Source organism: Lethenteron reissneri, chromosome 69, assembly GCF_015708825.2.
Source record: "Lethenteron reissneri isolate LAM-NWPU_2019-01 chromosome 69, ASM1570882v1, whole genome shotgun sequence".
Classification (NCBI taxonomy): domain Eukaryota; kingdom Metazoa; phylum Chordata; class Hyperoartia; order Petromyzontiformes; family Petromyzontidae; genus Lethenteron; species Lethenteron reissneri.
Window position 1 is genome coordinate 3,140,669 of NC_083847.1, and position 144,179 is coordinate 3,284,847.

General features: G+C 46.2%; 2 protein-coding genes across 2 annotated transcripts; one reads left to right on the forward strand and one right to left on the reverse strand.

The window, feature by feature from the left end:
• Nucleotides 1-2,380: 2,380 nt before the first annotated feature.
• Nucleotides 2,381-6,484, forward strand: LOC133360795 (serum amyloid A protein-like). The gene is made up of 4 exons (XM_061579672.1): nt 2,381-2,486; nt 2,602-2,714; nt 3,789-3,927; nt 4,515-6,484. The coding sequence occupies exons 2-4, from the start codon at nt 2,621-2,623 to the stop codon at nt 4,636-4,638; spliced, it is 357 nt and encodes a 118-aa protein (XP_061435656.1). The 5' UTR covers nt 2,381-2,486; nt 2,602-2,620; the 3' UTR covers nt 4,639-6,484.
• A 2,458-nt stretch (nt 6,485-8,942) lies between these two features.
• LOC133360731 (deleted in malignant brain tumors 1 protein-like) lies at nt 8,943-101,816 on the reverse strand. The gene is made up of 28 exons (XM_061579531.1): nt 101,655-101,816; nt 101,460-101,492; nt 77,620-77,658; nt 77,326-77,370; nt 71,955-71,999; nt 70,207-70,245; nt 69,838-69,882; nt 66,612-66,914; nt 65,560-65,862; nt 62,299-62,343; nt 61,613-61,906; nt 60,201-60,506; nt 58,365-58,409; nt 57,870-58,169; nt 55,306-55,611; nt 54,248-54,292; nt 41,990-42,307; nt 38,473-38,775; nt 36,345-36,389; nt 35,471-35,752; nt 30,102-30,407; nt 29,197-29,344; nt 28,187-28,356; nt 26,596-26,646; nt 25,212-25,353; nt 17,262-17,524; nt 12,754-12,872; nt 8,943-9,398 (listed from the first exon to the last, which is right to left on the reverse strand). The coding sequence occupies exons 1-28, from the start codon at nt 101,713-101,715 to the stop codon at nt 9,216-9,218; spliced, it is 4,584 nt and encodes a 1,527-aa protein (XP_061435515.1). The 5' UTR covers nt 101,716-101,816; the 3' UTR covers nt 8,943-9,215.
• Nucleotides 101,817-144,179: the final 42,363 nt, after the last annotated feature.

Here is a 144,179-nt window from a genome sequence, read left to right on the forward strand (position 1 = left end):
TGGGGGTGGAGTACCTCTCTCGCTGGCCGATGGCCTGGCCTTTGCCTGACCAGTCAGCGGCGTCTATCACTGACGCCTTTCTATTTGGGTATGTAATGGACAAGGGGGCGCCGGAGAGGCTCCTTACAGATCAGGGCCGTAACTTTTCGTCCAAATTGTTGGGGGAGGTGTGTGCGGCTCTGGGAACTAAAAAGATACGGACGTCCCCCTACCACCCACAAACGGATGGGATGGTGGAACGGTTGAATCGGACTCTGTCCGCCATGCTGTGCCATACAGTCGGGGAAAATCAATCTAATTGGGATTTGCATATCCCTGGGGTGCTTTCGGCGTATCGCATGACGCCGCACGCGGCTACTGGATACTCGCCGTTCTTCCTTATGTACGGCCGTGAGAATGTGCCGCCGATTAATGAGCAGTTGGGAACCGGTGCGAGGGGACCTGTTAAGCCTCTTCCTGAGAATATTCAGGACAACGTTCGCCGTGTCACTGAGGCGAGGGAAAGAGCCCGCATGGCTACAGCCAAAGCTCAGGCCAGGAATGAGCGGTGTGCCCGACGTTCGAAGGGGGAGTGCCCCTGGAAGAAGGGGGACCTGGCCTGGCTTCATTGCCCACAGGTGCGGCCAGGTACCTCTCCTAAATTACACAAACCGTGGCAAGGTCCGGTCCGCCTCATTGAGGTTCCCAACCCACAGTCGGCGCGTGTTCAGGTTGGTTCGCGGCGCTGGTTCGTGCATACATCCCGGTTGAAGCCATACATTGCCCTGCGGCCGGATGCGTCATCTCCCGAAGTTGCCTTGCCGGGGTCTGTTGCTGCCGACTCGCCCTTGCCTGTGTCTGCTGACCTTGCGAGAGCGCCTGTCGTACCCTTCACAGACAAGCCGGCCGTGACAGCGCAGGGAGGAGGACGTTCCGCTCGTGGGATGCCGACCGGTGCCGCAGAACCCACGGGACCTGCAGCTCTTCCTATCCCTCCGCGGACGCGAGTACGGGATGTCTCTGGACGCGACCGGGACAGTGGCGGGCCTCCAATGGCGACGGACGAACTCGCTCCCGTCGCCCCTAAAACCCTTCCACGTTCCCGCTCGGCGGGTGGGCTGCCGACCGTTCGGGACGGCCCGGCTACCCGTACTCGCTCGAAATCCCTCACGTTTCGTTGAAATTGTATTGTGTTGTGTTCTGGTTATATTGTTGTTGCAGGCTTCGTGTCTTTTTACGTGTTGGCCCTTTACACCCGCATTTCTTGTCAGGTTGCAATTCAGCCGAGGTCGGCTGGATTTTCTTTATGGGGGAGGGTGATGTAATGCGGGCGTAAACGGCCCTCCGGAGGTGACGTCAGGAGGGGAGGAGTTAGGTCACGTGGGGGGGTGAGGGGTTAGGCTATAGAAGGAGGGGAACCGGAAGAGGATAGGGAGTGACGGGGAACCAGGAACAGAGAGAGGCCACGAAGGGCGAAGCGGAGGGTGGCGAGATCGCCACGAACACGGGGGAACGAGGATCGGCACCGTTGGCCAGCGGTGACCGACCCGAAGCAGCGAGGAGGCTGCAGTCAGCAGCGGGGCTGCACAGAGAGTCAGCAGCGGGGCTGCATACAGAGTCGGCAGCGGGTCTGCATACGGTAGCAGCCAGAGGGTCTGCACATAGGGGTAGCAGCGGGAGTCTGCATAGGGGTAGCAGCGAGTCTGCAGGGAGAGAACGGTGGTTACGGTAGACGAAGCAGAGAGTCTGCGGGAAGGGAAAGGAAGCTATAATAGCAGTGAACAGCCGGGGGCTACAAATACAGAGTTATAACAGAGTGCCGTGTGGGAGAAGACAAGAACCCAATAAAAGACACGAAGACAGAAAGAAGTGTCTGAGTCCTTTTATTACACTTGGATTGCTTTTGTACTATTCGACTTTTGACGTTCTCTGTCTGACACTGGTAAGACAAGGCCATAAAGAAGGCTGTCTCTGGTGTAAGCCAATCAGTTTCAAAGACAATGTCTTCTATTATCAGAGCGTGTTTGTTTGCATGTTTTGCGACATGCACGTTTGGTTAATGCAGATTTCATGCCTTGCAAAAGTTATCTCTTTGCTGTATCGACATCTTAGCACCTGTTCTGTTGCCATAATAACTATTCTTATGGAAGCATTCTGTGACAATTCTATTGTCAATCTGCACTGAGTGATTGTTTTTGACTGCCAGCAGAAGCATCACCCGTGTCTGCAGAGTAGACCCATAGACTCACACAAAAACCCACAGACTCACCACACAGTCCCAGAGTTAATATTGAACTCGGTAAATAAAGAGCACTGCTGGGAACTACGAACAATCAATATGTTTGCTGATCGACATTACGGAAAGGTGCAGGGTCAACGCGGGATCATTGCCAAAGTCCAACACCACTGGGTGAGGGCAAAGCTATAAAGCTCACTGTGACCATCGTTTGGCCATCAGGGCTGGTTCTGCTCCTGCGATTCACTTTCTGCTTTCATCATCGTGCAAGGTGAGCATGAAACCGACGATGTCGGCCTTTACTCCACCGTTGCAGTTGTCAGCGGGGCGTCAATGCGACGCGCAATGTTTTGCTCCTCGTGTGTCTCCACCCTCCCTGCCCGCAGATCGTGTATCGCACCAACCATGCTGAAGGTCTCCATCCTCTCCGTGCTGCTCCTCCTCCTCACTCTGACCATCGTCACTGCCAATGGGAACTTTTTCTCACAGGCTGCGGGAGGTAGGAGGCGCATGCCTGGGCACAGAAAGACCCATAGACTCACTACATAGAGACCCATAGAGTCACCACACACCGAAGCAAAGACTCGCCACACGTAGACTCATAGACTGACCATATATAGACCCATAGACTAACATTGAACTACAGATCCAAAGGGAGACCGATAGAATCACTACACAGATACCTGGGGCGTACAGATCGGTACATGCACACAGACCAATTGTTAATCACGGCTGGGCGCTAATGTAACCCATTATCTTAAGTCTACTCGTGCTGCAGTTGCTGTCGCTCGGTCCAGAGCTGTTCATCAACGATCATCACCACCGCCAGCCCACTGCTAAGCGATGAGAAATTAGCCACATTCACCCACCGGCTTTAACCCTCAGACGGGTGGGTAGGCACAGTTCCACGACTGGAGGGGAAAGTGCACATAAGCACGGTACACGATTGTGTGGGTGGCCAGCACTACGCCCGACGGTCTTTGTCTCCCTAGTGGCGATGTTTACGCATCGCACCAGGTTTTCATTCGCAGCTGAGTCGACCTTAGGGAGGCCCAACGCCGGATCAAATAATCGTCACTGGTGTTGGCCGTGAGCAGAAATTTATTTCGGGTCGCCGAGTTCTTAGAGCAGCTCGCTACCATCTACACTACCGCTCCCAACATACACACACACACATATACACACACACATACACACACACATATATACACACACACATATACACACACACATATACACACACACATATACACACACATATATACACACACACATACACACACATATACACACACACATACACACACATACACACACACACACACGTACACACACATACACACACACACATACACACACACATAACTTTGCTGAATCAATACAGAGCCAGTACTACATGGAGATTGTTTCCCACGGTCACCAATGTGCATTATTCTATATATCCAAGTGTCGTCGTGTGAGTTACGATCTGATTGTTGCATTTGCATCAATGATGTAGCGAAGCCCATAGTCCCCATCGGCCATTCTCCAGCAACTGGCTTTGTTTTTTCCTCTGTGCTTTTACCTCCTACAGGTACCAGAGATATGGTGAGAGCCTACCAGGACATGAAGAAGGCCAACCACAAAGGAGCGGACAAATACTTCCATGCACGTGGGAACTACGAAGCGGCCCAAAGAGGGCCGGGTGGGCGTTTTGCTGCGGCCGTGATTAGGTGAGTAATGCGACCAAGATGGAGCCTCACGGCATCCCGAGTGAGAGTCTTCATTACGAGGAGGGTCCTGCGATAGGATTAGTCTAACTATCTGTATATATGTATGTTGAATTTTTTCATCCGTACTTAGCCAACCTTGCTAATCGGAGGTGCGGGGGAAGGACAATAAACTTAACACAAAAAGCAGTTCTATAGAAATTAGTTTTCTTTATAACTCAAAAATTAGCTGTCTAGTGGGGTGGGAGAAACCAGGAGAGTAATTTCTCGTTTTATGCTTTCCTGAAAAGTGTTCACGGACAATACCAGTGACGATTATCTGAACCGGCCCTGGGCCTCCCCTGGGTGAACTCGGCTTCAAAAGAGTACCTGGTGCGATTTGTAAACGTCGCCACTGGGGACACAAAGGCGGCCGGGCTTGCGTGGTGCTGGCCAGCCCACCCCCTCGTGTATCATCCCGCCCTTAATAGGTGCTCGCTAACAACCTCTCACAGCCTGTTACGAGGCTATACGGTGGATCTTTGTATTTGTCTGTTCCCTGTTCGATCTGAGTCACTGCATCACCACCACTGCTGCACCTCTGTGTCCAGTGACGCCCGGGAGGCTCTGCGACCCGGGAAGGATTCGGCTGCCGACCAGGAAGCCAACCGGCATGGACGCAACGGGGGTGACCCCAACGTGTACCGGCCTCAGGGGCTCTCCACGAATTACTGAGCCCTGGCGAGCCTCGGAGCCGTGACCACTGTGACGACTCAACACACGTGGGTGTGACCTCCAGACCTCATGGTGAAGGAGGCTGCGCTCACGTTTAGCTCGAATTTTAAAACCAATGATTCAACTCGCACTGGGAGTTACTTAAAGCCTGTGTGTGGTTTTCTCTCCATAACATGTATCTTTAGCTAATTTTATTAATTATTGATAATTAACATTCACAATCCTTTGACAATTTACGGATTAATGACTTCCTACACAGCGTCAATCACGGAGGTTGTCTGACCGTACTTCACCATGCCGGTTAGCACGGATTGGTAAAGGGGTGACTAGGATGAAGTCTCCACGGTGGAGGGATGTTAACATCACCTGGTATACAAGATGTCCTGGTTTCGATCCCGACCCTGATGCCTGTATATTTGGAGTTGGTATGTCTCTGTCCCCGTGGTCACGTGGATTTTTCTCTGGGTTTTCTGGTTTTTCCCTCCACATTTAGAAACATGTGTTAGTAGTATTTGCCTGCTATACATTTCCACATGATAAGCCACTTGGTTGAACTCTCATCTGTAACCAGGTCGCTTCTGATAAAGAGCTTAATAGCTCAGTGGGCCTTACCTGGTAAAATAACAATTAAGTTTATATAAGATGCCACTTACTGCTGGCACTTTCATGATACGACTGTACCACGATGCCTGCTTACTTTTTCTGAAACATTTCATTTCCTGCCAAACTATTTCTAAAGTAAGGGTGATTGGACATCGAAATAATGATAATAATTACACTGCGTTATCAGAATCATAGATACGCATTTATAATAGTTAATTAAGATTTGCATATAGTGAACTGCTATTGAAGAACTTTAAAGAGCTTGTAGTCTCAATGCAAGTAGAGTAATGCAGAAGATAATACAATATTAGATGTCCAGGCAGACCTCACCCAACATTTGTGAAAAATGCCGCGTTGGGCAAAACAGCATTCAAACCTCATGGGTAAAATTGGGTTGCGTTCCTAGGTACGAAATGATCACCCCCTCCCTATTTGTTTAACTAATTCTGCCAGATATCTTCCTTGTTATTGTATTAAAGGATGCCGCGTCACTCTCAATACAATGTGTGTGTGTACACTCTTAATTTTTTTTATTTCACCTCAATACAAACCTCCATCTCCATTACTCTTCCCACACCACGGCTCTCGCTCATCGCTCGCCCCTGACACTGTGACTTGAACGTTCATGATCAGCCATCCAAGTGTATGTCTGACTGACATTAAAGGGGCTGCTTGCTGAAACGTTTTGAACATCCTTTATTCCCAATATAATCATACAAGAATAGCATTTGCATTTAGCAATTAACACCATCATACCCACATATTATAATCAAATATCAGAATCACAGTGTAAATTAATATTTTAAAGATTAAATGTTACAAGGTTCAGAAATCATGCGTTTGTATGATGCATTCGTACAATGTTTCATTTTGAGTTAGACCACATTGCAGTTTTTTTGGTCAAAATTATTGTCAATAACCCTCCACCACCCTGCGAGATGATCACGTTGATGAAGATATAACGTACGCGTGCCAATGTAGTGTTCAAGTTCTGGCCGATCTAAAGCTCCACGCTGGAGCCTTTTCTTTTTCTCACTCAGACTGCGTTGGACTTCATCAGGCAGCGATTTCACCACAAACCTGGTGCGCTGCTCATCTCCCCCTCCGCTTCCGTATCTGCCGTGACACAACCTACTGCCAAAGCGTGGAGCATTTCCATTGCCTTTGTCGTTTGCCTCTCTACTGCTTTTTAATATGTTAATTGTTGTTTCAAACAACTTGAAATAAATCCATTTCAAATGCATTCAATGGCCCTACGTTGCAATTAAGCATGTTTTTGTTACATTTTCATCCAATATGAGGGGCTCCTTATTTAGCGAATGATGTAAACTATGGATCTACGTGTAACAAAACAATACGTGGGACTTACACATTATACCAAAAAAATCATTTTTAACTTTCATGTTGAGAAATAGACCTACAACCCTTTAGTGCTATATCTCCAAGCAAAACAATGGGAATGTGTTATAGCAACAAATTGGTAATTTACAGTACTCGAGACTCGCAATGTACTGCTGTTTATAGCTGCATTGAACACGTGGGCACACGCACGGATGCACGTGTACGTAACAGCACACTGAGATCTCAATATTTATGTGAATCATCTATATTAACACAGACAGCCTTAATTGCTTAGCGCATCACGTGGGACGTGTAATGTGAATGCTTACAGTCATTCATCGCTTTTATGAACGCATCTGTAACGTGAGGCGATGAATTACCGTAGTTGGTGAATGTGATCACGTAGTATTACGGCTCTATCAGACTGCGTCTGTTCACTCTGTCGGATGTCTTGAACTACTGCTCATTGACAATGTAACAATGATATCTTATAACATCTCAAATAAACGTATATTCATAACCCCTTAACGGTATCCTGCATATTATGTAAATCCCACCCGATCTAATGCACTTCATGTAGTTGATCACTGCTGCGTGGTGAGGTAACTGCTCAGAGTGGGGGCGGAATATCGACCACGATGACACTGAGATGTGAGATGGCTGCGATACACGAACAGTGATTGTCTCGTGGTAAAGTAAAACAAAACCCCCTTAATTAGAGATGCGTGCGTAGTATGAGGTGTGGGTGAGCGGTGATCGGCGAAACTCGCACGAGTACAGCAGGTGACAATGACTCATGGAGCAGCAGTCTGAGCACCTTGCTCGCGATTGGTGGACCTTGCACGCGTGGGGAGAGTCGTCTCACAAGCAGGCGGTTAATTGCACGTTCACCATTGGTCGATTATTTTTGCATGCTTTTCAAATAAAGCAGCCGATTGTCTGGAACCGTGTGCCCATGACGAATCTAAAGCAAGTCGGTAGGCAGCCAGGCGTGATGGCTTACACTGGAACTGCGCTCCCATTGGCTAGGGATGGAGAGGAGAGCTCAGAGCCCAGAGAAGGAATGGCACCCGGTGACAACCGGCCACTACCAGGCAGTGCAGGCGAGCTCCATCAGCAGCATCAGTCGTTACAGCAGAAGTGGAGACTGAAGGCGAGCAGAGACTACTCAACAGCCCACTGAGGACTGCCAAGATTTACGCCGAGTAAAATCCTACACTGCACGATGTAGTGTGGTAGTGCAGGTGAATATGCTGTCCACCTGTAGAGAGCTGTAGTGTAGCGATTTAGCGCACTGCACTACGAACCCGATGCCCCGAGTTCTATTCCTGCTCATAGCCAACTCCAATGATAAATATCTGAACCGATCCTGGGCCTCCCCTAGGTCGACTCAGCCTCAAGTGACTACCTGGTGCGATGTGTAAACGTCACCACTGGGGAGACAAAGGCGGTGTTGGCCACACACCCCTTCGTGTGCAGTGTCGGCCTTCATAAGTGCTCGTTAACAGCACTTGCCCCAAGAGTCTGTTTCGGCTAACTGGCAGGGGGTCATTTTCAGTGGTAGGGACTTCCTGTGTGGGTTAGAGTGGACGTCAGGAGCAGAGTCAAGGCGGGAGTATGGGCAAGGTCAGGTCAAGGGCAGAAGAGGAGTGGGTTGGGACCAAGTGCATGGAGCAGAGGGACGCCCTCGGCGCTACCCTGCGGCAAGGAGAAGGTGCCACCAAGCAACACCTAAATTGTGGAAGAGAACCTTTTCGCTGTGGGTGGAAGCATCAGTGGACTGCAATGGTGGATGTTGTGCACTGTGGGTGTTGTTGAGTTGTCGCGGTGTCCGGCATGGAGTGGGGTGTGGTGAGATGGTGGTGTGGGGCGCCACCTGGTGGACTGTGGAGGTAGCAGGTGATGCCCACCTGGTGAGTTCACAAGCGATGGGTCTGGTTTGAGGGCAGCAGTGGGACTTGGGGCTCCACATTGAACTCCAGCAGCCAAAAGTATAACCAAGGGTGGGAATTAAAATAGCGAGTGTGCGAAACGTGAATTGTTTTATCAGATGGTAGGAGTTGTCCCCGTATCTTGAAGGTAATCACAAACAACACCGCTTCGTGACTGATGTGACGCTGATTCAAGATGTGTGTGAGATCGGGAATGCGCTACCTTACCCCCGTGGCAAGCGCTGCATGTGGCCCGTCTACAGAACAAAGACGAACCACCCGAACCGAGGGCTATCGCTGTGTCCCTGCACCTCCACTTATCGGACACGTGACACACGGCTCGCCAAATGACGCCACATTGACGCGAGCAATAGATTATTACCTCAGTTACTTTTTTAACTGTTACCGATTTAAAATAAAATTATCTGAATTAATGGTTTGTACTTTTTAGTTTTATGGCCACTGGAAAAAATTGGTCCACACCACATGTAACCGAGCAGTATGCAATATACATTTCTTTTTAAAGATTGTAAAATATTGAATTTAGATTTTGATCAATATACCATTCATTTTAAGTGTTATGTTCAATCGGCAATTACTGACTTGATTAACTTCAAATTTAGGTGACCAATTTAAGGTAAATTCGTTGATGAATTGCCCCACATTCTCTTCCGTACCCCATGATGTGGTTGCTCTGTGTAGTTATACTTGATGATAGGCTTCTAGGCCAGAGGTTTCTTTAATGAAGGCTACGAATTTCCGAACCCTTGCGAAGGCGCGTAGATCTATTCCGTTGGGCTCACACCGCGCCAGACGATTGCCAATTCCAGCCACGTACCACAGGCCATCCACACCTTGACACATCAGGTATTGGGGTGACATATCCTAAAACACAGAAGCAGGGGTTAACATTAACATATATACGCAGAGTCGTCCCTCGTCCTATATGTGCAATTTCGCGATCACTTAACATATGTCAGAGAATACATTCCATATACGTTCTGTTAAATTCGCATTTACGGAATTTTGAAAAGTTAAATTCTACATTGTGGGGGTTTGGGGGGGGGGAGTGAGCAAGGCACGTAAGGAGTATGTCTAAGCATGCATTTCGTTCTGTACTGATTTTCCACGACTTGTTGAGTATTATGAATATTTTGTCCTAAAATTCTCGATGTGCCATTAAATATATGCTTTAACAATGTTTTTTGCATTTTGAAGTGTGTTTTTATTAAATTATTTGGGCCTAGGGCCAATTTTTTTTCCGCAGATAAGCATCTCCAATTACATAATGGAAGTCTATGGGAATATAGCGCTTGATATCTGGAATTCCGACGAACGGACTTGTCAGGAACACATATGTTCCTTGTATCGTTAGATGCCTGGAGTTAAACGTTGTAGCTGGATGTTCAGATGAAATATGTAAAAAAACATAAATTACTGAACATTTAGACCAATGAGAGTGGGAAGACATATCAGTATGCATTCATCAGTCAATGCGAACAACAATTGACACAAATATTATACTGTGCAGGAATATAAGCATGTCATGAAATTATAAGTAGAGTATACTATTTGATCAATATAAAATACAATTCAGAATAGAATGACGAAGATACGAAGTACAACAGGCTGCAGACATAGAAAACCTCGGTTTATATGTTTTGTTTAATAATATATTACCAACAACGGAGATGCAGTGAGATGAAAGAAAGACCGAGACAACAGAGATGAGATGTATATAGAGATGTGTGATTAGAGACAAGGTTCAAGGTTGGATATTATAGTGAAATGATCAATATTGTCGAGACTGAGATGTACTGAGATATGAGGGATATTTCGTTTTAGAAGACTGATGATGGATACTCAGTTTAACACGTAGTCTTTCGCGACCAATATGCATAATAAAGGTTTTGGGGTTAGATCACGTAAGTATAAATGTGTTGGAACTCTCCACCACCCGACAAAGCCAGTAAGGTTTGTCACTAAAACAAAACGTGCCAATTAGTTACTGCTTCAGCCCAACCGGTGTGTTGGAGAGTAAATCCACAACATTTACAATTTGAATACGACGTTTCGCTGGTAATTGCATTCATCATTATCGGGAGATTTGCCATGATAGTGAAGCAATCCACCTGCTTCCGGTCTTGAATAGAGTAAGATGACGTCATCACTGTGACCCCATCAGGTGCAGATATCAAAGGCGGAGGGGGTGTTATTGTAATTATATAATAGATTAGTAATCAGTTAATTAGCATGTCTTTCCTCTATAAGGAATGTAGTTGTAAGATGCATTACTTAATAATACGCTCCCAGGCCGCACTAAGCCTGTAGCTATGAGAGAGGTTACAAATATTTGTATTCCTTCATTTTCAATGGATTCTCGAATTCGTCTCGGGTGGTAATAATTAGTTTTATACAATACTTCAACGTTATCAAAATCAATTGCGAGTCCTTGTTGGCAAGCATGTTCTGCAACTGTCAATAGTTGTGTTTGAGAGTACTGTATTTAATATTTTTTTGGTGTTCTTTTAGTCTTACGCTAATGCTATGTCCCTTCTGTCCAATATAGCATCTGCCACATAAACAATTAATCCGATACACACCTTCCGTTGATAACCTAGGAAATTCATCTTTAGCACAAGATACTAGTTTTTTTTATTTTGTGTACTGTGCCAAATCTTACTCTGATTTTTAGTTTTTTCAAAACTCTAGATAATTTGTCAGTTACTCTCGCAATATATTGTATTTTAATTGTTGTAATAACCTGATCGCTTTCAGCAGTATTGCTATTCGATCTTGATTTGGCATTCAATGCTTGATTGTAGCCATTTAATCGTAGTGCTTCTTTAACATGTTTGATTTCTCTCCTCAGACTTTCACCATCTGACACTGTTTTAGCCCGATGTATGAGCGCCTTAATGAGAGAGGATTTCTGTGCGGGGTGATGATGCGAATCTGCATTCAGATAGGCATCAGTGTGCATTTCCTTTTGGTAAAAGCTGTGAGGTTTTTTTACCATTTAGGTCGCATCCAAGCAAAATATCCAGGAATAGAAGTGTTTTATTCACCTCCATTTCCATGGTGAGCTGGATGGCTGGGTTTGCGAATTTAGATGATTTAGAATTTAATTAAGTGTATCTTTACTATGTGGCCAGACAACCAAAATATCATCCGCATATCTCAACCAAAAACATGGTTTTAGTGTACTTGAAGCAAGTGAATAAGTATAAATTGCACGCAAGTAAGTGTTGTTGTGTTTAATTTAGAATAAATCAGTAAATACAAGCATTTTGAAGCACTACGTTTGCTCAAAGATGTTTTTTTCTGATATCCATAACAGGTGAAGGGAAGGAAAGCAAATTATTTGAAGAAAAGATCATGATCTTCGGGTTTTTGGAGATTTAGGAGCAATTTTGATATTGAATGAAGTCGAAATGATGTTAGAAATTGTCTCACTTCGTTTGGAGAATTGTCCCAGACCAGCATGCGAGTGTCATCAGCAAAGATATTTAAGTCTGAGTGATTTACGTTTAATCCAATATTGTTTTAAGTATAAGGAACAGAATTGAACCTAGCTGAAAACTTGCAGAACACCCTTTGCTATTTTAATAATTGTGGACGAGATGTCATCACTATGGACCTTTTTGAGAACGGTCTGATAGGTAACTGTATAACCAGTTTATTGTACTGTCTTAGAAACTTAGTTGATCTATTGTATAAAAATAGGGTTTATCCTTTCTGGCAATAAAACAAGAGGTGTTAAGATGTTCAAACACCAAACAGAAACCTTTTGCAAGGGATCATGTCTGCATTAACCACACATACTTGTGGTGAACATGTTCGCCTTTTGGCATTCTCTGGTCTAACACTGGTTGAAACTAGACCCTAAAGACTTATGATGAACATCCCGCACTTATGAAAGAATCGCCAAAAAAGTGATTAATTTTAGCCACCCGACTTGCGAACATTCGGTCTTACTTATGAAAAAATCTCGGAACTGTTTTATTCAGCGGAGCGATCCTGCACAAGCTGTAATGAATCCCAGCATCCGTCGTGATGCACAACAACAGTGTACCGTTCGACTCAAGGTAAGTGAAAATAAAAACGTTATTTCCATGTAAAATGTTTCTTCTTATTTATGAGTTTAACAATGCTTCCACTTTTTTTATTGAACCATAACATGTTTTATAACAATTGACCGTTCGCAAGTCGAGGACTGCCCATGCATCGCAACGCTTACCCCGCAATGTTCGGACTGGGTGCAGATCATCCGACTGGTGATGCCGCTGTTGTTGAACTGGAAAGACTTGCACTCGTTCGTGTCGATGATGCTGTAGGGTGAACTTTGTCTACCTGAAGCTAAACAATGGAACCAGCACATTACATAGACACGTGGTTAATATAGTAAATACATATTTATATACTGTACAACGTCATTAAAGCAAACTACAGCTCACAATGCTGTAGAATGTGTAATGCTCCATTGGTCACTAATCTTAATATGTTATCTTTATATAGCAGCACCTGCACACAAGGTGCTTTACGACAATCATAATAATGTACGTAAGATGATACTGGTTTAAATAAAGAGTGGGGTTGTTATTAGTGGTGGTGTAGTTATGATGACAGGAGGGAGTGGTTAAGGAGGGGTAGTTTTAAGGGTTGGGTAGTGATAGGGGTAGGTGACGGGTTAGTGATAGGGATAGTGAAAGAGTTTGGAGTAGTGACAGGGGTAGTAATAGCGGTTGGTTTAGTGATAGGGGTTAATATAGGGGTTGGAGTAGTGATAGGGGTTGGGGTAGTGATAGGGGTTGGGTTAGTGATAGGGGTTGGTGATGGGTTAGTGATAGGGATAGCGAAAGGGTTTGGAGTAGTGACAGGGGTAGTAATAGCGGTTGGTTTAGTGATTGGGGTTGAGATAGGGGTTGGAGTAGTGATAGGGGTTGGGGTAGTGATAGGGGTTGGGTTAGTGATAGGGGTTGGAGTAGTCATCGGGGTTGTTGATAGGGATTGGGTTAGTGATAGGGGTAGTGATAGGGGTTGTGATGGCGGTTGGAGTAGTGATAGGGGTTGTGACAGGGGTTGGGGTAGTGACAGGGTTTGGGTTAGTAATAGGGGTAGTGAATTGGATTGGGTTAGGGATAGAGGGTAGTGATAGTGGTTGGGTTAGTGATAGGGGTTGTGATAGGGGTTGGAGTAGTGATAGGAGTTGGGTCAGTGATAGGGGTAGGGATAGGGGTTGGGTTAGTTATAGGGGTAGTGATAAGGGTTGTGATAGGGGTTGGAGTAGTGTTAGGGGTTGGGTTAGTGATAGGGGTAGTGATTGTGATACGGGTTGGAGTAGTGATAGGGGTAGTGATAGGGGTTGTGAGAGGGGTTGGAGTAGTGATAGAGGTTGTTGATAGGGGTTGGGTTCGTGATAGGGGTAGTGATCGGGGTTGGAGTAGTGATAGGGGTTGGGGTAGTGACAGGGGTTTAGGTAGTGATAGGGGTTGTGATAGGGGTTGGAGTATTCATAGGGGTTGTTGATAGGGGTTGGGTTAGTGATAGGGGTAATGATAGGGGTTGTGAGAGGGGTTGTAGTAGTGATAGAGGTTGTTGATAGGGGTTGGGTTAGTGATAGCAGTAGTGATAAGGGTTGTGATAGGGGTTGGAGTAGTGATAGGGTTTGGTTAAGTGATAGGGGTAGTTATAGGGGTTGGAGTAGTGATAGGGGTAGTGATAGGGGTTGGGTTAGTGATAGGAGTAGTGGAATGGGTTGGGTTAGGGATAGCAGTAGTGATACGTGTTGTGATAGGGGTTGGCGTAGTGATAGGGTTTGGTTTAATGATAGGGGTTGTGATAGGGGTTGGAGTAGTTATAGGGGTAGTGATAGGGGTTGGGTTAGTGATAGGAGTAGTGGAATGGGTTGGGTTAGGGATAGCAGTAAGGGTTGGGTTACTGACAGGTGTTGAGTTAGTGATAGGGGTTGTTGATAGGGGTTGGGGTAGTGACAGGGGTTGGGGGAGTGATAGGGGTAGTGATAGGGGTTGTGATCGGGGTTGGAGTATTGATAGGGGTAATAATAGGGGTTAGGGTAGTGACATGGGTTGGGATAGTGATAGGGGTTGTGATAGGGTTGGGGTAGAGGTAGGGGTTGGGTTTGTGATAGGGGTAGTGGAAGAGGTTGGGTTAGTGATAGCGGTAGTGATAGGGGTTGTGATACGGGTTGGAGTAGGGATAGGGGTTGTGATACGGGTTGGGTTAGTGATAGGGGTAGTGATTGGGGTTGGAGTAGTGATGGTGGTTGTGACATGGGTTGGGTTATTGATAGGGTTAGCGAAATGGGTTGGAGTAGTAATAGGGGTAATAACAACGGTTGAGTTAGTGATAGTGGTTGTGATAGGGGTTACAGTAGTGATAGGGGTAGTGATAGTAGTTGGGTTAGTGATAGCTGTAGTGATAGGGGTTGTGATAGGGGTTGGAGTAGTGATAGGGTTTGGGTTAGTGATAAGGGTTGTGATAGGGGTTGGGTAGTGACAGGGGTTGGGGTAGTGATAGGGGTTGTTGATAGGGGTTGGATTAGTGATAGAGGTAGTGATCGGGGTTGGAGTAGTGATAGGAGTAGTGATAGGGGTTGTGGTAGTGACAGGGGTTGGGATAGGAGTTGGTGTAGTGATAGAGGTTGAGGTAGTGATAAAGGTTGGTGTAGTGACAGGGGTTGGGATAGGGGTTGGAGTAGTGAGAGGGGTTGGGTTGGCGTAGTGATAGGGGTTGGAGTAGTGACAGGGTTGTTGAAAGGGTTTGGATTAGTGATAGGGGTAGTGATAGCGGTTGGGTTAGTGATAGGGGTAGTGACAGGAGTGCAAAATAGAGAAAAGGTAAGCAAGTCACTAAAAATAATGAAGTATATAAGATAAAATTGTATAAGTACATGGACCTTCCAAATAAACTGCTTAGTTCTATTTCATGGGCATCCTGTGACAGTACAGATGCTATTATTCAGTATAGATCTTAGTTACATCAACTCATGCCGTTCTCACAGGTCGTGTCCGTGCAAGTTGTTCTGCAACACAGTAATACCCCGGTTTACATCGAATTTTCGTTGCTGAAAGGTGCCGCGACGAATATCGAAACGTCAATCACAGCAATGTTTCTACGAGAGCTAAACAAAGACAACGGAGAGTACGGTGATGCTGCGTGCTACATTAAATAACTAACGTTACATTAAATAATTAAAAAGCACTGTGCAGTCTTCTATAGCGCTGCGTGCTTTCATAATGCAAATTGTATATAACGCGATGAATGTATTGGGGGATACATCTTTTATAACGCGGATGTGAATTGGACATAACGTGATTGAGTGAACATAACTACGTTGCGCGGGTAGGAATAAGTGGTCGTATGGCTGCCTCGGCGTAGCATAGTCACACAAGGCATTGGGATGCTGCTGGATGCTTCTAGATGTTACCCACACGCCCCAGTCTTTGTTCAGCCTGCATACGCATCTCACGTGTTATCGTGGACTGTGCTTAACCCCCTATACAATATTTTATTTATTAGTACACGGTTTTTCCATAACGCAGTGTTCTTAAGGAACGCAACTACTGCGTTATACAGACTGTACTCGATACGAATGTAGAGCAGTAAACATTAACACAAATTATACAGGGCACAATAAGATTCGGTGCACTAAACAAAACAATCACCGACATTTTGTTTATAAATAATATATTGTACTCTATAGTATGGCACATTTCTTTATGCGCGACGCAAAGTAGTTTGTGTGCAGGTAGGTGGAGGCGAAGGCTGAGAGGTGATAGATACGAGAAAGGACAGATGATGCTGTCAGGGGATTGAGGCGACGCTGATCAGGTAACAGTGTTCATAACGTGACGACGTATTTGCGAAACGAGGAAAAAGGAGGAGGCGTATATCGGGGTTGAGGTATCCCTCGATTTATAAAAGGGATTCGTTCTTCAAGAAACATGCATAAAACGAAATGTCGTAAATAGGAACGGCTTTTTCCATTGAATTAATACTAAAAATGAGGGATGTGTTTTGGAAAGTTATCCAAATTCTACTCGTCACCTAAACATTAACACCTTTATCACTTCTCACAGTGCAATAATAATACATAACTTAAGTATTGCAACGAATGAATACTATAATTGGTTCTTTACCCTTCTATCTGGCAACACACAGCTGTCTCGGGTGTGGACCAATCAACTTCAAGGACAGTGCACATTATCAGAGTTATGTCTTTTGTTTGTATTTATGACTGCAGGTATTGCGGTCTATGCAAACAGACTCCTTGTAAAAAGGTGTCAGTTTTGTTGCCAGATAGAAGGGTAAAGAACCAATTATCATATTTTTCTTGGCAAATGATGTCCCCATAGTGTGAATGAATACTAGTTAATACAAAAAAATTCAGGGAACTCACCAAAAGATCTGCTGCATGTTGGAATGACGCTGATCTCAAGGAGTGTGCCGGAGTGAAATTTCGTTTACGGAGACGTTCGATTTCATTAATTAAAAAGTGACCATAATTTGTCAATTACGTTACAATTACGTTATATCAAGGAATCCCTGTATGACTGTTTTGCGAGAGGACAGAGCTAGCTAGAGTGCTAAACAAGACGGCTCACAGCAACATCTATTCCAGAAACCTAGCAACGTTCATGCACAATAAGCAAAGTGATTCATCGACTGTCCACGTGTTTAACGAAATTAATACTCTGCGTGTATATGCACGTGGGCAATACTTACTCGAATGAAGGAAGCAGTATTTTCCGGGAAAAGGCACGGCTTCAGAAAAGTATGGCAAACACGCCGGTTTTATGTACTCCGTCGGTTGTATGCTTTGACTTAATTCCACCACAGCGATGTCGTAGTCAGGGCGGGAGGCATTGTACTTCGGGTGCACAAATATATTCGCCACAGCGATATTCCCAAACCAGCCCCAATTCCACCACCCCCACCACCCGCTAAGGTATCCCAACCAATTCACTTGCCACTCATAAACTGGTCGGCTGCAAATCGTAACATTTTAAAATAAATTAGATACATTTTACATTTAATCAACCACTGTCTTTACTCATCTCGCAGTGTCAAGGATACTCTGTAAGTCGTGATGTTTCATCTAAATTATGTACATTGGCTCAACTTGAACTGGGCTCAAGCTGAACTGTAAGCTGTGAATATATATCAACCTCGGAACAATCTAATCACTGCATCATTATTCAACATCGTGCATCATTGGCACTCATGCACCTTTATACTACACTAGCGGGAAGTACCCGACATTGCCTGGACGAAAAAGACAGACATACACTTCGCCTTACATACACTTAGACATTGACCCACAAAGACATCGACTTACACACACATGAACTTATACACACACACACATCGACGCACATACACAGATATACTCACACACATATTGACCTACACACGAACATATGGATTTGCACACACACACGGACCCACGCACACACATCGACTAACACACACACATCGACTGACACACACATATCGACTAACACACACAAACACATCGACTCTTACACACAGACACATCGACCTTCTTACACACATTGATGCAGACACGCACATCGACTCACACGCACACATGGACTTAGACACACACATTATTATTGTAAAATTAAGTAGCTTAATTTTTAATTATTAGTTGTCTACACACACACACACCACGCACACACATTGACTAAAACACACACACATCGACTGTGGTGGTACCTGCCTTCACTACAGCAGTGCACACTGACTGTGGTGGCACCTACTTTAACTACAGCAGTGCATACTGACTGTGGTGGTTGCTGATATCACTACAGCAGTGCATACCAACTGTGGTGGTTGCTGATATCACTACAGCAGTGCCTACTGACTGTGGTGGCACCTGCTATCACTTCAGCAATGCATACCGACCGTAGTGGTACCTACTTTTACTACAGCACTGCATACTCACTGAGGTGGTACCTGCTATGATTACAGAAGTGCATACTGTGGTGGTACTTGCTATGATTACAGCAGTGCATACTGACCGTGGTGATTCCTGGTATCAGTGCAGCAGTGTCTACTGACTGTGATGGTAGCTGCTATCACTACAGCAGTGCATGCCGACTGTGGTGTTACGTGCTTTCACTACAGCAATGCATAGTGAATGTGGTGGTATCTGCTATGATTCCAGCAGTGCATACCGTGGTGGTACCTGCTTTCACTACAGCAGTGCATACTGACTGTGGTGCTATCCTGCTATGACTACAGCAGTGCATATCGACTTTGGTGGTTCCTGCTTTCACTACAGCAGTGCCTACTGACTGTGGTGGTAGCTGCTTTCACTACAGCAGTGCATACCGACTGTGGTGGTACCTGCTTTCACAGTCGCTGTGCATACCGACTGTGGTGGATTGTGGCATCACTGCAGCAGTGCATACTGACTGTGGTGGAACCTGATATTACTGCAGCAGTGCATACTGACTGTGGTGGAACCTGATATTACTGCAGCAGTGCATACTGACTGTGGTGGTACCTGCTATCAGTAGACCAGTGCATACTGTGGTGGTACCTGCTTTCACTACAGCAATGCAAACTGACCGTGGTGGTACCTGCAATTATTACAGCAGTGTATACTCACTGTGGCGGTACCTGCTATCACGACAGTAGTACATGCTGACTCTATAGCAGTGAGGCCTAGTCCTGTGCAGAGTCCCCGGCTTCGCCTAGATTGCCCAGCCGGCCGAGGTGGCACCTTGACAGGCTGGGAGCTGGGCCGCTATCCCCCCCCCCCCACAATCACCCCGGCCACGCTACAATAATATGTATTAGTATCTACCAACCCTATAGTATGAAGTGCACACATTGGGGTGGGGGGCGAGAAGAGGACATGCCACTTTGAAAAATTTACCTCAGTGTTGTGCGTATTTTTGTAGCATTTTGTACGCGATTCAGAAATCCCCCCCCCCCTCTCCACGGATGACGCGTGTGCATTGCTAAAAGCATAAAATCTATATGTGCTGTTAAATCTAAGGGCAGTATTAGTCTATCGGCATTGTTGAATATATGGGCAGTGTTGATTTCATGGACAGTGTTGAGTCTACCTGTACTGGTAGTCTATGGGCAGTGTTAGTCTGTGGGCAGTATTCGTCTATGGGTAGTATTCATTCTATGGGCATCGTTGAGTCAATGGGCAGCATTGAGTGTTGAGTCTATCTGCAGAGCGAGTCTATGGGCAGTGTTAGTCTGTGAGCAGTGTTCGCCTATGGGAGGTGTTCAGTCTTTGGATAGTGTGAGTCTATGTACAGTGTTGAGTCTATGGACAGTGTTAGTGTATGGGCAGTGTTGAGACTATGGACAGTGTCAGTCTATAGGCAGTTTTGAGTCTGTAGGTGGTGTTAGTCCTTGTGTATAACATCTGAACCATGGTAGGACGCCGATGAAATCAGAGCAGTAGTTCACTGGTCCCTTCCGGCTGAAATAAATAATAAGTATCTATTTAGAGAAACCTGGCCGGGTCACATTGTTAATGTCACTATTACATTAAGACGTTGTTTGGACTATGTTTAAAGAAGATATTTCCATTAAAATGCACACACATTTATACTTCACAAATGTAATGACCAAAAAAATGTCCCCAAGCCAATGTGCAGCCTAATGGCTAGTTCGAAAATTAACCACGGTCTCCGATTGACAAAAAGAGGCCTCCACAGGGATTGGTTGGGAGGCAGGCTTTTAAACTGATTGGAGAAAAAGGGTTTGAACGTAAATAGGGGATACATTAGAGAAGAAGGACAGGGATTGGTTAAAGGAAGAACAGGGTCAGGAAATTTCGAGAAAGTGGGCTCGAGGAGCATGAAAGTAGAGAAGCACGAGGGGTGGGGACTTACGAGGGAAGGGACGAACCACGAAATGAAGAACCAAGTCAGGGCCTAGTATAGTCACTGTGTTTTCAATAAAGAGGCTCCAAGTTTTCAGTCGTCTCAGTTGTTACACAAAGATAACGATCTCCCGTTTAGCCTGCACAGACTACAGGAGCAAGTGTTGTTTGTGTAGCTAGTGTGAGCTAACCTGTGATGATCAGACATATAACTGTGCACTCTGCGACGTATTGCTGTAATTGCTGCGGTTTTTTCGTTGTAAGTGAAGGCAATTACGATTAGAGAAAATAGGACCACGAGCCCCCAGTGAACAGCAGGCCATAACCCTACAGTGTGTAGACTATTCAGAGTAAAAGGCACGCCCTCAATTTATAATTGTGGTTGACTCCATGCTGGTGAGATGCATATTACATTGGCTCCATTAAAATATGAAGTATAACTTAAATTAATATTACTTGAATGTTAATTGACTGACAGCCTACCTGTCAACGCATATCGTTTTCCCGTGTCCTTGTGCAGGGAAATTGAGTTTTCAGGTCCATACGGTGTACAGCCGTTTCAATACGGCAAACTTTTTTTATTTGTTTGTATTTGAACCTTCTGGCGGGACCCCGGGGTCCCGAATAAACGGAAATCAAAATCGTAATTAATTTATTTTTGGCGACTCTGTCCCACCGCACACATAAACGCCACGACCCACCTGGCGCAGATCATTCTGTTGTCATGTCGTCCAAGCACAGCGAGGACGAATGCGCAGAAGAAACACAACTTTGAAACTTTGATTAGCGTATCGTATAGAGCTCGTCGAGAGGAATAGATTGCGGTATCGTTCTCCTTCAACAGACATAAAATGACGTCACAGCGCAGTTTATGAGAGAGCCGGGGGCTTATGGCACCCCGGGGTCCCGCCATCAGGTTCATTTCTCCATTTTGATGGGACTTTGTAGGATGAACGTTGAGATTTATAAGGGCACGGGGTGATCAATAAACTCTTAATTGGTCTTTTATTAGAATTGTATTACGTTTAATTTGTATTATTTTATTATTTCCCTTCTATGTGACTTTACCGAAAGAATAGGTGACATAAACTCGGTAATTTTAATTGACAGTTGATTGAGTTATTGGTAGTGATGAATATATGCACAAATAAGACTTTGATATGAATGTTGATTGAAATAGGGTGATGGGGATGTGTCTGGTGATTATTGCAGACATGAGATGTCCACTTATTTTTAGTGTTGTGCTAGTTTGCCGGTTTTTGCGCGGGAAATTTTTATAAGATGGTGTTAGCCTCGTGCATGGGTGTTAATAATTAGCTTATTTTTTTTATCAACCCAACTAAAATCAACAGATTTAACGGAGTTGGAAAATGATTAGAATGTTTTAGTGATCAAAATAGAAGTTCTGTTTGTAATAGTTGATTACATTTAGTGCTGTTGTGTTACGTTGTGCTTTTCATTGAAAGACTTATGGCCTTAACATTGAGGTAAGGTAATTCATATTCTTTGGGTCTTTCGGTAAAGTCACATAGATAGGTTCAAAGAAAATAACAAAAACTACGACGATTCGATCGCAACACAAGCAGTCGGCATCAGGAAAAGGAGGTTAGCTTCTAAAGTCAAACTGTTTATAAAGGTTTGAAATAGGCATAGCCCAAATGTCAGCAGTATGGGCGGGGAAGCTAATGTTAATGTAAGTGGTGGACAGCGACCGCGATGGTGGTGGGGTTTCCACCAATTAAAGGGCTGCCAGGTAAAAATGTGTATGTTAATGTAAGATCGGTGAGTGGCCTCCATGGCGAGCGCGCTGAGGTGACTATGTTAATATGAGAGATTAGCATGTTAATGTAAGATCACAGAGCCGCCGTCACCTTGAGGTCGGCGCGCGAAGGTGGCTGTGTTAACGTGAGAAATTTAATATGTTAATGTAAAATCGGAAAGCCGAAAATAACAACTAACATCAGAAGGTGGTAAGATGGGAACATCACAGCCAGTTATGATTTAAACTGGTTGATAACGTCCTTCCAATGATTGCTAAGTTTGTACCCGTCTTCTCAGTTGAAATTGTGTCTGTATATATGGATGGCTTCATGAACGAATCTTTGTTGATAGCCAGTGGGTTTCCAAAGTGCCTTCGTCTTAGAGAAATACATTTCGTGTGAGCCCACCGCATTAAAACAAAACTCAGCCATAGCCGAGGTATTGGTCCTACCGTGTTTCAGATCTGCCTTATGTTCACGAACATGGTCTGAGACATGTCTATTAGTTTCCCCAATGTAACTACCGCTGCAGACACAGCTTAGTTTGTAGACGCCGGGGTATTGCATGTCAGGGATCACATCCTTCCCAGATGGGATCAGATCACGATTTTTACGTACTGTGTTAAATCTAAATTGGATCATGTGTTTGCTCATGATTTTGGAAATATTTTTGGTGACCCCTGCTATGTATGGCAAGGTGATGATTTTGATTGGGTCCTCAGATTGTTCTTTCCCAATGGTTGGGGGTGAAAGCGTTATGGATTATGTAGTCTGAATATCCATTCATCTTGAGAGCTTGGTGTACGTGTTCCAGTTGACTGGCTAGGTGATGATGGTCGGGAATACATCAAGCTCTATGGTGTAGAGTTTTGATGAGGGAATTCTTCTGGGATGGATGGTGGTGGGAGTTAGGCTTTATTTAGGCATCCGTATGGGTTTGGGACACATATTCTTAGGTTTTTTCGGTACACATTACTGCAGACGTGTCGAGTCGGCATGCTGCGTGCGCAGCGTGCCGACTCGACAACCACTCCGCTGTGGACAATGCCTGACAACGCCGTGTGTTCGACAACACCCACCCGCCGACCCATCGCCCCCTGCTGGGGACCTGAGGTATTTTCGGTATAAGGAAAAACGCTGGACCCCAGAACCACAGTTAGCAGACACAATACGTGCAAACCATACTGCCTGCTATAATTATTCGACCTAGTGGTGACTGCCCTCCAACACACACACAAAGCGCATATCGGTACGATGAAGATTGTTCCACGGGGTTTTTGTTTCGAAAAGGGTGGCCATTCCAAGGTGTTGTGTTAATTATTAGTTTGTCGTGGAGAAGCATTGTTCTGTCCCTCACGTTGCATGAATACGGTATTTTAGAAGTATTTTAGTAATTGGTTTTCGTTTAATCACATAATCTAACCAATACATTAATTTATGTAACGCTAAACATTTATAAGCATCTATGTTACATCTATACACACTCGCATGAATACGATTGTTTCGGGATATTTCTTTAATTGCATAATCTTACCAATAAATTCATTGATGTCACACTAAATATGTATAAGCATTTATTTCGATTTGAAGCTTTCGTGACTGCAGGGATTCATCTTCTTGGTTCTTTCGGTAAAGTCACGTAGAAGGAAAATAATAAAATAGTAAAAATAAAACATAATAAAATAATTTTCACGAAGTTTCGGCCACAACGCAAGACGGCTGCTTGCGTTGTGGCCGAAACGTCGCGAGAATAATTTTATTATGTTTTATTTTTATTATTTTATTATTTTCCTTCTACGTGACTTTACCGAAAGAATCAAGAAGATAAGCATTTATGTCACGAATCTACACACTCACACGAATAATATTGTTTTGAGAAATTTCTTGAAATTGCCTAATCTTACCAATGAATTCTATAATGCCCCCTTTTGCCATAGGGCACATGTTTCTTTAGCACGGTTCCGTATGAATATTGTTATTTTAAGGACTTTCCTATCGTCGTATATTGTCGCGCTGCTATGAGGAGTTAGCCTATTGTTTTAGTGCCCAATTTAACAACCAAACCATTGAGGTTTAATTTGACGGATCGATGAGTATGATATCTGCAGGAGTACTGTTGTGGCAATTCCGATCATAAGCGTGTTCGCACATTAGAGTGGTTTTAGCTATTAAAGTTGCTTAACACAGAATAGTCTGAGTGGTTCCTTCCTAAGTTTTTGCATAATTATCAAACTAGAAAAACTGTATCCTGTGGCGAGATCTGAATCCTGCGACTGGACATAATTACACTAAAATCATAACCAGTAAATGTTTAAGCGAGAATCATTGTATTATCACGATTGGTAATACACCCCTAGACAATGAAGCTAAGCAACACACACACCGTCACACACATAAGATACGCCCCTAGACAACGAAGCCGAGCCAATAATAATACACGTAACTACACGCACACCGATTGATCATAATACAAACTAACACACAAACATTAATAACACTCCTATACACACATAGATCATATACATGCATTTTTATGTAAACTTTTACACATTTAATCACACATAGATTGATCACATTACACTTACCCTCAATTGACATCAATGAACATGAAATACACGCAAGTTTAATTATTTTATTAAATTTGCAGAATTTCATTCATTGGCATAATTTCACAAATCAGCATATTTTCTTTCTTTTTTAAACACAATATATACAACAACCAGAACACAATACAGAGTGGTTACTCATCATTTCCGAAATTTGTTATTTTTATTGTCTATTTACGATTCATGGAAGGAGAGGGACAGGGTGGGCCGGCGAGCACCCATGAAGGCTGGCATGGCACACGAGGGGGTGGGTGGCCAGCACCATGCTCGGCCACCTTTGTTTCACTAGTCACGATGTTTACACACTGTACCAGGTAGCCGTGAGCAGAAATCGAACCCGGCTCGCTGGGTTTGTAGTGCAGTGGTTAGCGCACATCACACACACACACACACATTTTAAATATGTATGGGGAATGTATTACATTAAAATGCACACAGCATGCATGGAACTCACTTGTTAACACAGTTTGCAGGAGTTAGTATCCATCGAATTCCAATGAGCACACCATTGCAAGAGGAATAGCCGTACACGTTCTGCATTTGAACCACCCAGGGACTCTGTGTGTTTACTGATGTCGTCCCACAAGTTACAGGTACTGAAATTGAAATACAAAAACAATATCAACAATGTCATAGACCATTGTATTCACTCGAACTAAACGAACAGTAGAAGTCCTCTTATTCTTGGTAATGTAATCCCCTTCTTCTGGGTCTCCCTGCCGAGGCTGTCACTCCCCTCCAAAAATGTTACAATTATTCGGCAGGGATTGCTTTAAAACTCCCCACTCTAATTCTCTCACCCTTCATCTCTCCTTCTGCAACAGACTCCACCGGCTTCCCGTTTACCACCCCGCTGTCTTATAAAAATCCTAACTCGAGTCTATAAATCTCTCCGTGACATTGGCCCACTTCATATCGCCACTCTCATTTCCTTCCACACCCACTCCTCTCGTCCTTTTCATTCCCAGTCTTCTCTCTCTCTGTCCCTCCTTCTCCCTATGCCCAATCTCAACTCCGAACTATCTCCCTCGCCATCCTCCACTGGAATAAACTTAAACTGTACATTGAGCAGCACAGCCCATAGACTCAACAGTGCCCATGGACTCAACACTGCCCATTCACTCAACGCTGTCAACAGACTCAACACTGTCAACAGACTCAACACTGTCAATAGAATCGACACTGCCCATAGACTCAACACTGCTCATAGACTGAACACTGCACAATAGACTCAACACTGCCCCATCGACTCAACACTGCCTATGGGCTCAACACAGCCTATGGGCTCAACACTTCCGATAGACTCAACACTGCGCATAAACTCAAAACTTATCGTGTACTTTAAGCAGTTTTAAAGCCTCAACCTCTTCTCTGTTTCCCATTATTTTTCCCTTTCCTCCCCTCATCCCTCCACTCCTTCCTGTCCCTCCCCTACATTTTTCGAACCCATGGGTATCCCTCTATCTCGGTCACTCATTCTTCAATCCTTGCACGCTCATGCGAGGTAAACCATTCTATTATGTTACCGTATTACAACTATGCTTAGCACTTTGACCAAAGGTTCTCTATATAATTAAAATACAATAGTATGACAGATTATATTTGTCAGGGGTATGCGTGCATCTACTCCATATATCTTTAATATAATCTTGCGGAATTTGTACAATAGGATGAATTTGGATGATGATGAACTCCACTTATCTGGAGTCATCCCAAAGTGAATGGTCAGAAGGCAAGCTGTGCCTCAATACTGTTAAATCGACACTTTGTAAATTGTCCACTGAATGTAATGTTTAACATTTGCACGGGTTGACAGGGTGCGCTGGGCATGTCCTCACCTGAAGGCCTTGTGACTTTAATGGAGCTGTAGCTAATGTTGAATCCTCGACCTGCGGTGAAATTGAATGTTTTCCAGTGGATTGAATTCATCTCGGCATTACACTCATTACAGTCAAACAGATCCATATACTGGGGGTCTCCACTTTTATGGCATCACGATGTGTTCCTGGATGCCCCGTCATCATAAATCGGATTATCGTAAATTCGACAGTTTTCCCATAGACAGTAGAAACATTACTTACCGACGTCTTTTTCCCTTTTATTAGCCACATTTAACAATATTTAATCGGCAAATATCCACAAAAATACTCCAGAAAAAGAAAAACTCCATGCCAAGTCACATCGGACGCCAGAGACACTGTTCAAATGTGTGGAGTCATGTCGCAAAATGCGTCCTAAATTGATCCATGGTGGGATTATATCAACGTCGTAAATGTTGATCGTTGTAAACTGGAGGCTGTCTGCACTTTATATTTATCCTATTTTACATGGCTTTCAATATTGGCAAAGCTCATTTGGTGAAAGGTATTCACACTTCATATAACAGAAGGGTGACTATAGAAGGAGTTGGACGGGGAGGAGGGAGGCATCACGAACGGGGAGTGTGGATGAGGAAGGGAAGTGATAAAAGAAGAGAGTGAGACTGGGTATGTTTCGAATCGTGGGCAGTGGTTGGGGGCTGGTTGGCCAAGCGAATAATGTGGGCTGGTAGGTTTCCTCAGCCATCGCTGCTGCTGTGTGTTCTCACTCGTGATAAATTTGTAGGCGTTTTGATTTTTAAAAAAAATTATATTTTTTCCACGACTAAGAGTGCTCAAACGAATCAGCGTTCTGCGGAGTCGTGCTAAGCGAGTTCCGCCTCTACTTCTAATTGAACACAATCACAAAAAATAAGTGCTCCTCTTACCCACATCATTCTTTTGCAACCCAAGTTATAATCTCTATTACAAATTGAAAGCTTCTCCTTCTATATCCCAGTTGTTCTCCATTGATACAATGATGTGTGTCGAACTTCTTTCGCACCGTACGTAGCCAACTGTTCTAATCTGAGGTGCGGTAAAAGAGTATGTAGATTATAGGCACCACGGTGGCAAGATGTTGACTACCTCGTGCGCTCTGCAGAAGGGTCTGGGTTCGTCAAAGATTCTTGTTAAATCCAATCTGTTCTTGCTCAAACCCACTTTGTGTTAATTTGAAATATTCTTCTATTGTGTATGCCAATAGCATTCAGCATATCTCTGTAAAAAAAAACACCTTCTGTGGGGATACTGAACCGCTTGTGAAAAAACCTCTGTGGCATTACCGCACAATTCAACGTCCCTTATTATTCATGCTGTGTCTTACAGCCGTATCGGAGTAATTTGGCAAACGTTCCCTGTTCTATACAGTTTTAACCTCGTGAAGTTCCTCCATCTCTCAACCCCCGTCGACACATTTGCAATATCCCCACATGCAGTTGATGACAAGTACAGGAGCAATTGTAACATATTTGAATGAAATCCGATAGCTTTTAGAACAACAAAAATTGTCAATGAGAATTCGAATCAACCTCGTGCGTACACACTACGTGACATTTCTGTTTGAACTTACCATCTAACGGTCCTCTTGTCTTTAACACCAAGGAGATGACCTGTTTCGTGGACTTGATGTGTTGGCCAACAGCGGCTCCCCCACAGAGCACAGCCAGGGAGTTGCCTTCGCTCACCTGTCCATCCCAAACCTCGAGCCGTTGCAGTACGCACGAGTTGCTCTCTTGCAAGCTGCCATGAAACGGAAAGGCTTAGGGCGCAGTCCGAAAATAGCTTGCTCATCTAATTGCAGGCCAATACAATAACATTTGTTAAGCACATATCTCGCGTTACCACCTCTCTCACGGACCAAACTGTAAATGTGTTTCAGTCAATCCACGTCCATTAAAACTGTGCAGTCAACTTATTTGAATCAAAGAGTGTCCTGTTTTTAAACAAAAGCGGTTCCAAAACAGAACCGCTTCTGTTTCACCACTAATTGCACAGAGTACTGCGGTTAACGCACTATTGGTATAAGGATTAATTTAGTACATAAATACGGCGAGTCCTCGCTTAACGCGGCTGTTGCATTAAAGCGAAATCGCGGTAAGTGGGAATACTTTTCCCATGAGGAATAACAGTAACAGTGGGTGTGCCGTTCCAACCCGTAACAACACCCACGCCGCTCAGGAAAGTAGTCCGTCACGTGATAGACTCGTGTTGTAGCGAGTACTCCATCACGTTCTAGACTCGGGTTATAGTGAGTAGTCCGTCATGTGCTAGGCTTGTGTTGTAGCGGGTGTGGCCTGCGTTAAGCGAAAAACGTTTTACGAAAGAAACACCATGTTAAAAAGAAAACGCATAGTGTGGACGCCAAGCGTTAAACGGAAATTTACTGTAAAGTGAAACTCCTCAAATCCGCGAATCCTTAAATTCGCGATGCCCCATGGGTTGCACAAACTCCTAAATTATCCTTGGGCAAAGCTCCTGAAATTCTTATTTCGCCTGTGAACGAGATTAATCCTACTGTGTATAGCGCATTGTAGTGTGGAGGTGGATTTGTTATGTTTTGACAACGCAATATTTTCTTACCTTATGTTCTCAATTTTAATTTTTATTACATTTGGAGATCTGGATTGTATTAGAAATGTATAGGTCAGGGACTTGTCATCCATGGTAAAATTGTTAGACAATATGACTCCATCATATCCTGAAAAGACTATTGTTTTCTCCACAGGAACTTGAAAGAGAAAAATACACAGCATAGTTTTTAAAAGAATAATGTATAAATACATCCGATAAATAATCTCAAATGTGTGCAGAATCAAATAGGAACTTATTTAAATTGTGCTTTAATTACATCGAAACATTGCTCGTCTGTATGTATATATGCACGTATGTTGAACACCGTGCGTAGCCAACTGTGCTAATCTGAGGTGCGGGTACTGACCGGAGGTGTTCATCGGATGTCTGCATAAACCCTCAGTTCGTGAGTCACACCTGTTTTATTTTATGAGTTTTTAAAATCACTATAGTATCCACTGTCACATCGTTTCATACGATTTAGATACTATTAACGCGATTATACTATTTGTTATTTTAGCAGGCAAAGCCAACTGTGCTATATAGCATTTTTTTTAGATGCGACCAGGCCACAAATGATAGTTTAACGAAGTAGCTCATCACGTGGAAATTTATAGCAGCCAAATATTCTAAACGCATCTTGATTTTAAATGCGGAGGGAAAAACCGGAGGACCAGGAGAAAAATCCACGTGACCACGGGGACAGAGAGAGAACGCACAACTTCTAAATATACAGGCTCGCCAGGTTCGGGATCGAAACGACAACCTCCTCCATACCAGAAGAAGGATATAACATCTCGCCACCGCGGAGCCCCAATAATATTATTTAATATTACATAATCAGTAGCAAGTTGCCCTCTGAGTCCCGTGTGTGTGTGTATGTAATCAGTGGTGTACATTCTCACGTTGCTAACCTGCACAAATCACAGAGGCCGCTTGTGTATAATGACACGGTACGGAGTCAAGCCAACTGCAATCTCCAATGGAAGTTGCAGTTTTAACGCAAGCAACGCTTTGTGAAAGAACAGAAGTGGATCCGAGGCCAAACTCGGTTGTGTTTCCAACGAACGATGCTTTTCCGCAGTGGAGAGACTTGCAGATCACATCGGCGTCTTGGTAATCCAGCACTGAGCTACAAAGCCCGACCCAGGCTCCGTTCCTGTAGACCTCCAACAAACCCTCACATCTGCTGTTGCCTCCCAGAAGTCGAACGCGAGCGGCTGTAAGAAACACAACGGTTGCTACAACATCTGCAATGGAGAGAGAGAGCTGTTTTGTTTAACTCTACTCTCAGCACGGCCTGGCTGATGATTCCGACGCCTGCATGTGTGTGAGAGAGGGAAGAAAAATCTAGCTTTGAGTGTCGAGTTTATTTTATTTGTTACACGTGTAGTGAGTTATTTTATGGAGATGGAGACGTTGTTGTAGAGGCAACACGGTATGTTTATTTTTAACTAACAGCAACTCCATTAACACCCCCTATCTAGGGAGGTATGGCCTCTGGGCTATCGTGACCTAAACACTGCCCCCTGCTGGCTCCCAGCCCTCCGGCTATCCGTGTCCTAGGGGAGGCTACCTGACCCGACCCAGCCAAGGTACGGGTCCGACCACTGGTCCAAGCTCGACCCGGCCCTTACAAGGGCAGCGGGCTCGAGGTCAGTGTCCTAGTCTAGCTGGTCTTCGGTCTTCAGTCGTCGTTACTCTGCCCTCAACCTGTGGAGAGGTCCTGCTTTTATACACCTCCCCGGCGTGTCAGCTCTGGCCACGCCCCCCCAGGAGTCCCCGGAGGGTGGGGGGGGGGGTCCAGGGGGATCCCAGGACACCCCGCAGCCCCCTCCCTCCTGGGCTGTGGATTCTAGCGACCTCCCTGCCGGTACGAGGTACCGCCCATGATGGGCACCGTCCGCCATTGCAGGTAAGTGCAGCCCATCTACAGCGCTACACATGTGCGTACGCGATCTGACGCTACACACGGATGATGGTGTCATGTCACCAGTTGCTTGGCTACTTTGCACGGCAGATCCATGATGCACGAACACAGCTTTCAGAGGTAGGTGGGAGTGGTTAAGGAGGGGTTGGTGTAGGGGTTGGGGTTTGGGTAGTGATAGGGGTAGTGACAGGGGTTGGGGAAGTGATAGGGCTTGTGATCGGGGTTGGGGTAGTGACAGGGGTAGTGAGAGGGGTAGTGACAGGGGTTGGGGAAGTGATAGGGCTTGTGATCGGGGTTGGGGTAGTGACAGGGGTAGTGAGAGGGGTAGTGCCAGGCATAGTGAGAGGGGTAGTGTTAAGGGTTGGGGTAGTAATAGGGGTTGGGTAGGTATTGGGTAGGGATAGGGGTAGGATTAGAGGTAGTGATAGGAGTCGGGGTAGTAATAGAGGTTGGGGTAGGCCTGGTCGTATCTGGGGTTGGGGGCAGGGGAGAAGAGGTGTTTTAAAGGGGAAACGGAAGCTGCAGGTTGATGTATGGCTGAAATAGGAGCTGGTTCCAGTAAAGGAGAGCAAGAAGGGGACAGTAGCGAGAGAGCGATACTGGGTGCAGAGCGAGAGAAGAACAGACAGGGACGGTAAAGACTTGGAGCGTGGAATCTCAAGTGCAGTAAAAGTTGTTCTTCTCAGCCCACTCATTAATGACTGCCCACAACAACATAAAAGCACATTGCGTTCAAATTTGATTTTGAAACTTAATTTGCCTAAATTCCAGCCCCGATCAAAAAAATTGTTGCACTGTAATAAACATACTGGATCACGCTGTGATGACAATACTTTCATCAGGCCATAGAAACCCGCAGAGGAAACGTTTGGATGAATGAAAATAAGAAGCAACAGGGGTGTGTGTGTGTGTGTGCCATTACTGTGCTTAGCGCACTGCACTCCGAACCTGGCGACCCAAGTTCAATTCCCGCTCACGGCCACCTACAGCAGCGACGGTTCTCTGAACTGGTCACGAGCCTCCCCTACGTCGACTCAACCTTAAATGAGTACCTGGTGCTGTGCATAAACATCGTCACTGGGGAGACGAAGGCTGCCGGGCATGGTTCTGGCCACCCACCCCCTCGTATGCCGTGGGTCTTCAAGGGTTGTATTGATAGTTCAATTGTTATGTACAATTTAATTGAGGGGACGATGTGTTGTCTTGGTGTGGTCTGGGACTGTTGTTGTTTTACTGCCTTGCTCACGCTTGCATTTATTGTTGACAAATTGTCAAGAATATATGTACTTCTTACTCTATTTTTATTTATTAATTGTTCATGACTCGCTTGACTTTTCTCTGGTGCTGTGCGTAAACATCGCCACTGGGGAGACAAAGGCGGTCGGGCGTCGTGCTGGCCACCCACCCCCTCGTGTGCCATGCCGGCGTTTATAGGTGCTGCTCGCGAACAGCACTTGCCCCGACAGTCTGTTAAGGCTATACGTGGGGTCGTTGTCTATTACTGTGCTGCCAAGATGTTGAATCGTGGTGAAAGTGGTAAAAAAACGGTCTGCCTCAGCAGCTTTACTCTTTTTTCCTCCTGATGACGATCGCTTGTGTTGTGATCGAAACGTCGTTTTTTTGTTATTTTCTTTCAACCTATCTCCGTGACTTTACCGAAAGACCCAAAGAATATGGTAAATAATGTTTCACAGCAGCAGCGTGCTGAGTGGCGCTGTAGAGTAAAATAAATAACTAAATAAGCGAGGCCCTGTTTAACCGCCATAAATGGAAATGAAATCAAGTTTACAAATGGGTCCCCGGAGTTAATATGATCATGCAATCATAATACAAGCGGTCTCCTGTTTACGATGGCCCGATTTACTACGTTCAGAAAACAGCACCGTGAATCGATTTAAGACGCAGAAATTTGATTTACGACGCATCTTCTCACGTGACATTTAACAGACTGTGTGGATCTTGACCTATTAACCCTGTTAAATATGGCCGATAAAGTGACGTTTCTGCTGTGTCCACCGTCTAAGGGAAAATAGGGGTTGGATTTATTAAGATCCAATTTAGGACGACCATTGGTTTCCAGGAACGCATTGTAACGTCGTAGAAGTGGGGAGCGCTTGTATTGCATTGTACATCATTACGCATTAGCTATATAAAGTGATCTGTTTCAGATAAATACAAACAACGATCCACAGTCCTGAAAAGGTGGATTGAATCTGAGCGGTTGAGAACGCTCTTGTCAATATGATCTAAACCCTTGTGGCTCAATGTTTACCTAAACCGTTCACCCCTGGTATCTATCACTTTACAGGATCCTCGTTTCTAAATCTAGAGTTACTCTTTGTTGACGTTGGTCGTGACACGAGTACTGTATTGCATTAACGTTTTGTGCAAACATTACATCCGAATTATGAAGTTAACCTCCATGTGGTGATTGAGTCTGATGGCTGTGCACGTGACCTGTAATTCATCCCCTATTTCGTAGTTGGTGGATCACACCACGTGACGGTGGCGAGATGTTAACAATCTTGTCTGGTATACAGGGAGTCGTGGGATCCATTCAGACCCTGACATCTGCTATGTATTTGGAGTTTGCATGTCTCTCTCCCTGTGGTCGCGTGGATTTTTCGCTGGGTCATCCGATGTTTCCCTCCACATTATAAACATCTGTTTAGAGTATTTGCTGCTATAAATGTTCACATGATAAGCCACTTTGTTGGGCCTTCATTTGTTGCCAGGTCGTTTCTAAAAAAGAGATATATAGCCGAGTGGTCCTTACTTGGTAAAATAAAAAATCTATTTTATTGAACTGCCATACCTTTGTTCATGAGAACAAGGCGACAGAGCACTTGTGGACTAATCTCAATCTTTTTCATCTGGGTGGGATATCGGATTTCATAAAAAAATCCAATTGCTCCTGTATTTTATCAACTGCATGTGAGATTATTGCTACTCTATGTATCTCTATGGGTCTCTATGTGTCTCTCTGTATCTATATGAGCCTGTGTAAAATAGCCAGGTAACTGGCTAAACGAGACCCTAATTTGTGTAGGAAATCAAATACAGTTTAACATGTGCTGGATTTCGGTGTAGACTGGTGTGATGTAAGAGAATAAAGTGTAGCTGGAAGCATATAATATTTTTTGCGACATAGAATTGTAATGTATTACTTATTGTTAGTAGCTCGGCTTATTGGAGAGTATATTTAGTATACTGATGATACTATGTAGTTTATACTTTAGTTGTTTACGTGGTGGTTTAGTTACTGCAGCTACATACTATTAACATTCCTTCCCCTCCCTTTGATGCTGCTAATCCTGCATAATGCACGGGCATAATGACTTTAAACCCATCGCAAAACCTCCTACGCATTTCACAAGTAGTACTAATCGCATATCTGCATTTCCCATAAATATGCTAAATTCATCTTGATATGCAAATTATTTTGTCAAGGCGCTCTTCCCCCCTCCATCCCAGCTTAAATAGACACTCCAAGCCTGGGGTGTGTCATTCAGACTCTGTCTTCTCGACAGACCTGTTCTCCACCTGAGGACGGCTGCTTGCGTTGTGGCCGAAACGTCGTGAGAATTATTTTATTATGTTTTATTTTTATTATTTTATTATTTCCATTCTACGTGACTTCACCGAAAGATCCAAGAAGTGGTGCTGGATTGCATGGAGTAGGCCAACATAAATTCGAGAAATGCAACTGGCTGCACGGGATCATCATTCATATCGTAAATGGGAGAGATGGAGGAACTGCACAAGGTCAAAGCCGCTTGTAACAGGGGACGTTTTTACCAAATTACTGCACAACCGCTATTGACAGAGCTTACATTAAAACTGACATTGAGTCGTATGGAAATGCCATAGGCAGAGCCGTCCCTAGTTTACAGCGAATCACCGGGGCGACCACATCTGGCCCCGAGCTTCGGGATGCTCTACACGCTTCGACATTACGGTGTTAGATGTAATTGTTCCAGTTTAGTCTGAAGGCGTTGGGAGGGCCACAGCGGAGCTTACCCCGGGCCCTGCACACCCCATGGACAGCCCTGGAAAGAGGGATTATTGTCATAAGAAGTTCAGCATTCCACGAATGGGCTTCATCCTGATGATGTGGTTTATTTTAATATAGGAACCCTCATCAGTTGACTCAAAATTCCGTAGCAAAGGTATTGAGAGGGGGCATGGATAGAGGATGGATGGACGGAGATTGAATCAAGATGTCTACCGGACATATGTGAAAAAATACCTTCATAGCTCATTGGATTCTTCCTCCAATCTGAATAAGATTCTGAAAAGACCTGCCCCTGAGCAGAGAACTCGAGATCAATTAAACATGTAATACCTGTTTACCTGAACAAACGACGCCAGCATATCCACTAAGTGCACAATCATGCTTGTTTCCTGGCGTCAGGGCGCAGTCGGCAAGACTCTGCTCCACGCCACTGCAATGGGCGTTCCATGTTGGACGCTGCAATAAGCCATGGTGCGTGATGGCATTCACGAGACTTCCACATTGCAACTCGCCACACACATCCCAGCTGGACCCACACAACGTGCCCCAGGAGCCGTTGTGAAACACTTCCACGCGGCCCTGGCATTCCAACTCACGGTCCACCAGACGCACTCTTCCATCTGAAATATAAAACACGAGTCCATGTAAAAACTGAAAATCATTAAGGAGTCGACACAATTCTTTCCTCAAATGGGCACTCTATTATATCCATATTGGAGAAATGATTGGCTGAATCAATCCCCAACCAAGGTTTGAATTCGCAGACCTTAGATTGTGAGCCACGTTCCCTCTCAGGATTCGGCTTATATCTCCTGAGGCATGACCGGGCTCCACCCCTGGTCACTCTCCGCCTTCTCGATCCTTCGCGGAGGCTCTGGGTCCACATCACGTGCCCCGATCACACTCTTCTGGGGGTCCCCGTGCCCCCTTTTCCGGTCACGTGATCTCGCGGGTTCGTCCAGACTGTCATGTCCGGATCCGATCCTCGTGACATCCGGAATCTACCCTCTAGTGAGCCCTTATGTAATAGTCCACCCAGTATCGCCATAGAATGACTCATTTATGTCGTTACACATGTATTAACTGCGTTAAACGAGGAGGCAACAGAAGTGTGTACAAGCCCTGCAGTATTAATGCAATATAACATGGCTCTAAGTACAGTTTTCAGAAACTTTTCATGGAACAAGGACATTTCTTTTTCAGGTGACTTACTTGTTGATCCAGTTACAAACAAAGAATGGTTTGCAGTCCCAGCAGCTGATGAAGAGAATATATTTTAGAAAACGATATTAGAATGCAGCACACAAATGAAATGTGTTTAAATAGTCACTATCACATATGACTGGATATTAATTCATCATGATACAATAATCAATCGTAAACTATCCACTGCATGATGAAGGGCTCCACAAGCCATCACCATCTTCTTGGTTGTTGATTAAACTCCACAGTTACATAACCACAAATCCAACATCCTGCACGTCCCTTGACTAGGTTTTTTTATTCCTGGAACTGCACTTTCACCTGTGATCCCCGATAAGGATACCTCAATGTGCAGTGCCAGGGCTGACCCTAGGTACCCCCTCGATTTACAAAAGGAATTCTTTCTTAAAGAAACGCACGTAAAACTTAATTCTGTAAATCAGAACGGCTTTTCTCATAACTTTAATAGTAAAAATGAGGGATGCGTTTCGGACAACTCTACTTCTGACCTAGAAAGATACACCTATATCACTTTTCACAATACAAAAATAAAGAACATAAATATTTAAATGATTAAAGCAAACATAATTAACCTTGTCAGGGAACTCACCAATATCTGCTGCATGTTGGAATGGCTGGAAAAGTGATGGAGGCGTTAATGATACACTATTGATCCGTGATAGTACCATGATACTATCACGGTTCAAAATTCGAATATGTATTTAGACTGAAGGAATCTGATGAGCTATGAAGCTCTTTTCACAGATGTCCAGTAGCGGATGGATGAGGCAGCCTCTCGAGTGGTGCTTCTTGTTTGATGATCTCATTGCGCTTGCCAAAGTGAAATTTTGGTCACGCGGAAATTCGATTTCGTTCATCGAAAAGTGTTAATAATTTGTCAATTGCGTGAATGCGATATTTGTAAAGAAAACTATCGTAAATCGAGGGATACACTTCAACTTGGAATCGGAGACTGCTTGGCAATGGCTGGAACTGGAGAATTTAGGGCTGGCTGAGAGCTGGCCAAGAGATGGAAGCACAGCAATGGATGCTTGAATCTCTCTGTCTGGACCTTTGAGTGTCATCCCCTCGTATTACACGGTGGAGTTCCTCTGTGTCCTGGATTCCTCCCAAAAGCCACCCACTCATTAAATACATGCATCCCCTGTGTTTTATGGAATGGTCCACGGAAGCAGATGTCACAAAGCTACTTGTGAGATGTGTCACGCGAACGCTCATTTGTTAGTTATGCAATATTCCTCAGGCCCCGGTTGTACTGGTTCTCTTAAATATTTGGTTTGTTTATCTTTGATGCAGTGTTCACCGGACCACGGATCTCCCGTGTAAAATAGCTGGGTAACTGCCTGCACGAGATCATCATCCGTGTAATAAGCTCAACATTCACACTATTTGTATCTTGACGGGTCTCTATGTGTCTCTATATAACAATTATTAAATTGTACAAAAGATAAGTTAAAAGAAAGTTTGGGGTTAGTCAAAGTGGTGGTGTAGTTATGATGACCGTTAGGAGGACAGGTGGGAGTGGATAAGGAGGGTTTGGGGGAGAGCTAGGGGGGTTGGAATAATGACAGAGGTAGTGGTAGTGAAAAGGTAGTGATAGGGGTTTGGGTAGTGATACGGGTAGTGATAGGGGTTGGGGTACTGATAGGGGTAGTGCGTAGTAATAGGGGTAGGGGTAGCGGTGGTAGCTGGGGATAGGGTCAGGGAGTATTAGTAGCAGGATGATGCTGGGCTATGGGAGAAGAGATGGGAGTTGTTCTAAGGGAGGAATGGAACATGCAGTTTGTTGTTGTGGTGAAGAAGATTGATTTATGGTTGCAGTGGGAGTCGGTTCCAGTGAAGGGGAGCGATAAAGGAGCAGAAACAAACGAGTGAGACTGAGCGCAGGGTTACGATGGAGGCGCAGAGAGGGACGGTAGAGACTGGGAGCATAGAGGACGGGATAGGATAGAGTAATAAGAGACGAGAGAAGCAAGATAGGGGGGTTGGAGCGGGGCCATGAAGGGGTTTATAGAATTAGAGTGAGAAATATAAACAGAAAGCGATAGTAGACAGAGGAAAGTAGAGCCGAAGTGTGGGAATTGTGGGGGAGGTTAAATTAATAATGTTTACTTACCTTCACAAATGATGGCAGCTGTCTGGTCATAGCTACAATTGTTTGTTCCATCCCGGAGACTTGAAAATATGCTGACAGTAATGGAGGATAGGTTATCTGGGAAGATGGTTCCCTGTCCGAGTCCAAATGCCGACACGTTACTACCATAAGCAAGGCTCCAGCCACAGCCCAGGAGATGGCAAATGCCGTCTGCGATGTCTCTGTTCAGAGTGGAGCTGCAGAGCTCTCCCCACACGCCATTCTTGTAGACTTCCATGCGGCCCTCACAGCGGTTGGCACCTCCAACCAGACGGAGCCCTGCAGCTGCAAATCAAAATATAAGCTACCGTGAAACTTGAGCAATACACATCCCACGCCACTAAGTGGCAGTGATGTCAGCACAGGGCTTGTGCCAGGCTACGTGCACTTTGAGCCCACGTGAAGTGCCGAAGGCTCGCTGGCAGGAGTGTACGGGATAGAAACCGGGTGTCACTGGTTGACTGCTGTGCCATGCAAGGCGCAGAACGAGATTACGGGACACAACCCAGGTGTCATGGGTTGAGTGATTGAGATGACTGGCTGATGCACCACCTGTTCCCCCTACTATGTCAATTTGCTGTGTTTTAGCCACCCGGCCCAAGGACACACGCACACACACAGTACAAGTACAGTCGACCCTTCCACATCACGGGGGTTAGGGGCACAGGCCCTCCGTGATCTGGAAAAAACGCGTAAAATGTTTTGGTCCCCTTGGCGAGCAAAGCGAGCACCTCCAGCCGGGAGGTTCGGGGGGGCGCTGTGAAATAAAAGACATTAATATTATACAGTACTGTACATATATTTTATGCATTTATGAGTTACTAAACTTTTTGTGTGTCGACTGCTGGCCTTCGCGTGTCGTCTGCGGCTTTCACAAAACTCCCAAAACAAAAACAATTCCCATTAAATTTCTTATGCCGACCCCACGATCTATGGAAACCGCGATGGGAAAGTCGCGATGCAGAAGGGTCGACTGTATCTCTCCTTCTCTTTAAAGCCTCTTAGAACTGTCGGAAACCTGCAATTGTTGAGCGTTGATATTCCTGAATTGATTACATTCCTCCTTTGCCTGGTGAACAGATTGAATAGTTACAGGCAGGGATGGATTTAGGCCTAAGCTAAGTAAGCTATAGCTTAGGGCCTCAAATTATGAGGGAGGCCTCTAAATACCAAAGAAATACGAAGGTTCAAGTGTGGAGAAGTTTCCAAACCTGGACAGTATGTTTATAACTAGCTCCGGGTTGACAGCAGAGGTCTCACACCGCATCAGTTGAGCGGCATTAAATTTTCATTCGCTGCATATTGCTATGTGGAAGCTAGCTGGTCTGTCACTCCACTCAAAGCTTTGGTTCTTCTCGGCTGCAGTCATGCCCTTCCCTTCTCTATGCTTGCAAAACGTGGACCCCCATAATGGGACATTTGCGCTGGTTATAAACATTTAGGCTGGCCTGCCTACGATCCATCCTGGGTTTAACCAGGCTGGATTGTGTGAGAAACTCACAAATGATTGAACTATCTGGACAATGTACCATCGGTGAGTTCTGGCAGGCAAGGCTTCGTTGGGTAGATCTAGCCCGCATGCCCAACCACCGCATGCCCGAACTGCTTTTGTTTGGCCATATAGAGGGAGCTAAATGGGCACGGCACCGGCTTCATAAGAGATGGACTGATGCCGTACATGAGGATATTGAGCTGAGTGGACTGGTTCCAGCGGTGTCAAGATAGGCATATGTGGAGGAGGCTGGGGAAAGCAGCTACTCGGCAGTTGGAGGCAGCTGCCCTCCAAGAACAGCAGAGGGCAGAGGAGCGACGCTCACAACAATGAGCGGAGCGCTAGGCAGCTAAAACACAGCAAATTTGCACAGTAGGGCGCACATGTAGTGCATCTGCCAGTCATGCAAGTCAGTTAACCCATGGCACCTCGGTCTTTCTCGTTATCTTCTGCCAGCGAGCCTTCGACACTTCAAGTGGCCTCAAAGACCACTTGGGTTTACATAAGCCCTATTGTGACGTCACTGTCACTTCGTGGCGAACGTTGTCGTTGCATGAGGAATTGAGAGAGTGGTGAACCAGGTTCTATTAAACAGCAGTGACGATTGTCTGAACCGGTCCTGGGGCTCCTCTATATCGACTTAGTCTCAAATTAGTACCTGGTGCTGTATGAAAACATCGCCACTGGGGAGACAAAGGCTCCCGGGCGTGGTGCTGGCCACCCACCCCCTCGTATGCCGTAGGCCTTCATAAGTTGTATCGATAGTTCAATTGCAATGTACAATGTAATTGAGCGACGATGTGTTGTCTTGGTGTGGTCTTGGACTGTTGTTGTTTTGCTGCCTTGCCCACGTTTGCATTTGTAATGAGTGGCTCCGATACGATAAAAAGCTGAAACGTTTCTTTAATAAATCTTTGGTACAGTTGGTTGTCTCCTGTCTCTTCACACTCGCACTATGGATACATGCCGCCCAAGTGGCTTTGCTGCCCCACGCTACGTGGTGCTCACCCACTCTCTAGCACGCCGCTGGCTGATGGCGCGCTAGGGAGCGGTTGAGTGGCTGAAGGTCGAGCCACCACGTGGCCGATGGAGATAGCGGGCCAGCAGCAACGGGGAGCTCTTCTTGATTCTTCACACACCGACCTCGCACTTTGCTCTGGCCCCTGCTTATATACGCTCCCCGGCGACTAAACCCCACCTCTGGCCACGCCCCTCATAGAACCTTCGAGAGCATTCTAGGGCTTCCCGGGTTGCTCCGCCCTTTTACCTTTGGCCTAGATGTACTCCTTCCACTAGACAATCCATAACTGCATATCACACCACACCCCACATAATACAGGAGATAGCGCTCTCATTGCACATTTAATGTTGACATTATCAAGAATTTATGTACTTCTGTACTCTATTTTTATTTATTCATTTTTTTTGACTCGCTTGACTTTTCTCTAATTTGCACTTCTATCGGTTTATTTTGTATTGTTATTGATGTAACTTGCTCACCCGCCCGTACAGGATATCTGTGACAAAGAGCTGTGTAGCTCATCGGATTTCTCCTCCTCCAGTCTAAATTAAGATTCAAATTTTGATAGGTGCTTGCTAACAGTATAGCCTTAACATTATGTTAAGGCTATATGGGGGGGTCTTTGTCTTTGTTGAATGAAACTTAAACACTAAATCAAATTTTTTTATTACCAGGTAAACCCCACTGAGCTATTAGCTCTGTTTCATAATCGACGTGGCCACAAATTATAGCTCAACGAAGTGGCTTATCGTGTGAAAATGTATAAAAGCAACCAAGTAATCTAAATGTGGAGGGAAAAACTGCAGGACCTGAGAATAATCCACGTGACCCCCACGGGTTTAGAGAGAGGGAGAGAACATGCGGGCTCCAAATATATAACAGGCATCGTCAGGGTCTGGATCGAACCCACGACCTCCTGCATACCAGGCAAGCGAGATAACAGCTCGTCACTGCGGCGCCCCTATATGAGGAATGAGTGCTCGTACCGGTACACACAACGCCGGCCGTCCCCTTGTTGGTACACGTGAAGGAGTTTTCCGGAGACAGCGTGCAATCGGTGAGCGCTTGCTCTGTGCCTCCACACTGAACATGCTGTGAAGTCCCCCGGCCAATGCCAAAGTAATATTGCTCGTTCCAGTAGTCGTAACGCTGTGCACTGCTGCCACAATTCAACTGCTGGCACACAATCTCACGTTGGTACTCATTCCAATTGTCTCTGCAGAGAGTGCTCACAGAACCGTTGTTGTAGATTTCCACCTTTCCCTGGCACATCACGTCTCTATCCACCAGCTGAATTGTTCCATCTGGAAAACAACGAGAGGATTTGAGAGCATAGTGATCCATATTAAGTTTTCCTAACATAATATAATACTAGATTTTACGTGTACTCTAAAGGTGTTGTATGGATATGCCCATATATTCCTTATCTTATATGGATTAATATATATCGCCTTAGTCCCTGGTGCTTTACAGAATTTTAAATTGTACATAAGATGATAGTGGTTAAAATAAAGAGTGGGGTTATTAAAAGTGGTGGTGGGAGTCATTAAGGAGGGGTTGAGATAAACGTAGTGAGGTAGTGATAGGGTTTGGGGTAATGTTAGGGGTTGGGGTAGTGATAGGGCTTGTGGTAATGATAGGGGTTGGGACAGTGATAAGGGTAGTGATAGGGGTTGGGATAGTACTAGGTGTAGTGATATGGGTAGTGATAGGGGTTAGAGATGTGATACGGGCAGTGATAGGGTTGGAGTTATGATAGGGGTTGGGGTCGTAGCTGGGTGGAGGGAGTGGCAGTAGCAGGATGGGCTCGGGAGAAGATATTGGTTGACAGGGAGGAACGGAAGCAGGTTAGTTGTACAATGTTCATAATTACCAGAAGCCATTAAATTACAAACGTATTAGATGCCAGCAAATGTGCATAAGCCAGGCTCGATAGTGGAACATTTGAGACCATAAACGAGACAAAGACAGAGTTCGCCCATAGAGACTGCAGAGAATAATTATTGTAACACGTTGCATTATCACAATTGTAGTGACTGTGATTGTCACTATGTGGTGCCGGGCTTACAAAACCACGGCGGATAATGTGTTGGCATTATGTGTAACCCGCTCACTGGGCGTAGTACCAGCCCTAGCGGTGCTTGGGTGAGCGCTGGTGAGCGCGGAGGCACCACGTACAGTGTGCGGTGCGGGCTACCGGTGAGGGAGCGAGGGAGCGTCAGCCAGCCAGGGTTACGTTGGAGCATGATGCGCTGGTTGACCTGCCGACACGTGACCGGATAATATTGGAGGGGGGGCACCGGTGGACGGTGGCCGTTGGGCAGTCACGTGGAATAAAGGAGCTCTTGGGAGCCTTAGGGGAAGAGCTCGAGAGATCTAGATGTTGGGCGGGGTGAGGGGTGGAGCCAGCCCCAGCCCAGGCTGATATAATGGGGGCCCCGTGAGGGGCTCGGGGTTCTTCGTGGTGCTGGTGATGAAGATCCATGTCGGGTAAAAGAAACCTCTAGCCACGTGGTCCGGGACCCAGCTTGTGGTCCGGGCCGGGATAGCGAACCGTGTCTAGTTCTGATGGAGCGTGGCTAGATGAGCATTCAACACCCAAGTGTAGGTTGGGTTATGTTATGTCGAGTTATTGAATAAATAGTATTGCTCCCAAGACAACGTCTGCGACTCAGTTGGACTCACTATACAATTATAAACGATAGACCACCTCCAGTATCGTCTATTCAAACGTTAGAACAGCCTAATTTAGAATCGTTATCGTGCTTTTTTGTCATAGCTTTATTTAACCAATGAATAATGAACAAAATTGTAAAGTTTCATCTAACAAATACGTATTAAAAATTAACACTACACAGGCCCTCGTGAAGATTTAACTGCTGAAGAGGATGCATGCATTGGCAAATACAACTAGAGGTAATAATGGGCATTAGGTGAGTTTCATCAACCTGCACTGACCAACATGGGGAAGGGTGGTTGCATATGTTGAATTATTTAAGTAGTTGGATGCAACTGGCCAGAGGTATTTAAGTCTGTGAGCTCCATGGGCATTGCACTTGGACAAGTAGTACGTAGAGCATGAACAAACCTAGATAACTCAAATGGGTTGTTAGTAAAGGGGGCCCACGTTATACAGGGGTAGAGTTTGTGCAGGGGGCACGCGGTTGAGATTTAGCGTGGCAGCAGTGGCGCAGCTCTTAGCGGACTGTGTTACGAACCCGACGACCCGAATTTGATTCCCACTCACGGCCATCACCACCAGCACCACAATTACTACCACCATCACCACCTCCACTATCACTACCATCGTTACCAACACCATCATCACCACTGCCACCATCACTGCTTTCAACTCCTCTGAGTGAGTAGCAATCACAAGATCAATAAAGAGCCATCCATCGACCGCACCTGAGCATCGATCAACCTTCCATTGTATCTGTACCAGATGAAGGCTTCTCGAACTACGTGGAGCCAGAGGACATCCCTGTCGCACCACAAGATGAACAGGGAATGGCCTTGACTCCCGGCCACTTAGCTTTACCCGGGCCTGCCCACTATCATGAATGTCCTTAATATTTGTGAGCATACAGTCAGGGACGCTAAAAGCACGAAGAACAAACCAGAGCCCATGCCTATTGATGGTATTATAGGCCTTGTCCAGGTCAATAAAGCAGAGATGTAGGTCCTGTTGTAATTCCCTACACCGCTGCTGTAGCAGACGGACAGAAAATATGGAGCAGAACCGCCCTGGTCTGAAACCACATTGGGGCTTTGCAAGTCCCTCCTCAGCGTGCCTAGCAAGGCGATGTTGAATAATCATTGCCAGGACCTTTTCCGGCACACTGAGGAGGAATATGCTCCTGTGGTTGTTACAGTCTGTATGGCCCCCCTTCTTAATTAGGGAGGACCACCAGGGTAACCTTGCAATCCTGCAGAACCCGCCCAGTGGTTCAGACAGATATAATGTCACTAGCGGTGAGTACCCGGCGTTGCCCGGGCGAAAAAGGCAGACATGTAGTTACACACGCAAATCCATTGATACACACACATATAGTTACACGCACAAATGGACTCGCACATTCATACATAGACTGAACAACAACCGCCATTCGCCAGTAAGTGGCGGTGACGTCACCACAACGCTTGTGCCAGGCTATGTGCACCTTGAGGCCACGTAAAGTGTCGAACGCCCGCTGGGAGGAGGTCACGGGGCAGACCCAGATGGCACAGGTCAACTGACTGAGACGACTGGCTGATGCACCACCTGTGCCCCTACTGCAGCAACTTGCTGTGCTTTAGCCACTCGGCACTCCGCTCATTGTTGTGAGCGTCGCTCCTCCGCCCTCTGTTGTTGTTGGAGGGCGACTGCCTCCAACTGCCCAGTAGCGTCCTTCAGGAGGCTCCTCCACAGAGGCCAATCTTGACACGGCTGGTACCAGTCATCGGCAAGTTGACTCAGCTCCACGTCCTCCTGTACCACATCACTCCATGTCTTCTCTAGCCCGTGCCGGGAAGTTTAGCCCCCTCGGTCTGGCCGAACAAAAGATGTTTAGGCATGCGGTGTCTGGCCATGTGGGCTACATGACTCAGGCAACGCAGCCTTACCTGGCGGAGGAGGTCACCGATGGGACTTTGTCCACATCTTTCAAGGATTTGTGAGCTCCTCACACAATGCAGCCTGGTTAAACCCAGGATGGATCGTAGGCAGGCCATCCTAAATGTTTCTAACCGGCGAAGATGTTCCATTAGGGGGGTGCACGTTTCGCAAGCGTAGAGAAGGGAGGGAATTACCGTGGCCGAGAAGACCTGGTGCTTCATGCGGAGCGAGAGACCAGGTAGCTTCCACACAGCGTAACGCAGCCGATGAAAAGATAATGGCGCTCAACTGATTTGGAGTGAGACCTCTGCTGTTAACCCGGAGCCGGTCATGATCACACTGGCCTGGTATGGGAATCTTGGCAATCTGTCCACAACTGCCGCATCACCAATTGTGAGTTGTGGGGGTGGATTGTTCGATGGTACAAAATACCCAGGCAGGTGTTTAGTTTTGGTGGTGCTGATGGTAAGGCCTCATCTCTTAGTGGCAAGCTCCAAGTTCAGCAGCAGTGAGCAGCAATCACCAAAGCATCAGCATACATAACATGGTTGAGCAATAGAGAGCCATCCCTTGACCGCACCCGGGCATCGATCAGCCTCCCATTGTATCTGTACCATATGGTAATTCCTCTGGTACAGCCATCGAAGGCTTCACTAACTACGTGGTCAAAAGATATGTTAAATAATGTGGGAGCCAGAGGACATCCCTGTCACACCCCAAGGTGTAGAGGGGATGGCTCTGACTGACGGTCACATAGTTTGACGTGGGGCCGCTCACCAGCAGGAAGGTCCTTAAGGATCGTGAGCAAAGGGGGAGGGATCTCCGAAAGCACGAAGAACAACCCAGAGCCCAGGCCTACTGATGGTGTTGTAGGCCTTGAGCAGGTCTATAAAGCACACAGATGGACTAAGACGCACACATGGACCTACAGACACGCGAAAAAATGGACTTACACTGACTAACATGGAGGCATGTACACACAGCGACTAACACATATGCACATGGACTGAGACACACACACACATATCGACTCGCACACAAACACATCGACTCACACACACATATGGACTCACACACACATAGACATCCACTTGAGATACACACACATGGAGTTACACACACATATCGACGTACACACATACAGCGACTCACACATACATCGACTCACACACAGACATACGTGGATTCACACACATTGACGTAAACACACATGTACTTACACACACACATCAACTAAGACACACACACATGGACTTACACACACACATACATAGACTGACCCACACATTGCCCTACACACACATACACATATGGACTGTGACACACAGACATGTACTTTAGATACATATGGATTAACAGGCACATAAACTCACACACACGCATTGACTTACACACACACACATCGAGTGACACACACACATGTATGGACTGACACACACATGTGGACTAACACACACACAGCGACTGATACGCACACAAATGGACTGATACACACACACTTGTACGTACACACACACATGGGGCGTTGTCTGTTTGAAAAAGACAGACACACACATGGACTTACACACAGACATGGACCCACACACGTAGAAACCCATCGACTTACACGCACACAAACACATATGGACTCACACACACAGACATCGACTTTAGGGACACACATGTAGTTTCTGCACACGAACATTAGAATTGTAATATTAGGCAACTTATTAGTTTCATAATAGTAAACGAAGCAGAGTTGTTACGTGCACACAGACATTATCATTGTAATATTTGTAAACGTATTTGTTTAATAATAGTAAACAATAAACCTGAGTTCTTAGCGAAAGATTGAATAAAATTGTACTTTACATTGGCGTGGTGACGCCTCGTCCCGTGCGGAGCCCGCGGCCTCGCCTAGATTGGCAAGCCGGAGGAGGTGAGACATTGCCAGGCTGCGAGCTGGGCCGCTACCCCCGCCCCCCCCACCATCCCACCGCCCTCGCCAGAATAATACTATGTAACCGCTTTAATAATAATAAATTAATATCTAAGGACTTTATATCTTTAACTGCACGCATTGGGGTGGGGGGGGGGAGAAGAGGACAACACACTGTGAAGAGAAATCGACAGCGTGATGTGTATATCTATTCCATGTTAAACGCGTAAAATAAAATGTCCCCGTGAGCTGAAGCAAACGCACATGACTTGGCAGGGTCCCCCCCCCCCCCCCACACAATTGGCGTCAGTTGGTACGGTCGATGTCGAGCAATAAGTAAATAATTAATAATAGAAAAGGCACAAATGTGTTAATTAAACTACTTTAAAGTTTAGGGATGGGAAAACGAAATAGCCTATTCCCACCGCGGGGCTTAGGGCGTGCCGCCTGGAAATTTTTTTTCTATATATAGGCCACCGTCCGAGAGCCAAATCCCCCGCAAGCGTGAGTGCGCGGAGACTTTTATATATAAGAAGAAGAAAGAAAAGATAATCAACGTTTTTGGGTTTAGATCGCGTTTTATTATAAATGTGGCGTAACCCTCCACCACCCGACATGGCCAATCAGTAAAAAAGTGTCACGTTGACAAAAGGCAAATAGTTCATTGCTTTAGCCCACCGGTGTGTTGAAGCCACAACACTTACAACACACCGGTGGGCTAAAGCAGTGAACTATTTGTCTTTTGTCAACGTGACACTTTTTTACTGATTGGCCGTGTCGGGTGGTGGAGGGTTACGACACATTTATAAATAACGCAATCTAAACCCAAAAACGTTGATTATGAATAACATTGGTCACGAAAGCCTACGTGTTAAACAGATATCTTATATATAAAAGTCTCCATGCGCTCGCGCTTGCGGGGGATTTGGCTCTCGGATGGTGGGGTTTAAGACCGAAATAATTTGCCAGGCGGCACGCCCTAAGCCCCGTGGTGGGAATAGTCCATTCCGTTTTCCCGTCCGTAAACTTTAAAGTAGTTTAATTAACACATTTGTGCCGTTTCTATTATTCATTATTTACTTATTGCACGACATCGACCGTACCAAGTGACGCCAATTGCGTGGGGGCGGGGGGCGGACCCTGCCAAGTCATGCGCGTTCGCTCGACCTCACGGGAGACATTTTCTTTTTACAGTCAACACATACACACATCACGCTGCGGATATTTATTCACAGTGTCATGTCCTCTTCGCCCCCCCCCCCAACCCGATGCGTTCAGTTTATACTAGAGACTCCGTAGATAATAATATTTTACTGCTTACATACCATTATTCTTGCACGGACGGCGGATGTTGGGGGGGGGGCGGGTAGCGGCCCAGCCCCTAGCCTGGCAACGTGCCAACTCCGTGGCTCGCCAATTTAGGCCAGGACAGGGGCTACGCATCGCACAAGGCCTCAACACGCCTATGCCAAGTACAAATTTCCTTGCTTCTTACGCTAACAACTCAAGTCCATTGTTTATTATTGTTAAACACATTAGTTGACAAACATTACAATAATAATGTTTGTGTGCAGATAAAAACTCAGCTTCATTGTTTACCAATATGAAACAAGTTCACAGATGTTACAATAATTATGTTTGCGTGAAGATAACATCTCAGGTTCATTGTTTACCATTAGGAAACGAGTTGACATGTTACAATAATTATGTTTGTGTACACAAAACTCTTTTTGGATTTTTGGGTTGCTCAATTTCCCCTTCTTTTGCTGCGCTTTTATAACGCTGCCACGGTCTACTGCCAGTCTGTGATTTATGCTTATTTCTTGAATGCATTTCTATTGTTTCCATCGCTCACGTCACGCTATTTACTCATACGTAGTACTGCGATACTGATAGCTGTGCCATCATCGGGGATTGCTGTGCCCGTCGATGTGTGTGTGTGAGTCTATGTGTGTGTCTTTGAGTCCATATGTGTGTGCGTGTAGAGCCATGTGTGTCTTTAAGTCCATGTGGGTGTCTTTTTCGAACGGACAACGTCAAAGTGTTTTTGTGTGTGTGTTAGTCCATGTGTGTGTCAGTCGATCTGTGTGTGTGTACGTCCATGTGTATGTCAGTCCATATGTGTGTGTATTAGTCCACATGTGTGTACATGTGTGTGTCACTCGATGTGTGTGTGTAAGTCAATGCGTCTGTGTGTGAGTCCATATGTGTGTTAATCCATGTCTGTGTATCTAAAGTAGATATCTGTGTGTCACAGTCCATATGTGTATGTGTGTGTAGGGCTATGTGTGTGTCAGTCTATGTATGTGTAAGTTCATGTGTGTGTGTCTTAGTCCATATGTGTGTGTGTAAGTACATATGTGTTTACATCAATGTGTGTTTTAGTCCACGTATCGCTGTGTGCGAGTCGGTGTGTGTGTGTGTGAGTCGCTGTATGTGTGTACGCCCATATATGTGTGTGCAACTCCATGTGTGTATATCTCAAGTGGATATCTGTGTGACAGTCCACATGTGTATGTGTGTGTACGGCAATGTGTGTGTCACTCTATGTGTGTGTGTGTGTCGCTGTATGTGTGTACGTCGATATGTGTGTGTAACTCCATGTGTGCGTTTCTCAAGTGCATGTCTATGTGTGATTGAGTCCATAAGTGTGTGTGTCTGTAAGTCGATGTGTTTGTGTGTGTCAGTCCATATGTGCGTGTGTGTTAGTCGCTGTGTTTGCATGCCTCTATGTTAGTCAGTGTAACTCCATTTATTTGCGTGTCTGTAGGTCCATGTGTGCATCTTAGTCCATGCGTGTGCTTTATTGACCTTCTCAAGGCCTATGATACCATCAGTAGGCCTGGCCTCTGGGTTGCTCTTCGTGCTTTCCGAGTCCCGAACCCACTCATCACCATCCTTAAGGACCTTCATGATGGTGAGCAGCCCTGCGTCTTAACTACGTGGCCGTGAGTCAGAGCCATTCCCTGTACACCTTGGGGTGCAACAGGGATGTCCTCTGGCTCCCACATTGGACCACGTAGTTCGTCGAGCCTTCAATACCTGTACCGGAAGAATTCCCATCTGCTACAGATACAATGGGAGGCTGATCGATGCCCGGGTGCGGTCAAGGGATGGCTCCCTGTTGCTCAACCACGTTATGTATGCCGATGATCTGCTAATGGCTGCTCACTCGGAGGAGGAGTTCGAGGTGCTGCTGCTGAACCTGGAGCTTGCCACCAACAGGTGGGGCCTTACCATCAGCCCAACCAAAGCTAAGCACCTGCCTGGCTATTTTGTACCATTGGACACAGACACTCCACCCCCACAACTCCCAAATGGTGATGGGGCAGTTGTGGAGACAGTGGAGAGTTTCCCTGGGCAGTGTGCTAATGACCGGCTCCGGTTTAACAGCAGAGGTCTTACTCCGAATCAGTCGAGCTGCAGTATCTTTTCATTGGCTGTGCAACGCTGTGTGGAAGCTACCTGCTCTATCACTCCGTACGAAGCTTCAGGTCTTCTCGGCCACGGTCATTCCCTCCCTTCTCTACGCTTGCGAAACTTGGACCCCCCATAATGGAACATCTTTGCCGGTTACAAACATTTAGGCTGGCCTGCCTACGATCCATCCTGGGTTTAACCAGGCTGCATTGTGTGAGGAGCTCACAAATCCTTGAAAGATGTGGACAAAGTCCCATCGGTGACCTTCGACAGGCAAAGCTGCGTTGCCTGAGTCATGTAGCCCGCATGGCCAGCCACCGCATGCCTAAACAGCTTTTGTTCTGCCGGATCGAGGGGGCTAAACGGGGGTGGCACGGGCTGGAGAAGACATGGAGTGATGTGCTACAGGAGGACTTGGAGCTGAGTCCACTTGTGGATGACTGGTACCAGCCGTGTCAAGATCGGCCACTGTGGAGGAGGCTCCTGAAGGACGCTACTGGGCAGTTGGAGGCAGTCACCCTCCAACAACAACGGAGGGCGGAGGAGTGACGCTCACAACAACGAGCGGAGCGCCGGGTGGCTAAAGCACAGAAAGTTGCCACAGTAGATGCCACAGGTGGCGCATCAGCCAGTTGTCTCAGTCAGTCGACCTGTGCCATCTGGGTTTGCCCCCTGACCTCTTTCCAGCGGGCGTTCGACACTTCACATGGCCTCAATGTGCACATAGCCTGGCACAAGCGTTGTTGTGACATCACCGCCACTTAGTGGCGAATGGCGGTTGTTGTTGTTCAGTCTATGTATGTATGTGTGAGTCCATTTGTGCGTGTAACTCTATGTGTGTGTATCAATGGATTTGCGTGTGTAACTACATGTGTATCTGCCTTTTTCGTCCGGGCAACGCCGGGTACTAACCGCTAGTAATGTCATATAGGGTAGTCTGCACACAAACACCACCCTCCCTCAGCAGTCTGCTTGGAAGATTATCTCTGCCCAGCACTTTTCCTGGTCTGGGATGCTTGATCACCTTCCGTAATTCCTCAACAGATAGCACTTCAGCCAGCCACGCACAGGGGTGACTACTTATTCCAATATTTAAGGCAACGCAGCCTCAGCAGGATCATTCTCCCTTTGCCCCATGATGTGTTTTGGGCTGAGGGATTTCCATCATCACCACCAACACCACCATCATCACCTTCACCACAAATTACCACAACTACTATCATCACCACCACCACCACCAACACTAGTGGCGATTATCTAAGCAAGTCGTGGGCCTCCCATAGGTCGACTCAGACTCAAATGAGTACCTGGTGCAGTGTGTAGTAAACATCCCCACTAGGAAGACAAAGGCGGCCGGACGTAGTGATGGCCACTGACCCCTTGTTGTGCCGTCCCAGCCCTAATCGGTGCTGCTCGCTAACAGCACTTGCCCCAACAGTCTGTTAAGGCTACATGGGAATCGTGTTCATGTTGAGTTTCCTACCAGGACGACTCATGTGGATTCCCTTTTACAAGTGTAGTGAGTCCACCTGAGTCGCAGACGTTGTTTTTTAGAGGCAACACTTTTATTGTAACATCAACCCATTAACACAAAGGGGTAACTGCCCCTTCACCAGATACAGCCTCGGGTGGTGACCACCCAGCTAACTACTCTATTCGTAGCAGTTACAGCTACGAAGGGTCAGACCCTCACTCGGGTCCCCGACCACATGTTGATGCCTCGTAGGACGTAAAGCTTCCAGCTTGTAGACGTAGAGCTTCCAGCTTGTAGACTGCAGCGACCCTGGTCCCTCTCCGGGACCCACCTTATATCCTCCCTCTCGAGAGCTCTCCCTGGACACGTGATCGCCCCCTAGCCCCCCCCCTCACCTGGGGCCCTCTCTGTGGACACTCCGGATCACGTGTCTACGGGGTCAACCAGAGTGCCATTGCCCGGGGAAACCCTGCCCCTGGGCTGATACTCTCCCGCTTCACCTTGTGGGAACCCGCACTGTACATGATGTGTGGTGCCCGCGCTATCCCAGCGCTCACCAAGCCCCACTAGGGCTGGTACTACACCCGCCTACGGGGTGTACGCGATGACGATGCATCGCACGCTAGAGCCGGCCTCACACAGTAACACACCCGGTGCTGTCCACGATGTAGGGACATCGCATGCTGTTCTAAAACCGGCCTCGCACAGCAACACTCACAGTGCTGTCCGCGATGTAAGGACATCGCACGCCAAAGCCCTCTCGGGCCGGCACCATACACTGACATCCCCGATGCCAGTACACAGGCATAAAAAATGGTGGTATATGTTTGTTGTGAAGAACACCGGTAATGATTGGCATTACTCAATTTAGTAAGTACATTTATAAACGTGCAACTCGTATAGCCTAGGTATTCACGAGTGCGCAATACACATACATTTTAAGCCCTACTCAACAATTATGTCTTGCATTTTCTACTTAACTGGTTAAATGTCTGTAAAAAGTCTCGAACATCGCATAGTTCCAGGCCGACAGACCACTGAGTAGGTGAGTGGGTGTGTGAGTATGTGAGTGGGTGGGTAGTTATGTTCCAGGCCAATGGACTGCTGAGTAGGTGAGTGGGTGTGTGAGTAGGTGAGTGTATGGGTGAGTAGATGAGCGAGTGGGTAGGTGAGTTCTAGACCAATGGCCCGTGAATAGGTGAGTGGGTGGATGAGTAGGTGAGTGAGTGGTTGGGTGATTAGGTGAGTGATTAGGTGAGTAGGTGAGAGGGTGGGTAGTTGTGTTCCAAGCTGATGGACCGCTCAGCAATTGAGTGAGTGGGTGAGTGGATGGGTGAGTAGATGAGTGGGTAGGTAGTTGTGTTCCAGGCCAATGGACTGCTGAGTAGGTGAGTGGGTGTGTGAGCAAGTGAGTGAGTGGGTGAGTAGATGAGCGAGTGGGTTTGTTTGAGTTCCAGACCGATGTCCTTTGAGTAGGTGAGTGGATGTGTAGGTGAGTGGTTGGTTGAGTAGGTGAATGATTGGGTGAGTAGGTGAGAGGGTGGGTAGTTGTTTTCCAGGCTGATGGACCGCTGAGCAAGTAAGTGAGTGGGTGAGTGGATGGGTGAGTAGGTGAGTGGGTGGGTGAGTAGGTGAAGGGGTGGGTAGTTGTGTTCCAGGCCGATAGATCGCTGACCACAAAGCACACACATATATATAATAATCTGGTGATTAACTGCATTATCAATTTGTAAACTTTTTGGGAATGTACGGATTTGTTAATTGAATAATAATGTACGTGGCATGGTGAAAAAAAATGCGCAAAATTGGCAATTTTTTGAGATTCAAATACTTACCTACACTTGCAGTTATGATCAATTGTGGGCTTGTAGGTTCAGCAGCTGCCGAAGAAGCATAACACGTGTGTGAGAATTAATATATACGTGTAGACACCACCATGTAATATCGTAATTATGTTGAGTTCTAAAAGGGTTATTCCAAAACACCTATTTATATTAACATGTTCACCCAATATCAGTGACAATGTGCTTTGTTAGCTATGGGAGAAAACCAGATAAGCCCATGCAGAACAGAGGGAGAACATGCAATCTCCACATAGGAAGGCACCCAAGTTGAGATTTTTGGTGTTAGGCAAGAAGAGCATTAATTAATGCATCGATAACTCAAAGGAGCTTACATCACCACATCTCATCTTAAACATTTGAAGGGGAGCCTCCAGGGCCAGTGGTCACTATAGAACACAAGGCAACCATGGACCAGCCTGCTGTGTAATCTATAGCAAGGAGTTAGCAGCATCATTCTCACATATGACAGATTTGGACCGACTATCTTGTGACTATCTGTTTTTGTCAATGAGTAAATACGATAATCTTTTTAAAGAGTTACATAACAAATGTTTATTTCAGAATCGTTATGTACACTGGAGGAATCTGATGAGCTATGAAGCTCTTTCTCACAGAGGTCCATTAGGGGCGGGTCAGCAAGTTACATCAATAACAATACAAAAGAAACTGATATGAGTGCAAAGAATAGGAAAGCCAAACAAGTCGCTAAAATAAAGAATAAAGTACAAATTAAATAAGTGCATCTATTCCTGCCGATTTTGAAACACCAAATGCAAGCTTGGGGCAAGCAGCAAAAGAACAACAGCAGTCCCAGGCGACACCAAGACAGCACACAGTAGTCCATCAATTATATTGCACATTTACATTGAACTATCGATGGACGGGTAAGGATCAAAGTTACAAATCTCATTTACAAATGTGGTTGTGTCCAGCACCAATTTTCTGCTTCAGGATATTTTTGAAGGAAGATGTAAGATGTTAAGGGAGGAAACAAATGAATGTCCATTGCTATTTTTTTTTATTTTCAGTTGAGTGCATTTGGTTCTCACCTTCACAAATTACGGCGGCAGTTTCCATATTGCTGCAATTTTGTGTCCCTGTTTGAAGGCAGTCAAATATAGTATTTGGGAACGCTGCGCACGCGACGTTGTCCGAGAGGATTGTCGCGGACGTATTCACAAACTGGGTCAAGCTTCCGTGAGACAAACTCCACCCACAGCCCAGAAGACGGCAGATCGTATCTGCGCCGTGAGTGTCCAACGCGGAGCTGCACACTCTGCTCCACACAGAGCTCTTGATGACTTCTACCTGTCCCTCGCAGCGGTTCCTTCCATTTATGAGACGCAGTCCTGCACCTGTTGGATATGAAAGAGATTGTCATTTAAATTACAATAAAGTTTGGGTTTATACAACTTCTGAATGTACCAGTCAGTATCATTCAGTCAGTGAAAAGAATGAGTATCCTTAATTAAATTCTGTTTCGTTTATTTAACTAGGAGATGCAATTGAGACACATGCAATATAATTGCCTATTTTACCAGGGTCACCCTAGAGGCAGTTTAGTTACACAATATTTTACTTCCACCTGTACCGAACTCTCCCTGGTTCTTCTTGATCTCGTATTACATTTGCACAGTTTGATTTTCATTCGCGTGTTTTGTTTACGACCGTTAAACACCTCGTTTGTTAGTTGTGCAATATTCCTCAAGGGCACTGCTGCTGGTCTCGTTCTCTGCAATGTTGAATTGTCTTGTTTGTCTTAAAACTTTCATGACTGCAGGAATTCATATTCTTCGGTTCTTTCGTTAAAGTCACGTGACTTTACCGAAATAACCAAAGAATATGTCTTGTTTGTGTTGTTGCTGACCCACACGCCACCACGGACCCTCCGTATAAAATAGCCAGGCAACTAGCTACACGGGAATATCATCCGTGTAACAAATCAGAATAAACCGGTAAACGTTTAATTTTCGCATATCTAACTTTAGCAATTTAGTAAAAATGTGAATAAGGCAAAGTCAAAAGGTGAATGTCGCTTAATAATAATTGTTTAATGTACACGATTTATAATCCAAGTTTTGGTAAGGACAGGGACGAGATTAGGAAAAACATTTACATTAAATACATGACTTTACCGAAATAACCAAAGAGTAATTCCTGCAGTCACGACAGCTTCAAATCAAGTTTAATTAAATATGAATTTTAACAAATTGGATTAAGACAGCCACTAAAAAGGAAAATTAAGTTAAACATAGCCAAATAAAAAACATTTAAATCGTGACTGCATGCCAATATGCTGTACACAAGGGGAGGATATGTGGTGCAGAATGTTTTAAAGAGATTATTGGATTTCTCAAATCAGTTTATAGGGAAAATAATGAGGAGTGAAAGGCTTCAGCCCACGAGTGAGTTGAGACGACGGGATGAAAGAAATTGGGGGGAGATGAGGTAAGTCCCTGGAGTCGAGGTGCATCCCTTGACTCACCTTCTGTTTTACAAAATGTCGCGTTAATGTAATTGACAAACTATGGACACTTTTGGATTAACGAAAATAAATTTCACTTTGGCACGCGCCATAAGATCATCAAACAAGAAGCAGACATGATTCCTTGTAAAAGGTTTCAGATTGGTGTTTTAACATCTTAACACCTGTTTTGTTGCCAGAAAAAAGGGGAAAACCTATTCTCAAGATGTCTATTGTAATTTATATGAATACATTAGCCCCGTGGCCCTCGCACCTGAATGGCTCGCAAGTGACGACATCAAACTTATCCCTCTATTTAAGACCGACATAGGAGGAGGATATATCCACAACTGTGGCTGTCGCCTGATGATGCTAGTTGTAATTACCGGCGGAACGTCACGGTACTCGAGTTGTAAATGTTTTGGGTTTACTCTCCAACATACCGGTGTGTTTAATTAGTAACTAATTAGCATGTTTTCTTTACGAGACAAATCTTACTTATTGGCTGTGTCGGGTGGTGGCAGGTATAACAACACATTTATATTTACGCGATCTAACCCAAACACCCTCTATTATGGACTTCCACTTTAGTTTGAAGGCGTCAGAGAGCCCACATGGTGGGATTTGCTCCCAGCCCCGCACAATCCAATGGACGGCCCTGCCCATAGCGTTCAATGTTAAAGGCTCCCGTGGCGTTCAATGTTAAAGGCTCCCATGGCGTGTAATGTTAAAGGCTCCCATGGTGTTCAATGTTAAAGGTCCTCACTGTTTTCAATGTTAAAGGCTCCCAAGGCGTTCAATATTAGAGGATCCCATAGCTAGAGCCGTCTCTAGGGTATGGGAAATCTGGGAGACTGCGCCGGGCCCCACGCTTTGGGGAGCCCCGTGCATCGACGTCACGATGTCAGATGTAATACTTCCCATTTAGTCGTTTAGTTTCAATACCTCAGGGGGGCCCACATAGTGGATTTTCCCTGGGCCCCGCACTCCCCTAAAGACGGTCCTGCTCACAACTTTATGTCATCATAAATAAAAAAAGCCCTATTTAAGAGGTTTTGTGAACTGTTCAAAGTGTAAACAAATATGTAACACTGACATTTTTTTAAAAATATGTTACTGGGGGAAAAAGTAATGTACAAAATAGCAAACCTGTACATTGAACACCGGCATCTGATATCCGAGTGCAAGAGTTTGGATTTCCTTCGGTCAGTGTGCACTTGAAGAGAGAATCTTCCAATGACCCACACGTGGCTGTCCACTTGGGGCTGGGGCCCTTGCCATAGTAGGCCTGGTTATCGACAGCATTCCCACATTGCATTTGTCGGCACACAACATCAGCAGCACCTAAAGTCCAGCCAGCGTCACAAACTGAGCCCCAGGTGCCGTTGTTCATTATTTCTACTCGGCCTCTGCAATTCATTTCACGATCCACAAGCCGAATTGTTCCATCTGGAGAGTACAATATCACACGTCGCAATAGTGAGGCTATAATATAATCAGTATCACAGGGATTGGCATGTATACACATAGTTTTATTCATTTTATTCATAGACATAAATTACGTTTGTCTGGTGTGTTTCAAATAAGTTATATATCTCAAGGTGTAGCTTTACATTTCAATATAAAAATTATGATTTGACTTACTTTCCGTTCCGGTGACAATCACTTGAGGGTTTGCAGTCCCTGAAGCTGAAAAGTCATAACATGTGTGAATGAACCACATTTATCACAATAAATCATTCTCAGACCAGATTAGATACACTTTAACCTAACCCTAGAATCGGCCAAATATAGATAAATGATGGGCTGCAAAGGCATTGCAGGGACAAGAAGGTGTTTTAATAATAATATTTACATTTTGTTCCAATTACGTCTCCACGTCAATAGGGTTGTATTCAGCAGAGTCTATGGGTCTCATCAATGTAGTTTGTGTTCACGCTTTTACAACAAATGCATGGTCGCGGTTTTTCTGGTCCACTTCTCTCGGTCTAAAAGCTAAAAGCCACATTCTGCACAAAACCCGCACTGCTAATCAATAGCTGAGGCGGGAATGCCTTCCGGGTTAGCGTACGGGCCCGAGAGCTGGACCGTGACTAAGCAGCTCGAAAATAAGTTGTTAGCAATTGAGCACCAGTGTCTGAGAAGGCTGCTAGGGAAATTCGTGACAAGACAAAGATAAGCAATTCAGAAGCGATGCAGACGTCCATGAAGAGGGAATGGCAGGCGAGTGTTGTGGGTATGATTTGGGCTGCAACGACTGCGAACGATGGGGCACGTGTGCAGGATGAGAGGTGTCAGCTTCCCGAGACAGGCGTTGGGAGCGGTCTCCATGGGTCCGCCGACCAGGGGGAACAGAAGACCCAAGAGCGGATGGTGGGACAGTGTCAGCGCAGATCTTAGAGGCCGCGTGTCTACTATTGTACAGCAGGTGTGGAATTTAGCAGAGGATAGAAAGGGCTAGTGAGGTGTGGTGGCATCATTGACTTTGGGCATGATGATATATTGATCCTAAATATCTTAACATACAATGCAGACCTTTCATATATTGACTTTGTTTGAATGCCGTTATCTGGGTTCAGTGATCCCACTCCTAACCAGGTCATCATTTTGATTTTTGGAAATCCTCAGTACTTTTTGTCCGCCTGTGGACGACCGCTTGTGTTGCGATTGAAACGTCGTGATTTATTTTATTTTATATCTACGTAACTTTACCGAAAGAACCAAAGAGTATGATGGTTATGATTCGGAATTGGAAAAAAAGAATATCGATTTAGACACCATACGGTTTCAATAATTTCGAATCTTATCTTATAATTATGAAGCTCCTTAGGTCAATGTGCTCTACATTGTTTGAAAGCGGTAACAACAACAAAGTGATTTAGATGGCTAAGGCAGTGCAAGGGCGGAGGAATGAGTGGCCGTAACAGAGGGCACGTGAGGGTCACATAAGTGCAGGGGAGGGACGGGACAGAGTGGAAGGGAAAAGGGATGTAATAGCAAGGGATTGGGTGATAGGGAATAGTTGAGCTATACGAGAAGAATAAAAGGAGGTTAAGGCTGTGGTATTGCTTCATGTATAGGGGCGGTTTGTTTCAGTGGTAGGGCGCATGGTAATTGGTGCATACATAGTTGCAGTGTAATGCGTCATTCATTTACAATTACGGAGGTTATCATGTATTTTAAATGCTGTAGAGTTAGTGTTATATTAGGTAAATGTAGCTGTACTAACACGAGAGAAAACAACAAACAGCGCAAAAGTGACTGTAAACATGAGACCAAACAATGCATTATTGAGTTGACTCGAAAACCGTGAATTGTGACAATTCGGTGGACCACGTCATGGGGATGTGTGAATCACTACACTCGCTGTTTGTGGCGAACATGACGATCTTGTTGCAGCAGAAACCAAACTGAAAAACTAAAGTGTTTACCAGTTATTTACGATAAAATAAAAGTCACGTAAGATCAAGGACAACATACCCTCGCAGATTATTGCTGCTGTTTGAAGTTGGCTGCAATTATTTGTCCCAAACTGCAAACAGTCAAATATTTGATTCGGATAAGGTGAGCAAACTAAATTATCAGGCAATATTGTTCCAGCTCCAACACCAAACTGCGACATCATTCCATGGGCTACACTCCAACCGCAGCCGAGCAGACGGCAAATCATGTCTGCATCTTGAGTGTCGACAGTTGAATCACAGATTTCATTCCAAACACCATTTCTAGAAATCGCCACCCGGCCCTCACAGCGATTTGTTCCACCCACAAGACGGAGTCCTTTCGCTGAAATAGACAAGCCATGATGATGTTAAGTAATTTCATAGCATTTTTGCAATAACAGTGCAGTCGTAATTCCCCTCCCAGCCGCTCTGCGTGTACCACCAAGCCGACGTGTAATCACCCCCCCCCCCAATTGTCCCTTTAATGAGGCCAGATGGTACACAGTCTCTAAGGGTTCACAATGGAACAAGACTGATCCTTGCACCGTGAGTAGATCCACGACCCCAGCTATCGCTCTTAGTCAGCGAACTCAACTCCCAGTGACCCAAACCATCTTTCTACCCGTTGTTTAATGTTTCCTTAACCCCGCCTTGATTCCAGAACCTTCCCTGCTCACCCCCCACTCTCATACCCGGTCCCCACCACAACTCCCGCCACTCTGCAAGCTCTGCCCTCCTTCTCGAACCTTCCACAACCTTTCAACCTCTTCCCTTCTGCACACTCGGTTCAGATAAATCAAGAACCACTACACAGTCATAGAATCATGTTTTGCAATTTTCAGCTTCATATTTATATATAGGGTAAGTGTTCGCTTAACACGTGTTCAGATAATGTGTTGTCACTATAACATGGTTCTTCCATTAGGAAAACTTTTGCACAACGTGGAACGCACCCGTTAAAATGCGGAATGCATACCGTTATAGCATGGAACGCGCCCGTTATAACGCGGTTTCTAAGCGATAGATGATGAAGTACTTTCTTGACCTGCGTGGCTGCCCATCTCACTGTGCGTGCGTTCATCGTATCTCACCACACTTTATCGTTACATTTTTAATGGGCAGATTGTTTTTGCTCAAAGCAATTTTTGCGAACTGTGGTACTTTTGAAGAACGCATCTACTCCGTTTAACAATTACTGTTTATATACAAAGACAGTTCTGTTTGTATATTTTAGTGATAGCTGATATTGTTTGATCGTTTTTAATGCATCTACTCTAAATTACATGATGAATTGAATCATTTTTACATTTTGGTTCACAAAGTAATACAATGTTTTTATTTATTTATAGTATTGAATTAGCTTTGTAGTAGCAGCCCAAAGTATGATTTTTTTTATTACCGTGCAATATGATACTTCATGTGTTATTTTATGGTCTGGACGATACATACCTGAGCAAAGAGTGTAGTAATATCCGTCCTGTAAACAGTCATACTTATTTCTTGGTGTCACATTGCATTCCGATATATTATTTGCAGCAATGTCGCACTGAACACTCAACGTGGGCACTGGTAGTGGAGTGTTGTAACGTGTGGACGATATTTCATATCCACATTCCAATTCACGGCAGGCAACGTAGCCCATGTAGGAAGTGCTTCCGCATACTGCTCCCCATTCTCCATTGTTAAATATCTCCACGCGACCTTGACATTCCATTTCACGGTCAACCAGATGAATCATATCATCTAAATAAACACACACATATTTATTTGTCATCTCATTATAATCAATTGCATATAAAACAAATAGGAGTAGACAAGGATCTCATTGTATCTATCCATAAAATGTGTTTGCTATAACGAAGATTACTCCATTAGCCCACAACACAAGGCAAATTATATTTACGTTCATCATTACTTGACCGACTTCGTCCCCCAACAAGACTTCACTCTCTATGTAGCACACCTCATGTAGCACATCGGAATTGTGAAATCTAAGATAACGTAAACATGCGTTACCTTAAAGGTGAAGTGGTTTTCATAATTAGAGGGTACAACACAACGAGAGGTGAGACAAGATGTGTTCCCTTCACCTACCCACACGAACCCACTGCTTGCCCCCTGCCAGTTGAACTTACTCGTTGATCCAGTTATGATCAGCGATTGGTTTCCGTTCCCGGATGCTGTTGGAAACAACAAGTTGAAGGATTACATTTTACACCATGCAATCCCAACGTAACTAAACAGAAAAGGTTTCACAGCCAAGATTCATAATTCATAATTTTATTTTGGGTTAGGCCACGCAATTATCTGACCAAATCTATGTGGTTAAGCCCCTCCACTACCCGACAAAGTCAAACACATCAATTGCCACATGGTGTACACGCGTCTAACACACCAACTACAATTTGTTCAGCTCAACAGTAAATAGAAGAACAACTCTACCTACTAGAGGAGTCTATTAGGAAAGTCCTCACTTAACCCATGGTGTTCATTTTTGCTATAACGTGGTTCTTACATTCAGGAACACTTTTCGCACAACGCCGAACGTGCCCCGTTATAATGTAGAATGTGTACCGTTATAATAGGGAACGTGCCTGTTATAACGTGAAATGTGCACCGCTATAATGTGGAACACGCCCGTCATGACGTAGAATGTGTACCGTGATAATTCGGAACGTTCCCATTATAACGTGGAATGTGCACCGTTATTACGCAGTTTCTGAGTGGTTGATAACGAACTACTTTCTTGAGCTGCACGGCTGAGCGTTGAAGTCAAATAGCACGCGGAATGATACAGTAACGCAGTGACAGCATACCCTCAGTTAACTGTATCGCCATCTCAGTGTGTGCGAAGTACGTCGTATCTCGCCAAACGTCATTGTCATTGATTTATTAATGGGAGGAAATTGTTTTCGCTGAACACGGCACTTTTCTGGAACGCGTCTACCGCGTTGAACGAGGAATACAGGACACGGGAATATTTTTTTAAAACTACACCCCTAAACTTTAAAGTGGTATGACCTGCATTGATATATTCCGCAACCCTCCCCCCGCCGTGAAAAGCATAACAATGGGGGGGGGGGGGGATTGAGCCTGAAACCAGATGAGACTGATTTGAGTTGCAACAACCTCGTGGAGAGAAGCGTGGCCACCTCTCAAGAAAACGTTGATATTTGGGCCAAAGACAGGCATAGGTAGTTATATTTCGTGCAGGGTATGATTGCAAAATATTTTACCGTTCACGGGGGAATTGTTTTGAGTGATCATCGTGAAGTCAATGATAATGCAAGCCGTTCTCGCTTCAAGAGCATTCTTTTACGAGAATTCGCCAGAACGAGCAATTCCAATTAATGTAACAAGCGGAAACCGATCTATCAAATGCCTCCTTTGGCGGCAGGGGGCGCACCACGGCCCTCAACCACAGCCCGCAGGTGTTGTATTTGCTTCGCAGTTGTGCTGGGCTGCGTGAAATGCGTGTTTGGGGTGGGTCCGGTGAGGGGTGGGTGGCAGGTGGGGGCCTTGTGGTCGAACCGTAATGGGTGGGTGGCCCAACGGTTAGCGCGTGACACTCCAAGCCCAGTCCAACCGAATTCGATTCCCGCTCACGGTCAACACCAATGACGATTATCTGAACCTGTCCTAGAGCTCTCCCAGGGCCCACGTAAATGAGTACTTGCAAAGGTGTGTAAACATCGCCACTCGTGAGACAAAGGCGTCCAGGCGTGGTGCTGGCTCGTGTGCCGTGCCGGCTTTCATCGGTGCTCGCGAACAGCGCTTGACCCAACAGTCTATTAAGGCTACGCAGGGGATCTTTGTCTCAGGGGGTTAAGAGAGAGCGCGAAAGGTCTGTGTGAGTGGAGAGACAGGAGGTGATGTCATAGGCTATATACGGGATCTTGCACTGTGGTTCTTCATGTGCCGTGTGACATTTGATGTGTTATGACATTATTTTAAAACTATACAGTAATTTGTATTTCTCTTGTTGAAAACGTTGTTCAATGGTGGACAATGTTAGAATTGAAAGGTAACTCTGCTTTTAACGTGGGAGTGAGTCAATGGGAAAACGATAATTTAACGAGTTTTTGCTTACTGAGCAAATTTCGCTTAACATATCTCGCTCGTTTAGCGAGACACGCTTGTGCATTTGGCAGTGTTGTTTATGGCAGCGCAGTACGATCCAGTAAATTACTTTGGTGTTGTGTAGCGAAAGTATTATAGTCCTGATGCAGATTCAAGATAAGTATTGTTATCACTATGCAGATATGCGGATTCTGTGAAAATATATCAAATGCATTACTATAGGATATTATGTTGGTGTGATTTAAGGAAGTGGTCGTGATGCTAAATATCGTGGAAGGAAGAGGACGATGTCACTATATGGATATCTTGATTGTTTTGTAGGAATAGAGGGATATTGGAGTTGATGAAAAATAAAATAATCGGCTTTGCCCGTTCCGTTGAGAATAAAGGTGTCAAGCCCGAGCTCTGAAACTTTTGCTGAAAGTGTGGCTTACAGAGGAGAACGGTATGTGAGGAACTCACACTCCTGGAATAATGATAAAGCTGCAGTTTATCGGTCAAATATTGAGGCACCCTGGATAATAGTGGGTATATTAACCAACTTATATACACCATCTGCTTTACAGTGAAGCTTGCAGAACCTGTGACATTCGAAAAAAAGTAGGTCATTGTGTGCTGGAGTCGTCATCCAAATTTGACAAATGACCCATTCATTATGCAATCGGGAAACGCATGGCACCATCACTACCGGCTGTAAAACTATTGCATGCTACGTGAAGCATAGCACCTTCGCGAATACACTGTGCTATGAGAATGGAGAGATACCAAGTATACTTTTCATTTGAAAAGCCACCATTTATTTTAGTAACATGTCCTGCCCAAGTGCAACTTACTTTCCTTGACGGTCAATATTATGTTATTAATTAGTGTACGTTCTATAAACTTTGTGGCCCTCTTCCTGTCTGTCAGGTTAATTCCAAGCATGCGCCATCAAAACAATATCATGAGCAACGATGGAGAGCTTATCACAGAACTAAACTGTGTGATAAACAAGTGGAAATAAAACACTGAAACGTTGTATAACCCCGCAGTTACAATTAGCACGGCCGGACGTTCAACATACATACAAGAAGCGAGAGGAGATTACAATTAAAGATCGGTGACAAGTTGAGGGTAACCCGATTTAATGTTAATATAAAGCATCGATTAAACAAAAAACTATAAACACAACAAAGCAGAATGTGTCAATGGAAAGCGGCAGACATTATTTGGGTAATGGCAGATACAATTAGGAAATATTTGATAGATTGGGGTAAGGAAATGTAGGCTAAATGTGTACTTCAAATTGATAAAATAAAAAACAAATCATTGCTCACCTTCACAAATGATGGCAGCTGTCTGTGAAAGGTTGCAATTGTTAGTTCCGTATACAAGGTTATCATATATTCTGTTGCCAGGTGAGGATAGGTTATCTGGGAAGATGGTTCCCTGTCCGAGTCCAAATGCCGACACGTTACTACCATAAGCAAGGCTCCAGCCACAGCCCAGCAGACGGCAAATGCCGTCTGCGATGTCTCTGTTCACAGTGGAGCTGCAGAGCTCTCCCCACACGCCATTTTTGTAGACTTCCATGCGGCCCTCACAGCGGTTGGCACCTCCAACCAGACGGAGCCCTGCAGCTGCAGATCAAAATGAAAGTAACTGTGAAACGTGAGCATTACACATCCCACAAGGACGCATCCACGCACACAGTACGAATCTAAATCTATTGCAGCCCATAAGCCCATAAGCCCATAAGCCAGGATCCAAATGTTGGCCATTCTGTGATTTTCAATATTCTGCTATTAAAACTGAAACTCTTTACTACGCATTATTCCACTTTAGGCTGCATTCTAACTGGGCTAATTTTAACTCTTTTGGGCAGAGATTTTTTCTAATTTCATCAAACACAGCCTGGAATCCCTTGTGGATGCGTTAATGGCTCCAGTTAGGACGCAGAAATCTCCACCTCAGGCTTTGCACTTACAATTAACGTGCGCAAATAGCTAATGGCAACACGGAAGAAATACGATAAAAAAATAGGCCGTATCCTTTCCTGCAATAATACCGAAGGTGTTAAAATATTAAAACACCAAATAGACACATATTACAAGGTATCATTACGTCTGCATTAACCACACATCGCGATTGTGGTATAATATGCATTATCAAAGCATATTTGTTTGCATGTTAAACCACAAGTATATGGTTATTCCACATATGCATGATGTCTGATTAGGGTAAAACATGGTTCTATACGTAACATGTAGTGGAGAAAATGTTTTTCCCCTAGGTCTAAGTGGGGCCGTGAGCCACCGCTGTGAACAATGAACACCAGTGAATTCCTTTACTTTGTTTCGGTTAAAATATATTTTGTAAGGCACAGTACCTGAACATGAAACGTAGCTCTTTGTTGGGTCCCAGTATGCACCATTACAGTACTGGTTTTGCCGTGACAGCGTGCACTGGGACATTGATTTCTCTAATCCCGTGCATGAGGCGGACCACGCGGTATTATACCCTTCCACATAGTAATAATTGTAAAAAATTGATTGGCCACAACCCAACTCCTGGCACACAGCATAGCTAATGGATGGGTAATAGAAGCATACGCTCTCCCATGTGCCATTCTGAAGTATCTCCACCCGCCCCTGGCAGCTGTACTGGCTGTCGACCAGACGCAGGGCCGCATCTGTGAAGACAAACAACACGATCACGCGTTGTGATTTACAATTAAACAATTTGGAGTTCATGCGAAAAGAAATTAAACCTACACATCTAAATTACATCCACGTCCAAATGAACAGTTGTGTCAACGAGATTGGGAAACAATGCATGGTACTCAATAAGCTATAGCAACCAAATGTCACATATCATCACCATCATTCATGATCAATCCTACATGTGTACGTAGTACATCATATCTCTCCAACCTTTATCGTTACATTATTTGTGGGGAATTTGTTTTCGCTTAACGTGGCACTTTTTAGGAAAGCCTCTACTACCGTGTTAAGTGATCTGCTATTATACACAATAATGATACAATCGGGAAATGCATGGCAACAGCACTCCCTCCTGAAAAATAACTGCAGACTACGTGAACAGCCACCAAAAGGCCTTCTTATAGCATTGCTATAATTCATGATACCATGATGCCACGATCCATCTCACTCCCACACATCAACTGATTGAATCGCTTTGTCTTTGCAATGGTCATCCTCTCGGGAATGCTTATTTCTTCAGCTGCCATTCTATAGCCAGTCTTGTCCATTGGCCATAACCCCATTCTAACCATAATGCAAGCCCATTGGCTTTCTTTGACAATCAATATGATGTATCTAATTTGTGTTAATTGCTCTGATCTATGTGTTCCTCTTCTTGGTTCTTTCGGTAAAGTCACCAAGAAGATGAATTCCCTGCAGTCACGAAAGCTTTAAATCGAAATTTATGTGTTCCTCATTGTTCAGTGAAATTCCAAACATCAAATAGAAGCAAATGTATTTGTCCAGCGCCATATCTCAGAGGCGATGTCACGAGGCCGAGGCCTGTGGCGATGCTTGAGTAGAGAGGCAGCCGGTGACTTGATCCGAGTCCCGAACGCTACGCGAAACAACGATGTTTTAAATGTTTATTGTTTTTTTATTTACATTTCATAAGATGGCATGAGATCGAAGGTCATCAGGCAGAGCATTATAGACTGATGGAGAGGCGACTCAGAATGCTCCGCTGGCCATTATGGCTCTGGTCGGTGGAATCACGAGCAATGATTCGCTGGATAATTGCAGACGTTTGATCGGAATTGTGAACCGTGAGCTGTTCAGAGAGACAGTCGAATGTTCTGCAGAGCCTGGTAAGTTATGGATGCAGCCTTGTACCTAAATACATTTCAGAATCGGCAGCCAATGAAGCCACATGAGGAGTCTATGGCTAGGCTGTTTGGACTGTGTAGCTCTTTTTAGATGTGACCTGGCTACAAGTGATAACTCAATGAAGTGGATTATCATGTGGCAACTTATCGCAGCCAAATACTCGATATGCATGTTTTCTAAATGTGGAGAGAAAAATTGGAGGACCCGGAGAAAAATCCACGTGACCACGGGGAGAACATGCAAACTCCAAATATATAGGCATCAGCCTTGGGATCGAACCGATGACCTCCTGCATACCAGGCGAGGGAGCTAACATCTCGCCACCGTAGCACGTTATCCAGTATGGATCTAACATAATGGAGCACCCAGATGTGGTAGATGCAGTCACGGCAGATGTTTGTAACACGGCGGGTTTAAATTGAGATGCTTGTCAAGCATTACCCCGATCATATTTACAGTCAGAAAAGGGTAGCGGAGCCATCGGCAAAAATTGACTTGCACATTGCCTTCAATTTGGCGATTGTCTCCAATTTTGCTTTAGTTCAACCGCATGTCGTTGTTGCACAAACTATGTTGATAGTGCACCTGTGCACTGATTGAAGTCAATATTGACAGTCGATGTCGTACGAGGCTCTAATGTCACAAAGTGTTGTGTCATTGGCGCAATACGTTAAAATGTTTTCACTTTCATGCTTTTTTTCTTTTTTAGAAGGTTTTTTGCTTAACGCAAAGCATGACCACTACATCGCAAGTTTGGCGGGTGACGGACTACTCACTACAATGCGAGGAGTCGAACTGCTCGCTAACAGCACCTTCCCTACGTGCGTGGATTCTGTAGCGTGTTCCCAATTGTGATTGTCCTCAACAAAGTTATGGTTGTTCCAGTGTCAGACAGGCAGGAAGCAGTCCGTCCGTAGGCTGCATTGAAACAACACGGTTTGGCCCGGGGTGACCCGGCCAACCCCTGTAGTCAATGCGGCTGGTTTTCTGTTGGGTATTTATCTACTATATTTACCCAAGAATGTCAGTGTGTAACGCGTGTGACGTCACTCCACATCGACCAGCCCTCCTCATTAATAATCATGAACTGGTTACGTCCTCCACATGGACCCGCCCTTCATTAATAATCATGAGCGGGTGACGTCATTCCCCATCGTACAACCCCCCTCATTAATAATCATGAACAGGTGACGTCCTCCAAATGGACACCCCCCCTCCATTAATAATTCGCGGGTGACATCACTCCACAAGGAGGGCGAGGTGCCTCCTCAAAAGGACGTCAGGATGAACAAGGGATTATAAACTTTTAATGGAATAGGTCTGTGTCACCGCGGCCTTACACATTGCACACAAATGGATGCAATGAATATCACGTCGCGGTCTGCTTTTCGCTTGCAAGTTTCAGATTTTACTGCAATGCACCCGTACTTGGACGGGCAAAAGGATAGTATAACTAATAGTTGCACAACTTTCTGAGTTTCATTTATGTTGATCATCTTTATGAGGGTTATGCCCCTGTGTTAAGGGCAAACAGACAGACGGACCTGATGCATGAATACGTTTTAATCTTATTTGAAGAGCATTAAAAAGCAGTGCAGTATTATAATACAAATGAATGTTTTCATTTAAAAAAAATATATCAACAGAACTATAATATTTGATACGGGGATTAACTGTTGTTTCTCTTAAATTTAGTTGATTAACAATCAGAGAACTGATGATCAAATTAGAGTGTGAAATACTTACTCGATGAATTGGTTATAATCCATGGATAAGCAGTCGTTGCAGGTGCTGAAGAAGCAAACACGAATGTTAATTTACTAGAATTTTACGTTTTATTATAAATGGTAATGATCGAATTCGCTTTATCAATGGTTAAAACACACAGAAAAGTGTTAAATCATATCTATAACCAACAATGCGATTACTGAGTGAATATAATTACATTGGTCTGTAAACATATTATTTAAAATATGGAAAAATGCGTGTATGTTTAAATACAACTTGGAGAGAATAAACATTTTAACAAATTCGAGATTTGAAGCTTTCGTGACTGCAAGGATTCATATTCTTAGGTTTTTTCGGTAAAGTCACGTAGGTAAACAAATAACTCACATGTTTGAATCGTGACTGTTGTCACTGGAGTTGTGGAAGCTGAAAACCGTCAGATCTGCTATTAGTTTATGTAGTAAAGTTGATGTATAAAGATGCATTTAAAAAATCATAGTTTCTGAGCACAATATCCAGATGGGCCCAGAATGCCAAGGAGCCAGCAATAAACATCGTCATACTATTACTCTGAGCATGTTGAACAATACCACCAGATATAATGAACTAATGAACCCTGCCACCCAACGAGAGATGTCAATTCTCAGACTGTCCGAGTGAAACTCGAAGTGACAAACCTTGTCTACTCGAAGATTATTGTCTTTCAGAAGGTCGCTCCAGAAGGCAGCCGAGGTCACAAAACAGAATCGAGTGAATCCTCACGTAGTGCATTATCGCTGATGGACTACTCACTATAATGCGAGTCTAGCACGTGACAGGCTGCTCAGGACAACGCGAGTCGAGCACGTCACAGACCACTCGCGACAACCCGAGTCTAGCAAGTGACGGACTACTCGTTGCAACGCGAGTCGAGCACGTGACGGTGTACTCAGTACACGGCGAGTCTAGCACGTGACGTATTACTAGCGAGTCTAATGCAGGACGGACTACTCGATATAACGTAAGTCTAGTGCAACCATTGTGGTTGTGTTACTAAAAATTGGTGCATATATTCGCACTACAATATATTTAGTGGTGATTAAACCTCGTGAATCTTTCTGGGTTACGGTTGGCTTAAGATAAATGGGAAGTATGCTAGGCCACGCCCTTCATCAACCTCTCAGAATAGGCAGGCACCTGACTCAATTGCCAGAGTCACGTGACCACTGCAGGATCATTTTGAAGAGAGGGAGATGTTTATCGGAGGGCCAATCGTGACACCAGCACGTCGATATTACAGGTCCGTTGGCGTACCTGTGAGCTGCCAGCCGGACAAAGAAACATCTAATTTTGGACCCTCGTCCAGAAAGTCATTGGGTGCACGTAGCCAGTGTTTGGAGCGATAGCGAGTCGTGTCACAGTTGACAAGGAGGAGGATCACGCAACTTTTATTTTATTATTTATGAATTACCGCCCTCTGTCCTCGATCACGACCAGGAGAGATCGAGACACAGTGGGCACATGTCACACTTTCACGTGACGGACTACTCGCTATAACGCGAATCTAGCACGTCACGGACTACTCGCTATAACGCGAGTGTAGCACGTGACGGACTACTTTTCTGAGCGGCCAGGGTCTTAGCAGCGTTGTTTTGTGATGCTAGAAGCTGGTAGTTTAGTGTCGTAGTATTGGTACTGTACCACTGATACACGTTGTGATACATGGCATGCCTTCCTCTTCCTCCGCAGGCTTTATTCTGGCATCTTTGCATGCGCATCGTCATCTCTCTCCCACATCTTTTTCACTCGCCATATCTCTCACACAATTTATGTTTAAATAAATGACTGTCACACATAGCATATTTATTAAAACATATAAACTCAACACGTAAAAAAGCATGTACAACAGTGGACTGTGATATAAAAACAATACAATTACGGTTTGGAATGGCACCCGGCACCTTCACTGTTATTCCCCAGGGGACAATGATTCCTGCTTAACGCGAATTTGCTTTAAGCAGCTATTTTTAGGAACGCGACCGCCGCGTTAAGCGAGGACTCGCAGCATGCGAGTGTGATTTTTTTGTTTTACTTAAGGAATGTTACGTTTAAAAACCAAGCTCGGTGTTAAGCACATTTACTAAAAGTGTACTCACTTGTTGATTCAGTTGTAGATGTTGTTATACTTAAATCTGCCGTAGCTGAAAAATAATGATCAAATAAATATGAATTGAATTTGTACATCTTATATCAAGGGCATAGGGGTTCTGAGATTCTTCCTCAATCACACTTATTTCTGGATATCTAAACATGATAATAATAAAATAATCACCGTTTAAGTTGCAATTATCATCCTCCACTTTGGTGACACAGCCCAGTGATAGTGCATTCGCCACTTATTGCAGAGGTTCACAATTTAACTCTGGCAGGCAGCCCTGGTTAATACTGCAAGTGCATTAACCATAAAATCTCTGCCATCTGCTTCTCAGCAGATGTTAAAGATACCGTAAAGTCGTTCAAAAAGAGAGGGCCATTGTGTGCCGGCGTCATGGTCACAATCTATCATATTTGAAATATAATGCCGCAAATGTCTCAATTGGGATTATACAGCAATCATCAAATCATACTGGACGACTAATTCCCGCTTGCAGGCCGGTGCTCTGCTACCTTGTCACATACATGGGCAGCTGCCAATGTGGGTTCCCTTGGAATATTTGAGTGAGACGCAATGGAAAAGCTCACTGAGCCTCAACACTCTTTGACGTCAATCATGCCAGTCGAGGCGATGTTGCTCTGTATAATCCTCTATTGAGTAATTTAGCAGGATATTTGAAAAATTTAGATGTTTTGGCCAATACCAGTTACATTGTAAATATACAGTGAGGGAAAAAAGAATTTGATCCCCTGCTCATTTTGTACGTTTGCCCACTGACACAGAAATGATCAGTCTATACTTTTAAATGTAGGTTTATTTGAACAGTGAGAGACAGAATAACAACAACAAAATCCAGAAAAACGCATGTCAAAAATGTTATAAATTGATTTGCATTTTAATGAGGGAAATACGTATTTGACCCCTCTGCAAAACATGACTTAGTACTTGGTGGCAAAACCCTTGTTGGCAATCACAGAGGTCAGACGTTTCTTGTAGTTGGCCACCAGGTTTGCATACATTTCAGGAGGGATTTTGTCCCACTCCTCTTTGCAGATCTTCTCCAAGTCATTAAGGTTTCGAGGCTGACGTTTGGCAACTCGAACCTTCAGCTCCCTCCACAGATTTTCTATGGGATTAAGGTCTGGAGACTGGCTAGGCCACTCCAGGACCTTAATGTTCTTCTTTTTGAGCCACTCCTTTGTTGCCTTAGCCGTGTGTATTGGGTCATTGTCATGCTGGAATACCCATCCATCGACCCATTTTCAATGCCCTGGCTGAGGGAAGGAAGTTCTTACCCAAGATTTGACGGTACATGGCCCCTTCCATCGTCCCTTTGATGCGGTGAACTTGTCCTGTCTGCTTAGCAGAAAAACACCCCCAAAGCATAATGTTTCCACCTCCATGTTTGACGGTGGGGACGGTGTTCTTGGGGTCATAGGCAGCATTCCTCCTCCTCCAAACACGGCGAGTTGAGTTGATGCCAAAGAGCTCCATTTTGGTCTCATCTGACCACAACACTTTCACCCAGTTGTTCTCTGAATCATTCAGATGTTCATTGGCAAACTTCAGACGGGCATGTATATGTGCTTTCTTGAGCAGGGGGACCTTGCGGGCGCTGCAGGATTTCAGTCCTTCACGGCGTAGTGTGTTACCAACTGTTTTCTTGGTGACTATGGTCCCGGCTGCCTTGAGATCATTGGCAAGATCCTCCCGTGTAGTTCTGGGCTGATTCCTCACCGTTCTCATGATCATTGCAACTCCACGAGGTGAGATCTTGCATGGAGCCCCCGGCCGAGGGAGATTGACAGTTCTTTTGTGTTTCTTCCATTTGCGAATAATCGCACCAACTGTTGTCACCTTCTCACCAAGCTGCTTGGCGATGGTCTTGTAGCCCATTACAGCCTTGGTGTAGGTATACAATATTGTCCCTGGCATCATTGGAGAGCTCTTTGGTCTTGGCCATGGTGGAGAGTTTGGAATCTGATTGATTGATTGATTCTGTGAACAGTATACAGGTGTAGGGCTTGAGTATAGCGCGCCACGCATCCCGCGCCTCTGTTGCCATGCAAGCAAGCACAGTACAGTGGGGTGATGTGAGGTAATGGTTGTTGTTGTGGCTTTAGGCGAAGTGGGTCGTTAAGGGTTGAAACAGGTGTCAGGGTAGCCGGGAGGACACAGGCCAGTGATTGGCTGTAAAGGTAATTGGGTATTAGCGGGCGTCGCTCCAGCGGCGAAAACAAGGCCACGTGACACGGGGGGGGGGCCAGGGGGTGAGCGATAAGCGGGGGGTAGAGATAATTAGGGAGATTTATTGGTGTGGGGATATAAGCCAGAGCGCAACGGAGAGAATGGAGTCCTGTACGAGTTGGCGTCGTGGATGGAGCTGCAGCAACGGTGCCCAGGGAGTCGCAGAGCAAGTGATAGTAGAGTAAAGCGTAGAGAGACAGTGTTAGTAGAGGAAAGCGTAGAGAGACAGTGTCAGTAGAGTAAAGCAACGGAGAGACAGTGGTAGCGAGAACGCAGTGAGCAGACAGGGTAGCCATGCATTGGAAGGATGCAGAGTAGGAGAAACTGTAGAGACGACAAGCGTAGCGATAGTGAGGTAGAGAGGCGCGGAGCGACGCGGAGCGGAGTGAGGGCACGTAGAGACGCAGAGCGATGGCGCAGCAGAGAGACGCGGAGCGGAGCGAGGCCGCGCCGAGACGCGGAGTGGTGGCGCGGCGAAGGTGGACTCTAAGAGGAAAATAAAGAGAAAGACAACCCTTGTACGAGTCCTACACAGGTAAAAAGCCGAGATTAGGAGCACTCCCTTTAAGAGTGTGCTCCTAATCTCAGCTCGTTACCTGTATAAAAGACACCTGGGAGCCAGAAATCTTTCTGATTGAGAGGGGGTCAAATACTTATTTCCCTCATTAAAATGCAAATCAATTTATAACATTTTTGACATGCGTTTTTCTGGATTACTTTGTTGTTATAATGTCTCTCACTGTTCAAATAAACCTACCATTAAAATTATAGACTGATCATTTCTTTGTCAGTGGGCAAGCGTACAAAATCAGCAGGGGATCAAATACTTCTTTCCCTCACTGTATATTTTAGCGGTGGAATGATAATAATGTATCCTGAAAGAATCTGATGAGCTATGAAGCTCGTTTTCACAGATCTCCAATAGGGGTGGATCAGCAAGTTACATGAATAACAAATAATAAAAGTTAAGCAAGTCGATATGAATGAATAAATGGATTCAAATAAAGGACAAAAGTATACAATTCACAATTACTGTACATACATTCTTGACAATCTGTCAACACCAAATGCAAGCTTGGGAACCAGAAGACCCTGAGGAAATTTTCTAATGCAACTAATATAACAATTTGAGACGTTATTATCTAATTCTGTAGAGAAAACCCCTCAATTGTTCAAGAGACACACGAAACAGTTCTTCAAGAGCCGCACGTGGCTTTGGAGCCGCAGGTTGCCGATCCCTGCTCTAAGGAGAGTTTGGAAAATATTGGCGAATGATTTTCACAAGGCTGGATGTTCTGACAACAGAGGTGGAGTTAACGGAGGAAAATTTAATTCCTGCTGCAAGGTCGGTAAATTCAGAAAGCTATGAAGCTGCAAATCAGGAATGGGATCCGCTTGTTGTGAGTAGTGAAAGATATGGCCAACAGAGGCAAAATGGGAATTCATGCCATTTTTGACTTTTTTCAGATCAGAGAGGCAATTACCAATAATCTAGAGTTTATGCAGTACTCCATGGTCAACCGTTTTAACATAAAGCTGCTCCGTAGATTTTCTGAAAAGGATGGAGGAGCAAGTAACGCGCGGGGTGACCATGCAGCGTAGTGAGTACGAATTTAAACATTTGGTTTGCTGTAGTTGTGGGCTATGGGGCCTGGAATAAACTAAGTAGTGACAAAGGCATATTTCGGGAGCGGAGCAAAGTGTCAGGTGGAAAAGAAACAACGTAGGGTGTCAGATATTCAAACCGCATCACGGCCGTGGTGTGCCCGGGTGTATTGATGAGGGAGCTATTTTCTCTTGGAGGTGAATTTCCGCTGCATCATTTTTGGATCGTCACAGAAAACCACCCGCCGCTGCCGTGGAAGTAGCCCTCCCGAATGCTGAAGACTACGGGGAGTCGGCAGCTAGAACACTCGCGGGGAAGAATGGAGGTGACCACCTGAGGGCTGTGAAGTTGTCCTAGGAACGTGTTATTTATTCTGTTTAAGAACTGGGGGAACACTTAATACGTACCCTGGATGGTTGCTCCGTAATTTTCTCCCGTCAGTGTTCGTATTTGAAGGAATCCGTGAAACCGGTATTGTCCAGTTGTTGTATGATTGTATTGTTTGTTGTTGCTGTTATGAAGGTGACTTGGATTGCTATAATTGCTAATGATATTTTCACTCCCCCGGAGAAGCAGAAAACTTGTCAACATTAAACAATTTAATAACGATTAATAATTTGAATTAAAAATAAACGCCATTATTTTACAGTATACTGGCAGTTATTCTTGTTGTACTCTGCACACAGTCATTGGGTGCGTTTAGTGACACAGGGGTCCCACCATAAACTGTTGGGTATTTACTACTCTATTCACCCAAGAATGTCGGTGTGTAACGCGCGTGACGTCACTCCACGTCGACCAGCCCCCCTCATTAATAACCATGAACAGGTTACATCCTCCACATGGACCCGCCATTCATTAATAATCATGAGCGGGTAACATAACTCCATGGAGAACCCCCCTTATTAATAATCATGAGCAGGTGACGTCACTCCACATCGAACAGCCCCCCTCATTAATAATCATGAACAGGTGACGTCCTCCAAATGGATACCACCCCGCCATTAATAATTCGCGGGTGACATCACTCCACAAGGGGGGCGAGGCACCTCCTCAAAAGGACGTCAGGATGAACAAGGGATTAAAACCTTTTAATGAAATAAGTCTGTGTCACCGCGGCTTTACAAATTGCACAGGAATGGATGCAATGAATATCACGTCACAGTCTGCTTTTCGCTTGCACGTTTCAGATTTATTGCAATACACCCGTACTTGGACGGGCAAAAGGCGAGGATAACTAATATTTGCACATCTTTCTGAGTTTCGTTTATGTTGATCATCTTTATGAGGGTTATGCCCCTGTGTTAAGGGCATACAGACAGACGGATGGGCAGACCTGATGCATGAATACGTTTCAACCTTATTTGAAGTACAATAAAAAGTAGTGCAATATAATACAAATGAATGTTTTCATTTGAAAAATATCAAAATAACTATAATATTTTACATGGGGATTAACTGTTGTTTCTCTTTAATTTAGTTGATTAACAATCATAGAAATAGAATGTAAAACACTTACTCGATGAATTGGTTATAATCCATGGGTAAGCAGTCGTTGCAGGTGCTGAAAAAGCAAACACGAATGTTAATAAAATAGAGTTTTACGTTTTATTAGAATTAGTGATTATCGAATTCTCTTTATTAATGGTTAAAACACGTACAGAAAAGTGTAAAAACATATCTATAACCAACAATACGATTACTGAGTGAATATAATTACATTGGTCTGTAAACATATTATTTAAAATATGGAAAAATGTGTATATGTTTAAATACAACTTGGAGAGAATCAACATTGTAACAAATAACTCACATGTTTGAATCGTGACCGTTGTCGCCGGAGTTGTGGAAGCTGTGAACAGTCAGATCTGCTATTAGTTTATGTTGTAAAGTTGATGTATAAAGATGCATTAAAAAAATCATAGTTTCTTAGCACAAGATCCAGATGGGCCCAGAATGCCAAGGAGCTAGCAATAAACATCGTCATACTATTACTCTGAAAATGTTGAACAATACCACCGGATCTAAGAACTAATGAACACTGCCACCCAACGAGAGATGTCTCAGACTGTCTGGGTAAAACTCGAAGTGACAAACCTTGTTTACTCGATGATTATTATATCTTTCAAAAGTTCGCCCCAGAAGGCAGCCGAGTCACCAAACAGAATAGAGTGAATCCTCACGTAGTGCATTATCGCTGACGGACTACTCACTATAATGCGAGTCTAGCACATGACAGGCTGCTCAGGATAACGCGGGTCTAGCACGTCACAGACCAGTCGCGACAACCCGAGACTAGCAAGTGACGGACTACTCGTTGCAACGCGAGTCGAGCACGTGACGGTGTACTCAGTACAAAGCGAATCTAGCACGTGACTGACTACTAGCGAGTCTAATGCAGCACAGACTACTCACTATAACGCAAGTCTAGTGCAACTATTGTGGTTGTGTTACTAATAATTGGTGTATATATTCGCACTACAATATAATTAGTGGTGATTCAACCTTGTGAATGTTGCTGGGTTACGGTTGGCTTAGGATAAATGGGGGATATGTTAGGCCACGCCCTTCATCAACCTCTCAGAATAGGCAGGCACCTGACTCAATTGCCAGAGTCACGTGACCACTGCAGGATGATTTTGAAGAGAGGGAGATGTTTATCGGGGGGCCAATCGTGACACCAGCACGTCGATATTACAGGTCCGTTGGCGTACCTGTGAGCTGCGAGCCGGACAAAGAAACATCTAATTTTGGACACTCGTCCAGAAAGTCATTGGGTGCACGTAGCCAGTGTTGGGAGTAATAGCGAGTCGTGTCACAGTTGACAAGGAGGAGGATCACGCAGCGGAACCAAAACAACTCAGAGTACTACCATAACTGTAATTTATCATTTATTAATGACCGCACTGTGTCTTGGATAACGATCACGACCAGGAGAGATCGAGACACAGTGGGCACGAGTCACACTAGCACGTGACGGACTACTCGCTACAACGCGAGTCGAGCACGTGACGGACTACTCGCTACAACGCGAGTGTAGCACGTGACGGACTACTTTTACTGGTAGGAACGAAGTGGACCAGACCACCAATAGATTAATGTGTCCGTCCGTCCGTCCGTGTATCAACATCGCCCCCTACTGCAAACACTTGGCATGACCCTGTCCGACAAGATGGCCGCCCGCTCCCCCTGCGATCTGTGAATTAAACAAGATGGCCATCGCTTCCGGCGCATCACGGCAAAACTTTAAACTTCGCTTCAAAATTACTTTACTGAAACGCAGCACGTTTTTAAAAAAAATACTTTACTGAAACGCAGCACGTTTTTTTTAACAGAGACAAGAAACATTTATTAATACAGAGACGAGATACATTTAATCGCCTTATTTGTGCACGAAAAGCACGGCGCGAGGCCTAGTGCGGCAGGCTTCGCGAGGCCTAGTGCGGCAGGCTTCGCGAGGCCTAGTGCAGAAGGTGTTGGTGGGTGGTGGTGGGGTGGTGGTGGTGGGGGGTGGTGTTGAGGGTGGTGTTGGGGGGTCTTTAAATCTCACAGCGTTTCTTGTCAAAACAAACACTTTTAATTAACGTTACACTAGAATACAGTAATTTTTTCTTTAGCTCCTCTATACCCGGTCGATATCCCTGTACCGGTACTAAGTATTATTCCTACCAGCCCACCCCGCAGGGTCCTGTTCTGAGCGGCGTTGGTGTTAGCAGCGTTGTTCTGTGATGCTGGAAGCTGGTAGTTTAGTGCCGTAGTATTGGTACTGTAGTACTCATACGCGCTGTGATACATGGCATGCCATCCTCTTCCTCCTCAGGCTTTGTTCTAGCATCTTTGCACGCGTATCGTCATATCTCTCTCCTTTTAACTCGCCATATCTCTCACACTTCATGTCACACATGGCATATTTAGGTAGTATATAAACGCAACAGGTACAACAACACTTAAAACAGTGGACTGTGAAACAAAAACAATACAATTACGGTTTGGAATGGCACCCCTTCCTTCGCCGGTATTCCTTAGTGGAAAATTACTCCTGCCTAACGCGAATTTGCTTTAAGCATAATACAGGTTTTTGGGTTAGATCGCGTTATTTACAAATGTGTCGTAACCCTCCACCACCCGACACGGCTAAACAGTAAAAAATGTGTCACGTTTCCAAAGGACAAATCGTTCACTACTTTAGCCCACCGGTGTGTTGAAGAGTGAATCAACATCATTTAAAATTTGAGTACGACGCTTCGCTGGTAATTACATCCAGCTTCATCGGGCAATTGCAGCAGCAGGGTGACGTCATCATTTAATTCATTCTGGTGCAGTGATTTGAGGCAGAGAGGGGGAGGGTATTGTAATTATATAATAGATTGGTAATAATTCAATTGTTATTCATTGATATTCTGTTTTCCTTATAAGGAATTGTATTTGTATTATATATTTTATTTAATAATACGCTTCCAGGCCGCACTAAGCCTGTAGCTGTCAGAGCGATTAAAGTTACTTGTATTTCTCTCAATTTCAATGGATTCTATAATTAGTCTTGGCCAGTAATAATTAGTTACACAACACTTCATCGTTATCAAAATCAATTGAGTGCCCTTGTTGAATAAGCATGCTCTGCCACTGCCGACAGTTGTGTTTGAGATAATTTAATATTTCTTTGGTGCTCTTTTAGTCTTATGATGTTACGTTCCGAATGTCCAATATAGTATCTGCCACAAACAATTAATCCGATATACACCTTCTGTTGATAAATTTAGGCAATTCGTCTTTAGTGCCAGATACCAGTTTTTTTTATTTTGTGTACTGTACCAAATCTTCTTTAATGTTTTGCTTTTGCAAAACACGGGCTGATGTGACTAGCCTTTTGCCCGTCCAAGGACGGGTAAAAGGCTAGTCACATCATCCTGGCAGCTGCCAATGTGGGTTTCCTTAGAATGTTTGAGTGAGATGCAATGGAAAGCCTCACTGAGCCCCAACACTTTCTGGCATCAATCATGCCAGTCGGGGCTATGTTGCTCTGTGTAATGCTCTATAGAGTAATTTAGCACGACATTTTAAAGAATTGAGATGTTTTAGCCAATACCAGTTACATTGTAAATATATATTTTAGTGGTGGAATTATAATCATTCATCCTGGAAGAATCTGATGAGCTATGAAGCTCTTTTTCACAGATGTTCAGTAGGGTTAACAAGTTACATTAATAACAATAGACAAAAACGATATAAGAGCAACATATAAAAAGTAAGAAAGTCGATATAAATGAATAAATGGATTTAAATAAAGGGCAAAAGTATACAATTAATAAATTATTGCTATTCTTTCAACACCAAATGCAACCCTGAGGAAATCCTCTAATGCAACAAAAATAACAATAGGAGAATTTTTTCTCGAATTCGGTTAAAAAACTCAATATTTCCAGAGCCGCAATGTACGTGGTGAATACGAGTCGGCGGTCCTTAATAAATAACGTCACGAAGCAGTCCTTGAAGAGCCGCATGTGGCTCTGGAGCAGTGGCGTCACTAGGGGGGTGCGGACCGCACCGGGTGACACCATCAGAGGGGGTGACACCAAAATGACTGTCTAACATTTTTGTGCAGTGTTTCAGCAGAAATGTATTATTTTTATGAAAAATATCCCTGTAGTTATAACATAAAAAAACATTTTTCGTAAGCCCAGCTTACATGTACTGTATCAATATACCTACAAGGCTAAAACTCTATGCTAATTAACTTTTTGAACCTTCTAATGCCCTCCGGTCAGAGCTGTCATTATTCCTAATTACAATGACGCTTTGAATCACGTGGTTTCGTCTGCACGCGCTACAAGCACGCGCTGTTGATTTCGTTGCTGCTGGTGTTTTTATAGTCGCTGATTTTGTCAAATATTCTGGTGTTTTAGCTACAATATTGTGGTAATTAGTATTTGTGAAACTATATCAATAACTTTTTTGAGAATGAAGTACCGTATTTTCCCGCATATAACCCGCGGGGTAAACCACTTTTTACAAACAAGACCCTGCGGGGTATATGGAGGTGCGGGCTATCCCAAAAATATTTTACACGTGTGACATGTCATAACTCGTTTAATTGTTTCATGGTAGGACGATCCACTATGCAACACTTACCTTTGACTAAAGCACTGTTGAATAAACCACTCACACTAAAATTGCACATTGAAATTGACTTACAGTATCCTGGAGTTTACAAATTGAGTTGCATTTGTGGTGATTGCTACATTGGAGAAACGAAACGTCATGTTTCTGATCGTGTCCGCGAGCACAAGTCAGATCTGAAACACGGCAGAACTGATTCTTCGGCCGTTGCCGATCATTGCTACAACTCGGTGGGCTCTCATGAAATTGTCTTTTCCGAGAACAAGGTTCTCTGCAAACTTCCCGGCTACCATCAAAGGTTTGTACACGAAGCCATACAAATATACAAACACAGACATAATTGCAACCGTGATGAGGGGTACAAACTTAGTAATCATTGCAAAGATGTTATCAACCACGCAAAAAAAAGACTTAATTACACTGTTTTGGACCATCTTATCTGACAGGCACTATCTTACTTTACTTTACCGAGTGTTAACATCCCCAGTGTTTAACAGTACTCTCTTCATTGTTCAGCCAGCATTGGTATAAACATGGGCATTTTCGTTCTTTTTCTATCATGTGTATCAGGCCTCCCCCTCCCCCTCTCTGTCCAATGCGTTGGCGTTGTGCAACAGCAACCGCTTCCACGCCGTCGTTCATTATTTGGCCCCGCCCCCCCTCCCCCTCCCGATGCCTTGTGCAACACCAACCGCGTCCACGCCGACGTGCATTCTTTTGGTCTCGCCCCCCCTCCCCCTCCCGATGCGTTGTGCAACACCAACCGCGTCCACGCCGACGTGCATTCTTTTGGCCCCGCCCCCCCTCCCGATGCGTTCCATTCATTGGTTACCACATTCTGATGAGCTCCCCCCTCTCCTCCCTCTCAACTTGCTTTTTAAGGGATTACATCTTGAATCATTGCCTCACTTCATGCAGCTAATCCGGCTGTGACGGTCCCACCTGATGACGGAGACTTGTGTTGCCTCCGAAACGTCGTGATTTTTGTTTTATTTTATTTTTTATTAATTTTGATGTTTTACCTACGTGACTTTTACCGAAAAAACCTAATAATATGTTATCACGTTTTAAATTATTCGAATTGTTTGTACAATGAAACGACAATGTTTTAAGTGGGCGCACTTTGTTTACCGGCGACGGGAGAGCTAGGGGGAGAGAGAGGTGGGGGTTGGGGGCGAGGCAATGGTGTACCATAGTGCCGCTATTGTCTGCGCAGTGCGAAATCTACCAGTGATAAAACTGTACTTATCTACCAGTTATGTGCTACTTATTTATTAGATATTTACTTTCGTTACTTATTTACTGTTATAAGTTTACTCGTTTCCGGTTAGTTTGTTTTCTTTGTGCATGTTATGATTTTAATGTTAACAATTGATAGTGAAATGTATTACAAATGTAAACTTCGTATTAATATGATGGAATTAAGCCGCGATAACGACGTTAAAAATATGAATGCATACGGGGTATATGGAGGTGTGGGCTATCTGAAATTTGTTTTACTCAAAACGCTATTTTTGCGGGGTATATGCGTCAGCGGGTTATATATATCGACCCACACACACAAACACAGCGACTCACACACATACATAGACAACTACACACATTGACCGAAACACACAAATCGACTTACACACACACAGACTCACACACATATACACAGACTGACACACACAATGCCCTATACACAAATACACATTGACTCGCACACACATCGACTTACAAACACGTAAACATCGACTTACACGCACACATGGACTCACACACACAAACAAATCGACTGACAGACACATCGACTGACACACACATAGACTCGCACACACACATGGACTTACGCACACACTTGGACTTACACATACACATCGACAAACACACACAAACATCGACGCACACACACACAAAGCGACCGTCGCTGACACGCAGATGGACTCACACGGACACAAAGACATAGGCACACACATAAAAAAAGCAAGTAAATTGTGAAAAATTAGTTGTCTGCACACAAACATAATTATTCGTATAAATGCAAGGTGATTATTTAAAAAATAGGTTTGAATGTACGTAAGTTTAGCGAAAGAAGAAAATGAAATCATATTTTCGTGCACACAAACAATATTATGTTAATATTTCCAAGGTTATGTAAATGAAAGGTTTTTATGTACGTGCATCTAGTAAAAGAAGCAAGAAAATGAAAAAATATATGATTGTACGCAAAAAAAAGTTATTTATTATTTGCAAAGTGATTCAATAAATAATAGGTTTCTATCAATGTGAGGTTAGCGAAAGAAGCAATAAAAAAAGTTGTCTGCACACAAACAAAAGTATTATATTTCAAAACCAATTGTTTTAATATCATTTTTCTATGTATGTGAGTTTAGCAAAAGAAGCAATACAATTGTACTTAACATTACCGTGGTGAGGCCTAGTCCCGTGCAGAACCTGCGGCCTCACCTTGATTGTGCAGTCGGCCGAGGTGGCTCCCTGGCAGGCTATGGGCTGGGCCACTCCCTCCACCCGCGCTATAATAATTACTATCGAAGCGCTATATAATATTAATGTAGGGACTCTATAGCAGTAACTGCACGCATTGGGGTGGGGGGGGGTACATGACATTTGGAAGAATTAACGCCAGCGTTTTGTGTGAAATGTCCTCCTCACCCCGACCGACTTGGTAAAAGCTGTCCCCCCCACCGAACGCGTGTAACTTGGTATGGTCGATCGCGTGCCATTTAATAAATAAATAAACGCTAACTGCACAAAATCGATAATTAAACTAATTAAACGTTGACGAATGTGAAAGAGGAATAGCGCTTGCTCACCGCGGAGCTTATTGCGTGGTACCTGGGTATTTTTTTTTACGTGAACCCCACCGTTGGAGAGCCAAGCACACGACCACACACAAACCGACACACAAACCCACAAACCCATACACAATGTTTTACTTTTACATATATATTGAGTACCAGCTCCCTGCGGCAGATCATAGCAGGAGCCCTCCTGGAGGAAGGGCGGGAGAGGCACCCAGGGAGCCCGGGCGAAGCAGGCTACTGCTCACAAGGACGGAGCAGCCAAGAGAGAGAATGTTGGCACAGGCGAGAACGCCGTGTGTTCGACACACACACATCGACCCATCGCTCCGGCTGGGGGAACCGAGGTTATTTCGGTACAAGGAACGCTGTACCGCATAAGCCGCTTACTCAACGGTTGGCAAGAAGACACGCATAACGTGCATATCAGGACTAATACTATTGTTCCAATAAGTAATTTTTGTGTTTCAAAAAGGGTTGCTATCCCAAGGTGGTGCGTTAAATATGACCTGATCGTGAAAATCATTGCTCTGTCCCTTGAGTTACATGACTACGGTCGTTTAGAAGTATTTTATCATTCGTTTTCGTTAATTGCATAACCTTACCAAGGAATGAATTGATCACACACTAAACATTTGTAATGACAGGGTGACACCGGCCAGCCTGTGGGGGTAATTACGGTTATAGCTGCATGACATAATGCCTTATTATGAAGCGGCGTATCTGGGGTAAAGGTCAAGGGCGGAGTCAGTTTTGAAGCTTCCTTGCCTTTTCAGTACTATTGGTAGCCGGGACGGCTATTTTTTCACCACGGGGGGGGAGGGGTTGGGGGGGGGTTATGTATTGACAGGTTGACACCTGCCGGCCTGTGGGAGCGGAGTCAGTCCAGAAGCTCCGGGAACCAACCCGAAGGTTCTGTAAAGGGGGCGTGGCCAGAGGTGGAGCTTGGCTGCGCCAGGCAGATATAAGGAGCACCGAACCAGCGGTTCGGGGCTGTTAGTGTGGGGTCTGGGTCCTGTTTGCATTGCTGCCATCGTCATCTCTTTGTCTTCAACCACGTGGCTGTTCTTCTGCAAGACCAGCTCCGTTGCCGCCACTACGCTCGTCAACCAGCCAGGGCAGTGCAGGATGGAGATGGGCTGCGTATTTGGACAGCCGAGGTGCAGCCGTGTTACGAAGTGTATCACCCTGTGTGCTCTTAATAAATAAGAAGCCTTATATTAGACGTGTGTCAGAAGTCGTTCACGACATCTGGTGGCAGAGTGTAACATTCTTTTTTTATTTTTTCTTATCAAAAGAAGAAGAATAGTGAGAAAATTTAAACAATGTCGAAGTATCAGAATAAGCGTAACCCACCTGTGACGTCTTTTGACGATGACGAGAATGAGACGCTGGACATCCTTACAGCCCCGGGACCTGCGCTCCCGGTTACCCAAGTTGCGGTGGGAGAAGTGGCAGCGCCAGAGATGGTGGGACCAGTGACAGCTTCTTGTATGGCACGTGGTGTCGGATCAGTTGGAGCTCCTGAGGGCGACGCTCGTGCAAATCGTGGAGCTCTTGACGGCGACCACGTTGGCGGGGCTGACTGCACGTACCGTACCGGGAGGAGACGGCCCACCGCCAAAGATTCAAGAACAGCCGGGAGCAGCTGCCATTACGCGCGTCTCGGAGACCACGCGGCCGTGGGCCGCCATTTCTGAGCCCGAGCGTGATTTGCTGGAAGTGGTGCCTGTTACTGTCGATGCCACAAGAGGATCAGAACGAACCCTCCGACTGCCCGCTGCGAGGGAATTTGTCGTGGCAGGTGGCGACTGGAGCGCTTTCACTTGGCGCTTCAAGGTGGCTTACTGGTCGGTGAATTGGACTGATGGGGAAGCGCTAAGAGCTCTGCCCATAGTGTTAGACGACGCACTCGCTGTTATCCAGGCCATACCCGCAGGGAAGAAGACGACACTTAAAGATGCATGCGCCGAGATGGCCGAAATATACGAACCACCTTCCGACACATGTAAGAAATTTTTGCAGCAGAGGCCAAGACGCCTCTCGCCTACCATGGCGCGTTGTTGGCATTGGGAGAGGCGGCGTACCCCACTGTAGACCCGAAGACCCTTGACTCTTTGGTGGTGGAAAGGATGTTGGGACTGGCGCATTAAATGGGGGTCGTCTTGCCGGTCATCGATGAGGATGAGCAGACGTCCCGATGGGCCACCTGATGTCTGTAGGCCCACGAGAACTTGCACCATTGGTCCCAGATGGCGGCCTGGATGGGCGACCGCGGCTGTGATGACGAACCAGTTGGGTGGTCGCCGCGAAACGTTGTGAATCAACCGACAGAGGACCTACCTTTCGACGGTGATGTGGCAGCTGCGGTCGTGACATGGAGTCGCAGACAGGGAAAGGTGCCACAGCGGTCGCGAAACTGGAGGCCGCGCGAGGAGGAGGATCATCTACAATGGAGGGCCGCACTTACCTGTTTCCACTGCGGCCAGCCGGGGCAATTCATGCGACAATGTCTGAGCCCGCGTCAAGCTCTGACAATGTCTCCGGCGCACCCAGCTCCATCGACGGCTGCATCCCAACCCCAAAGGGTGAGTCACAACACACCAAACACTCGGCCTGTGTTACAACCTCATGGATCTAGGCTTACGAAAGTCATCTCCACCCCACACCATACTCACGTTGACGCCGGGGGCAGGGATTGGTTACACAGGGATGGCCTAGCTTGGGGACAAAGTAGAAAAAGTTAGCGTGTCAGGTTATTGCAGCTGCTGTGGGGGCCTCAGCTGTGTCGGGTTATATTCAAGGAATTGAGGTGCTAGTGTTAGTTGATACGGGTGCTTTCGCCACCGTAAAATTTTGACCTGTTGCCGATCAGGGACGGGCTTGTTAGGCCAGTAGTGAACGCGTGTGTCGCAGCGAACGATGGTAGTATGGGGATTATAGGGCAAATAGAGGCCCACGTCGAGATTGGCGAGATTTCATTTGTCGGGCCAGTACTGATCTCGAGGACACTGGTGGTGCCCTGCCTTTTGGGCACGGATTTTTTTAAGCAAAATGCCCCTTAAGATCCTCATTGATCAGGGTTGTGTGCAGATGCCGTCGGGCTGCAGACTTCTTTTTTTGCAGTCCCCACACAAGAGTACAGTTGCTAATGTTATGGTCCAGGCTTTTGCCAAGGACATGGTGTATAATCCGCCGGGATCGGAGATGTTGGTTCGGCTGCGCTATTTGAAGCGCATACAGGCTGCGGATCCTCAATCAGGCATCTTGTTGACTCTGTCAAATACGGTGACTTGGACATTAGCGCTAGTTGGCGCACAGACAGTCGTCACCCTCAATCAGGAGCCGTTCTTGAAGGTGCAAAATGCAGGACCAGAGATGGGCTGTGGTTTGGGCAGGGACAGTATTGGCTTATGTGACAGCCGCGTTTCGTGAAGGTAATGGAATTGTGCGCAACGGGATTGTTGGTGCGGTGGATAAGAATGCTGCATTGGATGAGATTTGGCCAGAAGTATTGTGTCAAGGAAACCCACAGTTGTCTCTGGTGTGGCAGGGGAAATTATAATCGCTGCTATGCGAGTTTTCAGATGTGTTCAGTAAAAGGACTGGTTGTATGCGTGCATTGGGCGCGGGTTGTTGTACACCTCCAGCGGTGAAGCCCACTCCTGTTATAGCAAAGGTTGGGGGAGTGGAGCCCGACGAGGAGGTCGCTCCGGGGGATGGTGTTTTGCACCTTACGTGTACTGAATAGGGAGAATTGCAATTGGAAGATGGATCGTTTATGACCTTACGGTGTCAAGCGGAAGCTGGACAGATGGAATCCGCTCCCTCTGATGGCCTGCGACTGGTCCTAAGGGATGTTGTTTTGATGATGGAGGAGGATGGTCCCCGGCACCATGTCGTTGTGCCTGTTGCCCTTCGCGGCAAGCTGACTCGGGGAGGGGGGTGGGCATGGGAACACGTTGTTACACCTTGGGGTGCGGAGAACGTTGCTAATGTTGCAACGCAATTATTATTGGCCGGGGATGTCGAGCGACGTGCAAGACCTCATTCAGGGTTGTACGGAATGCGCACATAGGAAACCGCTGTTGTAAAAGTCACAGCCTCCATTGCAGTCTGTTTCGGTTTCGTGCATCAATGAGTTGGTCGCACTCGACATCTACTGGTCATTTCCTGCCACGCAGAGAGGGAACAAGTTCCTCTTGGTAGGAGTTGAATGTTTGTCATGTTGAATGTTTGTCACGATGGCCTGGCCGCTACCCGACCAGTCGGCAGCCTCTATTTCAGATGCGTTTTTGCATGGATATGTGTTGGACAAGTGTGCACCCGAGCAGCTTCTCACGGATCAGGGCAGAAATTTTTCCTCTAAGCTGCTATGAGAAGTTTGCGATGTGCTCGGCACTGATACGATTTGAAGTTCCCCGTACCATCCCCAGATGGACGGGATGGTAAAACGTCTGCTTCGAACTCTGACAACTATGCTTAGTCATGCTGTCAGAGCAGCATGTTCCGGCACCCACGCTTCCATTGGATTTTCGCCTTGTTTCCTTATGTACGAGAGGGAGAGTGAACCTCCTATGGAGATTCAATTGGGAGGATTGTCTGAAAAAAAGGGAAAATCTAAATTGCCTGCGCCCTTGTAAATCACCTTGAAATGTGTTTCGGTAGTTAGAGAAGCGGTGAAATTAAACACCGCCAAGGACCAGGCAGCCAACGAACAGAATTCGGGAAGGAGGGACCATACGTTACATTGGGCTGTGGGGGATTGGGCATGGTTGCATTGCCTGCAAGTGCCATTGGGAACGTCCCTCAAATTTTATCGCCCACGGCAGGGTCCTGTGGAAGTAGTGCATTTCAAACGGCCGCAGTGCGTGCGTATACGAGTTAGCCATCGCTGTTGGTTTGTTCATCCATCGCAGTTGAAGCCCTATATTCCTCATTGGCAAAACACCTCATCCCCAAATTGTGTATGACCAGTGTTTGGTATGTCCGACGAGCCGGGGGAAATGCAGAGGGACAGTGTGCATCAGGATGACTGTATTGTGCCACCCACAGCTTCTAAACCCCTAACCGGTGGGGCCCGAGGGGAACAAGGGGGTTGCATTGCGTGGTTTACAGAAGGTTTTTTTTTCTTTCCCTCTCTGTTCCTATTGTTGTTCTCCTGTCTTCCAAACTTTTTGTTTAAATTCCCCCCCTTTATTGCAGATCGCTCTGCGCTACTTAGCAAAACATTTTGTTATATTGTTCATGTTCTAGGGGTGCTTTTACAGGTAGGAACAATGTTCCACACTGCCCACCAGGGATTTTTAGTCTGTCTTTCGTGCATAAATAAATATATAATACAAACAGCTTTTTGATTGGTGGAGACCTACTGCCGGGTACGGAGAGGGGAGGGGCCAAAGGGAAGGGGGGTCAGGGGAGAGACCTAAGGATATGGGGGGGGGTCAAGGGAGGGGCCTAAGGGAGGGGGTTCAGCAGAGGGGCCTGAGGGAGGGGGGTAAGGGGAGGTGCCTAAGCAAGGGGGAGGGGCCGATAGTTAAGGGGGTTGAGGATGTCGTCGCTCTGAGTGTGAGAGTGTGTGTGAGTCTCAGAGTGTGTGTGTGTGAGTCTGAGAGTGTGAGATTAAGTGTATGTGTGTGTGAGAGTGAGTGTGTGTGTGTGAGTCTGAGAGTGTGAGAGTGAGTGTATGTGTGTGTGAGTCTGAGAGTGTGAGCGTGAGTGAGTGTGTGTGTGAGTCTCAGAGTGTGTGTGTGCGAGTCTGAGAGTGTGAGAGTGAGTGTATGTGTGTGTGAGTCTGAGAGTGTGAGATGTGAGTGTGTGTGTGAGTCTGAGAGTGTGAGTGGGGAGTGTGTGTGTGAGTCTGAGAGTGAGTGTGAGTGAGTGTGTGTTTGAGTCTGAGAGTTTGTGTGTGAGTGTGTGAGATGTGAGTGTGTGTGTGAGTCTGAGAGTGTGAGAGGTGAGTGTGTGTGTGAGTCTGAGAGTGTGAGAGGTGAGTGTGTGTGTGAGTCTGAGAGTGTGAGAGTGAGTGTATGTGTGTGTAAGTCTGAGAGTGTGTGTGCGAGTCTGAAAGTGTGAGGGTGTGTGTGTGAGGCTGAGAGTGTGAGAGTGAGTGTGTGTGTGTGAGGCTGAGAGTGTGAGAGTGAGTGTGTGTGTGTGTAAGTCTGAGAGTGTGAGAATGAGTGTGTGTGAGAGTCTGAGAGTGTCAGAGTGGGTGTATGTGTGTGAGTCTGAGAGTGTGAGAGTGTGTGTGTGTGAGTCTGTAGTTTGAGAGTGAGTGTATGTGTGTGAGTCTGAGAGTGTGAGAGTGAGCGTGTGTGTGAGTCTGAGAGGGTGAGTGTGTGTTTGTGAGTCTGAGAGTGTGAGAGTGAGTGTATGTGTGTGTGAGTCTAAGAGTGTGAGAGTGAGTGTGTGTGAGTCTGAGAGAGAGTGTGTGTGTGTGAGTCTGAGAGTGTGAGAGGTGAGTGTGTGTGGGAGTCTGATAGTGTGAGATTGAGTGTATGTGTGTGAGTCTGAGAGTGTGAGAGTTAGCATGTGTGTGAGTATGAGAGTGTGTGTGTGTGTGTGAGTCTGAGAGTGAGTGTATGTGTGTGTGAGTCTGAGAGTGTGAGTGTGAGAGTGTGTGTGTGAGTCTAAGAGTGTGAGAGTGAGCATGTGTGTGAGTCTAAGAGTGTGAAAGTGAGTGTGTGTGTGAGTCTGAGAGTGTGAGCATGAGTGTGTGTGTGAGTGTGAGAGTGAGTGTATGTGTGTGTGAGTCTGAGAGTGTGAGTGTGAGAGTGTGTGTGTGAGTCTAAGAGTGTGAGAGTGAGTGTATGTGTGTGAGTCTGAGAGTGTGAGGGTGAGCATGTGTGTGAGTCTAAGAGTGTGAAAGTGAGTGTGTGTGTGTGTGAGTCTGAGAGTGTGAGCATGAGTGTGTGTGTGTGAGTGTGAGAGTGAGTGTATGTGTGTGTGAGTCTGAGAGTGTGAGGGGTGAGGGTGTGTGTGAGTCTGAGAGTGTGAGAGTGAGTGTGTGTGAGTGAGAGTGTGGGCCTAAGTGTGTGTCTGAGAGTGTGAGAGTGAGTGTGTGTGTGTGAGTCTGAGAGTGTGTGTATGTGAGTCTGAGAGTGTGTGTGTGAGTTTGAAAGTGTGAGAGTGTGTGTGTGTATGTGAGAGTGAGTGTGTGTGTGTGAGGCTGAGAGTGTGAGAGTGAGTGTGTGTGTGAGTCTGAGAGTGTGAGAATGAGTGTATGTGTGTGTGAGAGTCTGAGAGTGTCAGAGTGAGTGTATGTGTGTGAGTCTGAAAGTGTGTGTGTGACAGTCTGAGAGTGTCAGAGTGAGTGTATGTGTGTGAGTCTGAGAGTGTGAGAGTGAGTGTGTGTGTGAGTCTGAGAGTGTGTGTGTGTGAGTCTGAGAGTGTGAAAGTGTGTGTGTGTGAGTCTGAGAGTGAGTGTATTTGTGTGTGAGTCTGAGAGTGTGAGATGTGAGTGTGTGTGTGAGTCTGAGAGTGTGAGAGGTGAGTGTGGGTGTGAGTCTGAGAGTGTGAGAGTGAGTGTGTGTGTGTGAGTCTGAGAGTGTGAGAGTGAGTGTATGTGTGTGTGAGTCTGAGAGTGTGAGAGTGAGTGTGTGTGAGTCTGAGAGTGTGAGCGTAAGTGTATGTGTGTGTGTGAGTCTGAGAGTGTGAGTGTGAGTGTGTGTGTATGAGTCTGAGATTGTGAGAGTGAGTGTATGTGTGTATGAGTCTGAGAGTGTGAGATGTGTGTGTGTGAGTCTGAGAGTGTAAGAGGTGAGTGTGTGTGTGAGTCTGAGAGTGTGAGAGTGAGTGTGTGTGTGAGTGTGAAAGTGTGTGTGTGTGTGTGAGTCTGAGAGTGAGTGCATGTGTGTGTGAGTCTGAGAGTGTGAGAGTGAGTGTGTGTGTGAGTCTGAGAGCCGTAAGGCGCTGCAAGGATGGGTGGTGGTCACGGGTTGCTGAGGAGATGGAGTCTGCCTCAGTGGCCTGCGATCACAAATCACTATTTATCTCCATCAAAAAAGTAACCTGCAGCACCACACCTATTACCATCATTAGGGGAAAAAACGGTGATCCAATCTCCGACCCCCAGGAACAGGTTTGCAGATTTGCTGAGCATTTCTGTGAGGTCTTGGGGGAGGGAAAATCTCTCAGCCAGGAAAACATCATGGCACAAAGTGGGAATAACCCTGCTGAGGCTGCCGTGCCTCAAATATTGGAAGAAGTCACCCTCTGTGAGTGGCTGGCTGAGGTGCCATCTGTTGAGGAAGTACTTAAGGCGATCCGGAGTCTGAGACCAGGAAAGGCACCGGGCAGAGATGATCTCCCAAGCGAAATGCTGAGGGAGGGTGGCGTTTGTGCACAGACTGCCCTATATGACATCATAACAATAGTCTGGACCGCTGGACGGGTACCGCAGGATTGGAAGGATGCCCTGGTGATCCCCCTATTTAAGAAGGGGGACCGCACAGACTGTAACAACTACAGGGGCATCTCACTCCTCAGTGTGCCGGGAAAGGTCCTAGCAAGGATTATTCAACATCGCCTTGCTAGGCACGCTGAGGAGAGGCTTGCGGAACCCCAATGTGGTTTCAGGAAAGGGCGATCCTGCACAGATGCCATATTTTCTGTCCGTCTGCTACAGCAGAGGTGTAGGGAATTCCAACAAGACCTACATCTCTGCTTTATTGACCTGGTCAAGGCCTATGATACCATCAATAGGCCTGGGCTCTGGGTTGTTCTTCATGCTTTTGGAGTCCCTGACCCTCTGCTCACGATCATTAAGGACCTTCATGATGGTGAGCGGGCCCGGGTAAAACTACGTGGCCGGGAGTCGGAGCCTTTCCCTGTACACCTTGGGGTGCGACAAGGATGTCCTCTGGCTCCCACATTATTTAACATCTATTTCGACTGCGTAGTTCGTGAAGCCTTCAATAGCTGTACCGGGGGAATTTCCATTTGGTACAAATATAATGGGAGGCTGATCGACGCCCGGGTGCGATCAAGGGATGGCTCCCTATTGGTCAACCACGTTATGTATGCCGATGATTTGGTAATAGCTGCTCATTCAGAAGAGGAGTTGGAGACGCTGCTGCTGAGACTGGAGCATGCCACTAAAATATGGGGCCTTACCATCAGCCCCACCAAAACTAAGCATCTGCCTGGGTATTTTGTACCATCGGACACTCCACCCCCACAACTCCCAATCGGTGATGGGGAAGTTGTGGAGAGAGTGGAGAGTTTCCCATACCTGGGCAGTGTGCTTATGACCGGCTCCAGTTTAACAGCATAGGTCTAACTCCGAATCAGTCGAGCGGCGATATCTTTTCATCGGTTGCGTAACGCTGTGTGGAAGCTACCTGGTCTGTCGCTCCGCACAAAGCTTCAGGTCTTCTCGGCCACGGTCATTCCCTCCCTTCTCTACGCTTGCGAAACGTGGACCCCCCTAATGGATCATCTTCGCCGGTTGGAAAGATTTAGGCTGACCTGCCTACGATCCATCCTGGGTTTAACCAGGCTGGATTGTGTGAGGAGCTCACAAATCCTTGAAAGATCTGGGCAAAGTCCCATCGGTGAGCTCCTCCGGCAAGCGAGGCTGCATTGGCTGGGTCATGTAGCCCGCATGCCCAGCCACCGCATGCCTAAACAGCTTTTGTTCGGCCGGATCGAGGGGGCTAAACGGGCGCGGCAAGGGCTAGAGAAGAGATGGAGTGATGTGGTACAGGAGGACGTGGAGCTGAGTGGACTTGCCGATGACTGGTACCAGCGGTGTCAAGATCGGCCTCAGTGGAGGAGGCTTGTGAAGGACGCTACTGGGCAGTTGGAGGCAGTCGCCCTCCAACAACAACGGAGGGCGGAGGAGCGATGCTCACAACAACGAGCGGAGCGTCGGGTGGCTAAAGCACAGCAAGTTGGTACAGTAGGGGGCAAAGGTGGTGCATCAGCCAGTCATCTCGGTCATCTCGGTCAGTCGACCCGTGGCACCTGCTGGGTCTGCCTCGTGACCTCCTGCCAGCGGGCTTTCGACACTTCACGTGGCCTCAAGGTGCACTTGGCCTGGCACAAGCGTCGTGGTGACGTCACCACAACTTAGTGGCGAATGGCGGTTGTTGTTGTTGTGAGTCTGAGAGAGTGAGTGTGTGTGTGCGAGTCTGAGATGTGAGTGTGTGTGTGTGTGAGTCTGAGAGTGAGTGTGTGTGTGTCTGAGAGTGTGAAAGTCAGTGTGTGTGTGAGTCTGAGAGTGTGAGAGTGTGTGTGTGTGAGTCTGAGAGTGTGAGAGTGAGTGTATGTGTGTGTGAGTGAGTGTATGTGTGTGAGTCTGAGAGTGTGAGAGTCAGTGTGTGTGTGTGAGAGTATTAGAGTGTGATGGTGAGTGTATGTGTGTGTGAGTCTGAGAGTCTGAGAGTGTGAGATGGAGTGTATGTGTGTGTGAGTCTGAGAGTGTGACATTGAGTGTGTGTGTGTGAGTCTGAGAGTGTGAGAGTGAGTGTGTGTGTGCGAGTCTGAGAGTATGAGAGTGTGTGTGCGAGTCTGAGAGTATGAGAGTGTGTGTGCGAGTCTGAGAGTGTGAGAGTGGGTGTGTGTATGCGTCTGAGAGAGTGAGTGTGTGTGTGCGAACCCATGTCCTTGACACCAGGACCTACCATGGAGCTGATCTGCCCTCTGACCATCGACTAGTCATCAGTAAGATGCGCCTGCCATTCTTCCACTCCGGTGGTGGGTGTACACCCAGGACCCCATTCCAACCTAAAGTGGCCTGGTCACAGTTAGCTGATGAAAGTTGCAAGCAAGAATTTCATCATCGCTTGCAGCTGGGGTTGGCATCGTCCCCCACTCCTCCTGATGTCGAGGGTAAATGGGCGAGATTTAGGACTGTGACTCATGCAGCGGCAATGGCTGCTTTGGGTACGCGGTCCAGAACTCCCCAGAAACCCTGGCTGACAGAGGAGGTGTTCAGGTTAGTTGAGAAAAAGCGACAGGCCCACTCTCATCGGCTACAGCATCCCACGTCAGAGAATGAGGAGGTTTACCGCAGCCTTCGCTCGGAGATTCGGAAAGCCGTAAGGCGCTGCAAGGATGGGTGGTGGTCGCGGGTTGCTGAGGAGATTGAGTCTGCCTCAGTGACCCGCGATCACAAATCACTATTTAATTCCATCAAAAAAGTAACCTGCAGCGCCACACCTATTACCATCATTAGGGGAAAAACGGTGATCCAATCTCCGACCCCAGGAACAGGTTTGCAGATTTGCTGAGCATTTCTGTGAGGTCCTGGGGGAGGGGAAATCCCTAAGCCAGGAAAACATCATGGCAAAAAATGGGGATAATCCTGCTGAGGCTGCAGTGCCTCAAATATTGGAAGTGAGTGGCTGGCTGAGGTGCCATCTGTTGAGGAAGTACTGAATGCCATCCAGAGTCTGAGATTAGGAAAGGCACCGGGCAGAGATGATCTTCCAAGCGAAATGCTCAGGGAGGGTGGCGTTTGTGCACAGACTGCCCTACATGACATCATAACAGTCTGGACCACTAGACAGGTTCCGCAGGATTGGAAGGATGCCCAGGTGGTCCCCCTCTTTAAGAAGGGGGACCACACAGACTGTAACAACTGCAGGGGCATCTCACTCCTCAGTGTGCCGGGAAAGGTCCTGGCAAGGATTATTCAACATCGCCTTGCCAGGCACGCTGAGGAGAGGCTTGCGGAGCCCCAATGCGGTTTCAGGAAAGGACGGTCCTGTACGGATGCCATATTTTCTGTCCGTCTACTACAGCAGAGATGTAGGGAATTCCAACAAGACCTACATCTCTGCTTTATTGACCTGGTCAAGGCCTATGATACCATCAGTAGGCGTGGGCTCTGGGTTGTTCTTCGTGCTTTCGGAGTCCCTGACCCTCTGCTCACGATCATTAAGGACCTTCATGATGGTGGGCGGGCCCGGGTAAAACTACGTGGCCGGGAGTCAGAGCCATTCCCTGTACACCTTGGGGTGCGGCAGGCATGTCCTCTGGCTCCCACATTATTTAACATCTATTTTGACCGCGTAGTTCGTGAAGCCTTCAATAGCTGTACCGGGGGAATTTCCATTTGGTACAGATATAATGGGAGGCTGATCGACGCCCGGGTGCGATCAAGGGATGGCTCCCTATTGGTCAACCACGTTATGTATGCCGATGATTTGGTAATAGCTGCTAATTCAGAAGAGGAGGTGGAGACACTGCTGCTGAGACTGGAGCGTCGTGGTGATGTCACCGCAACTTAGTGGCGAATGGCGGTTGTTGTGTGTGTGTGAGTCTGAGAGTGTGAGAGTGAGTGTGTGTGTGTGAGAGTATTAGAGTGTGAGGGTGAGTGTGTGTGTGAGTCTGAGAGTGTGAGCGTGAGTGTATGTGTGTGTGAGTCTGAGAGTGTGAGAGGGAGTGTATGTGTGTGTGAGTCTGAGAGTGTGAGCGTGAGTGTATGTGTGTGTGAGTCTGAGAGTCTGAGAGTGTGAGAGGGAGTGTATGTGTGTGTGAGTCTGAGAGTGTGACATTGAGTGTGTGTGTGTGTGAGTCTGAGAGTGTGAGAGTGAGTGTGTGTGTGCGAGTCTGAGAGTATGAGAGTGTCTGTGCGAGTCTGAGAGTATGAGAGTGTGTGTGCGAGTCTGAGAGTGTAAGAGTGAGTGTGTGTGTGTGAGTCTGAGAGTGTGAGAGGGAGTGTATGTGTGTGTGAGTCTGAGAGTGTGACATTGAGTGTGTGTGAGTCTGAGAGTGTGAGCGTGATTGTATGTGTGTGTGAGTCTGAGAGTCTGAGAGTGTGAGAGGGAGTGTATGTGTGTGAGAGTCTGAGAGTGTGAGCGTGAGTGTATGTGTGTGTGAGTCTGAGAGTCTGAGAGTGTGAGAGGGAGTGTATGTGTGTGTGAGTCTGAGAGTGTGACATTGAGTGTGTGTGTGTGTGAGTCTGAGAGTGTGAGAGTGAGTGTGTGTGTGCGAGTCTGAGAGTATGAGAGTGTGTGTGCGAGTCTGAGAGTATGAGAGTGTGTGTGCGAGTCTGAGAGTGTGAGATTTGAGTGTGAGTGTGTGTGCGTGAGTCTGAGAGTGTAAGAGTGAGTGTGTGTGTGTGAGTCTGAGAGTATGAGAGTGTGTGTGCGAGTCTGAGAGTATGAGAGTGTGTGTGCGAGTCTGAGAGTGTGAGATGTGAGTGTATGTGTGAGTGTGAGAGGGAGTGTGTGTGCGTGAGTCTGAGAGTGTAAGAGTGAGTGTGTGTGTGTGAGTCTGAGAGTGTGAGAGTGTGTGTGAGTGTGAATCTGAGAGTGTGAGAGTGTGTGTGAGTGTGAATCTGAGAGTGTGTGTGTGTGAGTCTGAGAGTATGAGAGTGTGTGTGTGAGTCTGAAAGTGTGTGTGTGTGAGTCTGAGAGTGTGAGAGTGAGTGTGTGTGTGTGAGTCTGAGAGTGTGAGAGTGAGTGTGTGTGTGAGTGTGAGAGTGAGTGTGTGTGTGTGAGTCTGAGAGTGTGAGAGTGAGTGTATGTGTGTGTGAGTCTGAGAGTGTGATAGTCAGTTTGTATGAGTCTGAGAGTTTGCGAGTGAGTGTATGTGAGTCTGAGAGTGTGAGATGTGAGTGTGTGCGTGAGTCTGAGAGTGAGCGTGTGTGTGTGTGTGAGAGTGTGTGTGTGTGTGAGTCTCAGAATGTGAGAGTGAGTGTATGTGTCTGTGAGTCTTAGTTACCTAGATTGTTATACAGGTAGGAACAACAGGTTCCACACTGCCCACCAGGGATTTTGTCTGTCTGTCTGTCGTGCATATCCGGAATTCCGCCCACCCATGCACCTCCCCACCGAACACCAAGCTACGCCGCGATTGGTTGACGATGTCGGGGAGGGTGGGGGGAAGGGTCAACATGCCCACTCATCCAACTGCCCCCCCCCCCGATCGCCGTGCTGTCCAACCTAGTTCCTACCTGCCCACTCCGAAGGAGCGTGTTATGCTTCCTTGCATTTTCAGTATTATTGGTAGCCGGGACGGCTATTTTTTCACCACGGGGGGGGAGGGGTTGGGGGGGGGTTTATGTATTGACAGGGTGACACCTGCCGGCCTGTGGGAGCGGAGTCAGTCGAGAAGCTCCGGGAACCAACCCGAAGGTTTCGACAGACCTGTTCTTCCCCTGAGGACGGCTGCTTGCGTTGTGGCCGAAACGTCGTGAGAATTATTTTATTATGTTTTATTTTTATTATTTTATTATTTCCCTTCTACGCGACTTTACCGAAAGAACCAAGAAGATAATTCATTGATGTCTACTTTTGCCTTTGGTCACATGTTTCTTTATCATTGTTCGTATGACTATTATCATATTATTTTTAAATGACTTTTCCTATCGACTGTATATGTACTCACTACTCTGAGGAATTAGCCGATTGTTCTGAGTGGTTCCTTCCTAGGTTCATACGTAATAATATTAATTATAAGAATTATATCCTGCGATGAGATCTGAATTCTGAGACCTGACAAAAATACACTTAAACATAATCAATAAAAATTAAAGCGAGAATAACTGTATTATCACGATTGATAATACACCCCTAGACAACGAAGCTGAGCCTAACTTGCACAATTACATAAATTAGCATAATTTTATGAAATTACACATGTTTTATAAAAAAAATATCAATTTTCAAGACAATACATACAACATTCTTCTCCTCGGCCTTCTCTGGCTACGCCTTCACTCCTCTCAAACAACAAATACGATATGCCTCAGCTTGGATAATTTTTAACCTACTTCACGATTCCCACACTTCTACCGGACTTTTGACTAGCTCCCTGTCTACTATCACGGTCTGTTTACATTTCTCTAAATCTATAAATCCCTTCATGGGCTCGACCCACCACCCCATCCTGTTTCCATCATCTCGTACTAGTCTGTCCCATCCCGTCCTCTACGTTCCCAATCTCAACAGTCCCTCACTGTGCCTCCATCATCACCCTGCGCCGAGTCTCTCACTCGTGCTCCCTTCTCGCTGCCCTTCACTTCAAATAACTTCCACTGCAGCACACAGAGCAAACATCTTCAACTTGCTTCCATTCCTCCCTGACAATAACCCCCATCTAGCCCAGCATCATCATCATCCTGCTACTCCCTGCCCCTGCTTCCCAGCTATAACCATGCCTACCCCAACCCCTATAACTACCTCTTCCCTTATCACGCTGTTAAGTGAGAAACACGATGAATGCGATTAACCCGGCAACCGAACATTGATAATCGATATCCCGGTCTCCAGAGAAATAAGAACACAAGCCAAACCAATGGCCCTGTTCAGGGCCAAACAACGCGCCAGATAAGCCCTGAGATGAGAATCCTCTAGCCGGACATTGAGGGAATCAACCTGGCTAAGCGTGAGAACACATTATATTGATGTCCTGACGCTCCAAGAAACCCACGTCTTGGATGCCCTATATGCCCATCACTACCACATCCATGCACCATCGCAGAGTTCTACGCCTTCCCACGAACGGAAAAAAGCGACCTCCAACATCAGCAGCAAGATAGGGGAGCTGCACATAACCAACATGTACAACGCCCCTCATTCAAAATGGCTTAAGCCAGCAATCCCAAGTTTACCAATCCCATCCCTATAGTATGGTGACTTTAACAGCCGACGTACTATGTGGGGCTATGCAGTAGATCCGGCCGACGGCAAATACCTCACCTACTGGATGTCCGCTGAAAATATGCACCAATCAACTTTCCATTCTAGCAATGCGACTACAACCCGGACCTCACCATCTTTTCCAAATATCAAAGTGGGAGCACACTTCACGCATCCTGCAAAATATTCTGAAGCTTCCCCAAAAGTAAGCGGAAAGGCTACCAACATAAGTAAAACTTTCTAGAAAAATAAATAAATGTGACTGGAACAGTTCATCTGATATAATAAGCAGTGCATGGTAAAATGCAGCGTATTTCAGTAAATCCAAGTGCATCAGTCTATCATAAAATCAGTGTGGTAATCACGTTTAGGAAGTTCGATATGCAAGTGCCAACTTGAGGAAGAGTCAAACATTTCCCCGACTATCCTGATACATACAGTAAAACTCACGTGTGCTTATGCACTTGCAATGTAGGTGTCAGTCAACACCATGGACACCCTTGCAAACAAGATATTCCATATCGATGGGACCCTTTTTGTCAGTATCAAGATAATGAAAACATTATAATAGGTTTTACTGTTTCCAGCAAGAATACAGGAGGTATTAAGATGTTCAAACACCAAAACTATATCTATAATAAGGCATCAAGTCTGCATTAACCACACAATTATTGTGGTAAAACATACAAACAAACGTGTTTTGATAATAATGTATGCATTTTACCTAAAACTAATTGACCTACACCACTGTTACACCAGGGAACAATACCACAATTCTAACAGCACAGAGACAATGCAAATATCAAAGAATCAATAGCTTGGGTCAAGCAATTATATCCATGGAACCTATTTCAAGAGATATCTAGGATGAATATTTAAAGTAAAATTATACTGGAAAGGCTTTCACCTAATTATCCATTAGAGGTTTATTTGTATTTCCCATTGATAGGAAGTGTAAAATATGTGTTAGGCGGAACGACAGCCATTGGAATGAGGTGCACTGTCTATATGTTTATTGTGTTACTTATGTTCTCCACAACAACACTGACAATAATATTGTATTGCAAGTCAGGCTTGTAATTGTCCCAGAGAACAAGAACTGCTGACAAGAACAAGTGAAATGAGGCAGTGCCGCTTACATACAATTGTAGTCGTCGTCATTTGTGTTTGACCTGGAAATGGAAAAGTATTCATGTTGAGCAAACAAAGGCATCACAGTTCAATGCAATTACAAACATTTGTTTCAACATAAAATCGCAATGTGATCCACAAAACATAAAACAAAAATAAATAATCATGCACGTCTTAAGAATAAATATCATATAATAAAATACCTGTCTGAGCTATCACTAAAATCCACAGCAGAAGATCCGGAGAGAGCCAAATCCCTGCCATCTCCGCCACTCCCGTTGTTCTTTATCACTGAGCAGTGTGGTGAACAATGTTTAAAGTAACTAACACGACCGGTTAGAACACTTCCTCATTTCATAAGTGAACTGACCATGGTCTGGGGTATGAATGTAATGTCAGCAGCTTAACTATGCACACCTCTTTAGTTAGGGCACGCAATGGAACGTTCACAATATTTACTTTATGAAACGACAGGGTGGAGGGGGGAAAAACCACATCACATTTCACGAAAGCCAGGCTCAAAATCTCCACATCAGTTGGTGGCAAATGCTTGAGAGAAGAATAAATATTTTACACAGCCAAAAAAACCAGCCCCTCGACCGATGGTTATATATCTGTGGATGACGACGTCTCAAATAAAATATTCCCGCTGCTGTAGTACATCATTCTGAGATGCAGATGCATTGAGCTTTCGTATAGATTGCATTGGATTTAGAATCAAGACAGAAAGGGCTACCACCCCATCATGGCTGCTGCGGTTTGTCTTGAACCAGGGTGCTTTGCCGCTCAGAGTGCGCTTAGCTCGTGGAACGTACATAATTGAGAGAAATAGATGGGAAAAAGTTGCCATCCGTGAGGTCAGAATCAGATTCTTTATCCTGGAGAGATCCGTTGAGCTATGAAGCTCTTTTCACAGATATTCAGTAAGGTGGGCCAGAAAGTCACAACAACAAACACTACAAAAACTATCGGACTGCAAAGTTTAAGATAAGTAAGCCAAAAAAAAGTATGCAAGTTGAAATTGCTTAAGTGCACCAATTCCCAAGCTTGGGCCAGGCGAAAAAACAACAGCAAAGAGAATCCCAGATCACAGCAAGCTACGCTTGCTTTACTGCTGATTCTCCCAGTGGATTTCATTTGGCCATATATGACAAGAGGCCAACTGGGTAAAAACGGCGCAGAAGGCGCAGAGGCGGACAACGCCACCAATGAGGTGCACCCTGGAAGCTACGCTTGGCTGAGCATCACATGGATTCGATGCACAGTAGAACGACGTCTGATGATGTTGGCCAACTTCAGCAGCAGGCCGTGATGTCACACAGTGCCATAGGCAGAGCGATTCATCATTACTGTGCCGGATTTTTGTTAACGATGGAAATCTCAACTAGTTGTGTCATTCTTTGGTTCTTTCGGTAAAGTCACGTATAAAGATAAAATAATAAATTAAATAATAGCATACGACGTTTCGATTGCAACACAAGCAATCATCATCAGGAATAATGAAATAGCGACACAAAATCTAACCAGAAAACAACAGACAGACATATAAGCAGACATATCACCAAGATACACAGAAAGAGAAACACAGGTACAGAGAGGGGTGATCGTCTCTGTGGGGTGGCCTTAAATAGACAGAGGGGGGCGGGGGCAGAGAGAGGGAGGGGTTAGAGAAAAAAATTACATGTCAATGAGTACGAAGAGACGCATAGTAAAGTAAGAGAGAGGGAGAAAGAACACACTAAATTAAATAACCTAGCAAAATATCGAAATGTTATGTAAAACTACACAGAGAGTCTGTCAACACACAACGCATAGCCTGGTTGATTACGTATTTTATTTTATCTTTATACGTGACATTGCCGAAAGAACCAAAGAATAATTCCTGCAATCATGAAAGCTCTAAAATTTAGTTGTGTCATTTCTTTATTTGTTTTTTCATTTTAAACTTTGCTTGGCAGTAGGGTTTTCAATGGCTTGGTAGTAGCTGTACAGTATTTATGATTTGGTCCTTATATATAATAAATGTACGGTGTTATGGGATGAAATTAGCATGAATCACGCTATATAAAGTATTGCTATTAAGGGTCGCTCTCTTTGTGTGGACGTACGTGCGAATGCAGATTCTGCAGCTCATGTATATCATCACGGGTCCTGTGAATGGCAAAGCTCCATTACTTCCACCAAGGTGTAGGGTTATTACGGGAGAAAAGGCGGACGGGAAACACAGGGTGTCTTCACCCACACACACGGGTGTCTGCACCGACGTCCGCATCCGTTAACCACTGGGGGGCCATGGGGGCTCTGTGATCCCCCATAACCCCGCCCCTCCGAGGGGATCCCTATAAAAGGCGGGGAGCCAGAGAGCTCGGGGTCGAGTTGAACAAGAAGCTGACCAGTGAAGTCCGAAGACCGGCAGATTAGGCCCTGGGACTCCCCTGTCTCGCTGCCCTTGTCAGGGCCGAGCTGGGTAAGCCAGCAGCGCGGCCCAAGAGCTTCCGGACCTCTGCTCTTGTAAGAGCAAGGCTGGCTTAGCTGGGTGCCGGGATCTGTGCTTACTAGGGCCAGATCAGACAGCCTCCTGTAGCCTATTAGAGGAGGACTGGGAACAGGACAGGGGACTTAGTACTAGGGGTGGTTTCCAAGCTATTACCCCTTCAACTATTGTGTCTGTCCCTGAGTTAATAAAAAGAGTGTGCCTCAAATCCGTCGTCGTCTCCCTGAACTCACTACATCTGGCGTCAGGAGTGGTCCAAAAGCATGGATACGAGACGGACGACTCGTGCCCAAGACCCCGGAGAGGACGACGACGAGGGAGAGGCAGTGCAAGACATCGCCGCCGACGTACCTGCACAACCGCTGCCAGCTCCAACACCTGCGGGACAGTCGGAGAGGGTCGGGACGTCGGCTGATGAGTTGGCGTTAGCCCACTCCCGACTGGCGGAGCTCCTATATGCAGCGGCCGCCATGCTGGAGCAGATAACTCGCCTGGGGCCGGGGGGAGCGGCGCGGCGGGAAGACGGACAGCGCCCGCCAGAAACTCCCGCCTTTGCGATGGGCAGGAGGCCCCAGCTCGTCACGCGGGCGGCAGGGCCCAACCAGCGAGCGCCACGTCATCGGCGGGTCGCAGTGGCTGCCTATCAGCGGTCGCCAGGTCATCACCAGCGGACGACAGCACCGACCAAGCTGGAACCAGCGCGTCACCGACGGCGCGACCTCCATTAGGGTCCGCCATTGCTCCTCATACTCTCCATGGACACGGTACGAGTGCTGGGAGAGTATCGGAGACGGAGCCGACATTTCAGCAACGCCTGCCGGCCCTGCAGGTGTTCGTATCGAGCGGGGGCAATTGGGGTGGGTTCCAGCGCCGGTTCCTCGCCCACCAAGAAATGGCTGGGTGGACGGACAACGAGGCGCTGTGTGCTCTTCCGGCGATGCTGGATGGCGACGCCCTTGGCACCCTCACCGCTGCACCCAAGTCGGCATGCTCCATGCTTCAGTCGGCGCTGCAGGTGCTGGCCACGGTTTATGGGCCGCCTTCCGATTGTCGCCAGCTTTTCTACGAGCGGCAGAAGGGCGACAAGGAGTCACTACTTGCGTACCGCACGGCCCTGCTGTCGTTGGCGAAGATGGCCTTCCCGCGCATGGACGAGGAGGGGATCGATGCGATGGTGGCCGAGAAAATTTTGCTGCTGGCCGACGACTTGAAATTCGTCATCCTAGCACAGGATGATGCGGACATGTCGTCATTACGGGCTGTGAGGCACATTCATGCCAATCTGATTTCCCAGCGGAGGAAGGCTAACAAGGCAGCTGCGGGACACACCGTGGCGGCGACCACCTCCGAATCTGAGGGGGGCTTCGCTGCGGGCCGTTCTGCGGGATGGCGGTCTGGCGGGCGACCGGCTCGGGACGTACCGAGCCACCGAGAGCAGCCCAAGTCTTCTGGAGTGCTCGTCGTGTGCTACAACTGTGGCCTTCGGGGCCATGTGGCGTCGGGATGCCGGGCTCCTCGACAGCGCGGAGCGAGAACTGGGGCTGAGGACAGCCCTCTTCAAAAGCCTCCACAACATCCTCCGGCAAGTCGTGGCACCCCACATGTTCTGCCTGCACGCACACCCACTTCCCTCTCACATGGTCCGACACACGATTCTCGGGGTTCGGGTGCTGGTGTGTCGGGTCGCGGCTTGATGGGGAGGGCGCTCCAACCAATGGTCCGAGTTGGCTCACCGCGTTGTGGCTGCGTCGGCGGGGTCGTCCGTTGTCACGGGGCACATTGATGGGGTGGAGGTACGGGTACTCATCGACACGGGAGCTTTGGCGACTATCATTTCCGATTTGATTTATAATATCCTGCCCGTTCAGAGTCGCCCGTTGCTCCCCGTCGACATACCGTGTTACTCTGCAAACGGGGGCTCGTTAGGTATCATCGGCCAAATTCGAGCGCAAATTTCTATCGGGGACATTAAACTATCTGGCCCGGTGTTGGTCTCCTCCTCGCTGGCAATTCTGTGCCTGTTGGGGACAGACTTTTTGGCCAAATTGCCTATCAAAATTTTGATTGACCATGGATGCATCGAGCTTCTATCGGGCTGACGTATAACGTTCCTGCCTTTCACCCCTGCCTTGCGTACTGCCTGTGCAACGGTACAGGCGCTCGTTGCTCGAACGGTGCGCGTACCCCCGGGAGCACAGATGCTTGTGCCCCTAAGGTTGCGTCGACCATTCGCTAAAGGTGTCTCAGACCGGGGCATTATGCTGGAGCCGTCTAGGGCCGGGGTGAATGGGCCAGATTTGGTGACGGCCCAGACTATTGTTAAAGGGGATGAGGACCCGTTTATCGCGGTCCTCAATGTCGGGACATGGACGGCGGTGGTTTCACAGGGAACCGTGTTCACACATGCGATTCCGGTACCTGCAGAAATGCCGATTATTGGCCAGGTGGCCACCGATTCTCAGTTGCGACTGCCCTCGGACATTGACGAGGGTTGGCTGGAGGCGCTGTGTGCTGAGTCACCTGACCTGTCCAACTCACAACGTACTAAATTGCGCACCCTTTTGCGAGAATTTTCCGACGTTTTCAGCAAACACAAATACGACATCGGATGTACCAATTTGCTGCGCCACCATATTGATACCGGTGACAACGCTCCTATCCGCTAAAATCCTTTTCGGTTAAGTCCCGCCGAAAAGGATCATGTCAAATTGGCTGTAGATGACATGTTGGCTTCTGACATCATTTCTCCATCGACCAGCCCTTGGGGTGCACCCATAGTATTGGTTAAAAAGCACGACGGGTCCCTAAGGTTCTGCGTTGATTTCCGGCGGTTAAATAAGATCTTGGTGGCCGATGCTTACCCGCTTCCTCGAATGGACGAATCTCTGGATGCCCTTGCAGGATCACGATTCTTCTCCACCTTGGATTTGCTCTCAGGGTTTTGGCAACTTCCCTTGGACGACGAATCAAAGCCCAAAACGGCTTTCTGAACGCCGCACGGCCTCTTCAAATTCCATCAGTTACCTATGGGGCTCCACTCCGCTCCCGCAACGTTCCAGCGCCTGATGGAATTGGTTCTCGCTGGCTTGCAATGGGAGGTGTGTTTGATTTACCTAGACGACGTTATCGTATTCAGTAAGACGTATCTGTAAGATATTTGGGTCACATCGTCGGCCGGTCAGGTATCTCAACCGATCCCGCCAAAACGCGTTGTGTCAGCTCCTGGCCAACTCCCACCTCGGTGGGAGAGATTAGAAGCTTCATCAGTTTTGCTTCATATTACCGCCGGTTTGTCGCGGAGTTCGCTTCCATCGCTAAGCCATTACATGCCTTAACGGCCAAGGGGGTGAAATTTCATTGGGGGCCGGAGGAGGAGGCCGCTTTTAACTCTCTTCGTGATGCCCTGGTGGGGGCCCCGCCGTTGAGTTACCCCGATTTTTCTCTACCCTTCGTGCTCGACACGGACGCGAGCAACACCGGGATTGGGGGCGTGCTTTCCCAAGTTGTGGGTGCGTGGAGCACGTTGTGGCTTATGGTAGTAGAGTATTGTCTCCGGCCGAGCAGCGATACTGCGTCACCCGCCGTGAACTGTTGGCTATTGTTTTCTTTATTCAACAGTACCGGCCATATCTGTACGGCCGGCATTTCACCGTCCGTACAGATCATGCGGCATTGCAGTATGCCCTGCGTATTCACCAGCCATCGGGGCAGTTGTCCCGATGGCTGGAGATCATTCAGGATTTCGATTTCGAAACTACTTATAGCAAGGGGATTCGCCACACCAATGCCGATGCCCTGTCACGCCTGCCGGTCGCTTCTGATTGCACTTGTTTCTTGGGCTCGGGGTGTTGCGAATCGGCGAGCGACGGCCACGATCGGGTCCTTGCGGCCGCCGTTGAGGCTCCTTCGGACGTTGACCCTATTGCTGTGGGAGGGAAGGATTCCCTACTGGGCTTGTCATGTGTGGAGTGGGGGCGCCTCCAAATGGAGGATATTTCCCTCCTGGCGCTACGGCGCCGCGCGGAAGGATCTGTTCAGGGGAAGTTGGGCATTGACTCATGGGGGTTGTGTCAGGGCCTCATGCATTGGGACAGAACGATCCGCCGCCACAGGCTGGTGGTGCCTTCCGCGTTGAGGGGTAGGGCTGTATGGGCCGCTCATGAGCGGCTCCTGCACCTGGGCACCCTCAAAACCCTTGCCATGCTCCAGCTTAATTTATTTTGGCCGGGCATGGCAAGGGATGTGGACGATCTGTTGCAGTCTTGTACCCAGTGTGCTCAACGGAAGCCGCCAGCGAGGGGAGCCAGCCCACCGCTCCAGTCTATTTCGGTCACCCGGGTTAATGAGCTTGTCGTCCTTGATATTTTGGGGCCGTTTCCTTCCACGCCGAGGGGTAATAAGTACCTGCTGGTTGGCGTGGAATATTTCACGCGATGGCCTATGGCTTGGCCCCTCGGCAACCAGTCAGCAGCAGCCGTTGCGGAGGCTTTTGTTCAGGGCTATGTCCTCGACAAGGGCGCTCCGGAACGGTTGTTGACCGATCAGGGAAAGAATTTCACTAGTGCCCTTTTACACGAGGTGTGTGAGCTTCTGGGTACGAAGAAAATTCGTACTTCGCCTTAACACCCACAAACGGATGGGATGGTAGAACGCCTGCATAGGACTCTTACGTCCATGCTATCCCACCAGGTATTTGAGTCCCAAACCGATTGGGACCTTCAGATCCCGGGAGTCCTGGTAGCATACAGGATGGCTCCTCACGCGGCGACCGGATTCTCGCCGTTTTTTTAATGTATGGCCGCGAAGTTGACCCGCCTGTCGCGACTCAGCTGACAATTGCCGCACCACACGCTAAATCCAAGTTGGCGGACCATGTTAAGTTTAACATCCTCCGGTTGGCTGAGGCACGGGAGGCGGCCATGCAAAACTCTGACTCTCGCCAGAAGCAGAATGAAAGGTTGCGATCGCGCCGGTCACACAGGCACGAATGGCACCCGGGCGACAGAGCATGGCTGCACTGCCCCCAGGTGCCATTGGCCACTTCGTCTAAGTTGTTGAGACCATGGAGGGGCCCCGTGGAAATTGTGCAGGTTATGCGGCCTCAATGTGTTCGCATTAAATGGGGGAAGCGTCGGTGGTGTCGTGCACCCTTCACGGTTGAAGCCGTTCTTTGCTCCACATGCTTCCTCTCATGACTATGGCCGAACATGTGGGGGGTCCACTGACTCCTGGAGGGTGGGGTCGCCGCCTGCCTCTGATCCGCTGCTAAATGTTCCGTCTTCAGGGGCCCAAGGACTGACACCCTCTCGGCCGCCAGCCTCCCCCGAGGGGGTCGACGCTGGCTCGTCCAGGAAGCCGGAGGGCCGTGCACCTGAAAATTCAACACCTGCCGCCGACCCTACCGGGTCGGGCCTTTGTGACGGGCCCGCCGCACGGACACGCGCCAAGACGTGCCGGTTGTTGTGAATTGCTTTCCGCGCGTGTTCCGCTGCTGGAGGGCTTGCTCACCTTTTTCCTTATTTTTTTGTGGGTGGGGATGGGGAACCACGTTTTGTACATATGTTGCATTTTGGGGCGGTGGGTATTTATAGGGGACCGTCGGTTGTTGTTACACTTGTTCTTGTTATTGTTACTGTTACGAGGCACACGCGTGTTGACTGTGTTAAGTCTTTATTCTTGGGTTTTGAGGGATTGTTGCAGCCGGGACGGCTGCGAGCTGTACAGGGGAGGGGGGGGGGGGTGATGTAGGGGTTATTACGAGAGAAAAGGCGAACTGGAAACACAGGGGTGTCTGCACCCACACACACGGGTGTCTGCACCGACGTCCGCATCCGTTAACCACTGGGGGGCCATGGGGGCTCTGTGATCCCCCATAACCCTGCCCCTCCGAGGGGATCCCTATAAAAGGCGGGGAGCCAGAGAGCTCAGGGTTGAGTTGAACAAGAAGCTGACCAGTGAAGTCCGAAGACCGGCAGATTAGGCCCTGGGACTCCCCTGTCTCGCTGCCCTTGTCAGGGCCGAGCTGGGTAAGCCAGCAGCGCGGCCCAAGAGCTTCCGGACCTCTGCTCTTGTAAGAGCAAGGCCGGCTTAGCTGGGTGCCGGGATCTGTGCTTACTAGGGTCAGATCAGACAGCCTCCCGTAGCCTATTAGAGGAGGACTGAGAACAGGACAGGGGACTTAGTACTGGGGGTGGTTTCCCAGCTAGTACGGGTGAAGGGGCCGTTACCCCTTCAACTATTGTGTCTGTCCCTGAGTTAATAAAAAGAGTGTGCCTTAACTCCGTCGTCGTCTCCCTGAACTCACTACAAAGGCACAACCAACCTGACAGGTTTACATTGGAGACGAGTTGCAACTGGTTATGGTTCAGTAATACTTTCCGATAGCTAACTTTCATTGGACATTATAATAAAAGCAAATCTGAGATGGATATTATTTTATCCATTTCTGTTTATCTGGCCAGGTGGCTCAGCGGCAGAGTGAGTGGCTCGCAATTGGAAGACTGTGAGTTAAAATCTTCATTCGGGGTTGATTCAGCCAATCATATTGTAATAAAGGATTCCGTCACACGATGTTGATCTCCGTCGGTCCTTTATTTGTGTTCGTCTTCCGCTCACCCCGCTGGCTTCCTCCTCGGCCCAGCGTCGTCTCTCCTTGCGCCCCGCGCACTCTGCAGCTACCCTGCTGCTCCCTATGCAACCCCACTGCTGCTCCGCTATGCAGCTACTCTGCTGCCTGTGCAACCTCGCACCTTCTGCTAGCTTCCGCTAGTTCTGCAGCTACTCGGCTGCTCCGTGCAACCTCGCACGCCCTGTGCTAGCCTCCGCTAGCTCTGCAGCTACTCGGCTGCTCCGCGCAACCCCTGCACGCCCTGTGTGCCCCGCGCACTCTGCTCTCTCCTCACCCCGCTGGCTGGCGCCGTCCGATGAGCCCCTCAGCCACCAGGCTGAGGCACGGCGGCCACCCAACGTCGTCTCCCTCTTCACTCCCTCGACTGCTCCAGATGTCTTCCTGTCTCCTTCCTATAACCTCTCCCCCACGTGACCCTGACTCCTCCCTCGCGGATCGTCACATCCGGCCTGCCCATTTACGCTCGCATTACAATATCACTGCGGTCTACAAATGAGTACCAATTTTCACGGGATCAGCTGTAGTTTTCCTATGGATACACTCGTCCCCACCATATGAATTTAGAACTTTGACCATTGGTTTAAGGCTATAAACAGCAGATGAGAACCACATCACTGCTCGTCTGAGTAGTTAATCACTTTGACAGTATAACATTTATCTGCAATTCGACTTGCGGAAAATCTAAATTTTAAAGGAAATTTGAATATCTTTAAGAAAAATCACATCTCCTTTTTCGATTTAAATGCGTGGTGGTACTTTCTTCACGCAGCACTCAAGGGGGCTTTTCTATTTTGTTAATGGATGAAATTATGAGTTAATATATCTTCATGTAATCCTCGGTTTGTGTGAGCATGTATAATTCCATCAATTTCCTGTGCATCACATGTATTTGCTACAGAGCTTAGTCATTTTTGTATTTAGTTATAAGAACTTAATAAATAAGGCTGCACTGTGGAAGATATCTTTCAGAAGAACACTACTTGAAAACATAACAATATCTTCTTGGTTCTTTCGGTAAAGTCACGTAGAAGGGAGGTAATAAAGTAATAAAAATAAAACATAATAAAATAAAATAATTCTCACTACGTTTCGGCCACAACACAAGTAGCCTTCCTCAGGTAAAGACAGGTCTGTCGAGGCGACAGCGTCTAAAAGAAAACACCACCATGCTTGGAGCATCTATTTAAGTTGGGTTAGAAGGGGGGGGGGGATGCGCATTGAGAAAATAATCTGCATATCAAGAGGAATTTAGCATATTTATGGGAAATGCAGGATTGCGATTAGTGCTATTTGTGAAATGCTAATCCTGCATAATGCCCATGCATTATGTAGGATTAGCAGCATCAAAGGGAGGGGGATAGGGGTAGCATTAATAAAGGGAAAGAATGTTAATAGTATGTAGCTGCAGTAACTAAACAACAACGTAAAACGCTAAAGTATAAACTACATAGTATTAAATTGTATACTGTATTACTATACACTACCCTATAATTGTGCCTGGCACAGTTTTTGAGGGTGAACCAGGATCCAAATGATGACATATATAAAGTTGGACAAGAGTGGGTGGCAATTCCATTGGACAACTAAGCTAAATTCCGATTTAAAGCTTTCGTGACTGCAGGGATTCATCTTCTTGGTTCTTTCGGTAAAGTCACGTAGAAGGGAAGTAATAAAATAATTAAAATAAGACATAAAATAATTCTCACGACGTTTCGGCCACAACGCGAGCAGCTGTCCTCAGGTGAAAACCAGGTCACCTGAGGACGGCTGCTTGCGTTGTGGCCGAAACGTCGTGAGAATTATTTTATTATGTCTTATTTTTATTATTTTATTACTTCCCTTCTACGTGACTTTACCGAAAGTACCAAGAAGACAACTAAACTAAATTATAAAAAAACAACATAGCAATGTGATGTATGGATCAGAAAAATGGACATTGACAAGTACAATAGAATTAAATATGAAAAGTGTTCAACGAAGCGTGGATAAGTGCATCTTCAGGCGTACATTGAGGTACAGGTAAGTTTGAAAAATTTTGCTGAAAAAAATACCTGCAAATTACTCATTCTGGATAACACAGAGCAATATCTCCCCTATTGCGAAAACTTGGCATCACGCCACTGGTCTCTGCCTTCAATGAGGCTTTCTTAGCTAAACAAGTGAAAATAATAAAAATAAATAATACATCACGTTCACTTCCCTCTAGCGAATTATGGTCGGTGGTTATGTGACACATGAAGGAGTGGCAGCCTCAGACGTGAGCATGCCTGAGGCTGTGGAGATGGACATACCATCAGCAAGTCGCTGCAACCTGCTCTTCATGAATCTTTGCAGCCTACTCGTGTTTAACTAGGGGCGCCGTGGTAGCGAGAAGGTATTTCCCTCGCCTTGGTATGCAGGAAGTTCGTGGATTGGATCTCGACCCTGATGCCTGATGTATATTTAGAGTTTCCTTGTTCTCCCCATGGTCGCGTGGATTTTTCTCCAGGTCTTCCGGTTTTTCCCTCTGCATTCACATCTCCAATTAGCACGGTTGGCTACGTACGGTGAGAAGGAAGCTAAAAAGAAATACATACACACATTTAGAACACGCGTGTAGATTATTCGGTTGCAATATATTTCCCCATGGTGGTAAGCTACCATTAGTGGCCAGGTCGCTTCTGAAAAATAGCTAAATGCTCAGTGGGCTTTACCTGGTAAACAAATTAGTTTAGTTCCAGACTGAAGTGAGTCAGTGACTGCTTGATCATTAGTGAACACGACCAATTTACGTTTAATTCTGTCATAGATTGCATGTATGCCCATTTTGTTAAAATGACAAATTGCATATAACATGCAGTTTTTCTCAGCTGGTTGTCTAGATAATGTAATGTACATCTATGTGTCTCGTTAAAAGAACGTGTCTTAGAGTCTCCACACGTGTATGTTTCGATGAGTATCTCATCATTTACAGATTTGAATTACGGATGAGTACATGTGAGAAGATAATGCATATAAACTGGTATTTGTTGTAATACGTGCGTTTGTCAAAAGTGTGCATGACTGTAAATATAAACCAACAGATAGCAAAAAGCGGATTAAATTAGACTCAATTTAATTAAAGTATAAACACTGGGAATTACGGCTAGTAGCAAGTCATAAGTATAATCAAAGATGAATACGCTTTCATATTTAATGCAAAGGAAGAATACTGCAATACGTTAATAGAACTGAGTTCTGTATGAATTGTCTTTTCACGAGAACACATTGGAAACATAAGGCAATCTATTTGTCTGTCACATCTCGAATAACGGTAATCACAGTAAGCAAAATATGAAATAGTAGTGCAGGAGACCCTTGAATATCGCGGTGGTTCCGTTCTTGGAAAGTGACGCGAAAGCCAAAACGGTAATATTCAATACTTAAGCCTCATCTAAATAATGGGGTTAGGTACACAGCAACCAAAAATTAGACAGATCACAATTGAAATAAGTACTGTATGCCAAATAAAGAAAAACTAAATTATTATGAATAAAAACATAAAAAAAAACATTTTACAAAAAAAACACTCCTAGAAAATACGTAGTAGTCTAAATACTGCAAAAATACTGAACATAGCAATGATGATAATCCAAACCGGGTGTGTGTGTGTTTGTCCACGAGATGCTTGGAAAGAGTGGTGGTGTAGCGGTGAGCACGCTGCAATACCCGCGATCGATTCATGCTAACGGCCACCACCAGTGACGATTATCTGAACCGGACATGTGCCTCCCCTAGATCGACTCAGCCTTAAATGAGTACCTGGTGCGATGTGTAAATCTCGCCACTCGGGTGACAAAGGCGGCCGGGTGTGGTGCTGGCCACCCCACCCCCTCGTGTGCCGTGTCAGCCTTCATAGGTGCTCGCTAACATAACTAGCCTCAACAGTCTGGTAATATTTTTCGATTTAAAGCTTTCGTGACTGCAGGGATTCATCTTCTTGGTTCTTTCGGTAAAGTCACGTAAAAAATTAATGAAAATAAAACATAATAAAATAATTCTCACGACGTTTCGGCCACAACGCAAGCAGCCGTCTTCAGGTGGAGAACAGGTCTGTCAAGGAGACAGAGTCTGAATGGCACGCCCCAGGCTTGGAGCGACTATTTATGCTGGGATGGAGGGGCGAAGATCGTCTTGACAAAATAATTTGCATTTCAAGAGGAATTTAGCATATTTATGGGAAATGCAGATATGCGATTAGTACTACTTGTGAAATGCGTAGGAGGTTTGGCGAGGGGTTTAAAGTCATTATGCCCTTGCACCATGCAGGATTAGCAGTATCAAAGGGAGGGAGTAAGGTTAGAATTAATAAAGGGAAGGAATGTTAATAATATGGCGCCGCAGCAACTAATATGCTTATAGACTATACATTGTAATATTACACTATATATTATTCTACCCACCCAACTGTATACCACACTGCTGTATATTCACTATACAATTACGATACTATATATTACCTTATACATTGTATTAACCATTACATTTGAATACTATTTATTATTGTACAATATGCTATACACTATACCATTGACCATCGCGTGAAAGGTACTAAGAGGAAGCAACGAAATATGTCAATGGGAGAGTGGTGGTGGGAAGCTTGCAGCGAAGCAAAGAATCCATTCCCTGCGGAGAATACAAGATATATAGTCAATGTCAGTGAGTGGACTGCGGTCTGAAAGTCACCGTAAACGTGAACACAATCAGCTAAGATCCGAAATGGTTTATTACGTCCTTCCAATGATTGCTGACCCAGAATCCATCTTCTCGGTTGAAATTGTCTCTGTGTTTGTATATGTGGATCGCCTCATGGACGAATCTCTCATGGTAGCCAGATGGCTTGCAGAGAACCTCTGTCTTGGAGAAGTCAATATCATGTGAGCCCACTGAATTGTAACAGTGATCTGCCACGGCTGAGGTGTTTGTCCTACCGTGTTTCAAGTCCGCTTTATGTTCACGGATGCGGTCCGATACATGTCGTTTGGTTTATCCAATGTAACTGCTACCACAGAGGCAACTTAGTTTGTCAACGCCAGGGTACTGTATGTCTGGAACTACGTCTTTTACAGACGGGACCAGATCACGGATTTTATGTACTGTGTTGAATCAGACCTGGATCTTGTGTTTTACCAGGATTTTGGAGATATTTTTTGTGACCCCAGCAATGTAGGGTAAGGTTATGGTTTTGAAAGGCTCATCAACAGGATCCTTCTTGATGGTTGGAGTGATGGCTTTGCGGATTGTGTAGTCGGAGTAACCATTAGCCTTAAGAGCTTGGCGTACGTGTTTGAATTCACTGACAATGTGTTCCTGGTCGGAAATGCATTGGGCTCTATGGTATAGAGTCTTGATGAGGGAATTCTTCTGGGATGGATGGTGGTGGGAATCCGGTTTTAGGTAAGCATCCGTATGGGTGGCTTTCCTGTAGACAGAGTGGCTCATTGAACCATCAGGTCTCCTTTTAATTAGGACATCCAAAAAGGGTGGCTTGCCATCTTTTTCGACTCCCATGGTGAATCTGATGGCTGGGTGTATGGAATTGATGTGGTCGATGAATTGGTCTAGAGCAGGCCGGCCGTGTGGCCAGATGACAAAAGTGTCATTTACGTACCTCTTCCATAAGGTCGGGCATTTCCCATAAATATGCTAAGTTCATCTTGATATGCACTCCACAGGGAATGGATTCTTTGCTCCGCTGCAAGCTTCCTACCACCACTCTTCCATTGACATATTTAGTTGCTTCCTCTTTACCAACTACAGGGCCAACCGCGGAGCTGCTGATGGTGACAACGCTCTGGCAGAGGAATTGAACCTCTTCTTTACCCGCTTTGAGGTGACACCACAAGGGACAGCATCACCAAACCTCACGGTCCACAGCAGCTTAAACCTCACAGTGGAGGAGCATGAGGTGAGGCGCACGCTGCGGGCCGTCAACCCGAGGAAGGCTGCGGGACCTGATGGCGTCCCGGGACGTGTGCTGAGGGACTGTGCTGACGAGCTGGCTGGAGTCTTCACAAGGATTTTCAACCTGTCTCTGGAACAATCCACCGTACCAACCTGCCTAAAGTCCTCCACCATAGTCCCGCTGCCCAAAAAAACCCACATTTGCAGCTACAACGACTACCGGCCAGTAGCACTCACGCCAGTGGTGATGAAGTGCTTTGAAAAACTGGTCCGGAGTCACATCATAGGAAGCTTGCCCCGAAACCTTGACCCCCACCAGTTTGCCTACAGAGCGAACCGATCCACGGAGGACGCCGTGGCCACAGCACTACATGCTGCACTGTCACACCTGGAGCAGCAGGGGAGCTATGTGCGGATGCTCTTCGTGGATTACAGTTCCGCGTTCAACACCATCCTCCCACACAAACTGGTGGAAAAACTGGGCGACCTGGGGATTCCACATTCCACCTGCATGTGGATATATAGTTTCCTCTCGGGCCGCAGACAGAGGGTCAGAGTGGGCCGTCATACATCCACAGCCCTGAGCCTCAGTACCGGCTCCCCCCAGGGCTGTGTACTGAGCCCCCTGCTCTACTCCCTCTACACACATGACTGTGCCGCCGTCCACCATAGCAACACCATTGTGAAGTTTGATGATGACACCACAGTTGTGGGGCTCATCTCTGGGGGGGATGAGTCTGCCTACAGGGACGAGGTGGAGCGGCTGACAGCATACTGCAGGGGCAACAACCTGCTCCTTAACACCGCAAAGACCAAGGAGCTCATAATAGACTACAGGAGAAAGAAAACGGACACTCCACCACTAATCATCAGCGGGGACTGTGTGGAGAGGGTGGCAGACTTCTGCTTCCTGGGAGTCCACATTGGGGAGGGCCTGACCTGGAGCGCCAACAGCACTGAGCTTCTGAAAAAGGCCCAGCAGAGACTTTACTTCCTGAGAATTCTCAGGAATAATAACATCACACAGAAACTGCTGGTGTCCTTCTACCGAGCCTCCATCGAGAGCATTCTTACATACTGCATCTGTGTATGGTACACCAGCTGCACAGTGGCTCAGAGGAAAGCGCTCCAGAGGGTCATCAACACAGCCCAAAAGATCGCCGGCTGCCATCTCCCCACACTGGAAGAACTACACAGTTCACGTTGCATCAAAAAAGCACGGAACATTATAAAGGACTCTTCTCACCCTGGACACTCACTGTTTGAGCTGTTGCCATCAGGCAGACGATTCAGATCAGTCAAAACAAGGACAAACAGATTCAAACAGAGCTTTTATCCTACAGCGATCACCACACTCAATAATGCTGATTAATTATTAAGTAATAGCGTTTACAATTGACTGTGAAATAGAGATGTGCAATGACAAAATGTAACCTTATGTGGGTATGTGGGTATACTTGGGCTGTTTTTATATATAGTATAAATTGATTATCTTTCATTTAATTTTATTTTTATTTTCTTGTTTTATTTAATTTAAATTTATGAATGAGGCCCTGACTGGTGAGCATTTTAAATTTGGTTGTACTGGTGACAATGACAATAAACGATCTATCTATCTTTAGTACCTTTCACGCGACGGTCAATGGTATAGTGTATAGCATATTGTACAATAATAAATTGTATTAAAATGTAATGGTTAATACAATATATAAGGTAATATATAGTATCGTAATTGTATAGTGAATATACAGCAGTGTGGTATAGAGTTGGGTGGAGAGAATAATACATAGTGTAATATTACAATGTATAGTCTATAAGCATATTAGTTGCTGCGGCGCCATATTATTAACATTCCTTCCATTTATTAATTCTAACCTTACTCCCTCCCTTTGATACTGCTAATCCTGCATGGTGCATGGGCATAATGACTTTAAACCCCTCGCCAAACCTCCTACGCATTTCACAAGTAGTACTAATCGCATATCTGCATTTCCCATAAATATGCTAAATTCCTCTTGATATGCACTCGCAAGGAATGGATTCTTTGCTCTGCTGCAAGCTTCCTATCACCACTCTCCCATCGACATATTTCGTTGCTTCTTCTTAGTACCTTTCACGCGACGGTCAATGGTAAAGTGTATAGCATATTGTACAATAATAAATAGTATTAAAGTGTAATGTTTAATACAATGTATAAAGTAATATATAGTATCGTAATTGTATAGTGAATATACAGCAGTGTGGTATAGAGTTGGGTGGGTAGAATAATACATAGTGTAATATTACAATGTATAGTCTATAAGCATATTAGTTGCTGCGGCGCCATATTATTAACATTCCTTCCCTTTATTAATTCTAACTTTACTCCCTCCCTTTGATACTGCTAAGCCTGCATAATGCATGGGCATAATGACTTTAAACCCCTCGCCAAACCTCCTACGCATTTTACAAGTAGTACTAATCGCATATCTGCATTTCCCATAAATATGCTAAATTCCTCTTGATATGCAAACTATTTTGTCAAGACGCTTTTCGCCCCTCCATCCCAGCATAAATAGTCGCTCCAAGCCTAGGGCGTGCCATTCAGACTCTGTCTCCTTGACAGACCTGGTCTCCACCTGAAGACGGCTGCTTGCGTTGTGGCCGAAACGTCGTGAAAATTATTTTATTATTTTTTAGTTTTATTATTTTATTTCTCCGTGACTTTACCGAAAGAACCAAGAAGATGAGTCTGGTAATAGGCTATAAGGAGGGTCGTTGTCTTGGTTTGTCCGCAAGATGCGTGCACGGTAAAGTTTGATGTGCGACTGACTGCCTCGCGTCCCTCGTCCGCCCCGCACCATGGTACCAGCCACACAGCACCATCACTCGAGAAGCTTCTCGAGTTATACTTCCGTGTATGCCCGTGGAAGGCCACAACGAGGTCGAAACTGTGAACGATTAGCCTGCGAAAGCCAATTTCTTAAAAAAAATAGGCCATTGTGTGCTGACGTTATGGTGCTAAATTTGCCAAATTAAGACACATTTCGTTCAAATAACTGAAGTCAGAAAACTATAACAACGCTGCCCCCTACTCCAAAGATATTGCAGAATGTTTGCGAAACATAGCCTTGCACAATAAGAATGGTGGAAATACCAAATGTAATAAATTGTTATGATGATAACGTTTTACATATTTCTAAAATGAAAAGATAACTTTGCTCGAGACTCCAAAGCTACTTTAGCACGTACATTCCCAAGGCAATCCAGCTATATCTGTGATATTCTTCTAGATAGCATGGTAACAACATTTGCCATTCAAGCTGACAGCTCAAGCATGAACATAGTATTTGCCTTTTCTGGTAAGGTATTCTGTAACACGATAGGAATCCAGGGTATCTCTTTTTGCATCCTGGTTAAAATGACGTTTCTAAAATTGTATGCGCAGCACACGTGAAATACGAAATACTTCTTATAAATCAAACTTTTGTTGAGTTTAAAAAGAAGACAGCGGACAAGTCTATGCAAATACATTGGAATTTTCTGAAGAAGTGCATAGTGGTCCTCTTGCCTTCGGTCACCATCAAATACATTTGAGCAACTGTGGCCGACTGACAGTAGCAGTGAAGCGGTGATGGACAACTGTGGACATGTTTTGTCCTGGTTAAGATTAATCTGCTTAGACATTGTCTTCTATTCTTATGTATGGCAATGTGTTGAGGAGTAACATGCCAATGTTGAGGTCTGTGATCCACGACAATCTGCTAATCCCCCATTGAAGGAGTACAGACTACAGTGGTTTACTATATAGTCCATAGTTTGGTTTGGGTAGCATGGCCACAATCACACTACTGTGACTTGTGTCTAGTTTTCAATTTAGCAAGGGGATATGCGCATCAGGTCCGTTGATTCTCTGATGAGGTTGATGGTTGCATCAATGTCTGAAATTTTTTAAAGCCACGAGGTGCAATGATGATTTGGTCTCAAATTAGGCAGTTTACTCTTGACGTCTGCATTGTTCCACTGATGGCCAGCATTCTGCCAGATGTGGATGAGATTCTGGAATGGTGGCGGTGCGATTTCCCAAGGGAGATCGAACTTTATTTGGTAGCGAGGTGCATTGTTGCGTTCCTGGTTGATGGATAGGTGGTTGTCGTTGGCAGGATAACGTGTAAACTACCTTGCAGTTTGAAAGTCTCCATAGACATTTGGTGGAAGAATGTTCACTGTCAAAACAGGCATCCAGGAGATTGGTGTCGGTTTCAGTGTTCCGGTTGTGATGCGCTTTGCGTAATTTAATTGTGCATCCATTAATCTTAATTTTAGAACTTTCGTGACTGCAGGAATTATTAGTTGTTTCTTTCGGTTAAGTCACGTCTAAAGATAAAATAATAATAAATTATTTAATTTAATTTATTATTTTATCTTTAGACGTGACTTAACCGAAAGAAACAAATAATGTGCATCCATTAGTTTTGTGTACAAGCTCCTGGACGAAGCTGGATTACAGCGACTCTGCCAATGAGCAGATCAGTTCGAAGCATATCAGATGAGGAGTCTCGGGACACTCCTGCAGGTTTCTGTAGCAGAGCCATTCTTTATTTGGTCTTTTAACAGATCTATTTCACATGGGACTTGAATGTCAGGATTCTCTTTGTGGTAGCTATCCCTAAACATCTCGTAGTGGAGTCATAGCGCACTGGGCTACCACAGAAGGACATATCAAGGGTGGCATATGTTGGATGACTGTTCAGGTGGAAAGCACTTATGGTAGTTTTGGAGGGATTTGGTTGGAGTTTCCAGCGATGAAAATATGCCTCCAATAAAATTAAATCTGCCGAGTATTGGTAATGTTTTTGAGGTTTGTACCCTGTGCAGCAGGGGCTGTTTCATCTGCAAAATTAACTTGCAAGCTGATGCACATGACAGGTAATTTATATATATATGTTAATAGTGATGGTGCTAATTCCAAGCATTGAGGAAGGCCAATTGTTCAACATTGTCATGCAGCTATGTTCACCAACTCGGTACACTCTGGGAGTAGGGTTGCTAAACATCGCATTGATTAGGCGAATAGTAGAATGTCATCTTATTTTTATAACAAACATCAGCAGCAGGGTGTGACGCCACGTAGTGCCATAAGCAGCAAGAGAGAAGTCAATCATTGCTACATCGGTTTTCTGTTGACGATGACAATCATATTCTATAAGGCAGCTATGGCCAACTCGGAGTCTCCAGACTGGTTCAGGAGGCAGCTGGGGGTCGCTAATAGGGAAGGTCTGGGAAGCCAAGCATGCTCTTTCAGCTTAGAGGTGGAGGACAAGATGGATTTGGCCCTGTACCTGGAGGGAAAGTTTCGTGGCTTTCCAAGATTCAGAATGGCGATGACTTGGCCTTCCACGCTATCATGATTTTGCCTGTCCTGTGTATGATGGTGAAGAGGTTTACAAGCCATCGTAATACCTGTAGTTCCTAGCCTCTAAGAAACTCAGAGCATAGGGCATTATATTCTGGTGCCTTGATTGGACTTCCTTGACTGAGCACTGGAGTCCGTAATTCCATCGCTAACTGCTTCCCGAACGACCAAGTAGTTTCTACTGCTGTTAACGTTAAACTTGTTTCTGTGGCTTCCACACATTATTTACCTTGAGACCCCTGGAAATCCTGGCATGTTCTACGTTTTTTCATTGCCTAGATTCTTGCCATAGAATGTGGTGATCTTGATAGGTGCGTGTTTTAAGGCAATGACAACGGAGACTTTGTTTACTTAACTTGTACTGCGGATCAATTTACATTTGGACCGTGGCCAATTCAGGAGGTGTCAAGATAACCAGTTTGTGACTGGATTCCGTCTCGTATTCGTGGGTGGCTGTCTGGGTGGTGTGTGCTCATATTCCCTCCTTTGAAGAAGTTTGGCTTTTAGAAAAATCAGAGTTCCTCTAATTAGTTCTGAAGAGGCGATAGTCCCCAACCATCCCCCAAAGTCAAAGATCCCCCGAATAACTTGAAAAGACTGTTAGGGCAAGTGCAGTTAGCGAGCACGTATGAAGGTCGGCACTTTGGCACACGAGTGGATGGTCAGCACCGTACCCGGCCGCCTTTGCTATTCTAGTGGGGATGTTTACGACACACCACACAAGGTACTCATTTGAGGCTAAGTCGACCTACGGGAGGCTCAGGACCGGTTCAATTTATCATCACTAGTTTTTCCCGTGAGCGAGAATCGAACTTGGGTCAAAGGGTTTGTAGTGCAATGCACTAACCGCTACAATTCCACTCAATTTTTTATGGTATAAAAATGATGAAATTAGAATAGGATTTACGTCTTTCGGCAGTAATACAGGAGGTGTTAAGATGTCCAAACACCAAATACAACTCTTGCAAGGCATTTCGTCTTCGTTAAACAATAGGTGTTTATAGACACAGTAGGTGTCTATTTGGTGTTTGAACATCTTAACACCTCTTGTAATATTGCCGGAAAGGGTAAAGCTTTGTCGTCTTTTCATTACACACTCATCTAACGCCAAGGTGGCAAGAGGGCGCCACGGTGGCTAGGAGATGTTAACTTCCTCGTCTGGTGTACAGAAAGGCGTGGGTTCGATCCCGACCCTGATACCTGCTGAATATTTGGAGTTTGTATGTTCTCCCTATGCTCGCATGGATTTTTCTCGGGATCCTCCGGGGTTATCCCTCCACATTTAGAATCAATATAAGGCCTTCAAAGTATTTGTCTGCATTAAATGTCCACGCGATGTTAAGCCACTTCGTTGAGCTATCATTTGTGGCCAGGTCGTTTCTGAAAAATAACTAAAAGCTCAGTGGGCTTTACCTGGTCAAATAAAGAATAGTAAAATAGTTAACAAAACACTGTATGTTTTCAAATGCAGCCATGTGGTGATCCGGCACAAACAATCGCGTAAGCTCTGCAGTACTGTATATAAATAAATATATTTTCAGTAATTAATTAGTTGTGTAGTGAGCAACATGATGGAGGTAACCAAAGCTTCAAAAGAAAACCGGCATGGGCAACACTCGAGTCCCTACCGAAGGGAAAGATTGCATCAGTCAGCACTTTGCTGTACTGCCTTGCATTTGCACCTCAATTCCCACGAGCAAACATGATGCCTTGAATAAAGGTGTCAGTTTTGTACCAGTTTAAAAGGGTTAAAACCTACTACTATATTTTGCCACTGGTAAAAGAGATCTCATAGTGTAAATGCTTACCCCGAGCTCTCAATACTCTGATATTGCACTGTGTTTGAGCTGTACGCCTTCTGGTGTCATCTGGTCCAACACCAATGAGGACTAGGCTCTAAAGAAAGCCGTCTCGGGTGTGGACCAATCAACTTCAAGGACAGTGCATACTATTATCATTATCAGAGTTGCTTCTTTTTGTTTGCTTTTTTGACTACTTTTGTTGTGGTTATTGCAAACATGATGCCTTGCATAAAGGTGTCAGTTTTGTACCAGTTTTAAAGGGTAAAAACCTACTACTATATTCCCACGAGTGGTTAGCAACAACTGTGTAATCAACCCATATGCACCTCCACGGTGCTAGATTACGAGTTTGTGCGACTATTGTCCAGATAAAATGCAATCGACAACTATGGACAGAAACAATTTGTCAAAACCTATATTGCAAGTTTAGTTCCCGTGCACAATTAACGAGTATAGCACCGTTCAGGTATTCTGTGCTGTTGTTTTAAAAAAAAAGCATGCACCCCTAGATCTTAGAGACCTTAAAGGGACCTCGGGGTGCGGCAGCGAGTCTCTGATGTGTGCTGTTGCAAAGTGGTTCGGAGATGTGTAGATAGCAATATAAAATAATACAATAAATCCTATGTGAAACTGAAAGCCAGAAGCCAACGTGGGTGCAGTAATGTGATCTTAAGAAGGTATTTTGGTTAACGCCCTCGCTTCCATATTCTGAGCATCGTGTATAATGTTGAACTCTTTGTTCGACACACAATTAAGGCATGGATCAGCTTTGTGTTAGTCTTGCACAATACGAATGGTCGAAATTCTACATTGTACTAAATAACTCTTACTAATCTACATCCTTCCATATTTAGTGACGTAAATGGAGTCGCTATGGTGTTTAGCACCAGCTACTGTCACAAGAGTGGAACTGTGTGTATTGAACCACTCTCTGGCACCAGGTTGTGCATGGCATAGAAGCGGATCCTAGGAGGCATGCTTCTGTGACGGCCAAAGAGAGGGCACTTCTGAACATGGCAGTTTGGGTGAACCCGAGAGGACACATGACCAGGACAGGATAGCGAGAGGGGCCAAAGGGTGGTGAGAGCGACAACGTGACATAAGGCCCAGAACCTTCTATTATGATCCAGATTGGGGCGTGGCCTAGGGTGAAGCTAGGCCACGCTCAGGGTCATGAAAGGGGAGTCCCGAGCGCAGATTGGGGCTGTTCTCTGGAATCAACCCTCGATGCTAAGTCTCTTAGATCTTCGGTCTTCGGTCGGCATCGTGGGCCAGTCAGAATGTTACTGACTGACCCGGTTATATACAGTGAGGCAAAAAAGTATTTGATCCTCTGCTGATTTTGTACATTTGCCCACTGACAAAGAAATGATCAGTCTATAATTTTAATGGTAGGTTTATTTGAACAGTGAGAGACAGAATAACAACAACAAAACCAGAAAAACGCATGTCGAAAATGTTATAAAATGATTTGCATTTTAATGAGGGAAATAAGTATTTTACCCCCTCTCAATCAGAAAGATTTCTGGCTCCCAGGTGTCTTTTATATAGGTAACGAGCTGAGATTAGGAGTACACTCCTAAAGGGAGTACTCCTAATCTCAGCTTGTTACCTGTATAAAAGACACCTGTTCACAGTAGCAATCAATCAATCAGATTCCAAACTCTCCACCATGGCCAAGACCAAAGAGCTATCCAAGGATGTCAGGGACAAGATTGTAGACCTACACAAGGCTGGAAAGGGCTAAAAGACCATCGCCAAGCAGCTTGGTGAGAAGGTGATAACAGTTGGTGTGATTATGAGCAAATGGAAGAAACACAAAAGAACTGTCATTCTCCCTCGGCCTGGGGCTCCATGCAAGATATCACCTCGTGGAGTTGCAATGATCATGAGAACGGTGAGGAATCAGCCCATAACTACAAGGGAGGATCTTGTCAATGATATCAAGGCAGCTGGGACCATAGTCACCAAGAAAACAGTTGGTAAAACACTACACCGTGAAGGACTGAAATCCTGCAGTGCCCGCAAGGTCCCCCTGCTCAAGAAAGCACATATACATGCCCGTCTGAAGTTTGCCAATGAACATCTGAATGATTCAGAGGACAACTGGGTGAAAGTTTGTGGTCAAATGAGACCAAAATGGAGCTCTTTGGCATCACCTCAACTCGCCGTGTTTGGAGGAGGAGGAATGCTACCTATGACCCCAAGAACACCATTCCCACCGTCAAAAATAGAGGTAGAAACATTATGCTTTGGGGGTGTTTTTCTGCTAATGGGACAGGACAACTTCACCGCATCAAAGGGACGATGGACGGGGTCATGTACAGTCAAATCTTGGGTGAGAACCTCCTTCCCTCAGCCAGGGCATTGAAAATGGGTCGTGGATGGGTATTCCAGCATGACAATGACCCAAAATACACTGCCAAGGCAACAAAGGTGTGGCTCAAGAAGAAGCACATTAAGGTCCTGGAGTGGCCTAGCCAGTCTCCAGATTCCAAAGAACACAGGATGAGATGTTACTATCCTTTGTGCAAGCACTTTCAAGAGTTCATGAACAGTGAGCCTGGTGAAATTTGGGGAGCGCATCGTCAGTAGTGACCCTTTGGTTCCTAGGGTGTTTCGGCCTTTCATACTATACACCCTCCCCAAAGGCGGCCAGCGACAGGGTGATCAATCCTACGCTTGCGCCCCATTCCCAATTAGTCGTAGGAGTTGCCTTGTTGTTGGTAGCCAACATCCCATGGGACTATGCATGGCAGGGGCGTCCTCCTCCCTGAGTCAAGCATTGTTGACTGCATACCTCCTGGCCCTCTCACTTTGGGGCCCAGCTGGCGTCTTTCCTCTTCATCCAGAGCCACTGACTGCTGCCTTCTGCCGCCTCCGATACAGCTTTGATTGCCAAACGCTGGCTCTGGCCCTTAATTCCCAGGTCTCTAAGCAGTCTGGTTGTAGATGTTGCCACAAAACCTCTGCAGCCCACCTCCACTGGTTGGACTTCTGTGTTCCAGCCATGATGCCGTGCTTCGGCAGCTAGATCGGCATAGCGCAGATGTTTTCGCTCATAAGCCTCATCTACTGAGTCCTCCCAGGGTACTGTGAGCTCAATGATGAAGACCTTCTTGAGCGAACGGGACCAGAGCACCATGTCAGGTCTTAGGGTGGTGGTTGCGATCTCCGGAGGAAACACAAGTTGCAGGCCAATGTCAGCTAGCATTTTCCAGTCGCGGGCCAAGCGCAGCTGGTCTCGCTCTATTGGTGTAGAGCCGCTCTTCGGTGGTTTAGCCCCTTCGCGGACAAAGGTCGTCCGTAAGGGGTGTGATGCTGCTGGGGGTGGTAGGGAGTTGGTGGCAGCTCGCTTGTCCTCCAGGGCGGACGCAAGGTTTTTAAGGACTTGGTTGTGACGCCAAGTGTAGCGTCCTTGGGTGAGGCTTGTTTTACACCCTGTGAGAATGTGCCTGAGGTTGGCTGGCATGGAACAGAGGGCACAGTCCGGATCTTCACCATACCATTGGTGAAGATTAACTGGTGTTGGAAGGATGTCATATGTTGCTCTGATGGAAAAGCTCAACCGCCTCGCTTCCATGGCCCACAGATCCTTCCAGCTGATCTTCCTCTTCTCCACACTGTCCCATCGAGTCCACTGTCCTTGTTTGGCAAGAGAGACTGCCTTGGCCCACCTTGCAGCCTCCTCCTGATGGCGTACTTCCTGCACTACCATCTTCCGCCGCTCTGGTGCAGTGGCCTTACTCCAAGTAGCACGGCTAGTTAGCCCAAGGCCTCCTCTACCTTGCTGAACATGACCCACAATGTCAGCATGTCTGAGGGCTGCTGTTGCCTCCTGGACTGCTTTTCCTGGCCTCCATTTGCGCCCAGTTGCCAAGGTCGGCGCGTTGTTGCTCACCACTGGATCTCGAGATTCATTCAGTGCCATCTGGAGCCTGGTTTTTGCACACTTGAATTCCTCGGTTAGACTGGTGAGGGGCAGCTTGAGGACACCATCTCCATAGAGGCCTATGGTGGTAAGGCATCGTGGAACTCCGAGCCACTTCTTTAAGTAGCTCGTGGCTCCTCTTTCCATCTTCTCCACTGTTGAGATTGGAACCTCATACACTGCTAGGGGCCACAACACCCGGGGTAGGAGACCAAACTGCAGACACCAGGCCTTTAACTTTCCAGGTAGCTGGGTGTTGTCGATGGACTGTAGGCTACTACTGATGTCTTTGCGCAGCTGTTGCACCTGGTCTTTGTCCTTCAGGCTTGCATCATACCACCTTCCAAGGCTTTTTACCGGCTGCTCAGACACTGTTGGGATTTGGTCATCTCCGATGAAGAATTTCAGGTCACAGAGTACTCCCTTCACAATCGAGATGCTGCGTGACTTGGATGGTTTAATCTTCATACGGGCCCAGCTGATGTTCTCCTCGAGTTTTCTGAGCAGTCTCCTGGTGCATGGGACAGTGGTGGTCAATGTTGTAATGTCGTCCATGTAGGCTCTGAGTGGAGGGAGGCGAAAACCAGAGTCGACTCGCTGTCCACCAGCAACCCATTTTGAGGATCTGATGATAACCTCCATTGCCATTATGAATGCCAATGGAGAAATGGTACATCCCGCCATTATACCTACATTCAGGCATTGCCATGAGGTGGTGAACTCTGAGGTGGTGAAGCAGAACTGCAGATCCTGAAAGTACGACTTCACCAGGGTTGTGATGGTGTCCGGTATGTGGAAAAATCTGAAGGCAGACCACAGGAGTTCATGGGGCACAGAGCCAAATGCATTGGCGAGGTCGAGGAAGACTACATGGAGGTCCCTTTTCTCCACCTTGGCCATTTGGATCTGGTGCCAGATCATGCTGGAATGTTCCAAGCAGCCAGAGAACCCTGATATTCCTGCCTTCTGTACAGATGTATCGACGTACGCATTCCTTTGCAGGTACTCGGCCATCCTCTGGGCAATGATCCTAAAGAAGATTTTACCCTCGACATTCAGTAAGGAGATTGGGCGGAATTGGCTGATGTTCACTGCATCCTTCTCCTTAGGGATCAGAACCCCGCCTGCCCTACGCCACACTTTGGGTATTATCTTCTTTTGCCAAGTTGTTCTCATAAGCCTCCAGAGGAAACTCAGGACGTCTGGTGCGTTCTTATACACTTTGTACGGGACTCCATTTGGCCCCGGGGCTGATGCTGTTCTTGCCCTTCGAACTGTGTTTTCCACCTCTTTCCATGTCGGAGGGCTGGTCTCAATATAATGTTCCGGGGGTTCAATGGGTGGGATATCTGATGGGATGGCCAGATGTTCATGTCGCTTTGAGTCAAAGTTTGTTGTTCTCAGGTGCTCTTCTAGGTCTTTCTTTGTTGTTTTTAGAACTCCACTTTTTTCCTTCGTGAAGAGACTTTTAAGGAACTTGAAGGGATCTTTATAGAATCGAGTTCTAGTTTGTTCTTTCTTCCTTCTGCGCTTCCGTAGGTTCTCTGCTCTACGGAGGGATGCCAACCGGGTTTTGATGTCAGCCTGAAGTGCCTCTATGCCCTCCTTTTCCACTTCCGAGGCTTTCTTCCACTGTTTCTTAAGCTGTCTCCTTTCTTGAACGAGGCGCTTGATTTCTTGTTGCCTCCTGGAAACTGGTGGGGTTGGAACCTTTCTCCCGCCTTTTGCCTCTTGCACTCCAAAGCTTTCTGCCCCGTGCTCATAGATGATGTCCCCCATCCTCTCCAACTTCTTCTCCACAGTGCCTCGAAGTTTCTCGAGGGTCAAGGTAAGGTCAGTATTCACTGTTTCCCACAACTTCTTGTCACTGGCGCCAGGCCACTTCACATACGGTCTGTGCCCTGGTAGTCTCCTCTCGATTGCAGGTCTCGGAGGCTGGGTGAGTTCCACTCCTGTTGTTGGTTCCACCTCAGTTGTTACTTCGGTGCTTGAGTTTACGTCCTCCATGACAGTGGTACTGATGCACTGCAAACTATGGTTTGCGTCCAGTTGCTGACCTTAATCCAATAGAAAATCTATGGAGGGAACTGAAGGTTCGAGTTGCCAAACGTCAGCCTCGAAACCTTAATGACTTGGAGAAGATCTGCAAAGAGGAGTGGGACAAAATCCCTCCTGAGATGTATGCAAACCTGGTGGCCAACTACAAGAAACGTCTGACCTCTGTGATTGCCAACAAGGATTTTGCCACCAAGTACTAAGTCATGTTTTGCAGAGGGGTCAAATACTTATTTCCCTCATTAAAATGCCAATCATTTTATAACATTTTTGACATGCGTTTTTCTGGATTTGTGTGTTGTTATTCTGTCTCTCACTGATCAAATAAACTTACCATTAAAATTATAGACTGATCATTTCTTTGTCAGTGGGCACACGTACAAAATCAGCAGGGAATCAAATACTTTTTTCCCTCAATGTAGTTACCCCGCTGTGGTCTAGTTGACCGAGTGTATGCTTATGTAGTTACCCTGGTGGTGCGTTATAATAAACGTGTTGCCTCCCAAGTTCTAGTGTGTGTCTCCGCGGAGCCAACTACACATACATAAAAAAAATACCTTGCTAAATACCTCCTAAGCCAGTTCAATACAGAAATGTCTCAAGCAATTCATACAAAAACTGTGACAATCTTCCACATAGCTTGGCAAGATGTTTGCCATTCCAGATAACAGCTCAAGAAAAACACGTTTTTGAAAATATATTATGTACCGGAGAGGAATCCAGTTTTATTATCTCTGGACATCTAAGGTTAAATAACATTTTCAAAGTAATAAAAACTTCAGCAAATGGGGAATGTGAAATGTCTCATAAATCTGGCAGAACAACATCTTTGTACGTCTTCTTGTTTCTTTCGGTAAAGTCACGTAGAAGGGAAGTAATAAAATAATAAAAATAAAACATAATAAAACAATTCTCACGACGTTTCGGCTACAACGCAAGCAGCCGTCTTCAGGTGAAGAATGAGACACTACCAAACTAGGAGCTTATATATAAGCTGCATTGGGGGTTGAAGAGCGCCTTAACAAAAAGAATGTGCATGTGAAGAGGGATTTAGCATATTCATGGAAAATGCGTAGGCGTTGGGCGGGGGGGTGTCAAAGTCATATTATGCCCATGCATTATGCAGGATCAGCAGCAACCAAGGGGGGTGCAGGGATTAGCAGTAACAAAGGAAAGGAATGTTAATGATATGTAGCTGCAGTTACTCAACAACACGTAGAAAACTAAAGTATAAACTACATAAAAAACTAAAGTTAAGGCGCTCTTCAACCCCCAATGCAGCTTATATATAAGCTCCTAGTTTGGTAGTGTCTCATTCTTCACCTGAAGACGGCTGCTTGCGTTGTAGCCGAAACGTCGTGAGAATTGTTTTATTATGTTTTATTTTTATTATTTTATTACTTCCCTTCTACGTGACTTTACCGAAAGAAACAAGAAGATGAATCCCTGCAGTCACGAAAGCTTTAAATCGAAAAATCTTTGTACGTGTTTAGAATTACAGTCACTAGTGCTGACACACGCGCAGACAAACAAGAAGACAGATATGAATCATGCTTCCAATATATTTATTTATTCCTCTGGCATAAGCTACTTTACCAAAGAGATGAAGGATCAAGTCTTTCGTTGCAGAAAACCAATCACAATGATTGTATTTTCCACCCTATGTAATGAACAGACGCAATTTTCATTTGTCTATGTAAATTCAAATGTATACTATATATACGTGATCGATTGTGTTTTGGAGTGTTTCCTATGATGATTGTCATGTGCCAAGGTAGATTAAAACATTTCAACATAAAACAAACAACCCATGATGTCTGATAGCATCAGCCTGCAGTTGTCGTCATGAAATAATTTCTAGTTTATCTTACTAATAATTAGTAAATTTCTCCTTTCAACACTGACTTACACGAAAAGACAGCAACCATGCTACACCTCCTCAACGTTTAGTTTTCACAATGGACGCAAATTTCTTGTAGACTGTCATTCCGCATAATGATGGATTACAATTGCTTACACTAAACTATTTTTTTGCAAGGTAAGGCCCAATGAGCTATATAGCTCTTTTTCAGAAGCAACTTGGCCACAAGTGATGGCTCACCGAAACGACTTATTGTGTGGAAATGGAGAGCATCCAACTATTCTAACGTTGGTTCTAAATACGGAGGGAAAAACCGGAGTGCCGGGATAAAAACCCACACGACTACGGGGAGAACATACAAACTCCAAAGAAACAGCAGGTGTCAGGGTCGGGATCGAACACATGTTCTCCTGTATACCAGGCGAGGTAATTAACATCTCGCCACCGCGGGTTGAACAGATCCCTTCAACTACAGCATCATTGAGGCAGGCTGAACATCTGCTCAACCTCAATCATTTCACATTCAGTAGACCCCATTACAGATGTTGTGACGTAAATGGAGTCACTATGGTGTTTAGCACCAGCTACTGTCACAAGAGTGGAACTGTATGTCTTGAGCCTCTCTCTGGCCCCACAGTGTGCATGGCCTAGAAGCGGGCAATATGGGGCATGCTTCTGGTGACGGCCAAAGAGAGGGCACTTCAGGACATGGCAGTCTGGGTGAACCCGAGAGGGCACGTAACCGGGAGATGGTAGCTAGGGGCGCCAAGGGGTGGTGAGAGAGACACATGACATAAGGCCCAGAACCTTTCAGTAGGACCTAGAAGGGGGTGTGGCCTAGGGTGGAGCCAGGCGACGCTCAGGGGCATGAAAGGGATGTCCTGAGCGCCGATCCGGGCTGTTCTCTGGAATCAACCCTCGGTGCTACATCTCTTCGATCTTCGGTCTTCGCTCGGCATCGTGGGCCAGTCAGAATGTTACTGACTGACCCGGTTATATAGTTACCCCGTTGTGGTCTAGTTGACCGAGTGTACGCTTATGCAGTTACCCTGGTGGGGTGTTATAATTAACGTGTTGCCTCCAAGTTCTAGTGTGTGTCTCCGCGGAGTCCACTACACATTTGTAATAAAAGGACTCAGACGCTTCTCGCTGACTCCGTGTCCTTTATTTGGGGTTCGCGTTCTCCTTCCCACACGGCACTCCTCCTGAGACTCTCTCCCTGGCAGCCCCACATCTGCCTTCGCTCCCGTAGCCTTCCACGCTCCTGCAGTTCTGCTGCAGGCTCTTGGTGCAGCCCTCTGGCTGCTCCCACAGCAGCTCCATCGCTGCTCCCTGTTCCTCCGTGCGTGGCGATCTCGCCACCTCCCAATGTCAGCCCTTCGTGGCCTCTATGGCTATCTCGCCATTTCCTACCTCAGCCCTTCGTGGCCTCTGTGGCTATCTCGCCACTTCCTACCTCAGCCCTTCGTGGCCTCCGTGGCTATCTCGCCATCTCCAACCTCAATCCTCCACTCTCTCTTCCACCCCGCTGGCTGGCGCCGTCATGAGCCCCTCAGCCACCAGGCTGAGGCACGGCGACCACCCAACGTGTTCACCACCCTTCACTCCCCCGACTCCCCCAGATAGCTTCCTGTCTCCCCGCTATAACTTCTCCCCCACGTCACCCTGACTCCTCCCTCTCGGATCGTCATATCCGCCCCGCCCATTTATGCCCGCATTACACTACCCTCCCCCGTAGAGAAAATCCCAGCCGTCCTCGGCTGAAACAGAACAAAATAATGCGGGCGAAGGCATCACAATCAGGAGTCCCCCAGACACAACGGAGATTATAACAACAACAACACAAGCAACGAAAGGGGAGGGATCAGGAACCGGAACAGAACAACAAGAATAATAATAGCACAAAGCACAACAACGGCCACCAACACGCAAAAATGGCACACGCGCACAACCCAGAAATGTGGTGTCTCAAAGCGTGTCCATGTTGTTGTTCCATCCGCTCGGCTCAAGTCCAACATCAAAGAGCAAGTGGTAGAGCAGAATGACGAACGGCGCTCAATTGCTCCTTCAAGTCCTCATCCAGCTAGCACACCAGGTAACACCCAGTGCGACGGGAGCTGAAGAATCTGTGACGAGAAGGAGAATCCAATCCCCTGAGGCACAGCACAACAACGCACATCCGCCTGTCGTACACGACAGCCACCCGGCCTCAGGGTAGTGGAGATGATGTAAATCCAGCCCGCTTAAAAAAACTCCCCATAAATACCCAAAATAACGCAATGGATGCCCCAGTATTTACATTTTAACAACAATATTATTTACACGTGACAACAACAACAACAAAATTTCCTGCTCTTACCCACCAGCAGTCCTCCCTTGAGGACCAGCACAGACATCGCACGTACACAGCATGTACCCACGGTCACTCTCAGCAACCCAACAAAACACCTAATCGCACACCCTCGCGTGGAGAGAGCCACGCTCCCCAGCGGTAACGTTTAACTCGCCCTAACCCCCACCGTGGTCGTCAACCCACAGCAACATCCACTGACCATACTCTCAGCTAGTGCAATTTCGGGGATGAGCAGCAACTCGGCCACGCTCCTCCCTTACTATCCCATCAGAGATGGACACACACCAGCCTCGTATAGTCCGATGCTTTATAGCCCAGGGAAGGTTCATCCCCCAGCAATGCCAGACCCCCTGTACTCCCCCCACGGGGCAATGTTCCCTTATAGAGACAATAACACCCTAACCCAGATCCCGTGAGCCCCCGGCACACCAGGTTCAGTCTGCCCCCGCACAACTGAACCATGACTCCCCGAGCCATATGAGCACATGGCGCATTAGTTTAAGACATACCACGGAGGTTTCGCCTCCGGGCTGTCAGGTCAGCCATCAGCCATAGGCCGATGTGACCACAACTCGTGCATCACCCAATCAACAATGGCAGGCATAACAGATGGAATATTTGCCCCACCCCGGTTTTTCCCGCGCGCTCAAAATGGCGTCCCCCTTCGCCCAGCGCGTTCGCGCAATATCTCGCGCGCACTCAAAATGGCGGCCCTTTCCGCAAAGCGCATCGTCGCCATACCCCGCGTGCGCGCAAAATGGCGGCCCAACGTGCGAACACGTGGCCAGTTTTCTCCATTCGTGCACCCCAGCTTCCCTATGCTGGGGGTCACAAAATGCATCCCCCGTCTTATTGTAACAACCCCAACAACGATAGACGCACAGCCCCAGCTTGCTGCGCACAGCTGTCATATCGTGGAATTTTTAACCAATATTTTACCAACCACATTGGTTACACAACCCAACTCGCCAAGCAACTCGTGGTTGCATGCGATCAACCGAATACGCGACGCCACTTGGCGCCAATTTACGATCCCATTAGCATTAACATCTAAGCCACCCACAACGGCGTCATCGCGCACCCTCATTCTCAAAAAGCTCAATTACCCCTATAATATACACGCAATCTCGTGTGCACAACACCCATACAACCAAATTTTTGGGTCCCCCTCTATAATATACACGCAATCTCGTGTGCACAACAACCATACAACCAAATATTTGGGTCCCCCTCGAATTTGTTACCAATTTCCAACAGGTACGCACAATATAATAACAATCTCAATTCCAATAGTCAACCACTGCATCGCACCCCATAACCATACAGAACGGTATAACAGCACATGCAATCAGCATATCGCGATCACACGCGTACATTTAAGCACAATAGCAAGCAGATCTGCAGGCAACCAACACACCATTAATCCTGTCGTAACTTTGCAGCAACAACACAATTATTCTCTCTCTTGCAACAATCGCATCGCACACAGCACCTCGCAGCACAATACACCAAAAAAAATATATATTTTTTTCCCAATTAAGCCCATCACACAAGGTAACCCACAATTAATACAGCGCAAGATACCCGACGCTCCCAAGTTAATAATTAACTTCACCATCAAGATAACAACTCCACGCAGCAGCGCACACACACAATTTGACACTCAGCAAATACAGCAGACTCTCCGTCCATTCTCAACACACGCACACACTTATATTGACACCAAGCAACAAGCAGATAGCGCGTTCATCGTTATTACACACATATACACACAGTCCGAACCGCGCTCCGCACAATCGAGTCATAAGAGAAACCCAAAATAGCCCCCCGGCCCTCGAAAGATGAGTGAGGTGTGTGTTAAGGCCGGGTGCGTATCGTTACGACTCGCCCGGGCTGCAGCAAGAAGAGGACGGCAGGGTGGCAACTTGAGACGCCTCGCAGAACTCGTTCGGCGACTTGACTGCTCCGTTGTCACGCACCCGAGCCAGGACGGGAAGCTCCCGCCCCAGCAGCTGCAGCATCGGCGTCTTCTCCTCGCAGCACCCCCTCGAAAAACAGCAGCTCACAGCAGGCTGCTCACCCCGCGGCACCTCCAGATGGCAGCGCAAGGCTGCCTCTCCGCCGCGATGTTGAAGATGGCGGCGTCCTCCCGCCGCGGTGAAGACAAGATGGCGGCTTCCCGCCGTTTCTCCCCTGCCACGCCCAAGATGGCGTCTTCGTGCCACGTGGCAATGGCGCTGGCAGCGCAGGAAAGGCAGAGGCCTGCGGATCACCACCGGGCCTCCCCGACGTCGTCCTCGGCGTGGTGAACTCACACAGTTGCGCCAGCACGATTTTCAAGGTCCCCATCTGCATCGCCATCTGTCTCCATCGTAAGTTGGCGTCCTCCGGCACAGACAGGTCCACCGACGCGGCGACACCTTGCTCACCCGGACCCGTACTCGTTCCAGAACGGATCTCCTCTTCCATCGCAGGCAGGTCCACCGTCTGAGGAAGGTCGTCGTCGTCGGATGATGTAGCAGGAATTTTCTTTTTTTTTTTTCTTCTTTTTCTCAGTTGTTTTGAGATGCCGTTTCACTTCTGACTCCAGTGTAATAAAAGGACTCAGACGCTTCTCGCTGACTCCGTGTCCTTTATTTGGGGTTCGCGTTCTCCTTCCCACACGGCACTCCTCCTGAGACTCTCTCCCTGGCAGCCCCACATCTGCCTTCGCTCCCGTAGCCTTCCACGCTCCTGCAGTTCTGCTGCAGGCTCTTGGTGCAGCCCTCTGGCTGCTCCCACAGCAGCTCCATCGCTGCTCCCTGTTCCTCCGTGCGTGGCGATCTCGCCACCTCCCATGTCAGCCCTTCGTGGCCTCTATGGCTATCTCGCCATTTCCTACCTCAGCCCTTCGTGGCCTCTGTGGCTATCTCGCCACTTCCTACCTCAGCCCTTCGTGGCCTCTGTGGCTATCTCGCCATCTCCAACCTCAATCCTCCACTCTCTCTTCCACCCCGCTGGCTGGCGCCGTCATGAGCCCCTCAGCCACCAGGCTGAGGCTACGGCGACCACCCAACGTGTTCACCACCCTTCACTCCCCCGACTCCCCCAGATAGCTTCCTGTCTCCCCGCTATAACTTCTCCCCCACGTCACCCTGACTCCTCCCTCTCGGATCGTCATATCCGCCCCGCCCATTTACGCCCGCATTACACATTCATTGAAAAATACCTTGCTAAATACCTACAAAGCCACTTCAAAACAGAAATGTCTCAAGCAATTCATAAAAAAGACTGTGACAATCTTCCACATAGCTTGGTAAGATATTTGCCATTCCAGATAACAGCTAAAAAAAAGGTTTCTGAAAATATAGTATGTACCGGAGATGAATCCAGTTTTATTATCTCTGGACATCTAAGGTTAACTAACATTTTTAGAGTAATACAAATTTCAGCAAATGGGAATGTGAAATGTCTCATAAATCTGGCAGAACAACATATTTGTACGTGTTTAGCATTACAGGCACTAGTGCTGACACACGTGCAGACAAACACGAAGACAGATATGAATCATGCTTGCAATGTATTTATTAAGTCCTCGGGCATAAGCTACTTTTCCAAAGCGATGAAGGATCAGAAAACCAATCACAATGAGGGTATTTTCCACCCTATGTAATGAACGGACACTTTTTTCATTTGTCTATGTAAATTCAAATGTATACAATAGATCTACGTGATCGGTTGTGTTTTGGAATGTTTCCTATGATAATCGTCATGTGCTAAGTTAGATTAAAACATTTCAACATAAAACAAACAACCCATGATGTCTGATAGCATCAGCCTGCAGTTGTCCTCAAGGGATAATTTCTAGTTAATCTTACTATACTGAGTCAATTTCTCCTTATAACAATGACCTACAAGAAAAAGCAATCACGCTACAGCTCCTCAACGTTAAGTTTTCACATTGGACGCGAATTTCCTGTAGACTGTCATTCCGCATAATGATGGATTACATTTTTTTTTACACTAAACAAATTTTTTTGCAAGGTAAGGCCCAATGAGCTATATAGCTTTTTTTCAGAAGCAACTTGGCCACAAGTGATGGCTCACCAAAGCGAATTATTGTGTGGAAATGTATAGCATCTTCTTGGTTCTTTCGGTAAAGTCACGTAGAAGGGAAGTAATAAAATAATAAAAATAAAATAAAATAATTCTCACGACGTTTCGGCTACAACGCAAGCAGCCGTCTTCAGGTGAAGAATGAGACACTGCCAAGCTAGGAGCTTATATATAAGCTGGGTTGGGGGTGGAAGAAGAGCGCCTTAACAAAAAGAATGTGCATATCAAGAGGAATTTAGCATATTCATGGGAAATGCGTAGGAGGTGGGCGGGGGGGTTTCAAAGTCATATTATGCCCATGCATTATGCAGGATCAGCAGCACCAAGGGAGGGTGCAAGGAGTAGCATTAACAAAGGAAAGGAATGTTAATCGTATGTAGCTGCAGTTACTAAACAACCACATAGAAAACTAAAGTATAAACTACATAAAAAAACTAAAGTATAAACTGCATAGCATCATCAGTATACTTACTATACTCTACAATAAGCTGAGTTACTAACAGCAATTAATACATTACAATTCTACGTCGTAAAAATTATATAATATGCTTCCATCTAAACTTTATTCTCTTACATCACACGAGCATACACCGTACTATATACTGCCATAGATAAACCCAACATTAAATTATATACTGTATTGCTATAAACCACCCTATACCTTATACATTTTAATATAACACTATGTATTATTCTACCCACCCTAATGTGTATCATACTGCTATATGTTTACTATACAATAACGATACTATATAGAAGATTAATCTCTGCAGTCACGAAAGCTTTAAATCGAAATGTATAGCATCCAACTATTCTAAACTTATGACGTTGGTTCTAAATGCGGAGGGAAAAACCGGAGTGACGGGGTAAAAACCCACACGACCACGGGGAGAACATACAAACTCCAAAGAAACAGCAGGTGTTAGGGTCGGGATCAAACCCATGTGCTCCTGTATACCAGGCGAGGTAATTAACATCTCGCCACTGCGGGTTGAACAGATCCCTTCAACTACAACATCGTTGAGGCAGGCTGAGCTTCTGCTCAGTAGACCCCGTTACTTGTGTAGTGACGTAAATGGAGTCACTATGGTGTTTAGCGCCAGCTACTGTCACAAGAGTGGAACTGTGCGTCTTGAGCCTCTCTCTGGCACTACAGTTTGCATGGACTAGAAGCGGGCACGATGGGACATGTTTCTGGTGATGGCCAAAGAGAGGGCACTTCAGGACATGGCAGTCTGGGTGAACCCGAGAGGGCACGTGACTGGGAGAGGGTAGCGAGGGGTGCCAAGGGGTGGTGAGGGGGACATGTGACATAAGGCCCAGAACCTTCAAGTAGGATCTAGAAGGCGGCATGGTCTAGGGCAGAGCCAGGCCACGCTCAGGGGCATAAAAGGGAAGTCGCGAGTGATGATCCGAACTGTTCTATGGAATCAACCTTCGATACTATCTCTCTTCAATCTTCGGTCTTCGCTCAGCATCGTGTGCCAGTCAGAATGTTACTGACTGACTTGGTTATATAGTTACCCCATTATGGTCTAGTTGACCGAGTGTACATTTTTGCAGTTACCCTGTTGGGTTGTTATAATAAATGTGTTGCCTCCAAGTTCCAGTGTGTGTCTCCGTGGAACCCACTACAATTGGAGTCAGAAGTGGTCAAATAACTAGGTGATAGCCTTGGTGTGGGGAAATGTTTACAAGACGAAAACAACTCACCAAGGTGTCTTCAGATTAAGAGGACGATGAAGGGGTGATTCCCCAGACAGCCCCAGGAGTGGCAGCTCCAGAGATGGAGTGTGAGGGAGCTCGGTCGGCGGAACAGTGAGAGGAGCCCAACCTCGCCATGCCTCCGGCACTGGAAAAAGAGCGCTGCCTGCGCAGCCGCCTCCTTCAAGCTTTCGCCCAGATTGCAGGGATTTTTGAACCGCTATTTAACAAGAAGCGACACAAGTTCGCCACGCGCAGACGAGGGGAGTCCCGAGATTCCCCTTGCCTTGCATAGTGCTCTCATGGCACTGGAGAAGTCTGCATACCCAAAGATGTAAGAGGTCAGACTGGATTCCCTGGTCCTCGAATGTATGTTGGCCTAAGAGTCATCTTGCCAGCCATGGAAGAGGACGACTTTTCGTCACTCAAGATTGCATGGTGCCTCCAGGCACATTTCAATCTCAAGTGACCTGCAAACGTGGCCACATGCACCGGACCTTCCGAGTTCGAAGGGGTACCAGAATGCATTCAGCCTCTTCAAGTCTGCACTTCACTCGACGGTGCCGGGTGGAAGAAGGGCGATGCAGGGCGACAGGGTGGCTATGACCAGCCGATGGAGACCTTCTCTCGCCAAAGGAACGACCAAGTCATCTGCTTCAGGTGCGGCCTGCCGGGACACGTCTGGAAGGGATGCCGGGCCGAACAAAGAGGACTCTTCACAGCACTTCCATCCTCTGCTCGGCCGTCCTCCACTCCACTGGGTCCTAAGGCAAGTCGCGGAACACCACACACATGGCCCGTACAGTCACCTCAGGAATTGTGTTGTTGCTCAGATTCTCGCATCGTTGCTTCTCACTGGGTTGCGGAGCGTGAGAGGTGGGTTTTGGCGGGTAATGAGTGGCCATGGCGTCCTGGTCATTTGTAGGTATTAGGCCACTATATTGTTGCTGCGGTGGTGGGATCGTCAGCCATTATTAAAATCGTTCAGGGCGTGGAGGTAAGGGTGCTCTTTGATATTGGAGCATCCGCCACCATTACATCAGAAACGATTTTAATGTTTTTCGCAAACATTGCGCACCATTCGGCCCGTTGAAATTCCCTGTTTTTCCGCACATGGAGAATCCTTAGGGATTATTGTCCAGATATCGGCAACGGTCTGCATCGGTGACATTTGGTTGAGAGGGCCGGTGCTTGTTTTAAAGTCTCTGGCTGTACCCTGCCTGTTAGAGACCGATTTTCTAGGGGAAATACCACTGAAGATCCTTGTGGATCAGGGGTCCATAGAGTTACCGTCGGGCCGCCTAATGGCGTTATTGTTATCCCCGACTCGGTTATGCACCGCTAACGCAACAGTCCAAGCACTAGCCAAAGAGACTGTTAAATCCTCCCCGGTCTGCAGATGCTCGTGCCCTTGCGGCTGCGAACGCAACTCGACCAAGAAGAGACCGCAGTAGGATTCTGTTAGTTCCCAAGAACAAAGCAGTTCGAGGTCTAACTTTGGTGGGTGCACAGACTTTGGTGGCAAACAATCAGCAACTATTTATTCAAGTTTTGAACACCGGTTCGGATACGTTCGTTATACATGCGGGTACTGTTTTAGCTCACGCATCCACCACGTGTTGCAATGGGGAAAACAGTGGGAATACGAAAATTGCAGAGGCTGTGGGACAGGGAGAGAAATGTGATGAATCGTGGATTGACACACTCTGCTCTGAGAGCCCAGATTTATCCAAGGCACAAAGGTTAGAGTTGCATGCTCTTTTAAAGGAATTTTCAGATGTTTTTAGTAAAGGTAAATACGAAATTGGCTGCACGCCTCTGTTACATCACCACACTGATACGGAGGATGCCGCCCCCATTCACCAAATCCCATACAGATTTAGCCCCAAAGAGAGTGACTACGTGAGTCACGCAGTCGATGAGATGTTGGCCGCTGATATCATTTCCCCGTCAAACACTCCGTGGGGAGCCCCCATTGTGCGTGTGAAAAAGCATGATAGAAGTTTGAGGTTTTGCGTTGACTTCCACAAACTTAATAAGGTGCCCATGGCTGATGCGTACCCGCTCCCACGGATGGATGACTCCTTGGATGCTTTGTCGGGAACGCGGTTCTTCTCCACCCTTGATTTGTTTTCCGGGTTCTGGCAGTTGCCCTTGGACAATAGTTCCAAACCTAAGACTGTGTTCCGTACACCCCAAGGGTTGTTCGAATTTAATCAACTCCCGATAGGACTCCATTCGGCTCACACCAAATTCCAGAGGCTCATGGAGTTGGTTTTGGTGGGACTTCAATGGGACGCTTGTCTGATTTACCTCAATAACTTCATTGTTTTCAGCCGAACGTTCGAGGAACACCTGCAAAGATTGCATGCAGTTTTTCTTAAAATGCGGACTGGGAAACTCAAATTAAGCCGCAGATATGTAATTTTCTGCAAATGTCGGTTCAGTACCTGGGGCACATTATCAGTGAATCCGGGATAGCGACGGACCCAGATCAAATTGCATGTGTGCGCACATGGCCAACCCCCAAGTCGGTTGGTGAGGTACGTTGTTTTGTTATCGACGTTTTGTTCCAGGCCTCACCACAATAGCAAAGCTTCTCCACGTCCTCACTTCCAAGGGACAGAAAATGTGATGGGGGGAGGTGGAGGAGGCTTCGTTTGTCGCGTTGCGAGATTGCCTGGTCAACGCACCTCCCCTCGGTACCCTGGTTTTTCTTTGCCTTTCGTTTTGGATACAAATGCCAGTAACACTGAGATTGGCGCTGTGTTATCCCAGGTTGTAAACGGAGTGGAGTGTGTGGCTGCGTATGGGAGTAGAGTACTGTCCCCAGCGGAGCAGTGCTACTGCATGACGCGCCGTGAGTTGTTGGCTATAGTTTACTTCGTCCAGCAATATTGTCCGTACCTCTATGGAAGAAAGTTTGAGGTACACTCAGATCATGCGGCTCTCCAGTATGCACTGCGAGTCAAACATCCATCCGGTCAGCTCTCCCGTTGGCTGGGAGTCCTTCAGGACTACTCGTTTGCGGTCACTTACAGAAAGGGTGTTTGCAATGTAAACGCTGATGCACTGTCATGACTGTCAGCAAGTGATCAGTGTGCATGCTTTACGGGTTCAGGGCGTTGCAAGACCGCTGTAATGGGACCGTCTCACACTGTTGTGGCTGCAGCGGATGTTCCCGTTATGGTCTAGTTGACCGAGTGTACGTTTATGCAGTTACCCAAGTGGGGTGTTATAATAAACGTGCTGCCTCCAAGTTCTAGTCTGTGGCTCGATGGAGCCCACTACACATACATTAAAAAATACCTTGCTAAATACCTCCAAAGCCACTTCTACTCAGAAATGCCTCAAGCAATTCATAAAATAAACTGTGACAATCTTCCGCATAGCTTGGCAAGATGTTTTCCATTCCAGATAGCAGCTCAAGAATTTTTTTTCTGAAAATATATTATGTACCGGAGAGGAATCCAGTTTTATTATCTCTGGACATCTAAGGTTTAATGACATTTTTAAAGTAATAAAAACTTCAGCAAATGGGTAATGTGAAATGTATCATAAATCTGGCAGAACAACATCTTTGTACGTGTTTAGAATTACAGTCACTAGTGCTGACACACGCGCAGACAAACAAGAAGACAGATATGAATCATGCTTCCAATATATTTATTTATTCCTCTGGCATAAGCTACTTTACCAAAGAGATGAAGGATCAAGTCTTTCGTTGCAGAAAACCAATCACAATGATTGTATTTTCCACCCTATGTAATGAACAGACGCAATTTTCATTTGTCTATGTAAATTCAAATGTATACTATATATACGTGATCGATTGTGTTTTGGAGTGTTTCCTATGATGATTGTCATGTGCCAAGGTAGATTTAAACATTTCAACATAAAACAAACAACCCATGATGTCTGATAGCATCAGCCTGCAGTTGTCGTCATGAAATAATTTCTAGTTTATCTTACTAATAATTAGTAAATTTCTCCTTTCAACACTGACTTACACGAAAAGACAGCAACCATGCTACACCTCCTCAACGTTTAGTTTTCACAATGGACGCAAATTTCTTGTAGACTGTCATTCCGCATAATGATGGATTACAATTGCTTACACTAAACTATTTTTTTGCAAGGTAAGGCCCAATGAGCTATATAGCTCTTTTTCAGAAGCAACTTGGCCACAAGTGATGGCTCACCGAAACGACTTATTGTGTGGAAATGGAGAGCATCCAACTATTCTAACGTTGGTTCTAAATACGGAGGGAAAAACCGGAGTGCCGGGATAAAAACCCACACGACTACGGGGAGAACATACAAACTCCAAAGAAACAGCAGGTGTCAGGGTCGGGATCGAACACATGTTCTCCTGTATACCAGGCGAGGTATTTAACATCTCGCCACCGCGGGTTGAACAGATCCCCTCAACTACAGCATCATTGAGGCAGGCTGAACATCTGCTCAACCTCAATCATTTCACATTCA

Bases quoted from the DNA above. Each gene is read 5' to 3' on its own strand.
- LOC133360795 (XM_061579672.1), top strand. From the start codon at position 2,621: ATGCTGAAGGTCTCCATCCTCTCCGTGCTGCTCCTCCTCCTCACTCTG. The intron at 2,715-3,788 runs GTAGGAGGCGCA...TACCTCCTACAG, and splicing joins TTTCTCACAGGCTGCGGGAG to GTACCAGAGATATGGTGAGA. The intron at 3,928-4,514 runs GTGAGTAATGCG...CTCTGTGTCCAG, and splicing joins TTTGCTGCGGCCGTGATTAG to TGACGCCCGGGAGGCTCTGC.
- LOC133360731 (XM_061579531.1), bottom strand. From the start codon at position 101,715: ATGGCAGGGATTTGGCTCTCTCCGGATCTTCTGCTGTGGATTTTAGTG. The intron at 77,659-101,459 runs GTAAGCGGCACT...GACTGTTCACAG, and splicing joins GACGACGACTACAATTGTAT to CTTCCACAACTCCGGCGACA. The intron at 72,000-77,325 runs GTAAGTGTTTTA...ATTATTTTTCAG, and splicing joins GATTATAACCAATTCATCGA to CTACGGCAGATTTAAGTATA.